Source organism: Meles meles, chromosome 12, assembly GCF_922984935.1.
Source record: "Meles meles chromosome 12, mMelMel3.1 paternal haplotype, whole genome shotgun sequence".
Classification (NCBI taxonomy): domain Eukaryota; kingdom Metazoa; phylum Chordata; class Mammalia; order Carnivora; family Mustelidae; genus Meles; species Meles meles.
Genome location: NC_060077.1, coordinates 79,704,202 through 79,826,097, shown reverse-complemented (window position 1 = coordinate 79,826,097; position 121,896 = coordinate 79,704,202). Strand labels below are relative to the sequence as shown.

At 46.8% G+C, this 121,896-nt stretch overlaps 4 protein-coding genes and 2 long non-coding RNA genes across 9 annotated transcripts; 4 read left to right on the top strand and 2 right to left on the bottom strand.

Moving 5' to 3' along the window:
* The first annotated feature begins 598 nt into the window (after positions 1-598).
* On the top strand, positions 599-5,246 carry LOC123954572. Its single transcript, XR_006821099.1, has 4 exons — positions 599-2,795; positions 2,995-3,953; positions 4,796-4,852; positions 5,069-5,246. It is a non-coding gene; the product is annotated as an uncharacterized LOC123954572 (long non-coding RNA).
* LOC123954571 lies at positions 3,834-45,094 on the bottom strand. Its single transcript, XR_006821098.1, has 5 exons — positions 44,520-45,094; positions 6,712-6,800; positions 4,776-4,873; positions 4,366-4,546; positions 3,834-3,975 (listed from the first exon to the last, which is right to left on the bottom strand). It is a non-coding gene; the product is annotated as an uncharacterized LOC123954571 (long non-coding RNA).
* On the bottom strand, positions 19,920-21,500 carry LOC123954569 (elongation factor 1-alpha 1-like). Its single transcript, XM_046025867.1, has one exon. It carries the CDS (start codon positions 21,423-21,425, stop codon positions 20,001-20,003), a length of 1,425 nt encoding a protein of 474 aa, XP_045881823.1. The 5' UTR covers positions 21,426-21,500; the 3' UTR covers positions 19,920-20,000.
* On the top strand, positions 43,843-69,747 carry LMAN1 (lectin, mannose binding 1). Of its 4 annotated transcripts, none has more exons than XM_046025866.1 (14): positions 43,843-44,133; positions 47,600-47,754; positions 47,862-47,969; positions 48,901-48,962; positions 50,063-50,162; positions 52,322-52,445; positions 54,052-54,110; positions 54,552-54,684; positions 56,317-56,510; positions 56,634-56,704; positions 61,576-61,729; positions 66,042-66,163; positions 66,452-66,514; positions 68,817-69,747. In XM_046025866.1, the coding sequence occupies exons 1-13, from the start codon at positions 43,896-43,898 to the stop codon at positions 66,486-66,488; spliced, it is 1,557 nt and encodes a 518-aa protein (XP_045881822.1). In that variant the 5' UTR covers positions 43,843-43,895; the 3' UTR covers positions 66,489-66,514; positions 68,817-69,747. The 4 variants fall into 4 exon arrangements, with proteins under 4 accessions (XP_045881822.1, XP_045881821.1, XP_045881820.1 ...); XM_046025865.1 differs by having other exon boundaries at positions 68,083-69,747; XM_046025864.1 differs by having other exon boundaries at positions 67,426-69,747.
* A 3,434-nt stretch (positions 69,748-73,181) lies between these two features.
* Positions 73,182-94,661, top strand: CPLX4 (complexin 4). The gene is made up of 3 exons (XM_046025868.1): positions 73,182-73,348; positions 79,807-79,894; positions 94,104-94,661. Exons 1-3 carry the CDS (start codon positions 73,182-73,184, stop codon positions 94,329-94,331), a joined length of 483 nt encoding a protein of 160 aa, XP_045881824.1. The 3' UTR covers positions 94,332-94,661.
* Positions 94,662-109,673: 15,012 nt separating this feature from the next.
* On the top strand, positions 109,674-114,747 carry RAX (retina and anterior neural fold homeobox). Its single transcript, XM_046024182.1, has 3 exons — positions 109,674-109,962; positions 110,272-110,525; positions 114,256-114,747. The coding sequence occupies exons 1-3, from the start codon at positions 109,674-109,676 to the stop codon at positions 114,745-114,747; spliced, it is 1,035 nt and encodes a 344-aa protein (XP_045880138.1).
* Positions 114,748-121,896: the final 7,149 nt, after the last annotated feature.

Here is a 121,896-nt window from a genome sequence, read left to right as displayed (position 1 = left end):
AAGCAGGCTTCACACCCAGTGTGGAACCGGACACAGGGCTCAATCTCACGGCCCTGAGATCATGACCTGGGCTGGAATCAAGAGTCAACCGCTTACCAGCTGAGACACTGAGGTGCCCCTGTTTTCTCTTCTTATAAAGACACTAATTAGATGAGAGCTCATTATCCAACAGCCTCATCTCAAGTATATCTGCAAAGACCCTATTTCCAAGTAAGGTCACATTCTCAGGTTCCAGGTGTATGTGAACTTCAGGGAGTGGAAGGAATACCACTGAACCAAGTGCAAGAAGGGAATGTTCAGCCTAACCCTTGGTTTGTATCACCCTGCTTATTTCCTTCAATAGCATCTTCTCAAATCTGAAATTCTTGCCCCCTTCAATAAAAATTTATTGAGGGGCAAGGGTAGAGTAGTGATAAAGGTTCCTGCTCTCACAGAAGTGACTTTTGTTCCAGGCAGACAAATAGATAATAGGTATTAGTCCAGGTTCTCCAGAGAAACAGAACCAATAGGATGACTATGTCTGTGGAGATAGCTAGGTATTGGGGGAGGTGTGTGTGGGGGGTGTGTGTGTGTGTGAAAGTATAAATGTATATGTATTTACACAGAGTTACTTTAAGAGTCAGCTTATGTGACTGGAGAAGCTGACAAGCCCAAAGTCAGTAGGGTAGGCTGGCAGGCTGGAGACCCCGGGAAGAGTTGGTGTTGCAGTTTGAGTCCAAAGGTAGTCTACTATAAATTCCTTCTTTAGGGTAGGTCAGTTTTTTCCTGTGCATGCCTTCAACTGATTGGATGAGGCCCACCCACATTATGAAGGACAATCTGCTTTGTGCAGTCTACCAATTTACATGTTAATCTCATCTTTAAAAAAAAATTACCTTTGCAGCAACCACCTAGGATAATGTTTGACCAAATATCTGGGTCCTGGGGCCTCGCCAAGTAGACACATAAAATCTTCCATTACAGTTATGTGTCTGTTAGAAAAGGCCATGGGGGAAATAAAGTAGGGTAGAGAAACAGAGAGCGGTAGAGGGGGGAAAATCTATACTTCAGATGTGATCTTCTGGAAAGACCTCACCAACAAAGGAGTTGTGAGCAGAGACCTGAATGGAGAGGTGAGCCACGGGGAGATGTTGCGGGGAAATGACCCACACAGAAATCAGAGTGAAACCCTCAGGCAGACCTCCTTGGTGTGCTCAAAAAGTACCAATGAGCTCATTGTGGCTGGGATAAATACACAAGCCAGGAAGTGGTAGGAAATGCCTTGGAGAGGCAGCCACAGTCCAGGTGGAACCTTCAGGCCCTCCGTTAGGACTCACTATTTCTTTCTGGACCCGTGGATGGTTCTGGAAAAGGCGAGGATGGGAAAAGGGAAACTCACTAGGAGGCTGTAAAGGTAAGTGCCTTGTTTCTTGATCACCTCTGTGAGAACTTGCTGCTCGGCTCTTGTGTGCTCCCTTGAGAGACTGGAAACCCCTGGAGGGCAGCAACAGTCTCTTTCTCTTGGGACTGTATTCCCAGCATCTCCCACCATGGTGGAAGTCCAATCAATATTTTTTATATTGAATTTTATCTTTATAAAACCCTATAGGGTGGATACTTTTATTATCCCTATTGTATGCTTCCATGGCAAGGTCGAATAGCTTGCCCAAGGTCACAGAGCTAAAACGTCCATCACACACACAGGCGTCAGATGAACTGTCATGTTGACTGTGTAGGATACACACAGCTCAGCTGCCCAGCTCCACATTCTCCCCCCATGCTGGAAACACACACGGCTTCACAGAATAGTCCTCTGTAGTACAGAGGGTGGGGGGCTGCGTGTTAGTCTGTACTGGATTGACTCCCTTTCTGACCTTGCCGTATGAGGTGACTGGCAAGTGCACACAGTGAGACTAGAAGATATGGATACATATTCGAGGAAATGATGAAAGGAGAACGAAGTTGCTCTATTTAGTGCTAGATATGGCCCAAAGAAAACAAGGAGTCAAGACTCAAAAATTATATATCATAGATTAAATAATACATTAGTAAAAGGAAACACGCTATCATTCAGGAGGGATTTTTTTTTTTCTGGAAGGAATATATCCAGTGAATGAGTCATCGATCAACACACATAACCATTTCTTACAAAAGTTCATGGTAAAAGGAAACATAAGAAAGCATGTTTCCTTTCAGATGTCTCTGCAGTCGAAGAGCTGCAGATATCTGTCTGGTGTATGAACTTGATGGAAAGGTAAAGCTTAGACGGTGCAGGTAGCCAACAGGACCGTGAGACCAGTGGTTTCCACGTGCTTTTGACGATGACCCACGAGGGATGGGCGGCACCACACATTTCACACAATGGCCCAGTATTTACAATTGAAACAAGTTTCTCGATATTTACCCTTCCTATGTATGATGGACTCTTGTATCTTCTCTTATAAGCTGTCCATTTTTTTTAATCCTGGTCACAATCACCAAGTTGATTCCATGACTTATTACTAGGGCAGCCCATAGTTGGAAACCCACTTGCTTAACCAGTGCTTTTCAAACTTGACTTTGCATAAGAATCGTCTGGGGACTTGATGAAAATGAGGATTTTCATTCAGTACCGGCGGGCAGTACGGAGTCTGAATTTGCGTTCACTCCTGCTGCTCCATGAACTGCACCGTGGCTAGCAAAAACTCTCATTTGTCACGCAGTTAGTATCTGCTCTGGACTTTGGATGGGAGCAGGAGAGAATCAGATTCACTGAGAACTCCAACAGGAACCAGGAATGCAAATATGGCTTTCATAGTTCAATTATTCAATCCTTTGTGCCCGGTAATTTTTTTTTTTAAAGATTTTATTTATTTATTTGACAGAGAGAGATCACAAGTAGGCAGAGAGGCAGGCAGAGAGAGAGAGGGAAGCAGGCTCCCTGCCGAGCAGAGAGCCCGATGCGGGACTCGATCCCAGGACCCTGAGATCATGACCTGAGCTGAAGGCAGTGGCTTAAACCACTGAGCCACCCAGGCGCCCGGTAATTTTTAAATACACATATATGTGGTTTCCCTGGAAACTGACACAGCCCGAGATAGCAACAAGTAAAACTTGGCTCTGCATTACCATTGTATCAGGAATCAAGTCAATGGCCAGGTGAGGAGGAAAGAAAACATCCGGAGGGAGGAAAGGGACGCCCCTGGCAGAGAATATGGGAGGGTAGCAGACAAAAGCTTTGCCCATTTTACTTCCTCCCTCCTTCCATGGGCCCTGGCCTCGGTACAGGTTGCTAATCTTTGGGAAACTGTTTCCCAGGCATGGGAGGGAAATAATGAAGTCAGTTTAGCTGCTCACTCCACTTAGGTGTCATCTGGCTCCTGTTCCCCGTGGAGCGGTCTTCACCAGCATCCCCAGGTAATTTAAGCACTCTGATTCTTGTCCATTTCCATTTTCACTTCTCCAGTCTGTTTTCCTGTGGCTTTATATCAGCATCTGTCTTGAGCATCCCTGCCAGCCGCACTGGGAGTGGGAGCTGGGTGGGGAAATTATTAAACCAGAAGGGAAGTCCTATCTATGGAGTCATACTTGGCTTTATAAATAGTTTTTATGATATAGGAGGACGGGGACTGTTTCCAAAGTCAAGTTTTGTTGTTTGGGTGTTTTGTCTTGTTTTGTCTTGTTTTGTTTTGTTTTTAACTAGAATGCATGGGTGTTCTTGGCTCTCTGCGCTTTGCCTTCTCCCCGACGGTAACACAGCAGTGAGATGGATCTGCCCTGAGTCAGCTCAGAGAAGGCTGTCGACCTTTCCACCCCCAGCGTTCCGGAGATAACGCATGCCATCTTGTGAGGTTGCCGTCCTGCCATGTAACCGAAAGACCATGTAATGTGGAACACGTCTCCGGGGTTCCAGCAAGGTCACTGATTTACAGCTCCGTAAAAGTCTCAGCCAAACCCCGCAGAACATGTACAGGATTTTAGAGAGCCAGATGTGGGTAAATTGCCTGCTGCAAAAATCTGGAAGAGAGAAATGTGCCACAAATTGAATTAGGCTCAGATTATTCAGAAAGGAAATAACAGCTGGAAAACATTTCAAAAAGGGGTCCCTTCAAAACAGCCTTCCTAGACAGCAGCCAAGTACATGTTTTCTTCCAGGGCTGAGTCTATGGCGCAGTCGGCTGCTGAGATCCTGTACCACCTGCCTCATGGGTCCACACTCGATGTATAAATATTCATGCGAGGTGGGATGAAAGCCATTGAATTGACACGATTTGGTTTGGTTGTTCCAAGCAAACAAAAGTAGCCCCGGGGGACTGGCTTTCCGAGCTGCATTCTACCACCAAAGATAAAATCTGGGCGTGGGGTAGGGGAGCATTTTCTCTTAGTGAGTTTTCTTGGGTAACTCACCCACTTGGTGGCACCTGGGTCTTCCTTGGCTCGGTTCCGTGACTATGGGACTTGAAGTTCCATTCAGTGGCTTATCCGTGGCCAGGTGAACCCGGAGGGCAGCACCCAGCTGGCAGAGAGATCCAGAGGCAACTCCCAGGCACCCCTTCTTCAGGCAGTTCAGGCCCTTTTGTGCCTTTTACTTGATTCCCAAAGGCCCCCCATGAGACCAAGGAATCTGGTTACCATTCTCAAGGGAGATTTGCCCCAGGCTCACTCAGGCTAAGGGGTAGTGGGGGCGGGGAGGATCCCGGGTACACGGGAGGGACCTTGGAGGAGTGAAGGGCCCCCTCTGAGAGATACACCACTGACTACCCGAAATACCAAGCCACCCACCCCCCATGGGTCTGCCTCAAGGCTGAAATGCTCACCACTACTTTCCCTTCCTAAGGATTCATCCAGGCTACCATTTTCGGTTGTGAGAGCCAGAGTCTTCACTCACCAGCGGGTACGTGGAGAAATGAGTCACCTGATTCCATGTGAAGACGGAACAGAAAACAATTTGGGGGAATTAGTGAGATATAATGAGGAGGGGGGGTGGGAAACAAGCCTAACCTGAGAGCTAGAGGTAGGCATGATGGGAGATCCCCAGGGAAGGAGGGCAGGTTATGGGAAGGCAAGAAACCCATGAACGTTGTGATTTCAAATACACCATCTCTTCCAGGTCAGTGACTGTCCTCTCCGTCGTGCAGGTGAAGGTTTCTGAGTCACTGCCGTTTCCAGCTAGGTGACACGCATGTTATACTGGGGAGAACACGAAAGACTCAGCTTCACTTGACACAATTTGGGTCGTAGGGCTTATGCCAAGGGGCCTCCCCGCCCCGCCCCCACTCCTTCCTGGCTTCGAAGACAGGGTGGTCACTTTCTCCCTAATAGACTCTGGAGACTTAAAAGGTAGGTAGTTGTGCCACTCTGTCTCCTGCCCTTGGTCAAAAGCTTCTTGAGGACAGGAATTTTAACCGTCTTCATAGCTCCTGGGGAGCCTGGAACAGTGCCGGGGCACCGTTAGAGTTCAGAAAACGTTTGCAGGAAACAGCCAGTCGCTAAGGATACAGCCACTGGGGGTCCCAAGTTATTCTGTTCATTCAATTCTTCAAAAAATATGTATCAGCTGCTCTCTGTGGGACATACACTGGTGAGCACCGCAAATGTAACAGATCTCAAGACAGTCCTGGGCCCCAGCGTCTGGGATTACAGTCTAGTGAATGAAATCCCAAGCCTGTGTCCATACACACCGAAGCCCCAGCCCCTTTTAAATTTTTTTCCTGTACAGAATTCCCCCACGGGGAATTTAACAAAATTTTGAATTTTACAATTCAAACGTGGGTTCATGCCGGGTAACACCGTCCATTTATTTGGACTCTCCTCCCTCTTAAGGAAAAGCAACCACCTCCACACAAACCATGAGAACAAGGCCTCTTAGAAACTTTCTGCTGCCTCTTCTGCACCAAGTATGTATTTACGGGTGGCTTTCGCAAGCTGCAAGGCCTGCCTGGGAAATGGAATTTTCCTATTGAGCCAAAATTGTGTTTTGGCCCAAAGTTGAAGAGAGAATGCATCAGGAACCCCGACATTCTAAAGTGAGCATCTTTTTTTTTTTTTTTTTTAGATTTTATTTATTTATTTTAGAGAGAGGGAGAGGGAGAGCGGGGGAAGGAACAGAGGGAGAGAGACAAGCAAACTCTGTGCTGAGCTTGGAGCCTTACACGGGGCTCCGATCCCATGCCCCTGAGATCATGACCTGAGCCAAAATCAAGCGTCAGACGCTTAACCGCCAAAGCCCCCCAGGCGCCCCCAAAGTGAGCATGTTCAAGTAGCTAAGCAGCAGCCGCCTCTGCACAGGGCCGTGGGAGCAGCTCCTGCTCAGAACGGTGCCGGCCCCGCTGACTTCCACCCACCCCGGGCTGTGGGAGAAGTGGGTGGGGGGAAGGAGGGGCACAGACAGCCTGTAGAGAAGACCGAGTTCTGGAGGTCAGGTGGTCCTCTACATATGGGGGTGAGGAGAGGAGCGGCCCATCCTAAAGCCAGGTGAGAGGGAGCTCCGAAGGGAATAGCTATGGCAGTGTGGGGCGCTCACAGGAAAGAAAGAGGGCAGCTGTTCCCTGGCCAGGTGCGTGCTGAGCGGCGGGACCCCCAGGTGGGCGTGGTTAATCCCCACAATCAAGGCCAAGGACCGGGCATCCTTGGGGGGGGGGGGGTACTCTGAGAGTATAATTTGCTTTCCTTTCCCACCTACGCACCTCAACCCCATGAGGAAGGAGATATGGTGCTTGGCACGCGTGCCCTCAAGAGAGGGGACATACTTACACGTAAAGATGAACACCTGTGATGATGACGTCAGAGAGCCAGTGAGAGTAGCCTCTCCCTCGGAGCCTGAGGAACCATGTTTCTCATCCCTGGGAAGAAGATGGGGATGGACCGTGGAGGTATTTGCAAGGAGGGCTGCCTGCATGTGAAGGGCCACAGGAGGAAGAGGAGTGCGGGGACCCCTCCCCGCTCAGACACGTGGCCGTCACCAAGGCCAGTCCTCACGCCAACCCACCTCAGAAGCTTGAACTGATAGAGGCCGGGGTGGAGGACGCTCAGCTCCAGACCCCAGCTCCTTTCCAACAGCCAGGCCCCAGCCCTGGCCCCCACTGGAACTGGGGTGCAGGGTTGAGCCAAGATTTAAATCAAGTTCAAGGTTAAAGTGGTTTTTGGTTTTTTTTTTTCCAAATCTTTTCCAGTTTTTTTTTTAAGATTTTATTTATTTATTTGACAGGCAGGCAGAGAAGCAGGCAGAGAGAGAGAGAGGAAGCAGACTCCCCTCTGAGCAGAGAGCCTGATGCAGGGCTTGATCCCAGGACCCTGGGATCATGACCTGAGCTGAAGGCAGAGGCTTTAACCCACTGAGCCACCCAGGTGCCCACGTTAAAGTTTTTTAAATGAACAGGACTTGGTCTTAAATCCCAAAGGTGTCTAGAAAGTTCAAATTTGGCCAAAATTTCGTGAAAGGACCCACAACCAAAAAAGGGGGGTAGGGGGGCCAGGCACAGCTCCACAAAAGTTAAAAGACCACTTTCTATCCTCAACCAATTTAGGCTCTTAAATAAGCCAGTTACAGATGAGATGCGGTCTTGACTTAGCACTTTCAATCCACTTTAGAATGACTCCAGGCTTGAATTCATTTACTTTTATTTATGCCCAAAGACGTCTATTCTTTCAATCTTTTAAGCCTGAGCAGGTCCCATCCCAATCCAAAGCAAGTGCCCAAGGCGCTGTGGGTCTGAAAATGTAGGCATGTCCCTTCGTTTTGGGGAGACAGAGCATCCTGCCTCCGCCGGCCCGCAGAACTCTGCACTCTGTTTTCAGAAGAGAGACATCCCCGCTGTAGCCGTCCTGGCATTTCCCAGATCCCGCTGCCTCGGGGAATGCATGTGAGGAAATCCAGGCCCCTGGCAGTGATTTCCTTCAAAAACCCGGGGAGATGAAAAATGAAAGCCGTGCATGGCAAACCAAACATTGAGGTCATTTGGTTTCCAAACGGGAGGGAGAAACGCAAACACGTGCAGATTTGCCTGCAAAGATCCCCAGTTCTTGGACCTGGGGTGCCAAACCGAGATGATGCTATCGGGAGAGGGAAAGTCCAAATAGCTCCGTAACTGGTCTCGACTGCAGTGACTCACTTGCGGAAAGGCAGAAGGATGGGCGGGAAGGATGAAAACAGAATGGGAGGGAGGGGGTTGTTTATCTCATTTTAGTTTTTGAGTTTGTGGAAGTCAGTCCAAGACACCATTAAAACACTTTACATGTGTTTTACGTTTTTTGAAAATCTTGTAAAAAAAGTTTATCCCAAATAAAAAAAATCTAACCTAAAATATTGTGATGTGTTCAATGATAGCTTTAAAAAAATCCCATGGGGGGCGCCTGGGTGGCTCAGTGGGTTAAGCCGCTGCCTTCGACTCAGGTCATGATCTCAGGGTCCTGGGATCGAGTCCCGCATCGGGCTCTCTGCTCAGCGGAGAGCCTGCTTCCCTTCCTCTCTCTCTGCCTGCCTCTCTTGTGATTTCTCTCTGTCAAATAAATAAAATCTTTTAAAAAAAAAATCCCATGGGGTAGCAGAAATGGGTGGGAGTGTAGATAAAACAAGAAGGGGACGCCTGGGTGGCCCAGTTGGTTAAGCATCTGCCTTCGGCTCAGCCCCGGGTCCTAGAGTCGAGGCCCTCGTCAGACTCCTTGCCTAGCAGAGAGCCCGCATCTCCCCCTGCCTGCTGCTCCCCCTGCTTGTGCGCTGCTCGCTTGCTCTCTCTCTCTCTCTCTCTCTGACAAAAGAATAAAATCTTTTTTTAAAATTTGTTTAAAAAGATAAAATAAGACGTTCTTGGGTTGATAACTGAAAGCTGAATGGTGGGTACGTGGATGTTCATTCTAATGTTCCCATGAAAATATCTTTTTAAAGTAGGCCTTGGGATGCCTGGGTGGCTCAGTCCTTAAGCGTCTGCCTTCATCTCAAGTCATGATCCCAGGGTCCTGGGATTGAGCCCCGCATTGGGCTCTCTGCTCAGTGGGAAGCTTTCTTCTTCCTCTCCCACTCTCCCTGTTTGTGTTCCCTCTCTCTGTCTCTCTGTCTCTCTCTCTATCAAATAAATACATAAAATCTTGTTTAAAAGTATTTTTTAAAAAAGACCTTTCAAAATTGTATGAAGAGGGGCACTTGGGTGGCTCAGTGGGTTAAAGCCTCTGCCTTCAGCTCAGGTCATGATCCCAGGGTCCTGGGATCGAGCCCCACATCGGGCTCTCTGCTCAACAGGGAGTCTGCTTCCTCCTCTCTCTCTGCCTGCCTCTCTGCCTACTTGTGATCTCTGTCGGTCAAATAAATAAATAAATAAATCTTTAAAAAATAAATAAAAACTGTTAAAAAATAAAATTATATGAAGATTTAGTAGCTTGGAAAGATAATTGGCTGCTTATTAACTGGAGGCATTACTACCCTAAGGTTGAGAACAAGGTCCTGTACCCACCCGGGCTGCCAGAGTCCATCCCTTGAGGGGAAGCTTGGAGCTTCCCTCTGGAGCAGTCCCCATTGTTTGGAACTGACTCTGGTCTAGAGAAATCATTTCATTTCAGAGGAAATGAAATCCCATCTCTCTGTTTCTCACTCTTCGTGTCCCTTCTTGACAGAGTGGGCCCACAGTCCATGGAGGAAACTCAGTCATATGCCCTCCACAGCCATTTCTGAGCAGGGTTTTCCTCTAAAATGTTGTAGTAGGCTCATTGATTTGGGGATTTGTCACAGGCCTTTCCCCACCATCCCCACGGCCACAGGCAAAAGTACTAGGATTAGGTTTAGTCCCCAGGGAAAAGAGTTCTCCAAGCCCCAACAAGCTAAAATCTTTTTTTTTAATTTGGATTTTTTAATTTATTTATTTGACAGACAGAGATCACAAGTAGGCAGAGAGGCAGGCAGAGAGAGAGGAGGAAGCAGGCTCCCTGCTGAGCAGAAAGCCCGATGCGGGGCTCCATCCCAGGACCCTGGGATCATGACCTGAGCCAAAAGCAGAGGCTTTAACCCACTGAGCCACCCAGGCGCCCCCAAGCTAAAATCTTGACATGGAATTTGTCGTAGGCCTCCTTCCACACCACTAAGCCCCCACAAATTTGTACCAGCTTCTCTCCACTTCCTCTGGCCCTGGACAGATTGGACATGAGTGGAATGGGACTCTGGGTCTCATGGGAAAAGATGCCAAAAAGATTTTCCTTTTTTTTTCCCCCCCTTTCTGTCCCATTGGACAACTCAGCAAGCTCTAATTCTAAATGAATGTGGGGTGCCTGGGTGGCTCAGTCGGTTAAGCATCTGCCTTCAGCTCATGTCACGATCCCAGGGTCCTGGGATCAAATCCCGGGTGGGGCTCCCTGCTCAGCAAGGACCCTGTTCTCTCTCTCTTCAGCGCCTTCCCCTGCTTTGTGCTCTGCCTCACTATCTCTGTCGGGGTTGTCACCTGCCACAGCAGAGCTGAGGCGGTGAACCCTGAGTCCTCTCTGCGCTCTTTGTCACAGGCCCGGTGTTCAGTCACAGTGCATCCGTCCGGCTACGGAAATGCACTGAGGCGGTCTCCAGAGCCCCCGTTGGGAGCTAACGGCCACCAGAAATTTCAGAAGTGTGAGATACAATACTTGTGAGGTATAATGGTCCCAGAAAAAAAAAAAAAAGGCTTTAAGTAGTGGTTCGACTACATCCCAGACGCAAGAACGGTTGATAGGCTTAGGGACAGGGAGGAGGCTAAGCTACCTGCAGGAAAATTCGTGAGGCCTTGGCACTAAGAGTCCAAAAGGAGACTTTGGAGACTTCTGAGGCCACAAGAATCCTTCCGTGATTCTCTGGAAAAGAGCACAGCGTCGTGGTTCTTTCTGTCGGAACATAAAGCAGAACGGTCTCTGCCTCTGGGTCCCAGATGGTGACTCGGGCAGGGGTTCCAGCCGCCGTCCAGGGTGTTCCGTGTGTTCAAGGGAACTGAGGCAGTGCTGCCCAGAAGCTTCCCTCTGTGCGCCTAAAGCCCGCAGATGACTCTTAATGAGGACATGTTTTAGAAGTTAAAGATAACATTTTGCTTGCATTTGTTGACTGGGACCTAGTCAGAGGGCATCTCTAGTTGCAAGGGAGGCTGGGAAATGCAGCCTTTATTTTGGATGGTCACAAGCCAAGCCTGGCTGGGGGCTCAGTCCCAGGACCCTGAAATCATGACCTGAGCCAAAGGCAGACGCTTAACCAAAATGAGCCACTCAGGCGCCCCCGTTTTTCTTATTCCTAATGAGATTCACCAACAGCAAGAAATCATACAGGTCTTTCGGATAAGTGAGGAAATTCCAAATTGCTTATTTATTCCTTACATTATTGAAATAATGTCATGATTTCAGGATGCTGGGGCTGAGCCCCAAGCCAGGCTCCCTGCTCAGCGGGGAGTCTGCTTCTCCCTCTCTCCCTGCCCCTCCCCCTGCTTGTGCTCTCCTCTCCTGTGCTATCTCTCCATCAAATAAATAAAGAAAATCTTTTTTAAAAGACAAAAGAGTAGTGAGAAAAACGGGTTAATCTTCAGCAGAACTGGCCCTAAGAGACTCTGCGGTAGACCCCGGAAGCTAGAAATGATGTGGGTGTGACCCATTGCCCTTAAAATTGGACCTCTGAGGCAGATGGCTAATCAGACTCAACCTTCCCCCTTAGTATTAATAAAACTTCCGGTTTTTCACTGAGCTCGTGACCATCCAAAATAAAGGCTGCATTTCCCAACCCCCCTTGCAACTAGAGATGCCCTCTGACTAGGTACCAGTCAACGAATGCAAGCAAAATGTCATCTTTAATTTCCAAAACATGTCCTCAAAGAAAGGGGACATGCTCTTTTCCTCCTTCCTGTTGGCTGGAATTTAGATGTGATGTTGAGAATGCAAGCAGCCCTCATATACCACGAATTGAACAATTAAGGATGATAAAACAGAAAAAAAAAAAAATGGAGCCAGGGTTGCTGATGATCATGGAGCCATTACATTATCCCTGACTGCTTGTCTCTGGCTCTGTATGTGAGAGAAAAAGGAACTTCTGTCTCTCTCTCTCTCTTTCTCTTTTTTTTTTTTAAACTTTGTCTCTTAATCACTAGAATTACGGGTAGTTTCTAGTTTTCTGTAATGTTCAGCCAAACTTAATCTGATCTGGTAAACAGACAAATTCTTTGAGAGTGAAAATTAGCAAATCCTCAAAGCCAATTAGAAGACCCTCCAAGAGGAGGTGGGTAGGGGGAGGGGGTAATTGGGTGATGGGCATTAAGGAGAGCACATGATGTGATGAGCACTGGGTATTATACGCAACCGATAAATTATTGAACTCTACATCTGAAACTAACAATGTGGTCACTATATGATGACTAATTGGATTTAAAGAAAAAAGAAGACCTTCCCAAACTTGTCTCAGGTCGGGAATGGCACCATGATATAACGTGTTTCAGAGGAAATGAGAGAGTCATTCAGCCCCTCGCCCCAGGGTTCATGACATTAGCTCTGAAAGGATGGGGACTGGCCTACTCTCTCTGACTGGGGCGCTGAGTAGCTTTGAGAGGCTGCCTGCTCTCAGACATCCCAGCCAGACTCTAACCTTGGAAGGGAGGTGGTTAAGTGCTACAGTGTGAGTGTTTGCATGCTTGCTCTTTGGAAATCCGCTTTCCCAGCCCCGGCATTTGTTAGAAGAGACCACGCCTCCAGGGGCATTTGCGGGGGAGTGCACCTGCACAAGCAAGGGAAGGGAACTAGAAAAGAAAGACATTAGCCCTGTGGTTCTCAAGCCTGGGGGTGCCTCCACATCCCTGGAGGGCTTGCGAAAGCAGCTTGCTGCCCCACACCTTCAGAGCTTGCCATTCAGCTGGTCTCGGTCTCGGCAGAACATCTGCATTTCTAACGAGTTCTGTGAACCACACTTTCAGAACCCCCTACGTTAGATTATATATAGAAATATATAGCCTAGCCTTTCAATATCGGTCTTCTCTTTGGCCAAGGGAAGTGTAAGCAGACAAAAATAATTAACAGGTGTCAAGGTCCTCAATGCCAAAGCAGAACTGAAGAAGAGAGGGATGAATGAAAAGAGAAAGACTCCTTCAGAATGCATCTCTTTAGAAGTAAGGGGAGCGGAAGCAAAGGGTCTGTTGGAGGAGGCTCTGCCGAGGCATGGCCCAAGAGACCAGGCAGTCCGGTGGAAGCTGGGCAGCGGGGTTGGAAGGGGAAGGAGGAATTTGGGAACAATGCTAAGGTTTAGTTCTGCTGCTGTGAACAAGTGGGTAGGAAAGAAAGAAATCAGTGTGTGTGTGTGTGTGTGTGTTTAAGAACAGAGTTGTGAAACTATGTTTTAGCAGAAGCAGACAAAAATCCTCCATCATATGAAGCACTTGGGAAATTAAGAGGTACACGGAGACTATAAGCATCGAACGTGCAATTAGCTTTCCCTACGGCTCAGTGTGAGGACCACAGAGCTGTCAGATCAGCCTCCCTTTCCCTCCTCTCCTGAGCACCCCCTCACCCACTCCTGCATTTCCTAGCTCGGCCGCCAGGTGGAGCAGTTGAATCACACAGCGAACCCGGGTCACGCCCCCAGAAGCACCTGCCCCAGGCTGCTTTCATTGGGGAGAAACCTACATTCCTTCTAGAACGTTCTTCAGAGGAGGGCAGCGGTCCTGGCGGGAGGCTTCAACAGCAGTGTCGCTACACGGCCTGAGGTTTCACTTAAACACCCAGCCGAGCTGCCTGGAGCCCTCACCAGCCCCCAGGCGCAAACTCTTGTTTTTCATGCCAAGGGCTGTTAAGCCAGCTGTCTGTTTTTGGCAGGCGTGCCCCCGAGCACTTCGTAAGGGGCCAGCTCCTTATCACATTAATATTCTGTCTGTAAGGAAGACTGTTAATTGCCTGGATTTAAGGAAGTTTTGTTTTGTTTTGTTTTGTTTAATCAAGGAGAATGTGATGGCTCTCCGTTGTTTTGTCTGCTTGGGTGACGGGAAGCTGATGTTCTAGGTTGGATACGAGACTCGAACAGGCCATGCAGCGACGGTGCTCAGAAGTTCATGCTCCATAAACCTCTCCAGCAGCTGACTTTCCAGGATCGGACATCTATCATCAGGTGGCCCTCGCTCCAAGAGGCTAGGTTAGCGCTGGACCAACACAGGGTGGCAGACTGAGTCAGGGCACATGGGTTTCAGCAGCAGAATGCCCAGCCTGTGAACAGTCCCTGCAGTGTGTCAGGGCAGAGCCCACAGCAGTCATCTTCCAGAACACAATTGATTTCTTTTGTGTTGCTGCTCGGCAAAATTGCTAGGGGCGGTAAGTCCAATTTGAGCAGCCCTTTCTGATCCGATCAGACCCAACGCCCTCCCCTTTTACAGCAAATATTGTGCAACTCTAACCTATAGTTTCCTAAAATGAAATACCCAGTTATCTACACAGATACTATGTTCATCATTCGAATGTCCTGACAATATACAAATCAAAGAGAAGGTGTTGTAAGTTAGTATGTATCCCAGCTGCTAGAAGACACGAGGGAGTATCCCGGTGCTTGCACCTGGTCACACATTCACTCAACTATGACAGCCGCAAAGCAGAACGTCGGTGACCATGAGCTGCATTGTATGGGTGAATAACTCTCAGTAAAATTCCAACTAAGTATAATTATAATCTTTCCTTAACTTACATAGAATTATAAAGTTCTAAAAGATAAATTGTGTGTATACGGAAAGCAGAGTGAGGCTGTAGGCTCTTCAGTCATCGTGACTGCAGCAATCCCTCCTGCGCACGCTTACACCGCCATGCACCGCACATCATTTTCTAAGCAACCGCTAGGAGGCAGTATTGTCACTGTTGAGAACTATTGGGTGGCCAACAGGGAATGCCCCCAAAGCAGGCAAGGGCCTTTAGCTGCCTTCCAGTCCTCCTAGAAAGCATCAGGTCCTTACCTAACACCTTTCTCAACTGTAAAATCCAAGATTTGCACACCTGGAACCAGATTTGATTACAAGGTGGAGACCGACGGCAGGTGGCTCTACCCTAGGTTCCTGCAAGACAATGTGACTGCTAGTTCTGACCCCTGATGGAACGACAGTGTGACCCACCACAATCAGCCTGAGAGATGCAGGCGAAAAGGGACACCTGGTTCATTCTCCTGAGCCAGCTTCCACCCCACCCACCTTGCCAGGCTACTGAGGAAAGGCCTGGAAGCTAAGCCCGCCGCAGATCCTCACAGTACAAAGCTGACCCAGCTCTGTACCCGCCTCTGGGATTATCTGGTATTCTAGGGTGTCAAGAAGCTCCTGGTTCAGGCTCTAGTTAATTGAATGTTCTGGTCACTTGATAGCTAATTCACAAGCCTATTTGCTTCGATGCTTGTGAAAATGTTCTAAAACTCATAAATTCACTCTTCACCAAAACAGCAATGGCTTGCCTAGCAGGCAAGATCCCTTCCTCTTTTATCTCTTTTCCAATTTCCCATAATAGAATTATACTATTTCTATATCAATAGAAAGGCACACGAGTCCGGTTTCCTAGCTTAATAAACGTGCGTGCTAGAGGACTAAGCTTTTGTTTGAGATTACTGTATCATTTGGGACCCCCTCCATCCTCTGATGGTGCCCAGGGCAGCATCAAAGACTGTTTTATGTGGATTCAGATCTCAAAAAATCTGAAAACTTAGTTTTTTGTTTCAGTTGTTTTCTATTTTTCTATTACAGTAACTTTTTTTCTGCGCGCTGGATGTAAATGTAATGCGTGCTGTGTCCGCTGGGGGTCTTCAGAGAAGCAGCTGCAGAGGTACTCTGAGGTGCGTGGGTTCTGTTCCAGGAAAGGCCTGTGTGAGAGTGTGGAAGGAGCCAGACCTGGCTAGAAGCTGCCAGGCCACAATGCAAGGCACGCCAAGGGCCTGTTAGGGTACTTGGCACAGGCTGTTCCCTGTGGTTCATCCAACCATGCAGAATTGCCTGCAAACCCTTAACGGCCCCAGCCCCCCCCCCCCCCTGGCCCACCGTGGTCTGGGGAAAGCACTCGCTCACAGCCTCACAGTGTGATGGGAGCCGGCCTTTTGACTCCCTGGGGCTCCAGTTCCTCGCCACTAAATAAAGATCTAATGCCTACTCCCAGGTCTTGTCATGAGGCTCACAGGAGACAGGTCGTAAGAGCTCCCGAGTTACGTGGACACCAGCAATGGAAACGTTCCCTCCTAACTAGCTGCACCCTCCCAGCACTAGGAAGGTCTGCTCTGGAAGAACCGTGGTCATTGTCTTCTTTGAGGACCTCGATTCTCAACACTCACCCCGTAAACACCTCTTTAAAGACATGCACATTATTTCCCACTTGAACATCTGCCAAATCAAATGCCTCTCACAAATCGAAGGCATTTCATACTTGCTGTCAACCAGGTGACAGTCTTCACGTACTTGCGGTCACCCACTGTCTTCCAATCACCCGTCGCTGTGCACACTATCATCCCTCCCACTGAGTTGGGTGCATTTTGGGTACTGCGGTGGCCTTTAAGATGGTTTCAGGAAAACTCCGCTCTGATTCAACATGAAACAAAATGTCATTGTGTTTACCGAGAGGTGCAGAGCTAGAACATCGGGGTGTGAATTTGCTGTAAGTAAAGCAAATGTTCTTCGGTGGAAATAAACAGCAGTTCTATATTTTCTTGCAAATCACCTCCGAAGAGCTAAGAAAAGTAGATACCAACCGAGCAAGTGAGGCTGTGCCGCCCTTTGTTTACTGAGATAAGGATTGCTTACCCCGAAACGCAACAGAAGGCAGAAGAAAGGGCCAAATCCCTCAGAATGGATGAAAGAAATGTCAAAGCCATGAGAGACCAGTGACATCCATTTGTGCGTTGCAAAGGACTATTGTTACGATGGTGTCAGGGTTTAACGGGGTGGGGGGGTTTCTTTCTTAGAGAGACTTCAGCTAATGACGGGTCTTATCGTCTGAGGCGTCTTAGAATTGATAAGGCAGGGCACTCTCCCGTTGTTTCAAAGAAGATGAGGGAAATCGCCATAATGTGAGTCTTGTCTCTATTCTGAAGTTGCCCTAATATCCAGCGATCACGATCACGTGAGAGGCCGAGTGGTAGACCCACAGCCCCAGAAGGAACGGAGGGGCGGGGGAGGGACCTCTGCCTTCCCCGCCGATGGCTCTGCCTTCCATGATTCCTCTTGCTTGCCAGGCCCGCTGCCCTTCCGGCTCTGAGGCACCCTTTCATCCCATAACTCACCCTGCTTTTTTTACTCTCTGCATTGATCGGGCTCTGCTCCTACGATCGTAAAAGTCCTGTTGAGGTACCCGTGCAGCCTACACACCCACACCCATTACTCTCCTTCTCCAGTTCGGACTTGGCCTCTAATCTTAAAGAGTGATCCTGAATTTCACTGACTCACCCACTTCTTTGTCTACGCTCCCAGCAGCCCACGAGACACAGGTGGTGGTCCAGAGGGAGTGAGAATTTCTGAAGGAGAGATCAGTGGGCTCACGCTACCACAACGCCCCAACCCTCCCCATTAGTTGGCCTGCGGGTTCGGGGTTAAGGCAGTTTCATTTAGCATTTAAATAACCATTTGTTATAAGGCCAAAAAAAAAAAAAAAAGTTATCAGAAGTGACCCAGGGTGGCGTGGTCTATTTAAATAAGCATTCTGACTATTAGATAAATGTCGCACAATCCATAAACAAATAAAAATACCAAGAACTATAAGAGAACACTTTATTCTGAGCACAATTTGACATTGCAAGATATTATGGTTCTTTGGGGAAAATATCAATGGTCTTTATCTTACAGGGTTAAAACTCCAGGCTTGGGTGCCTGGGTGGCTCAGGGGGTTAAAGCCTCTGCCTTCGGCTCAGGTCATGATCTCAGGGTCCTGGGATCGAGTCCCGCATCGGGCTCTCTGCTCAGCGGGGAGCCTGCTTCCCCCTCTCTCTCTCTCTCTCTGTCTGCCTCTCTGCTTGTGATCGCTCTCTCTGTCAAATAAATAAATAAAATCTTTTAAAAAAAAAATTCCAGGCTCGGTAAAGAAGCCTGATTCATAGAAGGCTAAGTAGACCGACATTCCTTGTCTGAGTTTGGGAAGACATTTCGGAGAAGTCAGTGTGCCTTTCATTGGCTTCAAGTCTGACATCTGCACTAAATGTCTTCCTCTCTGAAGCCCATTACCATCTTCGGGGGTGCAGGCTGCAGGCAGAGTCTTCAGTTCCAAGGAGTGACCCCCGGATACCTAACGATTACCTACAACCCCCGCCCTACCCCCCAAATTTAGCCAAGCTGCAGTGCTGGGGGACAAGCGGCTGCCGGGTGTTCCTGTTGGCCACCGCAATTCCAAAGACGGGGGAGCAGGCTGCGAACAACCCACTGATAGACCCCAGCTGGGACTGGGACGCTCACTGAGGGGTTCCAAATTGGGGTGAGAGGAGGGATTAGGCTAGCCCCGCAGAGGAGTCTGGTGCTCGCAGGTCGGAGAATGCAAGAGAGCGGAGCATTCCGGTGAAGCCAGAGACTGGGATTTTCTGACTGTTGTAGGAGGAAACGGATGCGGCTGAGTGTGGCCCTGGGACACGTTAATGCCCACATGCAGGGTGGGTGTTTGAGCATCAAACCACCCATAAAGCGAGGCATCATAAATGGACTGTGTCGGCGGCAAACACTGACTTTGAGCCACGGAGGTCTGGATTTGCTGGGCGTCACGGGGGAGTGCACGGTGGGGGGTCGGAGCCAGGAGGTTGCCAGGGACTCCATGCTCCATGCTCCAGAGCGTTCTCAAGTCAATAAAACCTACCCCAGTGTGATCTGGGGGCTAAATAAGACAATGAAAAAAACCCCACAAAGAGACTCCAGCTCGTTCTCTTTTTAAATAAAACTGGGTGAGCAGGGGCAGGAGGATCCTATGGGAAAGTTTCAAGGTACTTTCATAGTAAGTGAAGAATTCCATGTTGGAACCAAGTGGCCCAGTTTGAACATGGCGCTTTCTGAAGCCAGGAGAACAGGCTGCAGGGGCCGGCTCCCCTCACTCCCGAGCTAAGCCACCTACCTACTCGTGGGAGAGACCCATCAGCACTGCGGTCTCCGTGCCCTGGCTCACCCCTTGAGAACCTCCTTTCTTCCCTTTCCTTCTTTTATGTACATTTAGTTCCCACAGGCTCCCTTTATCAATATTTCAATTGGTCGCTGCTGACCTATACTTGAATCCAAATATTTGCCCTATTCAGTGTGAATTGTGCATTCAGCCAAATGCGGGATGACGTGTGCGCTCTTTTGAGCCGACTGAAAGGGCTACTTGACTAGGTGATGCCGATACAGCCTGGTCATTCGTCGTATTTGTTAGAATCGACCAGATGCAACAAGGAAAGAAGGAGAGAGAAGAAGGGGTTTGTGTTCGGTTTTTCCTTCCAGCACAGCCACGGTGAAGAAAATGAAACCGTGTACTTTCCAGGGCGTAATTACAGGCTGTCTCTGTGTTCCTCAGAACGGACTCTTAGTCTAGCATGAATCAAACGAGCCAGCAATCCAAGGGGATGAATATTCCCGAAGGTTCACAGTTTTCTTTACTCATTGGTAAATTACCCCCTGTAAAATGAATACGGTGTTTTTAGTGGGGACTGGCATTTGTTTTTGCCTTGTTTGGATGAGGACACGGAGAGTGAAATAAAGCTTTATGCATCACTTGCCTTCAATTACTACGGTCTCTATACCACCATGCAAGTATGGCATTTTTCTGCATCTACGAGCTGACCTTGTATGAAAATCCGATGTCACAGGACTGCACAGTGTATAACGATAACACACTCAAGCATTATTCTTTTTTTTTTTTTTCTCATTAAACTTTGTTTTAATGGGTCTCAAAATTCTGTGACAGATTTTTGGTCAAGTTGTTTCCATTAAAAAGTACAGATTTTAAAAACTAATAACTTAAAACTGCCACACACACACAAAAAAACAAATGGTCCACAAAACATTCTCCTTTCCTTCTGAAGGTTTTACGATGCGTTGTTATCATTAACCAGTCTTTTACTATTAAGCTTAAATGGCCAATTGACACAAACAGTTCTGAGACCGTTCTTCCACCACTGATTAAGACTGGGGTGACAGGTATTGGGGATAATATTCATTTAGCCTTCTGAGCTTTTTCTGGGCAGACTTGGTGACCTTGCCAGCTCCAGCTGCCTTCTTGTCCACTGCTTTGATGACACCCACAGCAACCGTCTGTCTCATGTCACGAACAGCAAAACGGCCCAGAGGAGGATAGTCAGAGAAGCTCTCAACACACATAGGCTTGCCAGGAACCATATCAACAATGGCAGCATCACCAGATTTCAAGAACTTGGGACCATCTTCCAGCTTTTTTCCAGAACGACGATCTATCTTCTCCTTCAGCTCAGCAAACTTACAAGCAATGTGAGCTGTGTGACAATCCAGCACAGGTGCATATCCAGCACTAATTTGGCCTGGATGGTTGAGAATAATTACCTGAGCTGTGAAGCCAGCTGCTTCCATTGGTGGGTCATTTTTGCTGTCACCAGCCACATTGCCACGACGAACATCTTTGACAGATACGTTCTTGACATTGAAGCCCACATTGTCCCCAGGAAGAGCCTCACTCAAAGCTTCATGGTGCATTTCAACAGACTTGACTTCAGTTGTAACATTGACTGGAGCAAAGGTGACCACCATGCCAGGTTTAAGAACACCAGTCTCCACTCGACCCACAGGAACAGTACCAATACCACCAATTTTGTAGACGTCCTGGAGAGGCAGACGCAAGGGCTTGTCAGTTGGACGAGTTGGTGGCAGAATGCAATCCAGGGCTTCAAGCAGTGTGGTTCCACTGGCATTCCCATCTTTACGGGTGACTTTCCATCCCTTGAACCAAGGCATGTTAGCACTTGGCTCCAGCATGTTGTCACCATTCCAACCAAAAATTGGCACAAATGCTACTGTGTCGGGGTTGTAGCCAATTTTCTTAATGTAGGTGCTGACTTCCTTAACGATTTCCTCGTATCTCTTCTGGCTGTAGGGTGGCTCAGTGGAATCCATTTTGTTAACACCAACAATTAGTTGTTTTACACCCAGTGTGTAAGCCAGAAGGGCATGCTCACGGGTCTGCCCATTCTTGGAAATACCTGCTTCAAATTCACCAACACCAGCAGCAACAATCAGGACAGCACAGTCAGCCTGAGATGTGCCTGTAATCATGTTTTTGATAAAGTCTCTGTGTCCTGGAGCATCAATGATGGTCACATAATACTTGCTGGTCTCGAATTTCCACAGGGAGATATCAATGGTGATACCACGTTCACGTTCAGCTTTCAGTTTATCCAAGACCCAGGCATACTTGAAGGAGCCTTTTCCCATCTCAGCAGCCTCCTTCTCGAATTTTTCGATAGTTCTTTTGTCGATTCCACCACATTTGTAGATCAGATGACCAGTAGTGGTAGACTTGCCCGAATCTACGTGTCCGATGACAACAATGTTGATATGAGTCTTTTCCTTCCCCATTCTGGTTTAGGTTGAGCGGTGGTTTTCACGACACCTGTGTTCTGGCGGCAAACCCGTTGCGAAAAAGACAAGCATTATTCTTAAGGTTAAGTATCAACCTTATGTGCCCCATACTGAGTTATGTCATAGAAACACATTGTGTAGAATAAGATCACAGAGTTAAAATTCTCCGCCCAGACCCAGGAGAGGAAACCAGCTCGGGTCCAAGAGGATTTTGCCAGAAACAAGAGTGGCTTTGAAGCAGACGTGAAACTGGCCGGCACTCTGGAGCAGGAAGTGGGAGTAAGGATGCACCTGTGTGACTGCCCTTTCCCTGGAGGACTTCATAGCTTATGGGAGAAAGCAGACATGTGAACAGTGTAAAGAGATAGGAATGACGATACTTGAGGCAACATACAAAGTGGGGTAATTGTGGGGTGCCTGGGAGGCTCAGTGGGTTAAACCTCTGCCTTCAGCTCAGGTCATGATTCCAGGATCCTGGGATCAAGCCCCGCATTGGGCTCTCTGCTCGACGGGGAGCCTGCTTTCTCCCCCTGTCCCCCTGCCTGCCTCTCTGCCTACTTGTGATCTCTCTCTCTCTCTCTCTGTTAAACAAACAAACAAACAAACAAACAAATAAATAAAAAACAAAGTGGGGTAATTGTGGGCCAAAACAAAATGTTGAATAAAAGGACTCCTTTCCTCCAGGGGTCTGTTAGAGGAGATCATTCACAGACACAAACAAACAGCTTCCAAGGCAGACTGTGTTTAGAAAAACAAGACAACATGGATATTCAGGGCTGGGAGAGGTCACATCCAAGGACACTGGGCATGTCTAACCTATGTTTTTTAAAGCCTTGCTTGAAGCTCATGGCTCTGAGTCCCTGTAAGCTCACACCATGCATATTTTAAAGTTGTCTTAAGAGTTTACAAAATTCTTGGAGTATTTCCCACATAGCTCTTTGATTCGAAGTGGATTTCCTGGAGCACCTGGGTGGCTCAGCCGCTTAAACGTCCCACTCTTGGTTTCGGCTCAGGTTGTGATCTCGTGGGTCATGAGACCAAGCCCCATATCAAGATCCACGCTCAACCCATACTCTGCTTGGGATTCTTGCCCTCTGCCCCTCCCCCACTCAGGAGTGTGCACACACGCGTGCACTCTCTCTAAAATAAATAAAGAAATATTTTTTAAAAACATGGATTTGCTGCCTGACTTCCCTGTTTCTATTACACTAATGCGCTGTTAAATAAAAGAGGAATGGAAGGACAGAAATGGGTAGCTATTAAGTACGTACCGTGTACCAGCCCTTGAACTAGACACTTGCAACTTTGTTTCTCATTTATTTATGGAAAAGATTTTCACTTACTTCATGGTTCTTGAGTCTGTCAATGCGGTAAGTATGTAATTTCTCCTAAAATTTTTGAAATGTGCATATTACCTTCATTTTAACAACGAGAGATGGAAATGACTTCCCTTAATGAGAAAGTCACCTTGACACCTGGTGTTTCTCTATGGTCGAGAACACCACAGAGTAAAAGCAAGACACCAAAGAGGCCTATACATGGGATATTTTATTTGCGGGTGCTGGGGAAAGGGAGAATGTCCTTTTTTTTCTGACAAATATCCAGCAGTGATCAAACTGTTATCGCTCAAAGATCTTTGGAAGAAAAGGATTATATGACGAAAAAATCCACAAATATTGTACTAATAAGAGCATATGAACCTTATTTGTATAATAAATCACTGTTCTAGTCAGAATCATGAAGACAGAAGAGTAAGGCCCATTACTCAGAATGAGGTTAAATAATCATTTCTAAGAACACTTGTACTGCACCTGTGTTCATTTCTTAGGGCTGCCAATACAGAGCACCATAAAATGGGCGGCTTAAAATGCAGAAACTCATTATCTCACAGTCCTGGAGGCTGGAAGTCCACAATCAAGATGTTGGCAGGACCGTACACTCCCTCTGAAGGCTCTGGGGGGAGGATCTGCCCCAGGCTTCTGTCCTGGCTTCAGGTGTGACCAGCAATCTTTGGTGTAGCTATTTTCCAGTGGCCTTTAAGCAATTTGGTAGCTTATGTGGAATGCGTTGCCAATATAACACAATATGTTTCTAATTCTAGAACTAAATCACTTGCTGTAATTATTTACTGATATTAATGATGTGCCCACAGAAAGTCCTAAATGAAGAGGAAATGCACAAAAAGACGCTTTGCAAATCCTTCTCTTTTAGTATAAAACTCCTGAGGTCATGTCTGAAAATTGTACTAATGGGGTACAGGAGAGGGGAGCAGCGGTTCTATACATGCCATTGTGTATAACACTACATTTAACGAGGCCTGTTGTTCACATCACTGTGTCTGACATGTCAGGAAGATAGGAAAGCTCACAATCCAAGCTAGAGGTTTTAATATTTTTCAGTATCTCTCTTTCTCTTTCTCTCTCTCTCTCTCTCTCTCACACACACACACACACAGAGCAACCATAAACAGGGAAGGAACAAGAAGCTGTGACGATTTAAGTAAAACAGCCAACAGGAAGGAAGTTTTCTCCAAGAAGATCTGGCGTTCCCTGCTATTCCAAACCTGAGTGTGCTTCAGGTTTCCAGTGCAAGAAAATAAGGGTCTTGACCCAAAACACCCCACAGCCATTTCAACAATGACCAAGCCCAGTAAACTATGACCAAAGGCCAGAAAAATATTGGTTCTCACATTGGTATGATGGGTTACTGGCTAAAATAACTGATATTACATTAATTAAAGGAGATACTTTATTTTGCTAATGAATTTTTTTTTTAAAAACAAGTGGTATGCTTGACTGTGACAACCAAGAAGAGGTTAAATATTTGTCGATATCTGATGGAGTTACATGAACTTGGTGTAGAACACATTTTCCCCATTGTCAACATTTTCTATATGGGCAGAACAATTTGTATTTGACATTTGTTGCCAAAATATTTTGTAATCTCAAGTGCTCAGAAACATATAAAATATTATAATGGCATGCTTAATGGGGTAGTTTTAAAATAGTTATTACTTAAAATATTATCTTCTAAGCCATAAATATGAATGAATGCAAAAGTATATGAATTAATGCAATATGGGGACTTTTCTAAGATACAGGGCATTTAGCTTGGTTCAATAAATGGTTATTATTAATACCATGTTTTTCTTAGGAAGGGGTTCAGAATAAGCCATGGTGGCATAAAAGATATTTTAAGCTAAAAGCATTTAAGTTCCTGAAACCCCGTATTTGCCTAAAAGCAGGGTCTCCTAAAAGAATTCAGTTGTCATAAATCCTTTCCCCTCAAACAACTCTAATCTCTTCTTGGAGAGGAAGAGTCTCTGCCACACCCAAACATACACTACCACAAAACCATCACATCTGCCGTCTATTCTCCCAAGGGCCCATTTACTGTTCCGAAAAATCATTTGTTTTTCAATGCCCTTTTCTTCTGCTCCCCAACCCTGTTGCTAAGAAGTCACTTGTTCCAGAAGTGCTCCTCTGTTCTTCCCCATTTCCTATTAAAATAGTATGTAAATTCCAGATTCCTCATTAAGTCAATAAAAAAATCTGTCTTTTCTCCTGCTAATCCATTGTTTGTCCGTTTTATTTGCAAGCCTCCAGCATTGAACCTAAGAGGGTAGCTGGAGAGTATTTCCTCCCCAACACTTACTCTCTGAAACTTGCAAGACGCTGTTTACATATTCACTCGTTTCATGTGTTATCTCATCCTCCCAAACTGGTTTTGTGATTGGACAACTCAAACTGAGAAAATAGAAGGCCCCTGTTCATGGTCGAGGTGGGATTTTTAAAGCAGATGTCTCTGATCCCAAGTCCCATACTCTTTCTATTGAGCCTCTATAGTGTTTTGATGGTTATGAGAAGGTTTTAAGAGAAGCTGCTTGATCTTGTTTGGATCTCTCTCTCATTGCTTAGTGACTAAACACCTCTGTGCTTCCAAACGACCCACTCCATCCATTTGTGATTCATGGCCATGTAATAAACCATGTGCTATATGATTATACATATATAAATCTGCATCACCAGGCAATATATTTCAGATAGGCTAGTATTACCTAGTGGTGTAGACCTTTCTTTACAGACAAATTGAGATGGAGCCAACATAAACACACTTGAAACTCTGGATGTTACAAAAAGGCAGCTTTGTCCTCAAAATTGGAGTATTGTGTATTGTGAGCTCCCCAAGCCTGCAGTGTAGTGGCTTCTAGTCCTGCATTTGCCACTAACCGTGATTTTCTTTTTTTTAGTAAATCCCTCAGGTTCCCTGAACATCTGCTTTTTCAGTGGGCACGTCCTATCAAAACCTTTCCTCCTAAGATTGTTGTAGCAACTGTGAAAATGTTGAGGAAAGAGGTGTTTAGAGGTTAAAACCCCACGGTGCTATAACTCTAAAAATCCTTACGAAACGTGTTGTTCGAGCTCACATATCTGGTGCAGCCCCAGTCGGGGTGTTGGGTCAACCACCCCCTGGCTCCGTCCGTGCCCTTAAGGGTTTGTTTTTCCCTAGAAACAGAGGCACGCACGGCGCCCTTCAAGACTCATGCTAGAAAGCACGGATAATAAATTATTAAGAGAACAAAGACTGAGCTCATCGAAAAGCTATTGCTCTGTGGGTAAATACAACCCCACTGTGTATTAAACAAAAATTAAACCCCATTTTCTTTTTTATAGTTAACTTGCCATCAATTCAAATAGAGAGAACAAGGCACTGGACACAGTTAATAGCCCGCAGACCGGCCCGGCCCGGCTTTGAAAGCATTTACGCTTTCCCGAAATGCTGCTTGTGCCCAATTATAACTCACTACTTACCATCTTCATAATTTAAATCTGTCCTCCCCTTGGGGGGGGGAATTTTTTTGCTAATCAAAGCCATGAATGCACCTTTTTCCTTTTGACAGCATTAAATTAAAGCTAAATGGTCGGTTTTGAATGAGTTACTGTGAAGAATAAAGGCATTAATGAGGTAATTTCATTATGGAGACTCACCCAGGCCTATGTGAAAGCGAGGGAAGTAAGTGGAGGGGAAAGCTGCAGAGGAAATTAGGGTTCCTTCCACCCTAATTAATGTTTGGGGGCATTTAGTACAGGCACCAAATTAACTGCTCCAAAGAACTCTCATTGAAAAAAAATACATTGTTGCCCTCCTGTGTAATTAGAAGATACTCCAAGGAGAACCCTCTGTGAGCATAAAGCCCGGCTTTAACTGATTCGGCTGCTCCCAGGGAACTGGCCATTAGAGAGGCTGAAGTTTAGGGAAGCGTTGGGCAGACAATATAAGATTGTTTAGGTCCTCGGCTCCCGGCTCCTGGAGCTGTAAACAGGTAGCCTCTGAGTAAGGAATTATGAGACTCCCGGGAGGCCTGTCTTCCCAGCAAAACAGTCTTAAATGCATCCAAAAGGAAGAAAGAAAGGTGAATAGGCCCAGCGTGGTTAGCAAAGAGAATGTTCAATGCTTGTCTTAAGTGATTACATGAGGTTGCGCTGGCCTCTCTCATTGAGTTATCTTTACACTGCTTTTGTCTCCTCTAATTGGAGCTGATGAGGTGCTAATTGGAGGCCTTTTTTAAAAGCCCACTACTTTAATCATTGAAAATCTGGGGAGACTGAGGGAGTGGAGTTAATGAGACCAAAAAAGAAAAAAAAAAAAAAGAACTATATAGTGTAGTTGGACCACAAAAAAAAATGCTGTCATCTGTGTGTGTCCAGGAGGGGTGAAAGGGAAAGGTTTGGTCGGGGAGGAAGGGGGCTCGATCGATGGATGGAGAGAGTTGAATTTCAGATCTTTCCAGATCATCTTTCCAGGTTAACCGGAACAGGAATCACCAGTGAGTCCGGCTGTGCCCGTCCTTTCATTCCCATATGGGGCTGAGTTCAGGCTAAAACCTTTATGTTCCAACTCCCTGGCTCCCTTTCAGAACCGTGGGGAGAGACTGTACTGAGACAGGCCTGCGTCATCCCGACCTTTGTCCCCCTTCTCAGACGCAGGGGGGTGGGGGGGGAGTTCTCCTCCCGCCAGCTGGGTGTGATTTGCCAATAACTACCCACTGGGTCCCAGGTGCGGGGTGAAACGTGGTCACGAACATTTATTTGCCTTCAAGGAATAAGAATTAGTGAAAAGAAGGTAGCATTGACTTAACCAAGAGTGCCTCTGAGAGTTGAAAATGTTGATTTTTCTTTCTGCTTCTTCTTTATGCTTTTCTATGCTTTCCAAATCTTTAGAATGAACCTGTGTAACTTTCATCATCAGGAAAATGGCATCTTAATATCTTCAGTCAAGGGGACTGTTTACCTTTTTTAAAAAATTATTTTTATTGGGGCGCCTGGGTGGCTCAGTGGGTTAAAGCCTCTGCCTTCGGCTCGGGTCGTGATCCCAGGGTCCTGGGACTGAGCCCCGAGTCGGGCTCTCTGTTCCGCAGGGAGCCTGCTTCCTCCTCTCTCTCTGCCTGCCTCTCTGCCTAGTTGTGATTTCTCTCTGTCAAATAAATAAAATATTAAAAATTTTTTTTATTAACATATAATGTATTATTGGTCCCAGAAGTACAGGTCTGTGAATCATCAGGCTTACACATTTCACAGCACTCACCATAGCACCCTCCCCAATGTCCATAACCCAACCGCCCTATCCCTATCCTCCCCCACCCCCAACTGTTTACCTTTTTAAGTAGCAAAGAAATGAGAGCCAAGTGTGTTGCAGGGAGGAGAGGTGTGCTGTAGAACACTGGGCTTCCAGAATCACCTTCTGGCGGGCAGGGCAGCTGGCTTGTCTTGCTCTGTAACAGGACCCAGCAGAAAGGAAGGCTGCCAGGGGGACTTGGAGATAAGCATCGAGAACATGGGCTACCTGGGGCTGCCTTTTGATGTTCTCTTCCCTGATCTCTCTCGGAGGATTTAGAAAGTATGCTGAGGGATTTAGCGCTTTGTATATTACCTCATTGTTGTCAAACCCTCCTTGCAGGTTAATTTCCTGACACCTCCTTGCAGGTTAATTTCCTGACACACTGAAACTTACTCGAAGGCATAGCCCTGTGGTTTGTCTTCCACTCCCTCTTAAGTATTCAAGTGCTTAAGTTATCTTTCCGTGCCGCCTGAATGTAAAATCCAGCCACGTCGTAGGCATGGGTCAAAGAAATAGGAAGCTGACATGCCACAGGTCAGCCTGTCACTGTGAGCACGTGACATGTGCAAACCCTAGGGTGACCGCAGTTTATCCTTGTTGAAATGAGCTGATACACATCAAGTGCTTGGAACAGAGCCTGGCATGCAGTTACGTGTCAATAACTTAAAGCCAACACAAGGAGACTCAGGAGAGACAGAAGCCCAGGAAGCAGACAGACTCGTAAAAGGCATCAATGATTGTGCAGCATCTGATCTGAAAATTGTGACCCAAAGGAAGAGTTTCGTTTAGGGGACGGTGTTTAGAATGAACATCGTTTCCGTCATTTGTGGCCTGAGCCGGCCAGTACCCTGGTTCTAGCTCAGTGAGACCACACTCCCCACATGGAGAAATTTAGGATTGCCACACTAGAAAGACCCCGACAGGAGCCACTGGTCTGCAGGGGAAGAAGTGAGGAGCTCACAACGACCCAGGTCACCGAGAGGGGCTGAGTCCACACCAGACAAGATCTTCAGCCTACCAAGTCAATGCTTTTTTTCCCCGAATACCATGCAGCCCCACTGGACCAGAAACTGGCCAGTCTCCTCCTCTGAAGTCCCTGAGTACCTTGGATTAGAACAGGAGAGCCATGCTGTCCGTTGAACACACACGCACACGTCTGCATGCATATTTTGACACCGAGACCTGCGATGTCAGCTGGGGGAACATCGTGCTCAAATCTTACATGGGCAGTTTGAAAATCAAGAGGAAGGTCTCTGTGTGTCCCAGTGGATCTCCGTCAGATCGACGCATTCGGTCGCTCACAAAGCCAACAAGTCCTGGGATGCCTGCCAAGGGCCACCTGAGCTGAGTGTGGGGGACACGAAGGCGAGCAGAATCCCACACAACCTGCCCTCACGGAACTTCTTGTCCAGGGCGGGAGGCAGGCGTCTCACAAAGATTTACACAAGAGATGCTCTGATTCCTGACGCTGTCATGAATGCTATGGGGGAAAAGCAGCGTGCGAGGCCAGAGTGCGGGCGTTGGAGGACACGTTCACCAAGGTTTCTGGGTGACACTGAAGCAGTGCTTTGAGCTCCGGCAGCAGACAGCAAAGTCTCCCCTCAGTGCTATTAAAGCAGCTTCTAAGGAGTTAATGAGAAGTCTGAGGATGGGGGGGGCGACTAGGTGGGGGGGCAGAGGGAGTGGGGGAGGGAGAGAGAGGGAGGACACACCATGGTCTTCAGATCCTCAGCAGGTGCTCCAGCAGGAGGCTGGGGAAGCTGTTTGCCAGCTGACGGCAGCTTCTGAAAGAGCAAGCAGCGGGGTCGATCAATGTGGCCTCTATCAGTTCAGTGGTTGTATTTTCTAATATTAAAAAAAAAAAACAAAAAACAGAACGAGTCATCTGACAATGTTTTTGTTTTACAGATTAATTTGATAAAATAATTTGCACAGATAGAAAGTAAACTGAACTAAGTTAGACAACGATTCAATTGACTTCGATGGGAAAATACCTTTATATGAACTGAGACACATGAGAGCCAGAAATTAAGATCTCTGCATTTTTTTAAAGATGTTTTAAAAGATTTTTCTTTTTCTTTTTTTTAATTAGAGAGAGAGAGAGCAGTAGCAGGGGGAGCAGCAGGCAGAGGGAGAGGGGGAAGCAGGCTCCTCACTGAGCAGTGAGTCCGATACAGGGCTCCATTCCAGGCCCCTGGGATCACGGCCTGAGCTGAAGGCAGACTGAGCCACCCAGGAACCCCCAAGATCTCAGCATTTTAGCGTGAGAGGGGAATTTGAAGATCGCAGAGACACGTCTCCCAGTTGGACAAGGAAGAGAGGAAGATCTGGAAAGGTAAGCGACTTCCTCGCAGATCATGCCAATGGTAAGAGTAGAGAATGGGGCTCCTGGATCATAAATGCAATGGATTAAAATGCATCAAATACATCAAAAGCCATGAGTTCAAAATGACACCACCAAACAGTAAAACAATGAAAGCGAGCAACAGAAACAGAGAGGTCACTTCCGGATGATGCCTGGGAGTTAACTCTTTGGTTTGGAACCATTTAACTGTATTGTCCCTGCATTTCCAACCTCTTTGGAGTGTGGGCTGTGCTCTGTGATGTCAGAGGAGGGGAAAGATGTGATCTGACCAGCTCATGTTAAGCAGGTTCTAAAGAGGGCTGGGGGAGTGCACGTTTGAAGGGCAAAGTCTGGCAGGTGGCAGGTGACAGGTCTCGGAGAGGCCATGACAGCCTGGCGGTAACACAGCAGCGGGAATGGAAGGGAGGAAGGAGCTTGAGGCCTCCCATCTGGAATGGCTGGAAGGGCGCTTTCTGCCAAAAGGATTCTAGTGCTCAACGGGAATTTAGCCGAAGGAGGAGGACCTCAGTGCCAAAGGCTCCACAGGGTGGCCTTGGGCAGCAGTAGTAGGGACTAAAGCTGTTCTGGAGAAGAGAAGCTTTAAGGGCAGAGGGCAGAATTCGGGAGTTCAGAAGTTCCCGGTGCACACTGGGAGTGATGGGGACCGCTTCCTGGAGAAGACAGAACTTAACTGAGTTCCAAAGGTTAATCAGTAAGTTCGGATAGACAGAGGGTCCTCCATGACAGGACCCTCTTACCTAGACATGGTTTTGATGTTCTTGGTTTTGGTTTGTCGTATTTTATTTTGCTTCTAGATCACTTTGGTAGCATTTACTTACCATATATTTGGTTTTTTCCTTAGTTTAATTTTGATCCAAATATTTATTAAACATATTTTATATGCCCCCAAAAAGAATGTCATCATCTTATTAAACCCAATGAAATAATGGATGGAGGAAAGAATCATCGGTGGCTGCTCCGAACCAGACATGATGTGTCTCTTCATAGAAGTACACTTTCCTCACTGCCTATGAACTATTCTTGCCAAAAATCCTAACAAGGTTGGTCGTGCTTCTGATGGCTCTGCGTTCTCCAAGATAACCTTTGTCCAGGGCTCAGAGGTGCTCACTCTTTTGCAATAACAATATCCCTAACTGGTCCTCTAGCATCTTGTGGTCCTCCAGATGCCTCATCTCAAAGCCCCAGAACAATCCATGTAAAATATGTATTTATGTGTGTCTCTCCCCTGGTCTAATGGACCAGGCCCTGCCGTGGGTTGAATTATATCTCCCCGCCCCCAACAAAAGATATGGTCTAGCCCTAACCCACAATACCTATGAATGTGACCTCACTTGGAAACAGGGTCTTTTCAGAGGCAATCAAGTTAAAATGAGGTCATCCGGGATTAGGGTGACTTTAATCAATGACTAGTGTCCTCATGAGAAGAATCAAATTAGACACAGAAACACAGAGGGAAGATGATCACGTGAACTCGGAGTCTGCAAATGAAGTGAGGTAGCCACAGTCAAGAAATGCCACAAATCACTGGCAGCCTCCGGAAGCTGGGAGCTCTCCCACACATCAGCAGGGATGACATCCTCATCCCCTCTGACCTCTGTACAAATCGTTCCCTCTGGCTACAGTGATCCCTTTCCTGATCTACTCAGGTGTTCTCCAGTCTTCGAACCCTCACGGTTCCACCCAGGCAGAACTGAAGTCCTTCTGGGACCCCAGAGCACTCTGTGCCCGCCTCTTACTTCGTGTTGGCCAGGCAGCGCTGCTGTGGATTCCCTACTAGATGTGAGCCCCACCGTAGATGGGAGAAGGTCTTACTCACTCCATCATCCCAGCACTCTGCAGAGTAACGGTAATGGCAGCGGATGGGATTGAGTGAATCCGGTTCCAAGCGGTGCTCCAAGTCTTGTCAATGCATTGACTCAGTACATTCGCCCAACGCTAAATCACTGTCCCCATTTTACAGATGGGAAAACAGAGGCACAGAAAATTAAGTGACTTGCCCAGTATCACACACAATAAATGGTGGTAGCATGATTCAAGACCACGCCAGACAGAGCTCTCATGCTTTACTGCCTCTCGGGACATGGAGTAGTAATAGGTGAGCAGGAGATGGGACAAGGACGGGGACAAATAAATGAACAGATTTGCAAAACTTCACTCGATAGGTGTTCATCATCTTCCTTTAAATTTATTTTTTTAAAGATTTTATTTATTTATTTCAGAGAGAAAGTGATAAAAAGAGAAAGAGCATAAGTGGGGGTTAGGGGGAGGAGCAGAGGGAGAGGGAGAAGCAGACTCCCTGCTGAGTGGGGTGCCCAACGTGCGGCTGGGTCCCAGGACTCTGGGATCATGATCTGAGCCGAAGGCAGATGCCCAACTGACTGAGCCACCCAGGTACCCCAGGTGTTCATAATCTTAATCTAACCAAGTCATCCTTCTCCTATGCTTCCCGAGTTACCACCCCAGAGTTGGAAGCACAATTTGAGAATGTGTCTGAATGACGTTGCATATGGCACGGCAAAGGGAACCCGGTGGTTTCTGCGTGATCTGCAGTTCATTCATACGTGAACCCAGTTGTGGAAATTGACTTTCTGTCCACAGAGCTCCCTCTGGCCATGACCTCTAACTCCTTGATTTCTTTTCTCTCTTGTACCTTTTGTCGCTTTCCCACACTCATCAACTCTACCTTCCTTTCCTTGACCTTGCTGAACTGCATTTGACTTGGTTCATATCTCAGTTAGCCAAGCACATTCTCATTTTAGCTTTCAACTCCGAGGTCCCTGAGCTTGTTGCATTTCAAGGTTTTACTATGCGGTTCCTCAATGAAATGCTACAAAATTAAAACACCGCTTAGCAACCACAGGCCGCACCCACAAGTGGCCTAGAAGAAGTACCATCTGATGTGTTTTCCACTCTTGTTCTTTTTTAAAATATTTATTTATTTGAAACAGGCGGGGGAGAGCTAGCACAAGCAAGGGGAGCAGCAGGCAGAGGCATATGCGGGCTCCCTGCTGAGCAAAGAGCCCCATGTGGGGCTCAATCCCAAAACCCCAGGATCACAACCCAAGCCGAAGGCAGTTGCTTAACCCATTGAGCCACGAGGTGCCCCCCACTTTTGTTCTTTACAATCCATTTTAAAAATGACAGTACAATACACATAACATAAAAGTTAACCGTTAGTGACATTTAGTGCACTTACAGTGTCGTCCAGCCATCACCACTGTCTAGCTCCTGAACATTTTCATCACCCTTAGCGGGAATCCTACACTCTGGAAGCAGCCCCTCTCCATCCTCCCTCCCCGCTGCCCCTGGGAACCACCAGTCTGCTTTTTGTCCTCATAGATTGCCTATTTTGAATACTTCTTATAAATGGAACCATGTAGTAAGTGACCTGTCGTGTCTGGCTTCTTTCACTTAGCATACATGTTTTCAAGGGTCATGTGTATTGTAACACACATGCGCTCTGCATGCCTTTTAGGGCTGAATAATACACCATTAGCTGAATACTTCACCATTTGTTTACCTGCAGCTGCTAATGGACCTTTGAGCTGTCTCCAACTTTCAGCTATTGCAAATAGTGCTGTTATGAACATGCACTGACAAGTTTCTCTTTGAACACCTGTTTGCAACTCTTTTGGAGACGTAACCTCGGGAGTGGAATTGCGGGGCCACCTGATAACTTACGTTTGTGTGGTTGAGCAATAGGCAGGCTGGTTCCCAAAACGCCACACTGTTTCACATTCTCATCAGCAATGTATGAGCGTTCCCGCTTCTCCACAACCTTACCTATACCTCCCTTCTTTTCTTTTCTTTTTTTTTTTTAATTGTAGCCATCTTACTAGGTGTGCTTAGAGTCCCTTTAAAGCATGAATATGATGATAGCAGTGGTTCTCCAAGTTTTATGTACATGCGCAGACCTGGTGATCTTGTTACGATACAGATTCTGATTCCCTTGGTCTGGGGTGGGATCTGAGATCTGCATTTCTTTCTTTTTAGAGATTTTATTTATTTATTTTTGCAACTATGCATGTATAAGAGAGGAAGAGAGAAAGAGGAATCAAGCACATGAGTGTTGGGGGGGCCCCGTGCAGAGGGAGAAGCAGATTCCCCGCTGAGCAGGGAGCCCAAAGTGGGACTTGATCCAGGGACCCTGGGATCATTACCTGAGCCAAAGGCAGACATCTAACCAACTGAGCCACTCTGGCGCCCTGAGATCTGCATTTCCTTTTTTTTTTTTTTTTTTTAATATTTTATTTATTTATTTGACAGAGAAAGATCGCAAGTAGGCAGAGAGGCAGGCAGAGCGAGAGGAGGAAGCAGGGTCCCTTCTGAGCAGAGAGGCCTGTGCAGGGCTTGATCCCAGGACCCTGAGATCATGACCTGAGCTGAAGGCAGAGGCTTAACCCACTGAGCCACTCAGGCGCCCTGAGATCTGCATTTCTAACAAACTTCTGGATGATACTGGGACCACTGCTCCATGAGATTCATTTAATGTGGTACAGATCACAGAAGAAGATTGTAATAGTCACTTGCTGAAAACACTCCAGCACTCTTCATCTGTAATTCCAATAAGATTCAAACCCCTCACCATGTTCAGAATGAACCTGCCATCTCCCAGCATTGTCTCTCCGACCCCTTTCTAACTTTGGACCACACCCCAGTCATTCTGGGTTTCTGTTTTGCCACAAGCCACAGCTTTCCAGCCCCAGGGACTTTGCACTTTCTGTCCCTTCTGCCTGGGACACTCTGTCCCCTGATCCTCACTTGGCTGCCTGTATATGCCTCAGTCCTCAGAACAAATGTCTCCCCACTGTGAGGCCTTCCCAGAGCCCTCCAGCTGCCCGCCCAGCCCCACCAGTCTCAATCCCATTTCTGTTGGCTTTTGGTATAGTTGTTGGGTTTTACGGGATTTATCGACACCACAGTTTGAAATTTTCTTTAAAAAAAATCTGTTGATAGTTTTATTGTCTACCTCCTGTTAGGAGTGTGTAACACACCGTGAGAACAAGGTCTCCTCTGTCTGGCTCATGCCTATACCCCTAAGGCTTGGAGCAGCGCTTGACTCATAGAGGAATATAATAAATGGTAATCAGGTGAGTTAATCAGTTGATTGCAGTTTTAGGCCCTGGTTATGGTTTTTAGATGTGGTGACGCATATCTGAAATTTAACCCAGAGAAGGTTATAAATCATGACCATAATTATAGCACAGAGCACCTTCCTGCATACTTCCAGACCATTTGAATAGTCATCAGACAAAAGGCTTCCATTTACTTCTACCTCCCAACTGGCTTGTGTGTTGTATCTGCTCCCAGATCTACTCCCCTCCCCACCCCAGTGCTTTTTGCAGCTGTTTACAAATAGGGAAAGGAAAGTAGGAAGCCCCTTACCTCCACCCCTCCCGTTTCTCTTTACAGTGCACGTGTGTGGGCAGAGTGAGCATCTCACCCAGGTGTCCTCGACCCCTACTAAGAGGCTTCCCCAGCCCCATCTGACACGGCAGGTTTTCCTCACTTGAGTGTCTCCACTACACCACGAAATGTTTTCAGTTTCCCTCGGTTGAGCTGGTATCTCTTTCTTCTCCTTTGCCTTTAGGCTAAAGACTGAATTTCTTTGGCCCTTCCTTGGGGCCCTGCTTCTCACTCAGCAATCTTATCTGGGTCTCAACTCCGCAGAGCCTTGTGAGTTTTGTTGTATCAGGTTTCCTTTTGTCTTTCTGGTTGTTCTCCCCCCCCCCCCCCCCCCCCCCCCGCACTGGGTATTCATTCCTTTATCATGAAAACAGCTTCCTAGAGAAACACACAGTGTTCATAAATCCCATCAGCTTGTATATCTCTGTTTTGTGGAATCATAAGACTTCTTCCCCAAAACTGTGAAATCTGTCCTTTTACAATTTGGTGTCACCTTAAAGTGAATTGTCTCTTTCCAGTTCCTGTCCTCTAAACCTGGTAAGTTTCGGATCATTTTCGGGTCATTTTCATCTCTCACATACTCAAATCTGTCCTGAAATGCTCAAAAATGTGGTAGTCTACCTGGGGGGATGGGGAAAACACAGCATACTAGGCTGATTTTCCTGGGAAGGAGGTTACAGTGAATCTTTGCTAAAATATCTTCCTTGCTCTTTACTCTTTTCTGCCTTAACCCAGAAGATCATCACCCTCTGCTCCTCGTCTATCTCTTCATTTAGTGATTATGAACTGAAATTTGTGATGCCAAGGTTTCCCTGAGTGCTGTGTTTTAGTCTACCATGCCATTGGCCTTCGCGATAAACAATCTTACATGCTACTAGCTCTCTTTCTTATTACTAAATATCCAAGAACGTTCGGCATCCCCCGTAAAAGCAACATCCGGCTGCTTTTCCCTCTCTCGAGGTTTACGGTATATTCCTGCTTGCTCACCGGCCTTCTTCACCAGTCCGGGGACTCCCGCTGTCAGAGACCATATCTCATTTATCTTGCTATCTCCAGCATCCAACACAGTGCATACCTTGCGACTGATTCTTTGTAACTGTTCATAGAATATTGACAAAATATGCATGATCACAAGCAAAGAGTCCCAAAACCAAGGGCAGGCAAGACAGAACAGACAATTGAGTGTGAAATGCGTATCAGTAAGCTTCTGAAGGAGGGAAGTGAACAGGGTTCACGGAGTTGTAGAAAGCTTTGTGAAATGAACACAAGACCCAACCTCAGCCACTGGGGAAAATGAGGCCCCTTAAGGAGTCAGTGAGATGCTGTAGGTCTCCAACCTGTCCCACTTAGGTTTCCTCCTGGGGCTGCCTCTTCGTCCCCACCTTCCCAAAGCACTTCCTCATTAGGTCCTGGGCACCCTTCCCTTCCACCTTTACCGACCTGGTCAGAAATCCTCTTACGGTGCTTATCTGTGCAACCTTATCTTATTTTTTAGTTCAGCGTGAGATTTCAAAGCCTCTGATGCACAATGCTACCTTTGTCTCCTCTTCCAAAGGTCCCTTGGGCCAATCTCCCGGCCTGGTATAGTTACTGAGGCTGCCCCTCTGGAGAAACTAGGCTGTGGGGTAATTAGGTCATAGGAAGCCCTGGACCCAGAGGATTCAGCTGGAGACAAGTCTAAAATTCATAAATAAAGGTTGGCGTAGCCTGGATTCAAGAGAAGCTAATTTTACATCTGTAGACTCGATCTGGCAGAATAGTGACAATTACATCCTTTCTCTAAAGGTTTAGCCTGCTATGGCTTTTGAAGCATTTATTTTCTATCACTGAATCATTCAGTAGCAAATAATTGTTATTTCTATTTCCCGGGCTCTAACGGGTCTGGGAGCCAGTTCCCATTCCCGGTTCATTAACCGACTGGCCTTTGCATTAGCAGCCCCTCCACCGGGGGTTGCCTTGGAGACAAAGCTTCCTGTGGGTAATCCAAGATTATCTAGCTCTTTATCCTGCATGTGACCCTTAATTACTTGCTAAATTAGAACAGTTTTCTGAAAATCACAAGCGGAGGTTAATATGTTCTTCCAGAGCTGGTCGAGCTAAGATGACACTGAATTCACAGGGAATTCAAGTTACGTGATCCCTGAAGGCGTCTCTTTGAGTAAGAAGATGAACTCTCCCCCTGGGAGGCAGCGCCCCCCCATAAAGCCCCTGTCACTCACAGTTCCTCCGCCTGCTTTTCTAGTTGCGGTTTAATCTCCTCGGGACAATTCACTATGTCAATATTGAGCAGACTCATTCTGGTGCAGGATCCTGCCTCCATTTGTCTTTGATAACTAACTGCTTTAAATTTAAGTACGTATTTTTACCATAATTGCAGGGGTTTACTCTCTGCATTTCATCTGTGCAGTCATCAAGCTTCATGTACCAATTTGGGACGAGCAAGGGAACGGGAGAAACTATTTTTAAATGCAGAAGTAAACACTTTGGGGAAAAAAGTTGGGGCACTGGCGTGTCCTCCCTTATATTATGTAAGCCTCAAAGGGAGATTAGTGGAAGGAGGGACCTTCAGAACGCACCTAATAAGATGCCTCTTCAGATGGGTTTTGGAAGTAAAATATGAGTAAATGCAGGTATTGAATGGGAATATCATGACAGCATGCTGTTTAGCTTACTGGTGGTTTATTCTTCTAGACTATTCCGAAACCATCGAGTGTAGTTCTAGAAGTTAAAAAAAGAAACTGTCTTAACATTTAAAATATTATGAGTAGTTCTCAACATAAAAGTAACAAACTAGAAATAGTGGAGACCCTAGAATCTCATAGGCATTCATTCTGGAAGTGTTTAGGAAACAACTGAATTGAATGTGTTAGAAAAAAACACATTAAGAAAGAAAGAAGGAAAGAAAGAAAGAAAGAAAGAAAAGACCATTGGTGATTGGACACCTCATATTATTCATGCAGATTTTGAAGTTGTCAAATTGCTAAAGTCCTATTCAACCAGAATGTTCACTGATGACATATAAGGCTTTGTGTGTTCATGATTACATTCCTCAGTGGTATGACACCTTTAAAAACATTTAAGTATCTGTTATGTATAAGGCATCAGCAGCCCTCATTTTGTCTGTATGTGGTGGTCAAAGGAGGAATTAGCAGCGAAGTCCTATGAAAATCATTTTATTAGATTTGATCATAGCTTAATCACAGCATGGTTGAAATACCCAGAAATTGACGATGGTACATTCAGATTAGGCATCAGTGAATTTGTTTTTAGAGAGAAGTTTGGCAAATCTTGAAGTGGTTCCTAATGGGAAGAGAATTTCTTTGATAAGGTTTTTAAGTAGTTTCATTCACCATTTCCAAAAGCGTGTTCCACAAGACAGGAGTCCTGCCGTATGTGAACAGCCTCATGCAAAAAGGCTCCTGTGACCAAATAGCTTTGGGAAATGTATTAAAACAAAATCATTTGGGCTTCACCACTAGGGAATTTCTATGAGCTTTTAACATTTTAATGTGCATAGGCAAGCTCAAGTCTCCTACACTCATTTGCTTATAAAACTTTTATCCTCATAGCATCTCATAGCATCTCTTGGCACCGGGGAGTTTTAAGCAGCACACTCCGGGAAACACTTATTTGTTTCTCTTACTGTGATTTGACAAATGGGGGCAGATACAAATGATACAAAGATTGACCAATCAATCTTTTTTACACCCTCACCTATAAAAGGTACCCTAGTTAAAAACCATCCTGACAAGGATTTAAGCAAATTGCTTATGGCTCTGCCCTAGCAGTTACACACCAGGCTTGCAGAGACAATAATGACTCCAAAAGTCAGGAGAGGCGATCCAGAGAGGGAACACAGCTGCTCTGTCTAGAGACTCGGTCCAATTCCGTGCTCACCTTCCTTAGAAATTTTACATCTTGCATCCCTGTTGATTAAAAAGATCTGATCGTTTGAACTACGGTGTAATCTTGAACTGAAAATTCTTTGTCCTTATAATCATGTTACCATGTCCTCCTAATTTAGATCAATCTTTGATCTTGCATCCTTAATAACGTATAAAATCTATGACGTTATCATGTTCTTGCTTAAACAAGTGTAGGAGATGCTGTTGGTTGTCTTCTGATCTTCCATTTCCATCCTCTTCTTTCTAAACTGGACCTCAACTTTGGTCAGATACTCACATAGCCCATGTGGCTCAAGGGAGCCAACTCCATCCCCAGTTCCTGAGGTAGATCATGATTTTTCTAAACCAGTGATTCTCAAAGTGTGATCCCCAAATAAGCAGCAGTAGCATCACCGGAACTTGCCAGCAATGCAAATCCATAAGCCCCATCCTTGACCCACTCAATTAGGAATGTTGCAGGTGGAGTTCCACAGGTAATTCTGAATCACACTAAGATTTGAGGACCACCGTTCTTAACCAAGTCTAGTAATCACATACTCTTATTGGTAATTGATTCATTGTGTGGTCTTCCCTTGGCTGCTGTTAATGTTCCAAAGATGGGCATGTAACCTAAGCTGAATAATGAACAGAAGTTTTGGGGCACCTGGATGGCTCAATTGTTTAAGTGCCCGACTCTTGATCTCAGCTCATGTCATGATCTCAGTGTCCTGGGATCAGCCCAGCATCAGGCTCCAGGGTCAGTGCAACATCTGCTTGAGATTCTCTCCCTCTCCCTCCCCCTCTATCCCTTTCCCTGTTGTGCAAGCTCTCTCTCTCTCTCTCTCTTTCTCTCTCTCTCTTGCAAATAAATAAATAAAATCTTTACCCCCCTCAGCCTAAAAAAGAATAGAAGAACAAATTCCAAGGTTGGAAGAGATTTTTTTCTCTCTCCCATGGAATATGAAGAAGGAACTCCCATCTTAGAGGTTGGAGAGAAGACAAAGTGAATACAAGTTAGAGCCAAGGAAATTTCAAAGATGTACAGCAGAGCCTTGTACCCAGTCCTATCTGTAATTTACAATTCTGGGGAAAACTTACAGTTTATGTTATTGTTTCAGACACTTTACATTGAGTTGGTCTTTTTTGTTGTTGTTTGGTTTTGTTTTTGTAGCCCCAAGCATCCCATTTATTAAAGTATGCATACTAGTTTTCTCATTGTTTAAGATTAAATCTGAATTCTCTATACAGGTTGTATTCTTACTGCCTTGCCTCTAGTAATTGGCAAGTGCAGTATTCAATTAAGCTTAATGAGCGATACAAATGGACACATGCATGAATGAATGATCACGTGCTGAAGTACCAAGCAGATAACATCATCATTGTCATTTTCTTATCAAATACGATTGATTTAGAGTCATGAGGAGGTCCCTGAAATAGTTAATCCATTAATGCAAATAATGAACGTTCATGTAGCCTTAGTTTTATTTATTTTTAAAGATTTTGTATATTTATTTGACAGAGAGAGGGAACACAATGAGGGGGAGTGAGAGAGGGAGAAGCAGGCTTCTCCCTGAGCAGGGAGTCCAACCTGGGGCTGGATGCCAGGACCCTGGGATCATGACCCGAGCTGAAGGCACACGCTTAACAACTGAGCCACCCAGGCGCCCCTGTAGCCTTAGTTTTAATGCAATATTGCTGCAACTAAGTGAAATTTTTTCCAGCCAGTTTAAATGAAAATGAGGGTCTATTATAAGGTTATTGAAGTGTCTGATGGACCACAGAGTTTTATCTCTAACTCTAGCCAACAAGAATGAGTACCATTGGTAAGGGTAAGGTAGATGGGCTTTAAAAAAAATTTTTTTTTAATCAATCACCAATTATGGAAAAAAACACATTGATCCACAGAAAAGTTGCCTCCCACTCTGTTCCTGGTCTTTTTACTCATTTAAGAGCAAAGCAACACTTTGCTTTTTTTTTTTTTGCTCTTAAAAGCAAACACTTTTAAGATTTTGCAAATCTTAACAAAATAGATTTGTTAAGTGGGACAGTCCAGTCAGTCTTCTGGCATCTAAGACACTAAAACCAGGAGAGGCACACAATGAGTCACTGCTCTTCCCAGGAAGGAGTTACAGGAATCAGTTACCAAAGTGAGCGATGGTGCTGCTGCTTCATGGCTTTCTCTGTGCTGGGCTCAGTAGGATGGGGAGAGACTTCCATAATTTATATCCCCTTTCTGGCTTAAAAATTGGAGCTTAATTTTTTGGAAAATTGACTCAGGCACTAGAGAGTGGTAGAAAATCCCTTCTTGTTGTATTTTACAAAACTTAGATATTAAAGACAAAAGACAAACAAACAAAAAAATCAACCTTATGGTATTGACCCAAAGGTAAAACATCATCCTGTTGTAAAGAAGCAAACGGAAGCCGTTCATGATTGATTTATAATTGGGAAAAACTTGAAGAAGGGCTTTTAAGATGTTCAGTGTGTTATTTTAGGGAAGATAGACATATAGTTTGAGAAAGAGGACTGTTTCTTATAAATGAAATAGCTAGGGCAAAGCCTTGATGTTAAATGAAAATACTGGGCTAATTTCCTCCTAAATGAGTAAATGTATGTGTATCACCCTGAATGGGGCCTGATACATAGTAGCTCTCAATACATGGGAGCTATGACATTGGTTAGGATTGCAGGTAACAAAACCTGGAAATAATAGCTTCAATGAGTGAGAGTCTTATCTCAGAAAACAGAAGTCTGGAGATAGGCAGACTTGGCTTGCCAGAGAGCTCAAGGGAATTATTAAAGATCGGGGCTCCTCTGGCTTCTTGGGCCATCATTTTTAGCGGTCACAAGATGGCTGCTGCTCTCTAGGCATTGCACACACTTTCAGGCAGGAAGCCCTACAAACAGGGAAAAGGAAAAGTCTTCACCCAGTGAGGTTTCACCTTTTTATTTGGTATCTGACTCTCTCCTCAGGCATTTCTGCCGACCTCTCATTAAATGTCCTGCAGCCTGGAGAAATGAGTATTTCAGCTGTACACCTTGTCACCCTGAACAAAATGGTGTTCTGAACAGAACAAAAGGAGGAACGGATAGTGTGTGGGTGTTTGGTAATATCCGCCGAGGCAATCATTACTTCAACTGAGAGGCAAACCTAAGGAAATACAAGGTGTCTGCTGTGATGAGGTGGGATTAGGAGAGAAATAGGTAAAGCCTTCTGTTTTGAATTTATTCACTGTGGCAAGTTCTCTTGTGTCTTTTGTTTTGATTGCCCTACCCTGGTCTAAGACACTAGTCATCTCTCCTCTAGGGGTTCTCTCTCAACAAGAACCTGCCCCCTTTTTTTTCTTCCTTAAGACCACTACAGATACTTCCCATTTTCAAGGGGAATAGGCAAACTCCCTAGCTTAATATTCATGGCTCTCTGTGTGAAATGCCTGAGCACAGGTTGATGGAGCTTAGTAGGGTGGGACCATCCTATCACCAAACTATGCCTTGTTTCTGGAAAGACTTGTTTCAACAAGAAAACAGCTACTGAACAATCGTTATCACATCAGACTTTCTTCTAACAAATACGGGAATGGTTTATTATAGCCAGACAGGACAGATGTGGTGAGTTGGTCCACAGGTGTTAGGGCTCAGGAATTCCATCTCTCCCCCCTTTTTTTTTTTTTTCATAATTCATAAGCGACAGAGAAAGAGAAGCAGTCACCGCAGGGACCAAGGGAGTCCCATGAGGGACTCCGTGGCAGGACCCTGAACGCAGATGCTTAACCCACTGAGCCACCCCGGCACTCTCCAGAATTCTACCGCTAGGGCCTGTCATGAGGCAGGAAAAAGATTGTAACTTTTTTTTTTTTTTTTTTTAAGGAAAAAGATTCTTGCAGGTAGGAATATGGTCCACTCCTCCAACACTCCCAATCACGTGGGAAGGGAACTTTGCAACGTTGGAGACCCTTTCCCGCCCCAATGAGGACGGGAGGAGCTCGCAGACAGCACCGCCCCCAGGCCCCGCCCCTCCCGTGGGGCTCCGCCCACTGATGCCCGAGTCCGCAGTGGGCTAGCCGAGTCCGGGGGCGGGGCTCACCCTTGCCCTCGGGGTCTCTCGGGCTCCGCCAATCAGCGAGCGCCCTGTTGGCTGTCCGCGGCTCCCGCGCCCCTCCTCCTCCCGCCGGCCTCCGCTTCCTAGAATCCAAGATGGCGGGATCCAGGCAAAGGGGTCCCCAGGCCAGAGTTCGGCCTCTTTTCTGCGCCCTACTGCTGTCGCTTAGTCGCTTCGCCGGGAGCGACGGCATGGGAGGCGACCCTGCGGCTACTGGTGCCGCGGGCACAGCAGCCGCGTTGCCACACCGCCGTTTCGAGTACAAATACAGCTTCAAGGGACCGCATCTGGTGCAGAGCGACGGGACAGTGCCCTTCTGGGCCCACGCGGGGAGTAAGCCGGGAAAGAGGGCGGGGGGCCAGGGTCCCTTCTCCGCCTTGGGTCTCCTCTTCTCTACCCTCTCCCTGCTGCACACCACGGCGCGGTGGACCCTTCTCAGCAGCCCCTCCTGCAGGTCGGCTCTGGTCCGCAGGGCTCTCCGCCTGCGCCCGACTCTTCCCCCCGTTCTGCCCACCGCTCGTCCTCCTGTCCTCCTTTCTTTGATCTCGCCCGTTCTTTCCGTTCAGTCTCGAGGTGTTTTGTTACTTTCCTATACTTCAAGCATTCAAACTGTCCTCTGAGCATCACGTTTCACCCTAAACGCCACGTCTCAACGCGACGGTCCCGCAGCCCCACCCCCGGCCATCCCAACCTGAGACCTGTTCGTGGAGCTTCCCTACCTCCTTTCCCGCTGCTCCTCGGTCCTCCCCTGCTGTCTTGTCTCCGGTGCTAGCAGTGGTTAATGCTCCAGAGTGTACCCCCGATGACTCTAGAGATGGCATAAGTTGGTTTTAAAGTAGTTTTTAAGTCTTATGTCCGAGGACATTGTTACACTACTGGAACTTCTACACCTTGAATTTGCCTCTTTCAGTGACTTGGTGTGGTCTTTGATCTTTTCAGTTGTATTAACACTTACGTAACGAGAGTCGCACTCATCCGTTTATTTAGAAGAAGGGGTATATTTTTTGGTGTTGTTTCTGCACTTAATACATGAAAATAACATTACATATACAGCCTCTTCAGAGTTATAGCTGTTTTTTTGTAATTGAAAGTAATCTGTGCACCTGTTTTATTCCCTTTGTGTGTTTGTCACTGTTAGTAGATAAGAGAGCCTTGCTAGCCATTTACATATGTGAAAGAAAACGTATCTGTACTGATGTGTCACTGCTGACTAAGGAATCAGCCCTCACACTTGGCATGCTGTAAGCTCTGTTCAGTGACCATCAGATGCATCCTTTGAAACAAGTGGCAGATGCCTTTTTATGGGGTGAGAAGTTCTGTCATTTTGAGTTCCATTCATTATGTGTAATTAAACAGTCATTTATAAAAGGTTTGTATACCTCGTTTTAGAATGTCAGGTGCTTGGAACAAAATATTCCATTTCCAGAAAGTAATTACTGAGTAGGAATCACACTCTAAGGAAGGACCGTTTCACTGAAATGAATACATAATTTGAAGGTAAAAATTTCAATGTGACCTAATGACCAAATCATTAAGTATTTGAAGTAGAGTACAATTATTTTGTTTCTCAGCAGGCATTTTCTGTGTGCCTGCTCATCGAGGATATATTGCTGGGCTTTTGTTCTCAAGGTAACATTGTTCCTAATACACACAGATGCTGCAGGTGTACCAAACACAAGTTTTAGGGGTTTTTGGTTTTTGTTTTGGAATGATGCTGAAGTTTTCGATAGTGGTGATGAATTTGCTCACCCTTTTTTTCACTTCTGCATCTCTCCCTTGCCTGCTTTTTCTTCTGTCTTTCACACTTACACCACGTACATCAGCCAATTAATAATGTTAACTACTCAGATTAGCTAACTTGACTTTCTCTACAGAGCCTATACCCACTAAGCTGGTCTGCTGCAAAAATGTCAGGTAGCATCCCTGGGTGAATTAAATTTGTATGACTAGACTGAACTTGAAATAAAGGGATTCGTGTTTTAGTCCTGACTTTTCTGGATACTGACTCTGGGAATCCCTGCTGTGAATACCCCTTGTAGCACTGTAACTTTTACAGTCTCACTGTTTTCTTAAGTCCATTCATCATTTTTTCCCTTCTCATTTTACCCTGAGATCCACTATTTACAGCAGTTTTTTTAAATAGAGAAATTTGAGATTCAGTTTAAACATGGCCCATTACATTCATCCCTAAATGAAGCCCAAATCGATGGTGTTTCTTTTCTTAACTCTAATGGCCTTTTGTACTGTTAGTACACATCCTGGGTTCATAAGGGCACAAAACTGATCACAGCAATTTGTAACCCTTTGGAGCTCTCAGAGCTCTTTCACCTTCATTTTCTGATTTGATCATTTGTAGGCAAGGCAGGTGTTCTCTGTCTTTGAGATGAAAAAACTACTGCTCAGGAAAGTCAGGTTCTTGGAAGGTACATAACTGGTGTCAGTAGACTAGAACCCCTATCCAGGTCTCCTGAGTCTGTGTCTGCTACTCTTCCCACGAGGCTTGCCCCAGTGTTTAAGTGCTTGAAAGTGTCGGTGACGGTGGCTGATCTTAATCAAGTACCTCAGCTTTGTCTTTTGTCAGTTGTTCTAGCTGTAAAGACCTACTACAGTTATTTCCCAGAATGCATGTCAGAACTCGTTAATATAGTAATATAATAATCTGAGCGGATGTGTTAGAATTGTTCATACTTGGGCCTGATAGGTGCTGTAATAGTATCTAGTTCTATAACAGGACTAGCTACCATTTATTGAAATACTCCTGTACATTATATGCCTGTGAGGTTATTAGAGAAATGGAGTAACTTGCCTATAATCAAACAGCTAGTGATGGGAGAGCTGGGATTTGAACCTTGCTTGGAGATGCAAACCGCCATTTGGGGGATCACAGTTCTCTTTGAGAATCTGCTAACACTGAAGAACTGTTTATTGACCTGAAATTCAGTTGACCCTCTCCCTAGAAGAATGCATATATGCACAAAAGTTTGCATATAACTTTTGGGATTTTTATGGAAGTGACTGAGCCCAGCCCCTTCATTTTACAGGTGACCATATGGTGAACCCAAGGCAGTAAGAATTATTTGCTCAAAGTCACACAGCTGAACTGAGACTAGGAATAAGTCTCTTGATTCCTAGTGGTATGTTCTTTTCACACTGTTTGAGCTTTCTGACATTTGTAAACTGCTAAAATAGTTCACAGTTTAAAAAAAAATAATATGCAAGTTTTTGAGATCCTTGAAAAAGAATATAATGGGAATCAAATAGTTGATTTGTTTTTTAAGCCATAATTTCCTTCCTCCTGCCCCTTGAATTTTTAATGTATTGCAGCTGTAATTTTTTCCCCCAGAAGTATTTCACTATTCAAAAGATGGGGGTGGGAAGGCTGTTAGAAAGCTCTAAAATTTTATTTTATTATTTTTTAAATATTTTATTTTTTATTTCTTAAAAATTTTTATTTATTTATCTATTTGAGAGAGAGAGAGAGAGCACAAGCTGGGTAAGGGATAGAGGGGGAAGCAGTCTCTCTGCTAAGGGAGCCGGCCACAGGGCTCTTTCCTAGGACCCTGGGATCATGACCTGAAGCGAAGGCAGACACTTAACCAACTGAGCCATCCAGGTGCCCCAAAAGCTCTAAAGTTTTAAAGTTGAAACTATCAATGTGTAATTTTTTCCTAACAAAATTATTGTACAGGTTACCAAGTTAAAATTAGATCTCTCTAGGCATATGGAACAGTTTGGTGATGGTTCGTTGAGTTTTACCTAATCATAACTTAAAGCTCTTCTTCCCTGATTTTTGTTCCAGATGCTATTCCAAGTTCAGATCAAATTCGAATAGCACCATCTTTAAAAAGCCAAAGAGGATCAGTGTGGACAAAGACGAAAGCAGCCTTTGAGAACTGGGAAGTTGAGGTGACATTTCGAGTGACTGGAAGAGGTCGCATTGGAGCTGATGGCCTGGTATGATCATTTCTTTACCTGTGTATCAGTGCATATATATATCAATTCATGTGTGCATCAGTGCACATACCACTAGCCTCTGAATGTCCCTTGCTATATATTTACAGGCAATTTGGTATACAGAAAATCAAGGCTTGGAGGGTCCTGTGTTTGGATCAGCTGATATGTGGAATGGTGTTGGAATATTTTTTGATTCTTTCGACAATGATGGAAAGGTATATTTGTTGTCAGAACTATTACCTACTTGAATACATCTGCTAACAAAGTTAAGCTGTGAGAAATACAGCTTATTTAACACTTTTGTTTGGTTAGTACTTTGAGAAATCTCCAAACTATTTTAAGTATGATGATTAGTCTGTATATAACCGGGACTTTGGAAATTTTAAAGCTCTTTGTTCCTGATTTGTCATGCACCAACTGGAGGTCGTAATGGAGTTCTAACTCTGAGAACTTTGCAGTGACCTCCCTCCGCAGCACCCTGGATGTGTGTAGTAATTTTGATGCATAAGCCTGGGTCATTTAGAGATAGGCAGTGAAACCAGCAGTGTTTAGGCTTATAGTCTGTTTTCATGAAAATACCCTGTGCATTACTATTACTAGCTCACATATTAATACCTTTTTATATGTTCATCACTCTTTTTGATCCGCCAGTTTCTCTGATGATGTCTTTAGGAGAGTTCAGAACAAAATGTACTTGCGATTTAGTGACATTAACTTGTGCTGTGTTAGCCTTAGGATTGATGATCTTTGTTTCAGCTGGTAGTTTCTCTATTGATTGTCACGGGTTATTATTAGCAATTTAAAAGAGAACTTTAATAACTTCTTAAATGCTGACGCATACTAGTCCTCCTGTTACTAAGCTCCCTTGGGTCTCACACTTGTCCCACATAGTCCTCAAATATGTGTTGTAGTTGATCATTCACACACATACACACGTCTTTATTGAGGTGTTTAGAGACTGTTTTTGAATGATTATAATAGAGTTTATTAAATTTTTTCTAAATAAATAGAATCTTTTCTATTAATTACTTTAAAATTTTGAGTCCTAGAATTTTGAGAAATAAGAGACTTTATAGCACTTCTAGAATGATCTAGAATTCTTTGACCTAAGGACTTTAAAACGAAATACATTCTTTTTATTTTTAGAAAAACAATCCTGCTATAGTAATTATAGGCAACAATGGACAAATCCATTATGACCATCAAAAGTAAGTGTGTGCTTTTTATATTACTTGGTTGCAACAACTTTTTAGAACCCTTATAAAAAGAGATTATTTCAAGTCTGAATAGTTTTCAGATGAAATAAGATTATTCTTTTTCTTGAGATGTCTTTTGTAACTTGGTAAAAAGGTCTTTTTAAAATTTGGTCCTGGATGAAAGTTCATTCTATGGACCACCTCAGATTTCAAACATAAAAAAGACTTGTTTTATTGAAAACTATGTAATATTTTGAAAGACTTATAAAATGTTCCTGGTTCTTGGTGATGCCCTTAGTCATGTTTCTTTCATCTTTCAAAAATAAAGTTGAAACCCTTGACCAAACTAATGGCTGAGCAATTTACACCTCCTCATACATCCTACATGTTGATTTATTTAAAGATTCCCTGTAGGCTACAAAATTTCTAAGTGTTTGGTATATTTATAATGTGTATGAATTAGGTATGTACATTTTTAATTTTTACATGTTTGTTGTGGGAGGAATTACCTTTGAGCCAATCAGGAACTGTTAAGAAAAGTTACTCATCTGCATTTCCATTTACTGTTTCCCCTTGTGGAGCTGTTTAAACCAGAGGTTCCAAGGCCGCCTCCTCCTGAGTCTCCTTCTCTCTCTTTTTTTTTTTTTTTTTAATTTTTTTTTTATTTGTTTATTTACAGCATAACAGTGTTCATTGTTTTGGCATCACACCCAGTGCTCCATGCAGTACGTGCCCCGAGTCTCCTTCTCTTAACTTGGGGTAGAATCTAGGCATATGCATTTTAAAAGCTTCAATGTAAAATAAATAAATAAATAAATAAAACCTCCAGTGTATTTCGACTCTGCCCTGACACAAAGGACAGGTAGTAGAGTAAAACTTCCTTGCTGTCAGCACATTGCCTTCTGATGTTATCCATAGTTCTGACAGGAATCACAGGGAAAAACTTGTGCATTAACTTTGTGTCTTCTGAGTAAGTAACTTCAAATATCCCAAGACTGTCATAACTTAATAATATTCTCTTTCTGGACGCTGATCATTTTAAGTAGTGAATTTTTAAATACTGAGAAGCTTTCTGACGTTTTTTGTTTGTTTTCCCTTTCATCATACTCTAGCGATGGTGCTAGTCAAGCTTTAGCAAGTTGCCAGAGGGACTTTCGTAATAAACCCTATCCGGTCCGGGCAAAGATTACGTATTACCAGAAAACACTGGTGGTAAGTAACGTGCACTTAAGAGATGCTCATATGAACAACATTCTGTCAGGACTTTTCATTCTGAATCTTTGATAAAAATTAAAGGCATGTAAATTTGGGTATCGGTTTATGTACTCAGCATTACTGTGAGAGAACAGAAGTGTCTTCAGAGCTTGGCCTAAGTAGTCATATGGTGTTAAAACTTGCCCATAGGTTTGCATTCAGTCAGTACATGTTTAAGCATCTTACTTGCTAGATGCCACACATTACATACATACCCGAGCCATCCAGTACGGATCTGAGTAAGAGAAAGGTCATTTTCTCCAAAGAGCTTGTAGTCCAGTGGAGGGAAGACACTTGGGTAGCATCACTGTGCTAGATGGGAGGTGTGCCACAGCACACGGACCATTAAGGAATCGAGGGGTTAGCATCTTGTGACTGCAGCTGGGAGCGGAGAAGGTCAGGAACAGTTTCTCAGAGCTGAGCTACACTGGGAACGGGAAGGGGAAATTTCTGAGATGGGGTGCATGTTCCAGGCAGAGAAAACAGGCACAGGGACTGGTGAAAGATTTGGGAAAGGCACGTGATTTGGAATGGCTGGGGATAGAGGAGACTGGGGGGAGTGGGGTTGAAAGGTCCATGGTGGCAAGTCAGGCAGGCCTTGGGTAGTTTATCCTGTAAGGAACTGCTGAAAGTTTTAAGCAGGAAAGTGAAATGATCCAACTTGTGGTTTGGGCAGATGACTTAGGCAGCAGTGTTCTTTAAATCCTATTTGTGAGGAGGCGCTACACTGAGTGGGCCACACCCCGTGCTCTGTCCTTTTAAGTGCAGTGTCTCACTTATTTTTTCCGACATCCCTACGGGGCAGGCATCCCCACAGGGAAATGGGATATGGAACGTTTCAAGTAACTTACTGTTACTTAACATACCATATTGTTAAGTAACATAACCACGTAAGTAACACAACTGTGATTTGAACTGAGTGCCTTCTTCCCTGCGAGACTCCACTTGCTGTCTGAGCCAGGGGAAAGGGAAGAAGAGAGGAGAGGTGATCAGGAGGGAGAGACTGTGCTAGGGGGTGGGAGGGTGTGTGCAGTGGGGGACTCAAACATGGTTCCTGGATTTCTGGCCAGTTGTGCAACTAAGCCAGGAAGCAGCGCATCTGAGTTTGAGTGAGGAGTGGGAAGGCAGGGTTGGTAATGAGTTTAGTTGTAGACAGAATGAATTCAGGGCCATATTTATGTAAAGTGGGTATATCCTGTGGCACCTGGGTGGCTCAGTCAGTAAAGCGTCTGCCTTTATCTCAGGTCCTGATCCCAGGGCCATAGAATCGAGCCCCTCAGTGGGGAGTCTGCCTCCCTTCTGCTTCTCCTTTTGCTGCTTCCCCTGCTTGTGCTCTCACTTTGTCTCAAATAAATAAATAAATAAATAAAATCTTAAAAAAAAAAAAATACAGAAAGTGGGTATATCCAGCTAGCAGTTCTTCTAATATCATGGGAACTTTGCTTGTTAAAGGTACCATTAATGCCATCATACTAATAAATAAAAAACATCTTGTTTAAATTTTTCTTTCTCCTTTCTCAATTCTTTGGAATACTTTATTGGCTCAGTCTTTTTTTTATTTTTTAAGATTTTACTTATTTATTTGACAGAGAGAGACACAGCGAGAGAGGGAACACAAGCAGTCACACCCCCTCCCCAACTGAATGAAGAGAAGCTCACTCCTTGCATGGCAGTCTATTTAATTTAATATAATTATATTTAATTCCCGACTAGCTGTGGTAAAAATTATAATTTCCTCCTATTTGTTTGAGCTCTGACACTGGGGTTTTCGACCAAATCTGGTCCCTCTTCTGTATGAACCATTCAATGGAAGTCATCATGGTTCCCTTAGTCTTCTATTTTAGAAAGATTTTCATGGAACATTATCAAATATTTCTCTTAAGTCTTTGACACATTGTAGGATAAAAACTTCGAAGTGAAATATCTCATATAATGATGCTAAGTAAATGAGGTTATTCATGGACAGGGGATGACCCTTTATAATAGAGAAAACTGATCGCTTTTTGACGGTTGGTTAGTAGACCAAATACAAAGATCAGTTAGTCATAAATTGACTATTTGAAATTCATTTTACAATGCCTGTTGTAAAAGCTATAGCTGTAGTATGTCTTTTTTAGGTAATGATCAATAATGGCTTCACACCAGATAAAAATGACTATGAATTTTGTGCCAGAGCAGACAATCTGGCTCTCCCTTCTCAAGGGCATTTTGGAGTGTCCGCTGCAACTGGAGGTCTTGCAGGTAAATCTTGCCATCTTTTAATGTTACAAGTTTGTGAATTGAGTTTCAGTGGGAGCAGTCTACTGGGAGATTTGTAGACTTGTCTCATTTCAGCCTTTTAAGACGAGCTGTACTGCAGAGCCAATCTTTTGGTGTCTTGAATCTGCTCATTTCTGCTGATATTCTGTAGGTATACAGTTGGCTGGGGCTGCAGACAACTGATGGTTGGTATTTAAAGTCAAGGCTGAAATAGGTTAATTGCCAAGTGGTTTAGGATCCTGAAAGTTGTCGTAGCACATTTAAGTGAAATTTGGTAGCCTGACAAAATATAACTGGGGACTTAAGCTTAAACAAGACATATTTACCATTTTTGCCCCACATTTGGTAATAAATGAACTTCTCACATCAATACCATCTTGTGTTTAGAAAATATATATATATATCATGTTGTGTTTACAGGGTACATGGTATAATTTTTTATTATTTTCAAATATGTAATTGTTCCTTACAACATCACAAGGAGGGAGAGAGCAGATAGATGGTATTTACCCTATTTTTAGTTAAGTTTGCCAAATCTTACATTAAAGTACATTATAAATATGACATAGCTAGTAATGTCCAAACCAAAGCAGGACTTGGTTTGGATTTCTGACTCCTGAGTCCAGTGCTCTAGCACACTGAACATCTTCTCCTGAGGTTAGCTACTTAACACATAGAGTGTTAGAGCTTTCTCTTTCATCTGGTTGCGTATCTCAATCTTCGTAACAGTGGCAGAAAGCATAGAGATTGCTGGTTGGAATTAATTGCGCTTGCTTTGCAGACATGACTCGCCAGGATTGGTATTTTAGGTCAGCATTATGAGGTTTGATCTGCTAAGTGTGTTTCCAGCTTAAGCAGCCTGAAATTAATTTGATTTTTAAAATATGATTTTAGATTAAGTGAACTTGTTAATATCTGCTATGTGAGGGAAACAGAGATGAATGTTGTATAGATAGGGTGATCATGTTATCTAATTGGAACGCTTGGAGAATAAAAGAAGATGCTGTTAGTAATGTCAGGACAGCATGGATAAATCAGGACTGTCCCAGTAAGCCAGGACAAAGCAATGTCAAGTTTATAACAAGAAAGTAAGGCAAGTAGTGGTAAGTACTGTAAAAAAGGTTGAGAGGTCCAGAAATACATGAAGGACAGGATTTTGTATCATTTGGCTGGGACACTGCCTATAAAGGAGATTTGCGGGGAAATATGGGAAGATCTTGGTGTCAGGTTTAGGGGTTTAGGCTTTTTTTTGACTCCTCATTTGTTTGTTTATTCCTTTATCCCTTATTTATTACTAACCTTTATACCCTTGCTTATTAATCATCTGTCATATATTAAACACTTAAATTTCTGGTTTAGGATAAAAGAAAGTGAATTTTAGTTTATTTCTGGTGTAAATCTTTCTGGTGAATTTTCATCTCTAAGCTCACAGAGCTCCGTTGCCTTTACCAGATGAGAGCTGATTTTTGTAATTTTTCACAGATTATTTTTAAAGCACTAGATCTCTCTACAGTAACTTCACAACCGTAAAAATAATCTGTTGTGGAACTTTTTCAGATTTTTTTTTTTTTTTTTTTTTAATTTGTAGATGACCATGATGTCCTTTCTTTTCTGACCTTTCAGTTGACTGAGCCTGGGAAAGAGCTGGTAAGTATACACATTTTTTTTTTTTCCCCAAAAAAGTTTATTTCCAGTTTTAGTGGTATCTCCCTGTAGCTGAAAACTTGGCAGGCCCAACTCAGATTTGGGTCTTATTTCTGCCTGTTATTACTGTTTAATCTTGTAAAAGTGGCTTAACCTCTGTACTGCTCTGTTTCTTCACTGGTAAAACTGAGACATTGGTACTGGCCACCTCATGGTGTCATGAGCATTAAATGAGACGGTGCACTCAGGAAGTGGCAGTGGCTAGTGTTACTGTGTTGTTGTAGTTATTAGTAGCAAGAGTAAAATGGTTAATATTTTTATGTTAACGTTTCAACTAGTGGTTGAGTAGTTAAAATGAAGGAGGAAGAAAAGTATACTGAGGTTTAATATTTTCTTATCTTTTAAATTTTTTTTAAATGATCTATCCCTAAATTCCAAAAAAAGCCTACACCAGATAAAGAAATTTCAGAAAAAGAAAAAGAAAAGTATCAGGAGGAATTCGAGCACTTTCAACAAGAGTTGGATAAAAAAAAGGAGGAATTCCAGAAGGGCCACCCTGACCTTCAGGGGCATCCTGGTGAGTTGGAGGAAGTTGTGCTCTGAGCCATGCGGGGGTCGCGGCACGCACATTCATCCCATCCTTGAGCTCTTGTCTGGCACATCCAGGCAGTTTCCAGAAGCAACCTACGCGCAAATCTGTCATAAGGCTTGGAGGTTGATGTTTCTATCAGTAAGGGTGTGGCGTAGGAAAGCCTGTGGTGGGCGATACTGGGTGAAGTGGTTGAACAGTGATCCCTCCAAGTGCAGGCTCTGTGAGAACAGGGATTCTGTTTTCCTGTTGACTGCCCTGACCCCTCAAACCTAAAAAAAAAAAACCCCAATGTGACCTAGTAGTTGAGACTTTAAATATTTGTGGAATGAAATCATGTAAAGTTTATGTCTTTCCTTTGAGTAGCACACATAGCTTGTTAATACAGAGATAATCCTAGGAAAATAACAAAATCTTGTGAAAGTAGTATGAAATGATATCTAGTTCTCCTCCCCTTACTGCTCAACAGAACTCTGGATTTGAAGATTTTGCAAATTTTAAAATAATTAGTTTAAGGGGCGCCTGGGTGGCTCAGTGGGTTAAGCCGCTGCCTTCGGCTCAGGTCATGATCTCAGGGTCCTGGGATCGAGTCCCACATCGGGCTCTCTGCTTGGCGGCGAGCCTGCTTCCCTCTCTCTCTCTCTCTGCCTGCCTCTCTGTCTATTTGTGATCTCTCTCTGTCAAATAAATAAATAAAATCTTTAAAAAAAAAAAAATAAAATAAAATAAAATAATTAGTTTAAGCCATTGTTGAACTTAAGTGTGCTACGGGTCAAAAATAACACATGAGAGGTCCAAGTAGAGTGGCTTTATATCATCTGCTGAGTTTTATCTGGATTGTTCCCACCAGCATGGATGATCGAAGCTGTGTTTAATAAAGCCATAGCTAGCTTTTGTATTCCTTATAGTATGTGATTCTCTGAATGATCAATAATATAAATCAGACTTAATGAAGATAAAAATGAAAAATGAATTTAATTCTCTTCTTGGATTTGTTTTAAATATCACATACGATTCGTGAGTATATCCTGAAGTTTATTGTAGTAAAGGTTTGAATGAAATAATTTTCAGCACAGTCAGCTTTACAAGGAAAATCAGCTGTTCTCAACTCCATTATTAAATTTATTACCTAAGTGAAAGGCACAGATTTTAAAAGTGTAGTATGATGAATTATGACAGACTTGTATACCCACTTAATTGTCAGTCAGGTCAACACATAGAATAACACCCCAAGGTGTTCACACCTGCGTCTTCCAAGTCAGTCCTCCTCCGCAGAGACAACCACTATTCCTGATTCTAGTAACATAGATTAGTTTTGCCTTTTCATATAAATAGAATCATATAATATATTTGAAAGAAAATTATTTTTAGGTGAAAAACGTTCAGAACTAATTTATAATAGGTGTTGAGCCACCAGACATGGCAAAAAGCATATAGTAATTTTGTCACAATTGAATTGACTATCTGCATGTTTACTATTGGGGAGCTCATACCACTGGAGTAGATCATATTGGTGATGTTCTAATTTTAGTATATATTGATACTTCAGTCACTTACGGTATTGCGAAAACTACACGTGTCGGTGATTTTGATCATTTTAATTTGCAATTTCTATTTCAGCGGATGAAATATTTGAGAGTGTAGGAGACCGCGAGCTGAGACAGGTCTTCGAAGGACAGAATCGTATCCATCTTGAAATCAAACAGCTGAACCGACAGTTAGATATGATTCTTGATGAACAGAGAAGATACGTCTCTTCCTTGACAGAGGAGATTGCTAAAAGAGGAGCAGGAATCCCAGCCCAGCAGGGACAGGTGAGCTTTCCAGACAGGGATGTGTGCCTTAGGTAGCCTCTGATGGAGGAGGCGGCACAGAGGAAGGAAAGGGTACTCTGCCTTGTGCTCCTACAGAACTGGCTTCTTCTGTTTTTCCTCCAGATCACCCAACAAGAGCTGGATACCGTTGTGAATGCTCAGCACGAGATCCTGAGACAAGTAAATGAAATGAAGTAAGTCTGCAGAAGTCATGTCTGAGTGTTAGGTGATACATTTATCCAAAATTCATGACTTCTCTCTCCCTCTGTGCAAGCACATTATTATTGTAAGAATTCCACAAGAGGATAAGAATCACATTCTAGATTCAGTTTATAAATCAGGGAGTGAAAGTACGGGAGCTTTTGATGTTCAGAAACTACCAATAGGCCTAAATGTTTGAGTTGTTCTAAATCAGAAGAGAAAAAATGCTTTAGCATCTTTAAAAAAATACATTTGTCATAGCTACTTCAGACGAGTATTCATACATTTCTAAAACAAAAAGAGTATGTGTAGGGGCGCCTGGGTGGCTCAATGGGTTAAGCCTCTGCCTTCGGCTCGGGTCGTGATCTCGGGGTCCTGGGATTGAGCCCTGCGTCGGGCTCTCTGCTCAGTGGGGATTCTGCTTCCCCGCTCTCTCTGCCCGCCTCTCTGCCTACTTGTGATATCTCTCTATCTCTGTCAAAAGAAAAAAGAAAAAAGAGTATGTGTAGTAGTGTCTGTGAAAAATCCTAGAAGGGTAGGAACTGTGTATACACAGTTGCAGAACTGTGGTACAAGCATGCCTGGTGCGGGAACTTCTCTGTGAGGAACGGAACCATTTTCAAGGAAGCGTGCCATGTGTGACTACCTCTCTTCCATTCCATCTTGTACCCTGAGAGAGAATGGACAGAGTTGGAACAGAGAGGAGTTACTGTGTCCTTGGAACTTTGAATAAGTTGCTAAAAAGTATTCACTTAACACAGATAATTAATCGCTTTCAATGCCTAGAGTAGAGAAACAGCCAAAGTGTTACATTTTATAAGCTCTCTTTTTGGAGCATTGCACCAACCAGTACAACCCTTGACAAACAAGAACGTCAAGGTGAGTTCTTTAGCACTGGAAAATTAAACAGTATTGGGTTAAACAGAAGGTGATAATATCCACATCTAGAGATTAAAGGCAGCCCCACTTGTAACTACAAATTTGGACTTCTTTTCACTTGTACTGTCTGACATTTTATAAAATCTTTAAGTTGTAAACTCATGATTAAAATATTTACGATCCTAAATGAATGAATTCTTTCAGAAATAGGGGCACCTGGGTGGCTCAGTCAGTTAAGGGTCTGCCTTCGGCTCAGGTCATGATCCCAGGGTCCTGGGATCAAGCCCCACGTCGGGCTCTCTGCTGACTGGGGAGTCTGCTTCTCCCTTTCCCTCTACCTGCTGCTCCCCCTGCTTGTGCTGTCTTGCTCTCTCTGTCAAATAAATAAAATCTTTAAAAAATCTTTTTTTCATAAATTTCACAAGTGGATCATTTGACATTATTTTTTGAAATCTTTATTTTGATCTAATTTTAGACTTCAGACATTGCAAAAATAGTACAATTTCCATATATTCCTGATCATCTTCCCCTAATGTTCACAACTTACGTAACCGTAGCACAAGTTGTCAGAGCCAGGAAACGAACAGCGGTACAGTACTATTAACTAAACTAATGATCTTACTCAAATTTCACCCATTTTCCATGCATGCCCTTTTTTCTGTTTCAGGATCATGTCCAGCAACACACATTGCGTCTAGATCTCTTCAGACTTCCGCAGTCTGAAGTAGTTCATCTCCTCCTGTCTTTCATGACTGTGACAGTTTCTGTCAGTTCTTTGGTCCACTGTCTCCTGATTCGGGTCTGGCTGGTGCTGACTCATGATTGGATGGAAGTTCTGTGTTCTTGACAGGAATACAACACTGTGTCATGTTCACGATGTCAGTATGGCTTACTGCTGTTGACAGTGGCTAGGCTCACTTGGTTAATGTGGTTCCTTTCTGCTTTCTGTACTTTAAAGTTACTGTTTTTCCCTTACTGTTTAAATACATTTTGGAAAAGGAACTTTGGGACTATGTAAATAATGTAAACATCCTGTTTCAGTTTAAACTTTTGCTTGCTAATTGTAGCATCCATTGACATTTTGTCTGAAACAAGAACAAGGTATTTCCTAAATGCTGATTGTTTTTTTTTCTATTTTCATCATTCCTTCCCATGCGTTCATTGGAATTCTGTAAGGACTAGGTCACTTCTGCCCCATTTATTTATTTTAATCAATTATTTATGTCGTACGAGCTCATGGATATGTATTCTGTGGGTTGCAATCCCATACTGTCATTATTTACTGTGCAGATGGTTCTGCTGTGGTGATTAAGAACTCCTCCAGGTTGGCTTCTGTGTTTTTCAAAAAGCTCCCATCTTTTTTTTAAGCATTTCTTAACTTTCTGGTGCTACCGGTGTTTCAGGCTCATTTTGTGTTTTCTCTGCCCCAGCTCTAGAATCAACCACTTCTCTGGTGAGCCCTGGTTCCTTTTATTAAAGTATTTAGAAACCCAAGATCTGGACAGTAGGTGTGCTCACTATCCCTGAGGCGCCACTCCTCCTAGGCCTTCTCAGTGGACAGAGCTAGGGAATATGTGAATGTCTACTAACCCACTCAGACACACATATCTTTATTTTTGTACCCATCACTCTTATTTGTATTAAAAAGACTCTGAGATTATCCAGACACTTGGATTCTGGTTGGACTAGACTAGGCTGAACATTGTGGGTTGATTTTCACCTTATTCTTTCCTACTTTGAAAATTCTTTCTCCAGGAGGGAGAAACCTATTTTTTATTCTCTAAAATGTATTTACTTCTTTATTTTCCTTTTTTAAGATTTTATTTATTTATTTGACAGAGCACAAGCAGGGGAAGCAGCAGGCAGAGGCAGAGGGAGAAGCAGGCTCCCCGCTGAGCAGGAAGCCCAATGTGGGACTCAGTCCCAGGTCTCTGCGATCATGACCTGAGCCCAAGGCAGACACTTAACTGACTGAGCCACCCAAGCATCCCCATTTACTTACTTCAGTGTGCACATAACATACCCATAAAGTGGCTCATGGATGGACTTCCGTAAAGGTCCTTTTGCATCTAACCTTACAGTTTGTGACGCAGGCGCTGTTTTCCAGGCAGGTGTGTAGTTCAGTTCTGTCCCCACTCTCTTCAGTACGGTTATGATCTGCATTTATAGTAGAGCTCGGTTCTTTGTTAGCATTTGTGTTCTTCCTACATCCTGGCTGATTTTAATTGTGTATATTTGGGATATATGAAGGTTTTGTGAACGCAGTGGTTCTCAGGAGTTCTGAGTCGAAATGTGTGTGTTCACTAAAGTGTCTGTCACTCCCTCCTCAACACTACCACCCCATTCCCATCTCTCCCCTTTCTAGCCTGTTCCCACTCCACGCCCCACTAACCTGTCCCATTCATTTCGGGTTTGTTCTTCCTGTACTTCGCATAAGTGTATTTCCTTAGATCCCCTTCTTTCTTACATGAATGTTACTATATTCCAGATACTCCTTTGTTCTTTGCTATTTTCACATACCAGTGGTACCAGAACGTCTGAAGAGTCAGTGAGTGGTTAGTAAACCCTAGCCATCTGGCTGTATGATGCGTGAAAGCACTTAGAGTAGTTAGCAGTCCTCGTAAACTCCCACTTGCTAACTGAGAATGAATGTCATGAGCACTGTATGTGAAAGTGAAACTGAGCGCCGATGTCTAAATTTGTGTTCTAGAGCTTTTTTCCTTCTGGATGAGGCTTCAGGAAAAAACCGTAAAGAAAGGAAATCTTTGTCTTTGTGGAGCGGTTGGTTTGTGTCTGTGGATTTTCATATTCTTAGAGAATCGTAGAGTTTTGTTTTTTTTTAAGCGGAAGCATGTAGTATAACCCCCTTCAGTTTACAGAGAGAAAAAAAGGCCCCGACTGGTAAAAGGTCCCAAAATAAAAACAGTCAGAGGTAGTTTCATTATCTCCTCACTTTCAGCTGCAGTTTGTAGCAGACCAGAAAGAACATCTTGCCAGTTTTTATTTTCATTTTAGACATTTTCAAGCATACAAAGAAGTTGAGCACAAAAGCCATCCTCATACCGCACCCCCCAGTTGCAACAGTTATTAACAACTGGATGTCGTCGGCCGGCACTGTTCATGATGAAGTACCCCCCATCAGCCCCTCAAGAATTTCAGTGGCGGTCGTGGTCATCGCCAGAATTCCTCATTTCCAGAGACAGTAAAGGATGGTACTCTCACTCTAAACTTCCGTCTCTGTTTTTGTTTTTGGTTTTTTTTTTTTTTAAGGTTTTATTTATTTATTTGAGAGAGAGAAAGCACGAGCAGGGTAATGGGCAGAGGGAAAAGCAGGCTCCGCACTGAGCAGGGAGACCAATGTGGGGCTCGATCCCAAGACTCTGGGATCATGACCTGAGCTGGAGGCAGATGCTTAACCGACTGAGCCACCCAGGTGCCCCTTAAGTTATAGTTTTATAAATTATTTTCCAGAGGCACCTGGGTGGCTCAGTCAGTTGAGTGTCTGCCTTCAGATCATGTCCTGATCCTGGAGTTGCAGGAATAAGTCCTTTATCTGCTCAGTGGGGGGGTCTGCTTCTACCTCTGCCCCTTGACCCCAACTGGTGCTTACTCGCTGTCTCTCTTTCTTGCTCGCTCTCTCTGACAGAGAGAGATCACAAGTAGGCAGAGTAGCAGGCAGAGAGAGAGGGGCAAGCAGGCTCCCTGCTGAGCAGAGAACCCGATGTGGGGCTCCATCCCAGGACCCTAACATCATGACCTGAGCCAAAGGCAGAGGCTTAACCCACTGAGCCACCCAGGCTCCCCTAAATAAAATCTTTTAAAAAAATTATTTTCCAGTCCTGAATATGATTCAATATTTCTAAATGTTGATTTTTTAAAAATAACCTAACATTGGGCTTTGAAGTGTATCTAACCTTTTGAAAAATGTGACTAAAAAAATCATTTTTCTAGCAACTCCCTTGTCTAAAGGGATTTTCTGTTTCAGGAATTCCATGAGTGAAACCGTCAGACTGGTCAGCGGCATCCAGCATCCCGGATCTGCTGGGGGCGTTTATGAGTCAACCCAGCACTTCAACGACATCAAAGAGCACCTGCACATCGTGAAGCGGGACATAGACAACTTAGTGCAGCGAAACATGGTAAGCTCGTGACCTCTGCGGCTGTCATCATCAGTCTCCCTTAGTTAGAAACGAATGAACACATACTTACTGAAAAATACTTTGTAACTTTTTACTTAATACTAATGTTCATTTTTCATATTCAAGGTAGAATTATTCCATGTGATCCTGACGTCTTTATATTCCATGTTTCCATACCCTATTAAATAGAATTTTTTTAAGGATTTTATTTATTTATTCGAGAGAGTGAGTGAGGGGGGGGGGCAGAGGAAGAGGGAGAAGTTGACTCCCCGCTGAGCAGGGAGCCTGATGTGGGGCTCAATCCCAGGCCTGTAGAATCATGACCTGAGCCGAAGAGGGCAGATGCCTAACCGACTGAGCCACCCGGATGCCCCTCCATACCCTGTTGAATAGAATCTTTAGAAAATACATTATTATTCCTATCATTGGAGCTGGCAGTCCCAGACTTTTTTTTTCTAGGTTCTTTCTGTAAATTTTCTTTTTTTTAAAAATGCCTCTTGTTATCAGTGGTGATGTCTTTAAACAGCTTTAAAAAGGTGAACGTCTCTTGACTCTTCGCTGAGACAGGCGCTGGGTAGCTCCCACTTCTCTGTCTGGGCTGAGGAGGCGCAGGTCTGACACTGGCTGACTGGTCACCTCTTTCTTTCAGCAAGATCCTCCTCTTTCCCTGCAACTCTTCCTCTCTTACTTGGTTCACTTTTTAAAAGCTTTTTTGTTTGGTTTGGGTTTTGGTTTACTTTATCAGGCCTTTTTTTTTTTTTAAAGTAAAAGCCCCGTCTACATTTTTAGAGATTGGCCGTAAATATTAAAGATAGATGACATGTTCTCAAAGTTTAATATGCGTAAGAGACTGACAGTAGACCTTTGGTACATGTAAGTTTTTCAGTTTTAAGTTTTTCCTTAACTTACTTACTGGTTTCCAAAACCCTGACAAAATTCACAAATGCTTGTAGCATTTGCCTCTTCCCCTTCTAGTCCAATCTCCTTGAAATGGCCAACACTAAAAATCTGATGTGGAACAACCTGATCAAAAATGCTAGAGAGGGCGCCTGGGTGGCTCAGTCGTTTAAGCGTCTTCCTTCGGCTCAGGTCCTGATCTCAGGCTCCTGGGACAGAGCCCCACATTAGGTTCCCTGCTCAGCAAGGAGCCTGCTTCTCCCTCTCTCCCTCTGCCTGCACCCCCCCCGCTTGCGCTCTGTCTGTCAAATAAAAATCTTAAGAAAAAAAAAAGTGCTAGAGAAATGAACAGAATGTTCATGAGAAAAGCTTGTACCATATATGAAAAGATGCTGAGCAGCTTAAATAATAAGAGAAATGAAAAATAAAACTCTCCTGTGATACCGCACCTGTTTGACAAAAAGCCAAAGTCTGACAACACACTCCATTGTCAAGGCTTGAGAAGAACTCCGTAAGCACATTGCTAGAGGGAGTACAAGATGGCCTAACCCTTAGGAAGGAGAATTTAATAATGTATAGCAAACATACACATTTGTTTGCCTATTTAACCTAGCATTTTTCTCTGATACACTGGCAAAAAAACCAAAAACAGATACCTACATGCACCTGTGTGGTTCAGTTGGTTAAGCATCCAACTCTTGATTTCGACTCACGTCATGATCTCGGGGTCGTGGGATCGAGCTCCTAATTGGGCTCCGTGCTCAGCGGGGAGTCTGCTTGGGATTCTCTCCCTCTGTTCCTCTCCTGACTCTCAAGTGTGCACTCTCTGTCCCTCTCAAATAAATAGATCTTTAAAAAACAACATACATACTGGTACGCTCAAGGCCGTTCTTGCAAGACTGTGTGGAATAGCTCTAAAAGACTGGGGACAGATTGAGGAAGTGGGAAATAAGTAACAAGATGGTAATTATGAAGCCAGCCGTTTGCATAATTACACTCAATGTAAATTTCCTATAAATTTGTATCTAGATTAAAGCTCAGATGATTCAAAGAAGGCTAACTTTTACAGTTGGGCTTTTTATTTCTATCTTATTATGGAGCAGTTTGGGGGGACTGTAGTTTTTCGGTCCACTGTTTCTTGCTTTTCTTAATATAAGCAGAAACTGGGGCACCTGGGTGGCTCAGTGGGTTAAAGCCTCTTCCTTCGGCTCAGGTCATGATCCCAGGGTCCTGGGATCAAGCCCCGCATCGGGCTCTCTGCTCCACATGGAGCCTGCTTCCTCCTCACTCTCTGCCTGCCTCTCTGTCTAGTTGTGATTTCTCTCTGTCAAATAAATAAAATATTAAAAAAAAAAAAAAGAGGCCGGTTAAAATAGCTACTATTTAAAAAAAAAATATAAGCAGAAACTGTGATGAACTCTTCCCCTTTTTTACAGGTAGTAGCCGACTGTACCTATTTATCTTCTCCCTGCTTTCTTTCACTTACCGGTGTGGTCGTAGTGGGGTACAGATACTCCTTATTCCTCTTACAGCTGCATGAACCCCGTTGTGTGACTGTATCATAGTTTTATTATTTCGCATGAGAAGTCAGTCTTTGTTTCTCTGTACTCTTTTTTTCTCTGCTTTTAAGATTTTCTCTCTGATACTGATTTTAAACAGTTTGATAATTATATGCTTTCCTTTTGTTTTCTTTTTCCTCTGCTTGGGGTTTAATATCTGGGTTCTGTGAGTTTATAGTTGTCATTAAATTTGGGAAATCTTTAGCCAGCCTGAGCACAGCCTTCTGTAGGGCTTGATCCCACAACCCTGGGATCATGACCTGAGCCAAAACCAAGAGTCTCAGGCTCAACTGACTGAACCACTCAGGAGCCCTTTCTAATTTCCATTTCAGTTTCTTCTCTGATCCATGGATTTGAAGTTGTCTTTCTTTGGCCTTCCCCCTGCCCCCCACTGCCCCCAAAAAATGCTGATCCCATCACTTCTTGCCATCTTGTTCATTGCCTTTGCCTTCAGACGCGTGTTGTTTTAGATTGGATTTGTTTCTAGCTCAGCTAGTTGTCTTCTGCTAGGAGGCTGGTCTGTATTACCCAGTGTACCTTCCCGGAAGCCCTAATACCTTATATGTACGTGGAGCTTTTATCTTTAATTAAATTATCTGTTATCCTTTAGGAAAGAAAGTTGATGTGTTGTTAACTAACTTTCCTGAGGTCCTTAACTACTAAGTGGGAAGAACTTAGGTCTTCAACATGTAACCTTGTTTCCTTTATATTTTTGGATACTGCCTTTCTTACCTGTATTTTTATGTATGTCTTGGATAGTCCTATTTTTCAAATAGGAGTTAAGAGTTTTCTTAATGACCATTACCTGTCATCCAGACCATCGTGGTCTGTTCCCTGAGTTCTGTTTGAGGCCCGTTTCCCCCAGCTGTGCCCCGTGGAGGAGGGCGCAGGCTGCTTCTGGACAGACGCACACGCAGTGCGGAGGGCTATCCCGCAGGTGCAGACATGCTGGGAACAACTGACCCGACAAACCGTTTTGTCAGGAGACCGTGATTAAATCTTTGCCCCGGTATTTAATTGCCCCCTTAAAACAGAAAGAATACCCATGGAAATAGGAAAAGAAGATTTTTATTGATTGACAGCGAGCACAAGCAGGGGGAGCAGCAGGCAGAGGGAGAGCGAGAAACAGGCTCCCCACTGAGCAGAGAGCCCAATGCGGGGCTCCATCCCTAGGACCCTGGGATCTTGACCTGAGCGGAAGGCAGATGGTTTTTTTTTTTTTTTTTGGAAGGCAGATGTTTAACTGACTGAGCCATCCAGGCACTCCGAAAGAAACATTTTTCAAGATACTGATTGAATGTTGACTGCTAGGAGGTTGGGGCTAAGAAAAAGCCATTGTATTTGTCAAGCAGTTCCCTGAGAATAAAGGGGATACTATTAATAATAATAATTAATAATCAGTGTAGTACAGCCAGGATAAACTGGGTGTGTCCAGGGAATTTGTGGTCTGTGACCATCAAGAACACAAAAAGTCGTCATCACTGTGCTGCAGATTCGAGCCAGACAGCAGTGTGTTAGTGACGGCCCTGAAGGCGGAAGCCTTGCTGTGTCAGCTACTCTTCCAGAAAGTTCGGTGGTACGGGCGCCTGGCGGGCTCAGTCAGCACAACATGCGGTTCTTGATCTCAGGGTCATGAATTTGAGTCCCATGGTGGACACAGATATTACTAAAAAGGTAAACAAGTAAGCTTTATTTTAAGAAAAAAGTAAAAGGTAAGGGGATGGAAGATATTTATGGGATGAATAAATACAAATCTTGAGTTTATGTAGTTAACCATGCATGTTATGAAGGTTTCACATTTATCTCTTTTTCTAAAATACCAGTTTGACTAATTGTAATAGTTTTTTGCCTTACAGCCATCAAATGAAAGACCAAAATGCCCAGAGCTGCCACCATTTCCATCATGTTTATCTACGATGCACTTCGTTATATTTGTAGTGGTACAAACGGTGTTATTCATTGGTTACATCATGTACAGGTAAGTCTCTGACATTTGACTCAACGTCTTTCTGTGTGTGTTTAATGTTAAACACTTCAAGTAACCTACATGTGTAACAACTTCCACTACTTGTAAAATTCAGTTCAACACAAAGCAAGTACATTTCTGGTCTGTTCCGTCACGGGGGAGTGCACCTGTAGGAAGCGTGCTTATCTTAATGGGACGTGTACTTCAGAAGCCAATGTGTATTTCAATTCTAAGCCATCCTCATTCTTACTGAAGTAAAATGTATAGAACTTTCAAGGTTTTTTTCTTCTTTTTCCTTAGGACTCAGCAAGAAGCAGCTGCCAAAAAATTCTTTTGACCACCTTTTTCATATGTGTACATCATGTATGTATATACAAAATGTCTTTTTGAGGGAATTTAAGTATTTAAATTGCTTCTTAATCTAAATTATTAAATTTTGTATAAAATGACTGTTTAAACATTGATTTGCAGTAAGAATAAACCTTAAAACAAAGACAACCACATGTAAATTTGTGCATAGTACATAAATCTATTTAAATTTCAGTGAATTTCTGGCCAGTAGAATACAGCCACTGAACAGAATATTGATAAATGAGATGGTAAATAATAGAAACTTGGGGCAGCCCCAAGATGTGAAATTGACCCCTAAGTCTCCAGCGTTGGAGGTTTCTTTATTTAACATAAATACACTTGCCTTCCTAACCCCCAAACTGTGTGGTCTAACTTAGAGCTCCCCATCATGTTTGTTTTACCAGAGTCTTTTTTTAGAGGTCAGAGTTTCCTACTCTAAGACCCAATTCAGCAGTCTTTTTGTCTAATACAGTTCCCTTTGAAATCAAAGAATATTGTGTCTGAGAGCTTTAGGATCTAGGTAACAGGCTTCAGAATGTTGAAGTATCTTTCCCTCTGATTATCAATGATACATTTCACTTTTAAAGGAAATTTTGGGGGAAAATTAATAGCTGCTCTTTGCCTGAAAAACCATTTAGGTGCAAATGTTGCTCTGATCATGGTTTTTACGGTTTTGCCTGGTAATGTGCTCAGCTCATGGCCACTCATATTCATGAACGTCTCCATGCCAACGGCATCAGTTCAACAGTATGAAAATCATTTTGGGATTTAAGTTTGTAACTTAAGGAGCGTCTCCCATTGTGTATAGTGTGTAAATGCAGCCCAGGTTGCACGTCCTGGGCAGAGTTTAAGTTCACCAAAAAAAACCCACCATTGAGTTTTGGTTACATCACTTCATATAATCTGGTGTCGTTTAAATCAAGGAGACTGGAGTAGAAGCCGTGTAGACGCTTGAAGACCAAATTTGAAAAACAGAATCAACACTTCCGATTTCTTCTTCTTTTTTAATGCCAGAACTAAGGATATTGTGAAGCACTTGTTAGGAAGCTGAACCTTGAAATGTCAGGCTGCAAGGGGTCGCTGTAGTGTTTGTGCATAGTGGTCCTCGGTGTTAACAGTATCAGTCTGGAAAGGACATTTGAACATGCAGACTTCGTGTTGTTTTCACGGCTGATGTAGACCTGTGTTTTTGCTGACTTCAAAACACTTTTATCTCTTTCAGCTAAGTTGTTATCTTTCATTTGTCATAGAACCCAGAGTAAGAAGTTACACTGTTGTATAAAACAGTACCATTTCATTCTTCTCAACCTTCATAAATTTGTTCTCGAACGTCATTTACAGACGAGGCTAACTGCCTAAACTCTGTACAGAGACTGAGGAACTCTGCATTGTAGCAGTACCTACTTCATACTATGTACTCAGACAGCCCTAGCATTGCTTTTCACGGTAGCGTTGATCCCGGAGTGCTGAGTGAGAATATTCTAGCGACCGCTCGCTCTGCTTCAGTCACTCTGACAGAGAAAACACTTCTCTGGTGCTCTCTCCTTTGTGGTATTCACATTTTGAAATTCATGTTCCAGAGACGCCATCACAGAATTTGCTCTTAATCTGTGGAAAAAAAAAAAATCTTAAGAAGAATATTTAAGCTGTGGGCTGTGAAAGTTGGGAAATCCTCTTGCTAAAAGGCTGCAAAATGTCCAGGGTTCCGAAGTCCATTGTCACGTGTGCCTGAACGGACTAAGGGGACACCAGACACACGAATGCGGTGGACATCGCTCAGGCTCCGGTTGGAGAGGAATTGTGCCGAGCGTTACTAGTGCAAGCGGAGAGAGCTATTATGAAAATGCATGAATCCTTTTCTGTTTCACCTAGTAATTTAATTTACTTGAAGATCACTCATAAAGCAGTTCGCACAGGCTGTTCATCGTATTATTTGAAATTCGGTTCATTTTCCTCAAAATCATTCGCTTTAAGTAGCTCATTTCTGAAGAAAAATGTTTGCTCGGTGGAAAAGTCAATCACTGCCAGGATTCTTTCATTTCTCTACTATTTTGTATAATTAAATTTGTTACCTTCTCTCACACCAGCAAGTTTTTTACAGGTGCCTTGGACTAAAACAAAATTGATTTAAAAATTTTAGTGTTAAGTCATCGTGCCTGCGATGCCACTTTAAAAAAAAAATCCCATGCCATAATGGCTAATACTTTTTTTTTTAATGTACCTGTTTGTGTTCTAATTGTTTGAATGTTTTATTCAGCTTAAAACTTGACTAAGAAGCCACGAACCATCAACAATGTTTTGTTCTGTGTTAAAGGGACATCAGTGTTTCTCAGAGTGTGGTCCGTGGACCGTGTGGGCCGGGCTGTGCTTGTCAAGCATAAGGATTCCAGGCCTCCGTTCTAAAGCACCTGAATCAAAATTCAGAGGCGGGGCTTCAGAATATCACTTTTCAGCAAGCACGTCAGGTGGTTCTGAGCACACTGGTGTCTGAGAACCACTAACATGGGGAACACGGGAAAAAAAGTATTGTGCTCTGTGGGTTTAAAGCTGAGCAGAGAGCATCATGTATCATTTTCACTGTCGGTGACATTAGCACACGTGCACGGATCCTTTTCTTCTTGCAGTGTTCGTCCTCCTGAAATTCTTGGTTTCTTAACAACCACGACTAAACCCAGATCGTTGCCTGTAGCTCTTGGTACTTTGGTTGATGGCTTTTAAACCTTCAGAATCATCAGATCATGACTAAGCCATGAAAACTCCCATCTCAAAGTCTGCCTGCTAAAGCTTTTTGCTTTCTTGATTGCAGTTTCTGTGACATTTTATCTCAGACAATTGTACTTTTTTGATAACTTAGGGAAAACAAATTACTTGAATAAGGGATCGCCTGACCCAGTGAGTTGCAGAGATACAATCTTTGTAAAGAACTTAAATAACAGTTGTGAATATTAAGATGTGATTATCTTTTCCTGTCCATGTGCTTATTGCAGGGAGATAGTTATTAAACAATTATATGGGGGATTTTTTATTTATAAGATCTGATGTGAAACCACCACTTGCAACTTTTTAGATCTGTACGTTGCCTATTTAATATATTTCTTTTAAAGTTTAAAAGGGTTTTCTATCCACTGTTCATTTCAATTGGATAACATTTTGTCAAGTGTTTTTTTTTCTGATTGTTATTTGATGCTAGCTGGAACTCAAGAAATGACATTGACCTTATTCAAATAAAGAAATATTTTAGTAAATTTACTTTTTCCTTCATTGATCTCGGGTAGTAAGTAGTCATTTATTTTCCAAGTAGGCCCAGGTTGTGATCCTTTCGGGTTTGTCATTTGCTACATGCGGTGCCCTGGGTGCCCTCCCACGTGCAGCGGAACACGTGGAAGCAGAAAAAGAGAAGCAGGAATAATAATGGGTACAGCTTACCCTTGCTGGGAATGACAGACACCAACTAATTAAGATGGTTCATTTGATGTTTCCACCTCTGATAAACCAAATACTGGTAAAAGTGTGGTTCAAAAAAAAAAAAAAAGTGTGGTTCAGCTGGAACTCTTCATCATTGCTGATGGCAGTTTTAAAAAGCTCTTTAATCTTCTTGGCAAGCATTATTTATTTAACCAAGTAATTCTAATTTTGAGAGTCCATGCAGTTTTAAAAGGAAAGAAGGGGGCTTTGGTGTCAGACAGAGCTGGGTTTTAATCTCGGATCTGCCACTTGCTAAACGTGATCTTGAGTTTCTTTATAATATTTCTCTCCCAGGCTCTGTAGCATGATCAGAGTCTTTCAAAGTGGTTTCAGAAGATGATAATGGGCTCTCTTCTGCTGTAACACAGAGAACAACCAGATAGAATAAAATAAAAGATTTAAATAAATTAGATGGGTTTGAAAGAAATAAGAGGAAATGCCATAATCCCTGATCAGCTAGTCTGGGGAGAGAACAAGCCACGGTGGAGGCTACATTGTGCATAGATAAACCCTAGACACTGGGCCGAAGTTGTGCAGTTCACTTCGGGCTTTGTGGATACACCTCGCCTGCCTTGCCATAGCAAAAAAGGTCTGGGGACTTTATTCAGGTATGATGAGAAGCCTTTGGAGGGGTTACACCTGCTTGCCCCATGTCACAAGTCGTGGGATATTTATTTTCCTTTTCTGGAGGAATACAAGATTCTACACATAGCAGATAGTTTATTGGATGTCCAAGAGAAAGGCCCTTGTAATAAATTGAGGAATAAAGAGATGTTAAAGACATGATCCCACTTTCAATGGAAATACCTACTGGGGAGACCATGAGAGATTTGGTTTCATGAAACAGCAATACCCAGGGGTATCCAGCTGCCACACCCGCGTCGCCGCCACCTACGATCTCTATAATGCTAGCTTACCCCTCTCCCCCCACATCTGTACCAAAAAGTGTAGGGGTTTCATTTTCTGACCAACACTATGACAGGTCAGATCTTCAGCAGATTGTCTTTTTCTTTGGGAAATAAAAGTGGTTTTTAGGGCGCCTGGGGGGCTCAGTTAAGCATCTGCCTTCTGCTCAGGTCATGATCCCAGGGTTCTGGGATTGAGCCTTACATCGGGCTCTCTGCTCACCAGGGAGTCTGCTTGTCCCTCTGCCTGCTGCTCCCTCTCCCTGTGCTCTGTCTCTCTCTGACAAATAAAATCTTAAAAAAAAAAAAAAAAGTTTTTAATCTCATGAAACAGTGTAGTGTTTTCTAAAGGAGAGTCAGGCTGACCTGAGCAAACAACACGGAATCCCAGGCTGTGGCTTTTGGCCCATCCGCTAAAGGGCTCTGTAATACCCCTCAGTGCGGTGAGAGGAGACACGGTGGGTTAGAAATGGAAGAGTAGCGACAGTGGTCCAGATGGATTGAGTTCCAGGCAGTGCCCCTAAAAGTGAAAGTGAAGCCAGCATGAATGCGCGCTCCGTTGGAGCGCTGGGCTGGGCTCCTATCTCATCCTGAACCTTTGCAGTCTTTCACGGTAAGATGATGTTAGCCACATCCTTAAATAGGTTTAATAAAGGGAACTTTTTTTTTAAGATTTTATTTATTTGGCAGAGCGAGAGAGGGAACACAAGCAGGGAAAGTGGGAGAGGGAGAAGCAGGCTTCCTGCTGAGCAGGGAGCCCAGTGCGGGGCTGGAGCCCAGTGCGGGGCTCGATCCCAGGACCCCAGGATCATGACCTGAGCCCAAGGCAGACACCTAACGACAGCGACCAAGGAGCCCCAATAAAATTAAATAAAATAATAACAAAATAATAAAATATATTTATATTAATATATTAATATTATATGTTTATATATAAATAAAATAATAAATATATTAATATTAATATATTATATATACATATATTTATATATTATTATATACTATATATAATTATAAATATATATTTGTATATAATGTATATTATATATTATATATAATATATAATATATATAATTGCAATATAATTATATATGTATATATTTATAATATTAATATAAAAATAAATAAAATAAAAAATAATAAAATAAATAAAATAAAATTAACCATTACACAGTTATGCGCGATCTGAGGGACCCGTTTCCTGAGAGGGCTCACGCCTACAGCCAAAATAACAGGCGCAGGTTACAAGCGTGCCTCTTTCCCCCCACCACACCCCTCACCCCCTCTCGGAGCGCTTTAATTGGAAAGATACTAACAGATTAAAGTCTTAGCCATACGCAGTTCCTTGCTTGACCTGCAGAAAACCGTGGCCCTTGGAAATGTGCTGCGTGTTAGAAAACATCGTAGGGGCACACCACTGATGGTGAGCAGAGCCTCCAGGAAGTGGACCCATGTAAGGGGGAAAGGGTGACCCCATTCCACGTGGATGATTTAGCTCAGGTCGTGCTTACCTTGTGGGTTCGAGCACTGAAGTGTCTGGTGCTTCATTTCCAAGCAGAGATGTAACATGTCAGTGCGGGAGGGAAGGCCAAGGTGATCTTCCGGATCTAAACGGAGGGACCGCATGGCTGGCGCTTTAGACTTGCCTCAGGTGGGAACTGATGTATGGGCCACGGGAGGCACGTGGCAGAACTCCAGCACACGATAAGGCAAATCCTCGCACGGTACTTAAGGGTCCAATCAGATAAATTGACGCATCAAAGGATTATTTTTGCTTGATGAAGCATTCTGGGTTTTCAGTCTTGCTGGACTCCATCTTTAACGAGATCTTGTCCTCAAGGGGCTGGACTTTGGACATTCCGGCACAGGCATGTGGGCCGTGGGCTCCGGTTAATTGAAACGCAGCTCTTGATGAAGCCCTGCTGCGCTTATAATTTCAAATTTAGAAATGGGTAGAGAGAGGAGTAGATAATGTGAGGGGATTTTTTTTTTTTGCCTCTGAAATTAGCTTAGTGTATTAATTCAGAAAGCAGTCGTTTGCATCTGATTGTATGCCTTAGTAATCACAACCATCTGCCTCCCTATATTAAGGAGTTGGTCTCTTTAATCCAGCTTACAGCCCGCAAACCACTCTTCTCCATCATCCTGCCCTTGAGCAGATGAGGCCGTGCAAAGTCCTTGGCTCTTAAGTGCGTTGCTATCGTTGACAATACTGGGAGATTTTGTCTTTTTTTTTTTTTTTTTTAATTTTCTGTCTGTTCTTCACGTTTCGTCTGAGTTTTGGTTTTATTTTTCTGCGGGCAGAAACCATGGCTTTCTTTATGAAAACTATGATAAGCAACCAGGTCAAGAGCTTCGGATTCGGTAGCGGGTCAGAAGAAAAAAAAGGAGAAGGAGGAACGTCGGATCCTGCGGCAGCCCAAGGGATGACTCGAGAGGAGTACGAGGAGTATCAGAAGCAAATGATCGAGGAGAAGTGAGTACCCACGGCTCCCCTCCCTCTCAAAGCCCAAAGAAACCAATTCTGGCCGTACCCGCTTCCGCTCCCCGACCTCTTTGGCTTTGCTCTCTAGATGTGCCTTCTTGTGTTGTTTGCCTCTGGCCTTAGGAACGAGTGTCCCGCTCCTCGAACCCTCTCCTCGCCGCAGCTGGGACCATGTCCTGCCTGTAGGGACGGCGGCCACACAGAATGCAGAATCTCTCTTTCGTTCTGAAAGCCGCTTAGCACTTTTTCTGGTCGAGGTTCATTTCAGTTAACCCCATTTGGAATGTTCAGATGGACAATGGTGAGCCTATCTCCACGGTCTTCCCCAAACCCACCCTTCTAGCACATCGAACGCTTTCAGATCGAAGAATTCAGATTTTGCACCTGGAAGAGGGCCTCGAAGCACACACTCTTATGTGTGCAAAAACCCTAGAAAGCACAAGAGGATTAGGTCATAAGACTCAGCTTTGCAAAAACTGTGAATAAATTTGTGGGCGGTTTATTGTGGCTATTTTATTATTTTATTTTATTTTATATTTGTTAAATGCCTGGAGAGATAGGCAAGTCACATATTTTTTTAAAGATTTTTATTTATTTATTTGACACAGAGAGAGAGAGAGATCACAAGTAGGCAGAGAGGCAGGCAGAGAGAGAGGGGGAAGCAGGCTCCCTGCTGAGCAAAGAGCCTGATGCGGGGCTCAATCCCAGGACCCTGAGATCATGACCCAAGCGGAAGGCATAGGCTTTACCCCACTGAGTCACCCAGGCGCCCCTATTATGGCCATTTTAAAGGTACAGAAAAGTAAAGTATAATGAACACCCATACAAACCTATGAATAAATTCACAGTTAACATTTGGTTATAACTGCTTATAGATGATTAGTTGGATAGATGATTGGACAGATAGGTAGATAGAAGCTTTTTTTTAAAAAAAAAAGTATTGATTTATTTATTTGACAGGAAGAGAGACAGCGAGAGAAGGAACACAAGCAGGGGGAGTGGGAGAGGGAGAAGCAGGCTTCCTACTGAGCAAGGAGCCTGATGCAGGGCTAGATCCCAGGACCCCGGGATCATGATCTGAGCTGAAGGCAGACACTTACTGAGCCAGCCAGGCACCCTAAATAGAAGGATTTTTAAAGTAAATTGTAAAGTGAAAGTAAAGACCTCATGTTATGTCACCCCGAATACCTCCAAAAAATAAGGACATTCTCCCGACTGTGTAAAATAAAAATAAAACATGGGTAACATTTTCGTCGAGCATTATAGAATGTGAATAGAACCCGTTAGTTTTCACTGCTGCAGACCGATCTTTAAGTACGATCTGTATATAATTTTTTAGACTTTAAGGTAGAATAACTTGAGTCTTTTAATAACAATGAAGAATTGAAGTCTCAATCTTGAGGTTAAATGTTCATCTTTTTTTTTTTTTTTTTTAAGTATTAATTAAAACTGTTTCTCTGGGCACCTGGATGACTCAGTCGGTAGAGTGTGTGACTATTGATCTCAGCGTTTTGAGTTCAAGCCCCACTTTGGGCATGGAGCCGACTTAAAAAAAAAAAAAGTATGTCTCATTTAATAAGAGTTTTTCTTTTCCCGTCATGGCTCTTTTTGCTAATGATCAATTACACTAGAGTGGCCGAAGTCCTATCGCTAAGATGATTATAGGTGAAAGGTTAATGACCTGGAGGAAACCAGGAAAGTACAAAGGCTTACATTTAATGGAAACTTTGTCTATTGTATTTTTTCTGAAAGAAATCATAGCTTATAAACTACCTAGAATGTATTACGCTCGGCTGGGCAGTCAATTAAAGTCAGTTAAAAAAGTAAACGCCAATGCAAACATGATGTCCGTGCTGGAGTAAAGCTCAGGCAAAAGGAACAACACCCCTTGCGTTTGGCTAGTTTCACCAACGGCTTGTAAACAAACAAAAAAAACAAGCATAATGAAGTAACAGAAGCAGAATGATAGCACCCAGTGCTCTCAGCTCAGAGAGAGAAGAAGAAACTGGCCAGAAATTTAGACTCTCCATCTGATTGTGCAAAACATCACGTGAGAGGTCCAGGCAATACATCTGGTCACAGATATGGCATCTGTTTGATTAACTAATGTCCTAGTTTTCCCTAAGTTTGTATCCAGATAGATCAAAGGCCAGAAGGCCCAACAAATGGTGTGGTCAGTCAGTGAATTGGGTTATTTGTCAGCTACTTGGCTGTGTGTGTGTGTGTGTGTGTGTGTGCGTGTGCGTGTGTGTGTGTGTGTGTTACCAATTTATGTAGTCACCCAATTTAAGGAATAGTAACAGGGCCATAGGGCCAGGCTCCTTCCCTCTGGCAAGAGGCATGCCTTCCAGGTTGTTCCTTGGATTTCCAATAGCTTCACCACCCAGAACGCAACATAACAGTCCGTTTAGCCCACCATTTCTCTCAATAATAGTAAAACGTCCCTTTACCTTAGTTATGGTGCGGTAATCGTTAGGGTGCCATTTGTTATTTGAACTTTGATATGCATCAGAGAACTGAACATAAAAGCAAAAATGATAAAGCATTTAGAAGAAAACAGTATCTCTGCAACTTGAAAGTAAGGCAAAGAGTTCTTTTTTTTTTTAGATTTTATTTATTAATCTGACAGATAGAGATCCAAGTAGGCAGAGAGGCAGGCAGAGAGAGAGAGGAGGAAGCAGGCTCCCTGCTGAGCAGAGAGCCCAATGTGGGGCTCGACCCCAGGACCCTGGGATCATGGCCCGAGCCGAAGGCAGAGGCTTTAACCCACTGAGCCACCCAGGCGCCCCAGCGCAAAGAGTTCTTAAACATGACTCTGAGGGGCGCCTGGGTGGCTCAGTGGGTGAAGCCGCTGCCTTCGGCTCGGGTCGTGATCTCAGGGTCCTGGGATCGAGTTCCGCATCGGGTTCTCTGCTCGGCGGGGAGCCTGCTTCCCTCTCTCTCTCTCTCTCTGCCTGCCTCTCTGTCTATTTGTGATCTCTCTCTGTCAAATAAATAAATAAAAAAAAATGACTCTGAAAGCAATAACCATAAATTTTTAAAATAATGTAGACTTTATCAAAGTTGAAAAATTCTTGTGCATCAAAAGACACCATTAAGAGAATGTTTATAAGCAAGTCCCAGACTGAGAGAAAATCTTTGCAAAACATGCCTGACACACAACCGGGATCTAGAATACATAAAGAATTTCTACAACTCAATAATAAAAGCAAAAATAAATAAACAAATGGGCAAAAAGAGTTGAGCAAATACTTCCTAAAGATACACAAATGGCCAAATAGTACATGAAAAGAACACATCCCTTCTCATTAGTCATCATGGAAAGGAAAAGTGAAATCCCACTAAGTTACCACCAAACACTCCAGAATGGCTAAAAATAAAAAGACACTGTACCAAATGTGGGCCAGAATGTGGAACAACATAGAACTTCCATTCCATTTCATGAGACGTGAGATGGTACCCCCACTTGGGCAAAACTCAGGCATTTTCTTACAAAACTAAACTCACTCGACCAAGTTACCCTGTCACTCTGGTGCCATGCCTAGATTATTTACCTCAGAGAAATGAACATGTAGGTCCACAAAAAGACGTGGACAGAAGTGTTCATAGCAACTTCACGGGGAGTGGCCCTGACTGGAAAATAGTCTGAGTCCATTCGCGGAATGGAGTAAGCAAGCATGACTTCTTCACACAGAGCCATGCACTCAGTAGGAAAAAGGAACAAACCATGGACGAGTAACACCACCTGGATAAATCTCAGAGGTTCGTCATGCTGAGTAAAAGAAGTCTTATACAAAAGAATGTATAGTATATGGTTCCATTTATAGAAAGTTCTAGAACAGGCACAACCAATCTATGGTCGATAAAGGACAGTGACTGGGAAACAGGTGTTAACTGGACACGGAAATGAGAGAAATTTCTCAGGTGATGGTAATGTTTTTCATATCTTCAAAGGGGTTTGGGTTATACACAGAAACAGAACCAGTAGGAGAAACAGACTTACACATATATGTATATGTAATATGTGCACGGGAGATTGAGTGTAAGGATTGGCTCACGTGATGATGGAGGCTGAGTAGTCCCGCCGTCTGCTGTCTGCAAGCTGGAGGCCCAGGAAAATATTGCTGGGTTTTTCTCATCTGGAAGGCTGATGGTGTAAGTTCGAGTACAGGACAGGAGAAGACCGAGATCTTGGCTCCAGCCGACGGGCAAAGGCAGAAAGAATTCCCCCTTCCTCTTGGCCTTTTCTTTTCCGTCAAGCCCTCGACGGATTGGGTGCTGCCCACCCACACAGGGAAGGGCAATCTGCTTTGTTCAGTCCTTTGATTCAAGTGCTAATCTCATTTGGAAATACCCTCCCAGACACATCCGGAAATCACGTTTAAATCTGGGCACCCCGCAGCCCAGTCAAGTCACCACGTAAAATTACCCAGCCCAGTACCTGGAAGCTCTGTGCACTGAATTGTACCCAGGATTTTACTTCAAAAGAAAAAAAAAAAACTGCAAACAAGTATGTCACTATAGCAAATGGCATTTGTGTTGAAGTGTTTGGGGGCACGAGGACTGGTGTCTACCACTTTGAAATGCTTCAGAAGATCAGATGGATAAATGAATGCCTAGAGAGAAAGAGAGGTGTGTGATAACACATGGATAATAAGATGCTGATTGTAGAATCTAGATGGTGAGTATGTGGGTTTCACTGTAAATTTCTTCCAACTTTTCTGCACCTTAAGAAATGTTCATAGTAAATTATGGGGAAGGGTAGATCTGCTTCTACCCAAGCCCTAGGTCACTGATGCCTTAGGCAAGTCGCTTATTCTGTTTCTTTCTCCAAAGCCAGAAGACGGACCGGCATCGTCTTGTGCCCGTTCTGGGCCTGACCTTTGGTTGCGGGGGTGGGTGGGGGGCAGTGTGCTCGGGGAGGGCCTGTGCTCAGGGCCCCCCTGGGCAGTAGTTTGATCTGATCTCTTCGGATCAGCCCCTCCTGCAGGCAGCCTTCTGTGTGCTGGGGAAGAGGATTTCAAAACGTGAAGTGAAGAAATAGAAACCAATTAGCCCCCTGAAAATGAAAACGGAATTTATTTTAATGCAAATAATGCTTCATGCAACGATGCTTCACCAAATCCCTCAGCAGAAACCCCACCAGGCCGGACACCTGGGAGTGGCTCAGTCCGTTAAGGGTCTGGCTCTTGATTTCAGTTCAGGTCCTGATCTCAGGGTCGGGAGATGGAGCCCTGTGTCAGACTCTGTGCTCAGCACCGCGCTTGCTTGAGATTCTCCCTCGCTCTCCCTCTGCCCCTCCCCCCCACATTGGCTCTCACTCTCTCTCAATATGTAAATAATAAGTATTAAAAAACAAAAAAAGAAAGCCCACGAGGACTCACAGGGGCCTAAACTAGGAACCAGAATAATGTGGGAAGCCAGCCGTGAGCTCCTTCTTGGCTCTTGCCATCGCTCCTGTCCCCAGGATGGCTGCTTTTTTCCTGCCTGTCAGCCGTCACCTCGCCTCGCCATGCCACCCAGACCCTGTGGCCCAGGGAACATGGCAGCCCACGGCCTCCAAGGCCACCTGTTCCAGCAAATGTCTGTCTTTCTCGGTCCCAGTCCCAACCTCCCAAGAAGAAAGATTTTACTTACCCAGCCGGGGCCGGTCCAATAGAACCAGAGGGCAGGACCCTGTGTATAAATGTAGCCCCTTGTAATGCACCTTGGTGGGCAGCTGGGCGGGGGAGGCAGTCCCTGTGAGCTTCGCAGACATCCCCAGAAATCGTCTGCTCCTGCCTGGGTGGGCGTGGGCAAGGGAGTCAGTTTCAACCCAGACTAATCCTGAGTCCAATTAGATCATCCCCAGCATTATGGGAATCGACCCTACCTTGTTTGGGGATGCCTCCTTCCCAACAGGGAATGGAACACTGTACCAAGTTGGGGCCCAGAGAGGGTGACAATGAAGGGAAACAGCTTTCTCTACATCCCTAAATACCATGAGCCTCTGAAGGACCTCCCAGCCCTGGATGCTGTGACCGCATTTCCACTTGACTACGAATCATTCAGGAAGCTTCTTCAAAACAGAGCTTCCGTTCACGGGCCCCCAGGGGTTCTGATGAGTCAGTCCAAGATCACGAACCCAGGAAGCTGCGTTCTTACCCGGAGCCCCGGTGATTCTGATGTTTGTGGTCCCAAGTTCTATCTAGAGCGACCCTGCGAGGTCAACGAAGTATTAGGAAAAACCACTGTGCCCTCCCCTGGGCTGCATCCTAAGGAGATTCCCAGAACCAACCTCCCTCTTCAAGGGTCTGCCTTGAGTTAACGACCGGAGAATGACAGAAAGAGAGGCAGGTGTTTGGGGACATAGGAAGGTTTATCCCAGCGTCTGGCTTCTCTGCGCAGGGGTGGGACTGTCCTCAGCCTTCTATGTCCTTTGATCCTTTTTTCTATTCTTTTCCTTTTAGGATGGAAAGAGATGCTGCATTTACACAAAAAAAAGCAGAGAGGGCATGCCTCAGAGTTCATCTCAGAGAAAAGTACAGACTCCCGAAGGTGAGATGCTCTTAACACAGTAAATATCCTATTTAATTTCTTAAATAATAGAAAATGGGGAATGTTTGATGATCAGCAAAGGGTCCCACTCATGAATACACGCACACCCATACGCACACACACATACACACATGCACACACATACACACACGTATCTTAATCCTAACTGAGGCTTTTGGTGTAGTGAAAAGGCCCTTGAACTAGTTCATAAAAACTAGATTCCAGTCATTTAACCTCTGTGAACTTCGATGTTCTCTCAACAAAATGGAGCTAATACCTCTACGTGACAGTTTCATGTAAGTTTCTGTCAAGCCGCTAGAACCTCCCTGGGTAACTACACAAGGAGGAAGTCATCAGAGCTGGCCTTTAGTGGCACGTCCCAGGCACTGTTTGGAGGGCTTCGGACATGGCAGTTCACGGAATCCTTCCCGATGGTCCTCTCGCGTATTGTGTTGTGACCCCCGGTTGGTGGTAGAGGAAGCAGAAGAAAGTCAGTCTCTCCTGCCAAAGGCCAGGAAGGGCAGAGCCCAAGGTCTTAACTCCCCCCATACTCTGCCTGTATTTCAAAGAAGCAATCCTCTCCTTCAATGTGGGGACGCTGTTGTGGTGATGGCCATCCCCTGGCGTCATCCATTGGTCCATCTTGGTGCTGGCAGACAGAATGAGCACCTGTGGGCTCTGGCCGGGCAGCTGGTTTACCGATGGGAAGAGGAGGTGTTGACCTGTGACAGCGGGCTCAGAAGCTCTGCTCCTGTGGGTCCCTTGCGGACTTCAGAAGCTACCAGCCCTAAACAAAGGGAGCCAGTCCCACTGTCCCCTGCAAGGTCAATGCTGAAGTCACCGAAGCATTCAAAAGCCACAACTTGTAGGAGAGACTCCTCCCTAAGATGCCCCAGGAAGCGGGTTCTGCTCTCAGAGAGGAGAGGAGAACTCACAGAGAAGGTTAAACATTTTCATTGAGACCCAGGAATTTTGAAAAGAAGGGCTTTGCTTTTTGCCTCCCTTATTCTGGTTTAATGCTTTTTCCCATTGGGCACTTGAGAACATGGTCCCCTCCACTCCCACGGTCTGGTGGATTCCCCGAAGCCCCCTGGGATGGGTCCAGCTGTCTTTAGGAGAACGGGTTTCAATTCCGGGGCTACTTCAGCGGGCTCTTCAATATATCTGAGCCTCAGTTTCCTCATCTGTAAAACGGAGACAGTGACACCTGTGTCACCAAGACACCTGCGTCTTTGTCTGAGGTAACAGAACCTAGTTACCTTTAGCTGATGTGAAAAACCTAGTATGGGGCGCCTGAGTGCCTGAGTTAAAGCCTCTGCTTTTGGCTCAGGTCATGATCCCAGGGTCCTGGGATCGAGCCCCACATCGGGCTCTCTGCTCAGCAGGGAGCCTGCTCCCCATCACCCCCGCCTGCCTCTCTGCCCACTTGTGATCTCTGTCAAATAAATAGATAAAATCTTTAAAAAGAAAAGAAAAGAACCTAGTACAGTGCCTGACCAATGGGAGAAACTCAGTAGATGACCCCTTCTTATTTTTCCCATGGTTCTCTCTGTGCCCAGAAATCTTCTTCCTTCATAATAATAGCCAGAAATCTCGAAGACCTTGGGTAAACACACCGATCTGTGTCAACAAGGCAACAACTCAAGGTCAACAACCTGAACTTTTGATTGTTTTCTCCCTAATGAGGGTCCCGCTGCCTTGCTCCTTTCCAGAGCCTCAGCGGTGAACTCCTCAAAGCTCAGCAACAGGACTTTCATGGTCTTCAGAGAAAAAAGAATCCCCAAATCTTTGAGTCAAGCTGTCCTTTGAGACTAGAGCGTTTCCAACAGAAGCTATAAGAAGAGGAAAGAATTATTGCTAGGAAATGTGCACATTCAGATCCTCCCTGGAGAGGATCAGGCCCAGGGGAGGGGCGGGGACTATGTTGGCACAGGCTCAGGCTCAGGCTCCCTAAAGCCAGCGCGGGGTGGGGTGGGGGGAGTGTGAAAAAGTCATCAGGTTGTTAACAGCGGAGCCCAGTTGTGATGTCCCAGTGCTCATCAGCAGCCTTTCCCCTGTCTAAGGCATGTGAGACCTCACCTGAGTTTTCCTTGGACCCTGAAAAAGAACTTTGAGTTCATCTAAGAACCACTGCCTCTTTTTAGACAGGAGGGCACTGCAGCTGGAAGGGTTGGGGAGCTTTGCAAACACCCACAGGCACTGACTGATAGAACCGGGCTGGGAATGTAAGCTTCCCAACCGTGAAAGCACGTGACTGCCTCACAAAAGGGTTTGAACGCTGCTCCCTCTGGCCCCGAGGTCTTCTGCAATTTCTATTCAGCGTTCAAGGTGTCCCAAAGTCTGAGAGCAGCTTTGAGCTCTTTGCGGCTTCAACCTGCAGGTAGACTTTGGGGACAACCCGCAAAGCCCCAGGCCTAGAAGGGAGCGCCGGGGGACAGGCACATTTCCCAGGCCAAGAACGGCCCCCACTCCTGTCCGGGCTTCTGAGTGCAGTCGCCGCCGGGGCCGGGGAGGAGGGACGGGGCTGTGGGGGGCGGCGGGGCGGGCCGGGGATAGGATCTGCTCCCTCGCGCCCCCTGCTGTCCCTAGACGCAGCGCGCACGGCAGCCGCAGGGGGGTAATGGGGGCGCCGCTGTTCTCAGTTCCGTGGGGACTGCGCGTGGCAGCAGGGACAGTGATGGTGGGAACAGAAATAAATGTCCAGACTTTTTTTTTTTTTTGGAAGTCTATTTTTTGGCTACTAAGGACCAGATTGTGCATTGTATCGGAAAGCAGTTTCCGTGCTGGTGAGCGGGGAAGGGCCTGGTGGGCCCTCCTAGGAGCAGCTGTCGCAGAACAGGAGGTGGCCGCGCCCGAGAGGAGCGAGCCGGGTGGGGACCGGCTGGAAGGGGAGCGTAGAGCAGCAGGACCCTCCCACGCTGTGCCAAGACAGAGAGTTAGAAAACCAACCGGGGTGGGCTGTCTCCCCAACTCGCAGGATGGAGGGGGATTTTTGAACCCCCGTAACTGAGAAGATGAGAGCACTGGAATATTCGGCCGGACCCGAGAGGGGATGACTTTGGGGAAATGGCCACTACGCGGCCAGTCATTCCCTGGGCTTTGAAAGCCATGCTTCCATTCTCCTACGAAGCCAGCTTATCCGGAGGGGCCCAAGCTGCTGGCTACACAGAGGTGTATGGAATTCTTAGGGGTTTCTCTGATGATGCAGAAGGACTCCTCACAGCCAAATCCCTAGAAGGCCTTCTGAAAACCACAATAGGACTTGAACTTGTAGGTCTTCATCTCCTCCATGCTCCCCTCAGGAGCAAGGAGGCCCTGGAAGGTCAGGCCGGGCCTAGAGGCCTCGCTGTGACCAGAAAAGCCTCAAGGCCATGGCCATATGTCCAGAGAACCCGGGAAGGGAACGAGGGGCTTCGGGCCAGTGCTACACCCCTGGAGCGGGGCTGGGTGCGGGGGGGTTGCTGACGGAGGCCCAGGCCAGCCAGGAACTGCAGAGCCAGAGATGTGGCCACAGATCCCCAAATTATGACATATATCCCTCTCGTGGGGCTTGGCGTCTTGATTACTTCACTTATTTGATTACTTATCTGATTACTGCCTTTGAAAATGGCAATCCTGGTGTGTGTGTGTGTGTGTGTGTGTGTGCGTGTGTGTGTTATTCCTTAAATATGTTTATATGCCATAAAACGAGGAAATCTTGCCATTTGCAACAACATAGATAGACCTTGAGGGTATCGTCCTAAGTGAAATAAGTCAGATAGAGAAAGACAATAGCATATGATTTGGCTTGTATGTGGAATCTTAAGAAGTCAGACACGAAGAGCCTGGTGGTTGCCCGAGGTGGGTGGGGCGTGGGCGTGGGGAGGATGAAATGGGTGAAAGGGGTCAAAGGGAGCAGACTTCCAGATATAAGATAAATAAGTCCTTTAAAAAAAAAAGGGGAAAAAAAGGTAACTCCTGGGGATATAAGGTAAGGCATGGCGACTATTAAAAATCGGACAGGACAAACCGTATAGTCATTAACAAGCAGCAAGAACCTGGGGGGCGGGGCCATCTGAGGAGCACACCCACTGCCCCTCCCACTGCCTGTCCAAGCTCTCCTCCTGGGGCAGGTGTGGGTTCCGGGGCTGTCCCGGTACTTTGGATCCCTGGGTCTGAATGGTCTTTCAACTTTTATTAAACTTAATTTTTTTATATGTATATATTTTTAAGATTTTATTTATTTATTTGACAGATAGAGACCACAAGTAGGGAGAGAGGCAGGCAGAGAGAGAGAGAGGAGGAAGCAGGCTCCCTGCCAAGCAGAGAGCCCGATGCGGGGCTCGATCCCAGGACCCTGGGATCATGACCTGAGCGAAAGGCAGAGGCTTTAACCCACTGAGCCACCCAGGCGCCCCACTTAATTTTTTTATATATAAAAAAGTACCTCAATGCATAATCCTAAAACTCACTGAAATCAAGGGACCTGGCCAAGGTCACAAAACTCACTGCAGCCAATGAGGCCTCCAGCCTCCTGACTCTTCACTTAGGACTTTCTGGGTCCCGCTGTCCCTACACCCCCTCTCAACTGTATGTCCATCCAGGATGGTAGACTCGAGAGCAAACACAACTGTCTAACAGGAAAACAGTGCTGGGCAGAAAGCAAAGCCCTTCCTGGGCTCCTCATAACCACCGTTCCCTCCCCTCAAGGTCTGCAGACCGCTAAGCCCTCTGTTGTCTTATCAAGTGCCTATTGGGTAAGCAGCCGTATTAATGGTATTAGCAGTCCACGGGGAGTTGGACACATTCACCGTGTCCTCCCGCTAACGAGGGATGACCCCCCGGGTGCCTCATTCACAATTCCCTGGGGTCACCAGCCAGCAGCCACACAACCAGCAGGAGGCAGTTCTGGGCCCTTCCCCTTACCGAGGCCCAGCGGAGAGCAGACTTGAGGAAAATGTCTTCCCGGGAGCTGTCAGGTCTAATGAGGATAGCTATGTCACATTCTGGAATTAGAACCGCATTTTCTAAAGAAATTATTTGGCTGGTGTCCCCCATGAAAGCGTTTCACTGATTGCTGACCGGGGGAAGGAAATTTGGACTTGGGAAAGGAGCAATTTGGGCCCAGCCCCCTAGGGAACTGTAAAAGCCTCCTCTCCCAGCTCATCCTTCACTGTCAGTGACAACACAATTTATTGTACCCGTGTCTTTGGATGACCCCTTTTAATTGCAGTAATCACATAAGGCATCCACTAAGGGCGGCGATCGAATGCCATCATCCGCAGGATCTAGGAAACTGTGAGCATGTCCACGCAGGGTGGCTTTCCTCCCGCTTTGGGGTCGCAGGTTGTCGATCGACTTCTGGCAGCTGAAGGAATCCTGGAGGCTCACGTTAGGCTGGGGTCTCGCTCCGCTGATCTGCCCCTGTCCTGTGTCTTCCCTGTTCCCTCTCCGCCGTCTCTCCTTTATAAAGGTCAAATCTCTCCCCACGAAAACAAGCAGATCACACTTTGGGAGAAGATGGGCCTTTCCAGGTACCTTCCCGAAGTGACCGGCTCCCCCTGCCCCCCACTGATGCCTTCCTCCTTCGGATGGCGGGCAGTCCTGCTAAACCCCGTGACCGTGCCCGTCACCTCCTCCTGCAGCCCTCTCTCTCTGTGCTCGGTTCCAGGTCTCATTCACCCTGAATGTCTTCTTCATGGCCTACCCTCCCCCTGTGTGCTGCCCCCAGATTTTGGAACATTGCAGGTGTACGCTTTTCCCCACTGAATCTGCACACTCTCCCCCTGGGGGGGGGGACACATGTTGCTGTCGCTCTCAGCTGCCATCCACATGTGGGTGACTCTCGGACCTCCACCCACTGCCCCCCTCTTCTCCCCACAGTTCCTGCTGCGTCGGCCTCCGCTTCGGCACCTCCTAGCTCTTCTCCAGAACAGATTGACTCGTTTTCCCCCAAACCTGCTTCTCCTGTAGGCCCCATTTCCAGGGGTGCCCATCCCCACCCCAACCCCCCCACCCACCCAAGGCCGGTGACCGGAAGTCACCCTTGACTCTCCCCTCCTCCTCCAGCCTCACATCCACTAAATCAGGTGACCCTCTCGTCACCTTCTACATAATTCTCAACTCACCCCGCCCCAACCCCGTGCATCCCCAAGGGCTCCTGAGGTCTGTCTCACCACAGCAGCTCAGCAGCGGCTTCTCCACGGGGAACCTTGCGCCTCTCAAAGTGCAGTGCGAGGTTTCCAAAAGGCAAATCTGACCCTGTCTCTCCCCTGTTTTTTTTTTTTTTTTTTTTTAAAAAAGGCTTATCATAACTTCTGAGAATCAAGTCCCAATCCCTCGGCCTGGAGGCGGTGATGGGGCTCCGATCTTTCCAGTCTCTGCTCTTGCTAACTTCCTGCTTGGACTGAAATGTCCTCCTGCTTTGTCCCCTATACTCTGCTCTCCGAGGCCCTTCTCTTCCCAGAAGACTTCCGGGCCAAGGCCACTTCTTCTTTTTTAAGATTTTATTTATTTATTTGATGGGCAGAGAGGCAGGTAGAGAGGCAGAGAGCCCCAATGCGGGGCTCAATCCCAGGATCCTGAGATCATGACCTGAGCCGAAGGCAGAGGCTTAACCCACTGAGCCACCCAGGCGCCCCCCAGTGCCACTTCTTACAGAACCTTCTGTGACCCTCTTCTCCCCACCGCCACTCATGCTCCCATAATCCCAGGTGCATGTCTCATGTTATCTCACTCACCCCCGTGAATACTCTTGCCTGCTGGACTCAGTGCTCTTTAACAAAGAGGCTGAGTTGTTCATCTTTGTCTTGAATGACTTGCCCAGGGCCCGACATGTAGAAAGTGTGCATGTGTGTGTGTGTGTGTGTGTGTGTGTACACACACACACATGCACACAAGAAATGGTTGCTGAATGTTGGATGTTACTGGGAAAAGGGGAGAAAAAAATACACCCAAAGAGCAAAGTACCAAAAACAACAGAAAGAATTTATCTGCTGTAAGAGTTATATTAAAATAACTTTTCATGAAGAGGAGCAAGTCTGGATTAGACATTATAACTGTGTCAAGTCCAAAGGTGACTTTATATTATAACTAAAATGTCGTATTTCTTCAAATAGAGGAAGTAATATGTTTTAAGTCAAGCCCCAAGGTTCTTTCTAAAAACAAAATGTGCCCTTCTCCCTAGCCAATTCAAAATGTATATGTAAGTCAAGCCAAATTAATAAGAGAAAACAGTTCCACAATGAACCCTAATCCTATTAACGGAATTGTCAATCTAGGTTAGTCATTGAAAAATAATGTTGTGCCCCCTGCCGCGCTATGATTTAGTTACACCTGGTGTTTGTCTGCTGTATTAAGGGCATCGTTCGTGCTGAATCAAGACGAAGGTAGAAGAAAATCTACCAGTGGGGTCGACTTTGAAGGTGTCACATTGAAAACTCCCTTAGAACAGAATTTAAAAGTTGCCTCTTAAAGAAAGATATGACTCTGTGGCCGTTTCTTTGCCTCCTCCTTCAGATTCAGAGCTCTGGGGCTGCCCAGCAGGGTCCCAGACACTGAATCCTCCTGCCCTGGGAACAGCTGTTTCCGATGGCAGAGTTGGAGGCCATCGGGGCCCCGTTGGGGGCCTTCCCTCCCCCCTCTCTTCCCCATCCTGTCCCCGTTCAGTTTGCTACTTCTACTCCCCTGTCCCTGAAAGCGCCATGGACTGAATGTCCTGAGGGGACTTGGGGAAGGGAAGAGAGAGCCCTGGGAACAGGTGCCGTGGTCCTTAGCCACGTGGGCAATCTCACTGAATCCTCTCGACCACCCCGACCACCCCGCTGCCCTGTGAGGTAGGTCGGTATTATTTCCTCTTCCCAGATACGAACACTGGCTGGGAGGGGGCAAGGAAGAGCGGCTTCCCAAGGTCACACTACCTGTAAATGGCAAAGCAGGATGAGACCCCAGGCCGATCTGACCCCACTGGCCATATTTTCCTGCTAGCCCCCGCGGCGGGGCTGGCTGCGCACCCCGAACAAGCTGAGTGATACTTAGCAAGTCTTGGGACCTCGGCTTCCTCCTCTGTAAAAAGAGAGGCTCGGACAGTGACCTCCACGAGCCTCTCGAGCCCCTCTGCAGCGCCTTTGCAAAGGAAAGAAGTGGGAGATGTACCCAACCGGTGTCTAGAGACCCCATTCCTCCCGAGTCCTACACCTGTGCGCGCTCTCAGCGGAAGAAGTCACACCCACACCCTCTGTCCAATAGCTGATGGGGAGGACAGCGTGGTGTAGGGGACAATGCAGCCACCAAGCCCCAGACGAGGGTCCTTGCCCTGCTCGACCCTAGAATCACCTGGAAAACTTTAAAAAAATCGTATTGCCTGGGCCCCTGCCCCAGAGCCTCGCTCCAGCTCTCGCCTGAAGACCCCTTTACCTCCGGCAAAGCAGGCTGCGCTCACTTTGACTTGCCACGGAGGGGGTTGCTGACTGGCTGTGTTCTTTTATCTCTCCCCACCCCCCTTCCACGTCTCCTAGGTTCCTGCAGGACAGGAGCCAGGCGTGGCTGTGACCCTCCCTCGCAGCCAGAGCAGCCCCCCTTGCATTAGCGGTTGTGAAGACCACTGGTCCTCACAGACGCAGAAACAGCTGGTGTTAGATCAGCGCGTCCAGGTCAAAGAAATCCGTCAATCCAGCTGTTCGGTATCTCGCAGACCAACACCAAATAAACAAACCAAAACCCAAATAGGATCTGCCTAGAAGCCGACACGCCAGTATTTGCGACGTGCCCAGTTGGGTTGTCTAGGACCTTAACCAGGGGTGAACACTCAGCTTTTTGACAAAATAGCCGTCTGAGATAGCATTGTTTTTCAGCCTGGCTCAAGGTGGGTACAAGATGAAGGCTGGTTTGTCAAAATCTAGGGCTCAGACCGTGGGAATCCTGGGTCGTGCTTACCCCTCAGTGAAAGGTCAGAAATCAGTCACAGGGAATGACCAGAGCAGGGTGCCGGGCGATTTAAATAATGGGGCATTGAGCGCTGGCAGGAAGATTATAAATCTGGTTAAAAACCAAGAGATTAAAACTGATTCTGGTCAGCCGGCATAAAAATAATTAGCTCTTAACTGCATTAAACAATATCCCAAATGGATAAGATTTCTAGAAACGAGAAGACCTCTGAGACAGGAATAAAGGACAGCTTGTCAGGCCTGTGTGCGGGCTCGCCTCCCTCCCTCCTTATCTTTCACACCTCCCTTCTTTCACTCCCCAACTCAGGGCTACGCCTCCCTGCCTCCCTGGAGCTGTGTCGGGTCCTAACTACACTCGAATCGGGGGGTGTGCGGAGGCATTACTGCCTTCCTTGACGTGTGGACGGTGTCCAGACCTCCCTGGCCTCCCCCGTCTGACTCATCAATGGGCAGCAGAAAGCATGCACGAGACGTTCACTGCGTGGACTGCAGACAAGGTCCTGTGGGCGGGGAGGCTGGGGACGTCAAGGGGATAGGCCGCTTCTATTCTTCACGGTTCCCTCTGCTCTGGATCTTTCTCTCAAGGGGCCAATACGCTTCCGCCCTTTGTGTCCCTATCTGTGCCTTCTCTATTACGGGGATCCTTTCAGCAGGGATGGTGATGGCAAGCTGCCCTTTTTTCTCAAAAATGTGAGTAACCACAGTCCTGCTTGTCCAGGGCTTAGAAGCTTACGAGACCGTCTTACATCCCAGCTCCCTCCATCTGCTTGGGAACCCTCTGAGAAGCCATGGGCATGGGGAGTGTAAGGTGACTTGCCAAAGATCATGCAGAGGGCAAATGACAGAGCCGGGCTGGAACCCGGGTCTTTGGCCCCATGCCACCCCTGCGGGGGAGCGGTCTGAGTCCGCTGCAGGAGGCTGTTAGAAGCCCAGACCCCTTTTTACACACAGGGTCCTCGCCTTTGGCCTGTCCTGGATCTGGAGCCAGCCCACATTAGGCCCCAGTGCTAAGGAGGCTGGGGCCCAGATTTGGTCCCAAAGGGTTTCATTTTGTCCTCTAATTACTCGCTCACTGGCCCTGTCTGGTTGTCCTGCCCTCAGTTGTAAGGAACCCACAGCCCAGAGAAATGGGTCCCAGGGCTATAGGGTCATTGCCGGAAGCAGAGACGCTGCTGATAGAGGTCGGTAGCTTCGTCCTTCTAGAAGGAGGGGGACTGTAGGACTCGGCCCTAACCTATGACGACGCTGAACACTGCTGTTAGACGGGACAGTTGGAGCCACCTGCCTTGGGTCCCATGCTTTAGAGGGCTCCCCACTGTCCCTTGGGCCACGTTCCTTCACGTGGGGGTGCAAAGTCTACATGGCCACAGGGACAGGTCCGCCCAGAGCCCACATCCCTATTTTATTTTTTATTGATTTATTTTTTTAAAGATTTTATTTATTTGACAGAGAGAGATCACAAGTAGGCAGAGAGGCAGGCAGAGGTCGGGTGGGGGGGAGGCAGGCTCCCTGCTGAACAGAGAGCCCGATGCGGGGCTCAATCCCAGGACCCTGAGATCATGACCCGGGATGAAGGCAGAGACTTAACCCACTGACCCACCCACATCCCTATTTTAGACCACACTCCAGCTTCCCAGAGCCCCAAATTCCCTGCCTCAATGTACTTGGCGACTGCTTCAGGCCTCTTCACGGGGCCAGTGCCCCCGAGAGTTCAGTGAGCTGCTGGTCATGTCCTGCTAAGCCTCCAGGGGTGGGCAGGGGCTCTGCATACATAAAGTTCCCAGGGAGGGACAGACCCAGCGGAGGGGAGGAAAGGAGGGCTGGTCGTGAGTCTGGGCCATCCTCTGGGTCCCACAAACATGCGCATGGGATGACAAAGGCTAAGGGAGGCCGGGCAGGTGTCTCCCAGAATTGAGGACCTAGTGCCTAAACGGAATGGGGGGGTGGGGGTGGGGGTGCATTTCTAGGCCAGAGGTGAAGGTACCCAGAGAGCAAGGCCTCTGGTCAGGCTGACCGCCATGTGCAGGAGTCACGGTTCTCTGCCACAAATCCCCAGCCCAGCGCTGAGGGTTATTCTACTCCCGAGCAGCCCCTGGGGGTGACTGCTTCATGCACTCCAAATAATGCAGGTGTCATTTAATTAATCCTCTACAACTCTAAGGCCAGGAGTAGAATCCCAATTTATAGGAAATAAAGCTCAGAGAGGTTGTGTAAGGTGTCCAAGCTCACACAGCATGGAGGCGGTGGCGGTAACTTTTCCGCTCAGGCAATCTGATTCTCAAGCCAACACTGACCTCCCAGGGCACTGGCCCAGCGGCAGTGGCCAGTAAGCCAGTGCCTGCGACATAGAGCTCTTTACAGCAAAGCGGACCTGCCCATTTAAGGATCGTTAAGGCGTTTGCAGTCCCCAAAGACAGGCTCATGGAATCATTCAGTAAACATTTACCGTCTGTGTCTGCATGCCAGGCACTCTGCTGGGTTCGGAACCTTGTAGAGAAGTAAGTTACAGTCCTGTCTTCAAGGTAAAGGGAGCAGGGCCTCTTAAACGCACCAGAGTCACCAGGAGGGTTCGTGAAGTCGGAGATTGCTGGGCCGCCCCTCCAGCTTCTGCATCAGCAGTTCGGGGTGAGGACGTGCCTTTGCCACAAGGTCCCAGCAGCCCATGCTGCTGGCCTGGGAGCCCTACTTTGACACACCGTTTGGTAAAAGTCTCCATCAAGAGCCCCTCAGTGAGTTGTAAGGCAAAATGGAACCCAACGCTCTCCCTTCCCCAGGCAAGCAGAACGAGGAGAAAATAAACCTGAAACTCCTCCCTGAAGGAGGGACCCTTTCCAAAGCTTCCCCAGAGGCAGCAAGCCGCAGGGTCCCGCGGAGGCGAGGCAGGGGAGCACTGTCTTCAGGAGCGGCCCAGCTCTCTGAGCTCCAGCTGGCTGGCCGGCGACCTTCTGGCTGCCTGTCCCTCCAGGCTACTCCTTCCAGTCTGGACTCCGGTGACCCCACAGAAATCTCATTCCCCACCAGAGGGGCAGGGAGGCAGTGCCAGAATTCCCCGGAATGCCTTTTCAGATCATGATTTATTTTACTCTGGGGTGCGCAAGAGAGGGGAGACGTCCTGTATCCACAGGAGCTGAGAACCGCCAGGCTGATGTCCCGCCTTTCCTCCCCTCCCTGCACAATTGCCCAGAGGACGATCAGCAAGAAAGGCAACCTCTAGGCTAGGTAAATAAAAAATAAACAGAAATGGAAGGTTGGCTGGGAGCCCTGAGGATTAACTAACTAATTAATCCCCACAACAGTTTGACGAGGAACTAATTAATCCATTAAGCGCTTTGAGGGGCCAAGGCCTGGCCAAGTGCAGGGAAAGGCTCCTCTCCCCCGGCAGGCTGCGGTGGAGGGTGGCCCTTCCCAGAGGCCTTTGTGGAGGGCGTGTGCGCGGATTGTACCCGCCAAAGGGGTATGTCTCCCCCGCATGGGGATCCTGCCTCCCACACAGGCTTGCTGTCACTCCAGAGAACCAACCGAAAGGAGGAGTTCTGGGGGGAACCACCAGGGCCCTAGGGCTGGAGAAGGCCCCAGAGAGCCACTTTACGATGGAGAATAGAGTGTCCCCCTTACCCTAACTTGCTCTTTGGACCAGAGACAACTGATGTCTGTTTATAGCCATTTTTTTTTCAAGATTTTGTTTATTTATTTGACAGAGAAAGACAGAGAGAGAAAGAGAGAGAGAGCAGGGGGAGTGGGAGAGGGAGAAGCAGGCTCCCCGCTGAGCAGGGAGCCTGATGCGGGACTCAATCCCAGGACCCTGGGATCATGACCTGAGCTGAAGGCAGACACTTAACGACTGAGCTGCCCAGGCGCCCCTGTTTATAGGCTTTTCTACTCAGCACCCGGGCAAGGGGAATTCGTATTTTCCTCTAGATGTTGACTTTAGCACCCAAGGGGCGCTAAGATCTTTCTAAAATCAGATCAATGAGGGTCTGATTAAGACTAAGCGATCGCTTTATCTTGACGCGAGTTTTCACACGCTTTGGCTGCAGCACACTGAGGTGGGTGAACCCCAAAGTCTGCTGAGATCTTCCCGACCCTTTGTTTTCTGACGCTCTGTAATCTTCTGGGCCCCTGGAGCTCTGTGTGCTTCCTGTCACAACCAGACCTCAGAAATTGTCTGATAGGGCCACCTGGGGATATAAACTATCCCTACCTTTCCCAGAGAAACCTTTTCATTCAGAAAAGGAGTGGGGAGGAAGGAACAGAGGGAGAGGGAGGAGAGAGCTTAAGCTGGGTGTGCAGCCCGATGTGGGGCTCGATCTCACAACCCTGAGATCATCGGGTCAGGACCTGAGTCAAAAATTGAGAGTCGGATACTTAACCAGTGAGACGCCCAGGCGCCCCTCCCAGAGAAACTTCTGTAGATTCTCCTCTCTCGTTAAGAAACAAAAGCTTGAAGCCAAAGGGCTAAAGGAATGTCTAAGACCAGGCAGCATGCACTATGAAATTCTGGAGCAGTCACTGGTGGGATCCCAGCATGAACTGTGTGACGGGCAGACTGTGGCGGGAGCAGGTGCGGGGACGGATGCTGGGAACAGCCACGCCCCCGGCGAGTCCCTTAATAAACGAGCGCCCTGTGCCAGACTCGCTTCCAGGTACGGAGCCTGTGGGGTTGAACTGGACCGGATTCTGTGCCCCACAAGGGGCCCCCTGTCTAAACGGAGGGAGGGAAGGGGCAAAGGTCAAGCAGAAGTTGCCCTGGTGACTGAGCAGTGGTCTGGCCTGTGGTCTGGCCTGGCCTCTGTGAGACCAGACCCCACCCTCCAGGGCGGGACCCACCCACGGGAGCCACTGAGTCACAGCCTGGGGCTGATACACTGCAAAGCTTGCAGAGCTGCCCTGCCACGGAGTGTCCAGGGTGGTTCTCAAGCTCTGCTGGCGGGCAGGAGGGGACAGATTATAACCCGTATTGCTGAGCACCGCCCAGGAGTTTCCGATTCCGTTGGTCTTGAGACCCAAGGATCCGTCTTTCTACCATGTTCCGCCCTGTCTAATGCTGCTGGGCCCGGGGGCCCGGGGACCACACTTTGAGAACCACTGTTGTAGAAAGTTCTGATCGGCCCGAGGCGCAGTGGAAGAGGGCATGTGAACCACGACCTGCAGCCCCGCCACCGGCCAGCGAGAGACGCCGTCCCCGTCGTTCAGCCCCCACCGGTGCTCTGGCGGCTGCTCTGACTCTGTGAGTGGCTTGGTTGTGGGACAGTGGCTCATCTCTTCTGTGTTTGTGTTTGGCACAGAGTGAAATGGACGAGAACCAGATCCAGATGGCTGGAGACGACGTGGACCTGCCCGAAGAGCTCCGGAAAATGGTGGATGAAGATCAAATCGAGGAGGAAGACAAGGATTCGATCCTTGGGCATTTACAGAATCTCCAGAACATGGACTTGGACACCATCAAAGAAAAGGCCCAGGCCACCTTCACGGAAATGAAGCAGACGGCAGGGCAGAAGTGTTCTGTGATGTGAGGGGAGGGCACGGGGTCAAGGGCGAGGTGACCGCTCTCCTGAGGAACACTGCCAGCAATGAATACGTAAACACAGCAGACACAGAAAAACCGTGGTTAGAAAGCGCTCCACAAACTGGTAGACAACACCTTGATGATCTAAATGTTCCTGGTAGAGCGCTTAGCCAGCACCTTGCAGTAGGAAACAGACTCTCCTTTTAGTTATAAATGTGGCTCCGGGGGCGCCTGGGTGGCTCAGTGGGTTAAAGCCTCTGCCTTCGGCTCAGGTCATGATCTCAGGGTTCTGGGGTCGAGCCCCACATTGGGCTCTCTGCTCAGCAGGGAGCCTGCTTTCGCCTCTCTCTGCCTGCCTCTCTGCCTACTTGTGATTTCTGTCTGTCAAAAAAATGAATAAAATCTTTAAATAAAAAAAAATGTGGCTCCGTGTGAAATTTCATCTGTGAGTGACGTAGAACACGTATCTGCTTGGAGATCTTCAGGACAGCCTGGAAGAACCGAAAGCAAATGGCATTTCCTCTCTGGCTTCCTTTCTTAGAGGGCAGGGTCTCACCCTCTCCAACTATTAGCATGACTCCAGGTCCCTTGGAGAAAGATGTAGGAGGTTAGGGAGCCCATCGGGAACCCAGGCAGGTTCAATGGCAAGCAAAGATCACTCTGACTGTCTCTCCCAGGCACCTCGACAGGGCTGGTCCTCCCCCATCAAGGGTGGCACTTGGACAGGTTCAAGCCCAAGGGGCGGTGGCGGGGATATGATGAGAAATGAAGGTGAGAAATGAGGGCAGGGAATGGACTTCACCAGCCATTTGCATCATTCTAGAGGCCATGTGAAGAATGGATTGTGTGTGTGTGTGGGGGGGTGACAGGAGAGGCAGGAGCAAGTAGGAAGGCTGTGGCTCTTCCCACGTTCAGCAGCGTCATCACCTGACGTCCGTTGGTGACTGCAAATGACGACAAAGCAGGGGGACAAATAAAGAGCACTGAGAAGCTGAATCAATCTCGCTGCGTGCGTGCGTGTGTGTGTGTCCTCTTTCTCATCTTCTTCTCCCCAGCTTGCCTCCCCTACCTCTCCTTGGTTTTCCTCTCCCATCCCTCCTCATCCCTGGCTGCAGACTAGCTTCCAATAAATCATGCTGTCATTCTGCCCTGATCTTCCGCCGGTACCGCATTTCCTTCTCTCAACACTTGCTCCCGGGGGAATTGCTCCAAAGACTATTTACCTCGGAAACATCTAGAGCTGGTTAACTAAAGCCAAGCTAAACCAAACCAAAACAAAACTCGCCTTTCAATGAATCTGTTCATTGAATAAATAATGCTCAAAGAGAGCTTTAAAAAAAAAATGATTTATTTTTTGGAGAGAGAGGGAGCTCGCCAGAGCAGGAGTGGGAGGGGCAGAGGGAGAAGGAGAGAGAGAATGACAAGCAGATGCTCCGCTGACCGTGCAGCCCACCGCGGGGCTCGACCTCACAACCCTGAGATCATGACCTGAGCTGACCTCGAAGAGTTGGATGCTTCACCAGCTGAGGCAACCAGGCAGTCCCAAAGACAGCTTTTTTTTTTTTTAAGGTTTTATTTCTTTATTTGACAGAGATCACAAGTAGTCAGAGAGGCAGGCAGGGAGAGAGAGGAGGAAGCAGGCTCTCTGCGGAGCAGAGAGCCCGACATGGGGCTCGATCCCAGGACCCCGGGATCATGACCCCAGCCGAAGGCAGAGGCTTTAACCCACTGAGCCACCCAGGCGCCCCCCAAAGACAGCTTTTAACAAGAGGAACTGCTCTATCAGAGGAAAGGAGACCCAAGACCAAAAAGCTAGGGGCTTACCTGCTCTCTAACCAGAGATCCTGAATGTACGCTAGAAGACGAAGCCGCATGCTATGAAAAGACGTAAATGAAACAAATCATCAGCGGTCCAGGACCTACGATCCTCAGAAAAGTTTAACTCCTCTTGGAAGTCCCTGGGAGAATACTGGAGCCATGCTGGCGGCTCATTTAGTCTTGAAGTTCACTGTCATACTCCATCCCGGCTGCTATGATCAGATACAACAGTCTGGGTGACTTACAAACAAAAAATGTTTCTTTCTCATAATTTGGGAGACTGGAAGGCTACAATCAGGGTGCCAGTGTGGCTGGGCGAGGACCCTCTTCTGGGCTGTAGCATTCTCATTTTATCCTCACACCATGGAAGCGGCAAGGGAACTTGGGGGGGTGTCCCTTTAACAGGAGCACTCACCCCATTCACTCTCAGGGCTCCACTCTCATCACCTAATCACCTCCCAAAGACCCCACCTAACAACATCATCTTGAAGGTGAGAATTCAGCATATGAACCTTGAGGGGACACATACTCAGGACACAGCATCCACAGACCCCCAATACCATGGGAATATTTTAAAACCATGCTTGTCTTTTATCAGAACTGGCATGCGAGTGGTGATTGGTTTTATAGCAGAACATGTAAAATAGTCAACATTTTTAAAGCTGTAAAATAAAGGATAAAACTTAACTTCATTCTGTGCCTGCCTCTGCCCCATAATGAATGGGAGGCGTGGGATGGATGAGGGACGCACGTGGGCCCTGGGTTTATATACTTTGTTGTGACATAAAATATTGCGGTTGTCAAGTTCGCCCACAGACGAGCTGCAGAACGGTCCAGAAGACTTGCTTTCTTAGGAGATACCGCCAACATGGATAAGGAAACCATCACACGAGTACTTCATCTTGACAATCAACGTTGCTCCGAGGGCCTTCGGTCCACATCCCAGTGGAGTGGCGTAACTTCTAGAAGACTCTGCCACAGTCGTCAGATTCCTCATATCACAACACATCACACCACGTGCCACCACACAGCCCTGGTTCCTAGTATTCCCAGCAAAGCCCACCGCAGCACCCCAAATAACACCACATCCCATGAATGTGTGGGGTTGGGCCAGAGAGGGCCTGTGTTCAGGCATCCAGAAGGCCTTTTTCCTTCTAGGTAGGTGGGATCTGTACCCTGTGGTGGACACAAAGGGTCTCCTTTCACCACAACAGAGAATCCAACAATTGTAAAGCACAAGGAGGGAACCTGTTCTAAATCCCACAAATAGGGGTGCCTGGGTGGCTCAGTCGGTTAACCATCTGCCTTCGGTTCAGGTCATGATCTCAGGATCCTGGGATCGAGCCCCTGGTTGGACTCTCCATTCAACAGAGAGTCTGCTCCTCCCTCTCCCTCTGTCCCACCAGCCCCCCTTTCATTTGCTCTCGCTCTCTCAAGTAAATAAATGGAATCTTTAAAAAAAAAAAAAAAAAAGGACTTTCCAATTTTGCCTAGAAGTGCTCAGTCCTCAATTAGCTAGGAGCTCCTACAGCAGAAGGAAACAGGAGTTCTTCTTTTGAAAGAATATTGACAGGGCACCTGGGCGGCTCAGTCATTAAGCATCTGCCTTTGGCTCCAGTCATGATTCCAGGGTCCTGGGATGGAGCCCCTCATAGGGCTTCCTGCTTAGCGGGAAGCCTGCTTCTCCCTCTCCCACTCCCTCTGCTTGTGTTCCCTCTCTCGCTGTGTCTCTCTCTGTCAAATAATAAATAAAATCTTAAAAAAGAAAAAAGAATATTGACATAGCAAAGCTCCGTCATTCAGAGGTCAAGTAACCCAGCTCCTGACTTACAGAAGCCCCCCAGTTTCGATCCTGACACTAGAAATCTGGCCAAATCTCCTCCTACCAACAGAACCGCTGAGACAGGGAGAGGAGTGAGATTGTAACTAACCTACTGTGGTTTGCAGCTTCTGATAACGAAGGATTAGCTCCCAAGGGAATCCACCCGCAGATAACAACTTTAAAAGCAACTGTAAACTCTCGACCAAGTACAAAGAAATAATAGCCCAAAGGCACCAGACAGCAGGCAAAGGCAGGTCCACACTGGAGGGGAATTGAATCTACACTTGGGAAAAGGAAAAAGGGCCAGTGAGTTTTCCTTTGTTTACTGGTTTCGAGGGCAGACCCAAGCCAAGTAAGACCGCTATGACTCAGATATGAAACCTGCAGCCCTTTCGGCTCGCTCGAAGAACCAGGGTGACCCCAAGAGCCATCAAATGAAAGAGCAATTTCCAGAAGGGACAGAGCCCTGGGAGAATGGTCTTAATTCTGTGTATAGAGTCTGCTCCAGATACTGGCTAGTCCGTGACCTGTGTGTGCATCAGACAGACACCAAGCCCCCATCCACTCAGAGGAAAGAGTTGGGAGTTTCTATCTAGCCCAGTTTGCAGACTGCTAAACAAACCAACCAAAATACTCTTGGTAAAAACATAACACAGCAAATTAAGGAGAAGGGAGGAAACACTAAATACAGGAGCACCAATCAATGAAAAAGAAAGCAAAGGAATATATTTTAAGAAGCCCGAAAGTTAGTTCTTTAAGAGGAGCCACAAAGTTGATATATGCTTGATCAATCAGTCCAGAAAGAACAGAACAAGAACATGAACTGGCAACATCAAAAACCAAAGCCCGCATTCCCTGCAGATTCTAGAGCCGTTATTAACATCTCAGTAAGGAACATTACAGGGAACTTTATGCCAATGCATCTGACAACTTAGTTGTCTCAATTTGAACTTGACAAATTCTTTGGAAAAAAATAAACCTTACAAGTCCTGATACGAGGATAGAATAACTCCATGTTTATTGCAGAAATAGAATTCTCGAACTCTTATCCCCAAAGAATAAAATATAAATATATACTTATGTATATTCCAAATTCCAATCTTTTGTTAGATATAAATATATCTATAATTTACACGAATACAACCCAATGATAAAAATTTTAAAAAACAAATGCAAAAAGAAAAGGAAAAGTGTGAGCAGACACTTAACAAAGGGAGACGCAGACGCAGCCAAGCATATGAAAATGCGCTCAGTGTGATTGTCAGGGAAAGGAACGTTCAAAAGAATTGCAAAAGTCAGTCAGTCAGAGAACGGCAATTATCATACGATCTTGCTGATATGAGGAATTTGAGAAACAAGACAGCGGATCCTAGGGGAAGGGAGGGAAAAATGAAATAAGAGGAAACCAGAAAGGGAGAGAAACCCTAAGAGACTCTTAATCTCAGGAAACAAACTGAGGGTTGCTGGAGGGGAAGGGGCGTGGGAGGGATGGGATGGACATTGGGGAGGGTATGGGCTATGGTGAGTGCTGTGAATTGTGTAAGACTGATGAATCACAGACCTGTTCCTCTGAAGCAAATAATACATTCTATGCTAATGAAAAAATTATTTAAAAAAAAATCACAAAATGACATCGTAACATGGACCCACTAGAATGTTTAACATTGTAAAAACTGACAATGAGGGTTGGGAAGGGTGTGGAGCAGTGGGACCTCTCCCGTGCTCCTGGAGGGAGCGTGAAATGGTACCACCAGTTTGGGGAAACGTTCTGGCACTTTCATATGCAAGTAATGGACTAAACCACACTAGCCTCTGACCTGGCCACTGCATGCTTAGGATTTGAACGCACATGTCCTCAAAAAGATGAGTCCAAGAATGTTCCCAGCAGCTTTATTCATAAGACCCAGGAAGTGGAAGTAGTCCAGGTGTCCATCAACAGGGAAATGGATAAACAACGATGGATGATTCATTCAATGAAATACTAAACAGTAAAAATAAATGCAGTGCAGAACAACGGGGAGAATCTTGAAAGCATCAAACTGAGTGAATCTTGAAAGCATCAAACTGAGTGAAAGGAGTCTGACACAAAGTAGTCTTATGATTCCACTTATAAGAAATTCTTGAATGAGGGCGGGGGGTGCCTGGGTGGTTCAATTGGTTAAAAGTCTACCTTTGGCTCAGGTCATGATCCTGGGCTGCTGGGATCAAGGGTCCCCCCCTGCTCCCCATCCCCCGCCTCCCCAGGTCTCCCTGCTCGTCGGGGAGTCTGCTTGTCCCTTTCCTTCTGCCTCTTCTCCCCCCGCTTGTGCTCTCTCACTCTCTCTCTCAAATAAATAAATAAAAACCTTAAAAAAAAAAGACATTGTGTATTACTATCATCTCAGAAAATTCATGCATGCCCTTCCTGGCTAGTGCGTCACACCATTCCCCTCAAGCAAATGCAGTTCTGGTACTTTTCACTATAGACTGGTTTACCTGTTCAAGAATTTCTTTGCTTTTTTCTTTTTTTTTAAGATTTTATTTATTTCTTTATTTGAGAGAGAGAGAGAGGGAGAGAGAGCACGAGCCAAGCCGGGGGAGGAGCAGAGAGAGAGGGGATAAGCAGAGTCCCCCACTGAGCACGGAGCCTGACGCAAGGCTCAATCCCAGGACCCTGAGATCATGACCTGAGCTGAAGGCAGTTGCTTTACCGACTGAGCCACCCAGGTACCCCAAGATTTGCTTATTTATTTGAGAGAAAGAAAGCATGGGAGTGGGGGGAGGGGCAGAGGGAGAGGTAGACAATCCTCAAGCAGACTCCCCGCTGAGCACAGAAGCCGATTGAGAACTCCATCCCACAACCCGTGAGATCAGGACCTGAGCCAACACTAACAGCTGGAAGCTCAACTGACTGAGCCACCCAGGTACCCCCAACTGTCACCATTTTTAAGAGTACAGTTCTGTGACATGAAGTCCATTCATGTAGAACGATTACCACCTCCAATCTCCAGAACCTTTCTATCTTCCACAGCTGAAACTCTGGATCCATGAATGAAACAGGACCTTCCCATTCTTTCCTCGCCCCCTACCCTAGCCTGGCAACCACCTTTCTACTTTCAGTCTCTGTGCATTTGACAACCCTAGGGACCTTGTAAGATTGGATCACACAATATGCCTCCTTTCATGACTGGCTTATTTCACTCAGCAGAATGTCCTCAGTTTTCTCCCATGTTGCAACATGTGTCTGAATTTGCTTTCCTTTTTAAAGCAGAATAATATTCCACTGTATTTGTAGACGACATTTTGTTTATCCATTCATCTGTCCATGGACACAGGTTGATTCTACTTTTTTGGCTACCCGATCGCTCCTACATTCCATTTCTTTCAACGAGATTGGATGCAGTTCCACCGGGAAGCAAAATTTCTAGACTGTCCTTAGATTTCTGTCTACATTAGAAATAGCGGTTTGCGGAACTACAAAAATGATGCTTGGAGAATGCAATAAAATTTAGGGTCATACAAATTAAATTCAGATCTAGAAATCTAGGATTTCCTTTTTTTTCCCCCCTTAAAAAAAAAACAAAACCCTTTTGTTATGGAAAAATTTCAAACCTAACCCAAAGTAGCATTGCAAGTGTAGCAAATGTCCTTGTATCCAAGTTCGACTTCCTCACCTTCCTCCAAAGCGCTGCTCTCCTGGGAGGACTATGTGTTGTCGACGCACCCGTATACTAAAGACACCACTCTTAGATGGTGTCTAAGTCCTAGAGCTAGAGAAAAATAGCATAAATGCACAAAGTGATGCTTGCTGGTTTTCTCAAGTCATTTCAGAAAACTCTGAAGATCTCCAAGTTGTATTTCTTTAAAGCTGATTCCTTCTGACTCACAATGCACGCACCCTCCGTGTGAGTGCGGTAAGCTCCTGACATCTGAATGAAGACACTTCTGGGGGAACATCTTGAAAACCCTATTGAAAGCATCTGGTGGTTAAAAGGGGCTAATTAGATTGGCCGAGGGGGGATATATGAGATCAGCATTTTTAGGGCTTAAGGGGTCAAAGGAGAAAGTACAATAAAAATTGACAAACAAATGTCTATGAGATTGCAGTCAGCTGTAAAAGTAAGCTACGGCTTATGGTGCACAGGGGAGTTGCAGGACCCCCTTCGGATAAAGAACGGCATTTCTCAGACGGTGCACCCCACCAAGAGAGGAGCCGGCTGGGGTGGGCTCTGAGTGTGGTGGCTGGAGCATTGCACGAGGCCTGGCTCCTCATTCCATGAACGCTCACATCAAAGACCAGCGAGGAAACCCCAGAGAGCGCTGATGCTAACAAGACTGGAATGGCCTGAACTGACTTTTGAAAGTGATCAAATGGTTTCTGTCGACTGCGTCGGAAGGAAAGCCAAGCAGTTTGACATTTTCCAAACACCTGGGAAATAACTACTATTTAGAAGAACCTCTGATGACTGGTGATAAGGATGTGAAAAAATATGTACTTGTGTTAATGAATAACACCGTGAAATCAGACAAGTTTCTTAACCTGTTTCCTCATCTGTGAAATACAGTTCCTGGCTGTTCTTCATTAAATCAGCCACCACTGTGGATAGCACATGTTCTCGACGCTAGGTATCCAATAGACAAGGTCCCTATTCTCACACAGCTTAGATTCGAAGGTGGGGAGACAGGTAACAAACAATTACACAAACAATAAATAAGGTTGTTTTGGAGAGCGGAAGGCGCTATGAGAAAAATAAAATGACGAGAAGGATTATGTGAATATTTGGAATTGGGGGGTGAGCAGCATTTCAGGCAGTGAGACTGGTCAGTGCAAGTGTCCTGAGGCCGAAAGGGGGTTGGAGGATTTTAACAAGAGAAGAAGACCAGTGTGGCTGTAGCTCTGCGAGTTGGAGCAGATAGGAGGGTGGCCAGGAGTGTTTAATGAGGCCGCGGACGTGGGGAAGAGGTAAGTTTTGACCTCACAGGGTGCTGTGAAAATGAAATGAGAATTGACTCCTTTCAAAAAGAAGAGAGGAGGAGACTGCTGGAGGTGGCCGAGCTCTGAGTGGGGGGAGGGTCAAGGCTGCAGCAGAATGGACATCCTCAGATTTATCTTCTTAGCATTCTAAAGAGGATTGATGGGCTTCAAGTCCATCATCCCCTTGAGATAAATGTCTCTAGTGCTTCCCTTAGACACTCTGAATTCAATTAGTTTAATTAGAAAACAAGTAAAGAGGAATTATCTTAATATAGCTTTGCTCCTAACAATGCCAAAAAAAAAAAAAAAAAGAAAGGCTCATTTCTTTGGCAGAAATCCAAGTTTCCCTCTTTTATTTATATATTCTGAGATAATGATGCAAATGTTCCATTTTATTGGCAAAAGAGGTGGGCATCTCTTCTCCAGTAGATCACATTTTAGCTTTCATAATAGTAATACTTTCTGATTTCTTCACTCTTTTTTTTTAAAGATTTTATTTATTTATTTGACATAGAGAGAGATCACAAGTAGGAGGAGAGGCAGGCAGAGAGAGAGGGAGAAGCAGGCTCCCCGCTGAGCAGAGAGTCTGAGATCATGACCTGAGCCAAAGGCAGAGGTTTAACCCACTGAGCCACCCAGGCGCCCCTGATTTCTTCACTCTTTAATGAAGTAAGAACATTGGTATGCTAGTGAATATTTTTAGACGGCTAAAAATATTGGGGGGTGGGGGAAGAGAAGAGGGAAAATGCTCTGATTTTCGGTATTTGCCAGTATCGGTGACTATGATTTGTTTCAAGTCAGTGATGTGGCATCGGTGAACTCAGAGCTGGGAAGGGATGTTCAACCATCGGCTCTCATAAGCCACTACGAGCTGATTCCAGCTCACTGACTGTTTGCCCAAATGCCCCGCAAATCTATTGCCAAGGGAATTTTTCCTGTTATGTTGAGGCTACTTGGACTGGCATCAGCTGCAAAAGCAAGTTCAGGACCAAGGCCAAGGTAATTGGGTTGGTGAATGATTGGGGAGTAGTACGAAGAGTAACTTCATTGTGTTTGCTCGATAAATGTATTCCTCCATGATTTATGCACACACTCACTCTAACTACAAGCATGGGCCTTCCAAGTGTAGGACCCCCTGAGAGCTCAGCCTGGCAGTGGTAAAGCCACAGTGGCCTGTGGAAGAGTCAGGAAGTCCGGAGACTGGCCCCTGGTCCAAGCCTTGCCACAGCCATTCTGTCTCATCGTTGGGCAAATCACTTCCTCTCTCTGGACCCCGATTTCCCAGATTCCCAGATGGCTGAAGGACAGACGGGGGCGTGGTGGGAGAGCAGACAAGATAATAACCAAGTTTTCCCTTCTAAGTCTTAAACATATGATCCTCTGAAATACCAGAAAACCAAATCAGAGGCTAGTTGTAAGTCCCTAAAAATACTGTAATGGGGAAACAACAAGAATGCCAAAGGAGGACAGACTTCTTGCCAATTAACGGATGATCTGCAGAGAGCTGTGGTCTCTGTTCTTCCACAAAAGGAAGTCTTTCAAGAAGCGTGTTGCCACTGGGGAAACTCAGCAGCTCCCAAAGGCCCTTGGTTTCATTTTAGGATTAGGTAAAATGTCTGTTTCCATCTGAGAGGCTCTCGGTTCAGCCGGAAATGCCTATAGGATGCCCATCTCTTCATTGGTTGGTGTGTTTTAGCCACAATTATGTGATGAGGTGAATAATAATTCACTGCAGTATACTTTTATCAACATTGACTCCAATTTATTCTGAATATACTAGAAAACATTGAGATTGCCATATGGAATGGTAAACTGATGTATAGGAAATGTGTTCAGTACTCATGCCAATTTGATGAAAGTGGTCAACGATATTCATTATTCGTTGTCTCCTTGTAAAAATGGGTGTTCTGGTAAGTATCTCTAAGGACATGTTCCTGGGGCGCCTGGGTGGTTCTGTGGGTTAAGCCTCTGCCTTTGGTTCAGGTCATGATCTCAGGGTCTTGGGATCGAGCCCCGCATCGGGCTCTCTGCTCAGTGGCGAGTCTTCTTCTCCCTCTGCCTCTGTGATCCCTCTCCCTCTGAAATTGCTTTCGCTCTCTCTAAAATAAATAAAATCTTAAAAAAAAAATGTTCCTGACTTCTTTCTGCTGGTAGGGAAGTAGGAAAATACGTCACTGATTTAGGGTGGTAGGGAGAGATGAGCAAGCACTGTGTGTCTTATCTCTGGACTCAGTGTGTCCGAATTAAAGAGAGTTTAGCGATTGTTTTTTTGTTTTGTCATGTGGGAAGGACAATATGGAACAACATTTGGAGCGGGGCGGGGTGGGAGGGAGAGATTTGGAGGAGAAAGAGCGTTGCGTCAGGCCAGCACGAGGAAAATGAATATCGAAATGTAGCTAGCAGTTATGGGCAGCTGTAGTGTAAAGAAGCTCTTTTGTCTTGAGTGGATGTGGGAGGTTCCATTCTGGAAGCATTCTAGGTGGACTGCTTCCCCCAGAGCACTCTTGTGGGAAATGGGCATTTGTAGAGCGAGTTCCCTGTGCACTGCGTGAGCATGGGACATGTTCACGAAGTGAGCTAATGGCGGTTGGCTGTATAGCCTCTGGTAACTTCACCATGAAGCCGTGTTTGAGGTTTTGGCAAAAAATGTTCATTTAAGGGCCTGTATGAGATCACTTCACAAAGTGTTTTGTTTTTTTTTTTAACAATTGTCAGCGGCTTGTATATTGCGCCCACGACGTGACATGTAATGTACAGTATAGTACACAGGTGAATTCATAGCATCAAAGACAGACAAAATAAATGACACAGGGTTGATGCTTAAAAATACACTGGGTGGCTCAGTAAAGCCCCGCCCCACTCCGATTGTCCTTCCATATTGTTCTTCCCACATGACACGGAACCTCCCACTCTGAAGACCGCCCTCCCCAAGCCCCGACCACCCCCCACTCTCCTCACTTCTGGAAATATTTCTCTGAGCCCTGCCAAGTTTAAAGGGGCTTCAGCTGTGCCTAGGTTCAGCCCGCATGTGGGGGCCAGGAGGAGGGATTTTTCTTTGATCCGCCTAATGAATTAATGAATTAAGCAGAGGTGGAGTTCAGAAGGCAGGCTCCTTACCTTTACTGAGGTTGGGCTGATTATGAGCTGGAGTAACTGGTGGAAAAATGCAGCTTCAGGCTAGAATTAGGGACATGGCCGAGTCCATTCATCTTCCCTAATCGAGTTCTTGGGAAATACACATGTAGATTAGCCCCTAACAATGACCCCCGGCTGATTGCTTGGAGTACCCTCCACCGTGCCCACAATGGCACTGACTAGCTCTTTATGTCCCGCACAAAGGAAGACCCAACCTCCCCTTGTCCTGCTTTGCCCTGTTTCCCCGCAAAGTCCCTCACCAGTGGCTGTTGAAGTCTTTTTTGCTTTTCTCTCAAGACTCTCAAATAAACAGTAAATAAAAGCTAACCTCACCTGGACCTATTAGGGAGAGCTGGGCAGTCCCAGAGGGAATTAACTTTGGAAAACAAGGCTCTAAGCCCCTTAGCATGTGGGCAGAGCTTAAGAAAATACTGCCAATCTTTGCTGAGTAGGGATGATAGCGATCAATTTAATATTGGGGAAGTTTACACGAAAAGTGTCCTTGGTCGTAGGGGAAACAGCAAACGCCCGTCAGCCTCTGGCAACCAGAGACATTAGCACCTGAGCCACCAGGGCGACGAAACTGGCATTCGGATGGACATTGTGGGGTTGCCACCAGACCCTTTGCAAGGACAGGGTCTTCCACAGCTAGAAAGCCCGAGGGCCCCAGGGACAGGCTTTGCCTGGACTGTGATGGGAACGTCCCAAGAATCTGTTCAGTGGCCCCAGACATCGGTACCCACAGGCTGCTGTTCCCGGCTCTGACTTCACTTCTGGGGGAAGCTAAGCCGCCATTACCTCAGCCTCTCAGATGTGGCGTCCAGTCTCCGGGAAGGATTAAGGATGGACTGCAGGCTAAGATGTGCCTTTATTCTTTTCAAAAGCATCGCACTCACAACATTTATTACAAACAAGCCATAGGCAGAAGACGCTAGACAAAGAGTCCCGTGGTCTGAGTTCTAGTCCTGACCCCTGAGCTGACGAACTGCCTGAAGGTGAGCCTCAGTGTCCTCTTCTGTAAAATGGGGACAAATGGATTTGTTCTGCTCCCCTTACAGGGTTGTGAGGATCCTCTGAAGGGAAGAGTGTGAAAGGATTCTGAAAGCTGTAAAGTGCATACTGTTTATCATTAACATAGCTTTTTCTTAAAATAAAACTTAACCTCTGGGGTTCCTGGGTGGCTCAGTCAGTTAAGCATCTGACTCTTGATCGTGCCTCAGGTCCCTATCTCATGACCCTCATCAGGGTCATGGGATTCAGCCTCCAACCAGCTCCTCACTCAGCAAGGAGTATGCTTGATTTCCCTCTCTCCTTCTGCCCCTCCTGCACACACTCCCTCACGCAAATAAAAATAAATAAGTCTTTAAAATGAAATATAACTTTTCACTTGAACTGACGGCTCAATTTCTATCTACTGCGGACTCACCTGCTTGCTATTTCAACTTATCTTTTTCTAGGTCGACTAAAAACCAGAGGGATTTGTGTAACGACCATTCCCATATGCCTGCCACAGAGAATTAATCATTCCACGATCCTCAATGTGGCCACATGTCCTTTTGAGTGCCCTTCTAACACCAGTTTAAAGGTGAGGATTGGGGGCTCCTGGCTGGCTCAGTCAGAAGAACACACAGCTCTTAATCTCATGAGGTTGTGAGTTCCAGCCCTGCCTTGGGTATAGAGATTACTTAAATAAATAAACTTTCAAAAATAAAATAAAAGTGAGGGTTGAAAGATACATGTTTTTCTCTTGTTTCTTCCTTTGTCTTGTGTCCCAGGCTGGACGTTAAACTTCTCAAGACCAGCGCCCAGCCTTTCTTTTCTTCTGTGGGGCTGGCATTCCACAGCCCCCCCCCCTTTGTGAGCGTGGGACCTTCAGAAGGGAGGCAGTAAACCCTTGTCTGAATGCAAGGAGAAAGAAACTAATGGGGTTGGGGAGAGACATCCCTGTGTGGACATCAGAGCTCCTACTGCAGAGGACATTTTCAGAATCTGTATTTTGTATCTGGATGAGATCATGAGAGGTGAACTAAACTTACAGTGGGAATCATTTCACGACACAGGTAAGCCAGCTCATTCTACTGTACACCTTGAACTCACCCAGCACTGTATGTCAGTTATATGACAATAACAGTGGGGAAAGGGAAAGGAATCTCTAGGTCCTTGGACCTTTAGGAAAGCATTTGTGTTCACATTTCCTGCTAATAGTTTAGATGAGGGACGGGCGCGGGGGCGGGGGGTGGGGTGGGGGGGGGCTCCGGTCCAGGATCAGACTTGAGAAGTGTTAACCTTCACAGCACAGACCACAACACTGGCGGACTGGGGGAAAAAACACTCGCGAACGGTAACCATCATTCCACCTGGCCTGAGACTCTCATTCTGCCCCAAGGTAGCCTCGCGGGGCTCCCAAAGTGGAAAGACATGCAGGCAGATTACGCCCAGAACACCCCCCCCTCCCCCGAATGAGAGGAATCACCCCAGACGAAGGCCCTTCCCCCTTCTGACTGAGACTGGGACATCTCCTGGGTCTGGAGTGTATTTGGTGGGGAGAGGGGTCCCGCGGAAGTCTACGGGAGTGAGGGGCCCCGGGCAGGTCTGTCTGTCCGCCCCCCCCCTTCCCAGGCCAGAGCCCGGGAGCAGGTCCGTCTCTGAGCCTCCCAGCCTCCTGCTGGGCAGTCGGGCACTCGAGGTCACAGGCCCGCAGGCACAGATGGCCCCACCGCCTCCTGGGGTGAGCCTGCCCGCGCGCGAATCCGAGGGGACAGGAAGGAGCAGTTAAACATACATAGACAAACAAAATAAACGCGAAGTCCGAGGTTTCGGACTACGAAGCCGAAAGAGGAGTGCCCTTGGGGGTACAAAGATGGAGAGAGAAGGGAGATTTTAAGCTGGGAAGAAGCGCGCGTGACCCGACGTCCTACGCAGCAGAGCCTGGCGGCCGTCCGTCCCCCCCTTTCCAAAGGTCGCCCCCGGCGCTCAGCCCTGCGGAGGAAGTGAGCGCGAGGGCAGTGGCGACGCTGGGGCCTGGGGAATGAAGAGGGAGGTAAGCCCAAGAAGGGAGGCAAGCCCCCGGGGTACTGGGGGAAGGTGAGACCAAGGGCGTCGGCCCCATTGAGGCCAGAAGCGGGCCCCGGAGCCGGATCCCCAGGCCCGTCAAACACCCCACCGCCGTTTCCCGCGGGACGTGCTTGGAGTGTTTGGAGTGGATCGAGAGGTGGAAGGTGGAAAGTTCGGAACGCCGGCCCCGCCCGGAGTGGCCGCACAGGGACCCCGAGGGGAAGACCCGCCCCGCTGCCGGGGGAGGGGCGGAGGGAAGAGGCTGGGTCGTGGGCAGGAGGGGAGGAGCCCGGGCGAGCGGGCTCGCAGCCTTTAGCACCCGGAGGCCCAGCGACCCCGAGTCCGAACTTCAGACTCCTGCAGAGACCCAGGCCGCGGCGGGCGGAGCGCTCGCCTACCTCCGGCGTGCGCGGCCCGGACCCGCGTTACCCGCCAAGCTTGACCTTGGGTCGGGACCACGCGGGTGGGTGGGAGGTTAGACCGACTTAGGGTCTCTTCTCTGGGTCTCCAAAGCGGGCGGCGCTGCGAGAGCGCGGGCCGCGCCCTCCCGCTTCCTGGCGCTCCCCATGCACCTGCCGGCCTGCGCCCCCGCCATGGCCGACGGCAGCTTCTCGCTTGCCGGCCACCTGCTCCGCAGCCCGGGAGGAAGCACCTCGCGGCTGCACAGCATCGAGGCTATCCTGGGATTTACCAAGGACGACGCGATCCTCGGTTCCTTCTCTGCGGAGCCGGGCGCCCGGGGCGCGAAGGAGCGGGATAGGAGGCCGGGCGCGCGGGCCGCCTGCCCCAAGGCGCCCGGGGGAAGCGGCGAGCCCTCCCCGCAGCCTGCCCCCGCGCCTGCTCCAGAGTACGAAGGTGAGTGTGCACCCCTGGCTGCTGCAGGGTCCTGAGGGGTGCCCAAACGCAGGAGCTCTGCAAGACGAATAAGCCCCTGCCTTGACTTTTATTAAGGCATCTGGGCGCGGAGTTTGAGTTAGTGTGCAGAGCAGGAGACTCCAATTTGTGTTCAGAGAAACCTTAGGGGCCCCTACGGCCTTACCCCGACCTCCTGGTCCGGCTCCCAGGAGCAGCCCGCGTCCTGCTGCCGGCGCCCAAGGGTAGGCGGAGTGGGCCCAGAGATAACTTCCGGAGTGCCTCTGACCGTCTGGGGCCTCTTCGTCCCAGCCCCTCGACCCTATTGCCCCAAGGAGCCTGGAGAAGCACGGCCGAGCCCGGGGCTGCCGGTCGGTCCCGCCACCGGGGACTCGAAGCCGTCGGAGGAAGAGCCGCCCAAGAAGAAGCACCGGCGGAACCGCACGACCTTCACTACGTATCAGCTGCACGAGCTGGAACGCGCGTTCGAGAAGTCTCACTACCCCGACGTGTACAGCCGCGAGGAGCTAGCCGGCAAGGTCAACCTACCCGAAGTCCGCGTGCAGGTAAAGCGCCCAGATCGGTCCCCGGGAGCGCCCCAGGCCCAGGCTACAGCCAGTGCTCCGCGGATTCCCCGGGGGCGTCCACGCATTTATTGTGACACTCTTCCCATTGGTCTTCCTCGACCGGGCTCGTCCCGAGCCTCAGAGGAGCGTCGCCGATCTTGCGGGTGTCCCACCACCGCCCTTTGGACAGTCTGTTCCAGTTTGTAGTAGGATCTCTCTTTTGGGGGGTCTCCCTCTTCGAATCTAAAGAGAACACTACGCATGGCTGGCGAGAGGAAGGGCGACAGCTCAGTACTCGCCGCTGCCAAGGATTGGGGTGGGAGGCAGTGAGTGGAGAGGGGATGTAGGCGGCCTCCCGGATTGGGACCCCAAATGCCACCCTAGTCACTAACGACACTCACCCTGTCCAGATCTGAAAACCCAGTCTTTTGCAAGGGCTCTGGCGCCTGCAGTTGAAAGTTTTGGTGGATTTGTTTAAGAAACTGACTTTTGCTTCTTTGGTGCACATCCATCCAGACTTCTCACTACTGCAGAAAGGACTTGACTTTTCTTTTCTTTCCTTCTTTCTTTCCTTTCTTCTTTCTTTCTTTCTTTCTTTCTTTTTTTTTTTGTAAAAGGGTTTTCGCTTTAATTAAAGCTGAGTTATCTTTAATCCCTGATCATTAAAATATTTGAAAGCCTTAAATATTTGCTAGTCATCTGTGAAAAATCTGGGAGGATTTCCAAATTAGGAGAGTTTACAGAGGCCTGAAAGGGAGTCATTGGGAACAAACTTCACTGCCTCTGAAAGGCAGTGGAACTAAGGTGGGATTTTTGTGTCTAATGAATTAGACTTCCAGGAAGTGAAGATATTCAGATGTTTGGGGGCGTTTAGCCTTACCGTAAAGCTAAAAAAGGACAAGCTTTTGCCTTTTGTCTCTTCTGCTTATTATATTAGGAGTTTAAAGTAATGAGTGAATGTCATGGTTTAAAAAAAATAATTCCCTAATGTAACTCGGGATTAACTTGCAGTTAAACAGTTCAATTTCTCTTAATTCGGAGCAGTAGAACGGCAATGGTTTCATTGAAGGTGTGGACATTTTAGTACCTGCTTTTTTTCAGGGAGAGCCTGGGGTAGGGGGAAGAAAGGGACAGGAGTGAAGGATGAAGGAAGAGGAGAGACAAAGCCTCCCAGTGCCCTTACAGACCACAGACACAGCCGGCACGAGGCTACCTTCACACTGGATACCACCTCTGTCCTACCTTCCTTCCTCCCTCTTTACTTGTTCACAGATTTTGGCTCCTCCTCTAAGTTGTCAGCTTCTTGAGAACAGTGTCTGTGACTTCTCTGTGACCACGGGGCCAGCACAGTGCCCAGCATATGGCGGGTTCTTAACACATGGCTATGATGTAATCAGACGGAGGGGGCGGTCTACCATGGGCCTCCAGCTGTGCACAGCCCTCTAAGAGCCGACTATCCTAGTGTTCAGCTCTCTGCCTTTGAATACTGAGTGGAAGACTGTGGCCAATATATTTTTTTAAAAGATTATTTATTTATTTATTTGGCAGAGAGAGATCATAAGTAGGCAGAAAGGCAGGCAGAGAGAGTGAGAGGGAAGCAGGCTCCCTGCTGAGAAGAGAGCCCGATGTGGGACTCGATCCCAGGACCCTGAGATCATGACCTGAGCCGAAGGCAGCGGCTTAAACCACTGAGCCACCCAGGCGCCCCTGTGGCCAATATTTTGGGGGCCAGAGTGGGACATGCAGGGAATTGGAGGAAGCCGTGGAATGGGAGCCCTCCCCAAGCTGTTGTTTCTCTTTTCTCTTTTATCACCAAATAACTAATGTTTCTGGAGAAATTAGGGCCTCGGGTATGGAGATGAATCTTTTGTGGGAAGGGGACAAGGGTACTTAACTTTTTTGTCCTTTCTCTTCCCCCTCCCCCCAAATCCTAGCCTTACATATACACTTGCCCTGCCCTGCCCTGCCCAGCCCAGGTGCTGGGTGGCTGTTTTCTCCGTGCTTCTAAGAAGTCCCCTCCCCCACTGACTCAAAACTGCCTTCTCTCTTCTAAGGTCTCAGCCATTCCCCTATTTCCTTCCATTAATATAACATTGAAGCCTCCAGTTTGGCTGAAGTTCTTTCTAGCCCAGTTCTCTCTGTTGTGTTTCCAGGGGTAGTAACTTGGTAGTGAAACCTTAATTACACCTTTTCTTGTGCTTTTAGCAAATAATTAGTAACGGGTGTTTTATCATTAAGAGATCAGACTTTGAGGGGTTCTAAGAGATCAGAACCCCTCGGGGTTCAGAGCCTAGGTGGCTCAGTGGGTTAAGCCTCTGCCTTCGGCTCAGGTCATGATCTCTATGGTCCTGGGATCAAACTCCCGGATTGGGCTCTCTGCTCAGTGGGGAGCCTGCCCCCCCCACCCCGCCAACTTGTGATCTCTGTCAAATAAATAAATTTTAAAAAATCTTTAAAAAAAGAAAGGGACCAGACTTCACTCTTGGTGTAGACTTTCTATATGTAAAGAAAAAAAAGCAAAAAGAAAAATTTAATTCATTGAACTCGTCTTAGAGTAATGTCATAATTGACCCCCAAAAAGTCAACGCAAATATAATAAACTTCAACTATTGTAATCATTGAAAGCCATTTATAAGAAATATCAGAAATACTAAAGGGATAGCAATGAAAGAGAATCAATATCTTATTAAAGCAGCGACTTAAATAAGCTTGGGATAAAATAAACCCACTTTTTTCCTACTGGTTATCATAACCAGTAATTCCTGGAAATAGCTGTATTATAATATCCTGTGTTGCTAGTTAAAGTACTTAGAGTATTTGCTTATACCTATATTTATAACAGAGACAAAATGTGGGTAAAGCACAGGGAGTCCCGAGGCCTGGGTGGCTTAGGGTGGTTAAGCACTCACTGCCTTTGGCTCAGGTCACGATCCCGGTGTCCTTGGATGGAGCCCCTTGTCAGGCTGCCTGCTCAGCAGGGTGTCTGCTTATCCCTCTCCCTCTGCCCACCGCTCTCCCTGCTTGTGCTCTCCATGAAATAATATTTTTATTTTTTAAAGATTATTTATTTATTTGATAGAGCGAGAGCGAACACAAGCAGGGGGAGCAGCAGGGGGAGAAACAGATTCCCCCACGAGCAAGGAACCCGATTCAGGACTAGAATCCAGCGCCCTGGGATCATGACCTGAGCAGAAAGCAGAGGTTTAACCTACTGAGCCACCTAGGCGCCCCATAAAATATTTTTAAACATTTTACAAAGAAAAGCACAAGAGCGTCTGAGCCAAAATCCCAGCCCTGAGAGCAGGGCCATACAGGGAGGAAGAAGCTTCTAAACCGAAGTGCCAGGAGGAGCTGCCAAGCAGCAGGTCCCCGAAATTTGGTGAGATCTGCTTTCCAAAATCCTAGGTCCGATCCCCATTTTTCTGAGCACCCACTCCGTGTCGGGAGTCGGAAACAGCCACAGCCACAGCTAGGGGTGAGGTAACCGGGGACGGGGCGGGACAAGGATGGGACAGAAACTCAAAGGAAACGGGAGGAGGGAGGGGCAACAAGGAGAAGACGGGGTGGAAAAGAAAGGAGAGCGTCGGGGTGCGGAGGTGGGGCGAAGAGTCCAGCCCCAGTTTTCTCTGGGGGTGACAGGTCGTCCCGGCCGGGCTGCCCGGGGGGAGCAGGGCGGGGGCGCGGCCCGAGCCTCCGCCGCCGCCGACGGCCGCTGTGCTGCCCTCCGCAGGTGTGGTTCCAGAACCGACGCGCCAAGTGGCGGCGGCAGGAGAAGCTCGAAGTGTCGTCCATGAAGCTGCAAGACTCGCCCCTCCTCTCCTTCAGCCGCTCCCCGCCGTCGGCGGCTCTGGCGCCCCTCGGGGCGAGCCCGGGCGGGGCCGGCGGGCCGGCGGGGGGCGCCCTGCCACTCGAGTCGTGGCTGGGGTCGCCGCTGCCCGGCGGGGGCGCCACCGCGCTGCAGAGCCTGCCGGGCTTCGGGCCGCCGGCGCAGAGCCTGCCCGCCAGCTACACGCCGCCGCCGCCGCCCTTCCTGAACTCCCCGCCGCTGGGCCCCGGCCTGCAGCCCCTCGGGCCGCCGCCGCCCGCCTACCCGTGCGCGCCCGGCTTCGGGGACAAGTTCCCGCTGGACGAGGCGGACCCGCGCAACAGCAGCATCGCGGCTCTGCGCCTCAAGGCCAAGGAGCACATCCAGGCCATCGGGAAGCCGTGGCAGGCCCTCTAGGGGCACCCGAGACCGGATCGGGCCGGACGACGGTCCCGGGAACAGACCGTCCTGGGAACTGACCCCGGACCGGCAGGCGCGCGCCCTTTCCCGCTGGGTTCCCCCCACACACGGCCCCACTCCCGAGTCGCGTGAAGCTGCGGCCAGGCCTGGGTCTCAGACGCGCGTCTGCTCCTGGCTCGCCGGGGAGGACTGACCTTGCGGCCCGCCGATGCCCTCCGGCCACCATCCCTCCACCCCCACGGACCCCCGGCCCTGCTGCTGGAGGGGGAGAGGCGGCCCGGCCCCTCGGGGTTCAGGGGACCCAACGCGCCTGACCTCGCCGCTCCCGGACGGCGTGGCTACCCCGGAAAACAACTGGGAGGAAGGGGAGGCCGAGGACTATAGTTTGAGGGACTGTTTGTATGCGTAGTTTGAAGTGTTGGGGAGGAGAATTAAAGACTGCCTTGTTTTTGTTTGACTCCGGTGAAGGGCGCCCAGGACTGCGGTGGCGGGAAGGAAGGCGGACGGGGGTACCGAGGGGCTGCGGTGACGGATGGGGTGAGTCAGGGGAAGCAGAGGGCCGCGCAGGACCTGGGGCCTCTTGTGTGTCCTCCTGGGGGGCGCTTTGCTGCTGCGCCCTCCACCCTCCACCCGAGCTGGGGCTCCTCCCCTGGAGCGTGCGGGAGCCGCGAACCTGCCGGGTTCTGGGTGTTTGGAGCCTAAGGCTCAGCTGTCTGAGCGTTCCCAGGCCCTCTACACCCCAATAGCCAAGCTGTGGCTGCTGCTTAGAGGATTGACCCCAACAGAAAACGTCTACACCACCTTCCCCAGGGGGAGAGCTGAAAGTCGGGAACGCCTGGGGGCCCGCCTCCCTGTTTGCTGCCCACCACTGCCCAAGGGCCCTCTCGGATCACTGTCCAGGTCGCGGGCTTGGTGCCAGCCCCTGCTACCAAGGACTGGTGACATTAGTCACCATTAGTCCTCGGGCAGACTTAGACTCGGGCAGAATGACTTTTCCTCTTCTGATTCCCACGCCTCTCTCCCCCTTCCCCAACTCGCTCCTTAACCCCTCAACCCCGCGGTTCTGTTCTATGCCCGTTAGACTAGCTGCCGTGCTCAGGAACAGGGTCCTGGAGCGCTCTGCGTCGCGACATCCAGCGGGCACATCCTTGCAGGCGCGTCGTGGACAATACGGGCTGTTCTTTGGCGCCGGCTCTGGGGTGGGAGGGAATCCAGAGGTCTCCGCGGGTTTCCGAAGCTCCCGCAGCACTCCGGGAGTCAAAAGCAAAGCCCGGAACTCCCAGCCTGAGCAGCCGCGGTGTCCGCAGCGGGTCCTGGAAGCTAGGCAGACCTGGGAATAAGCTGGATTCCCACCGCGCAGGTCCTCTGGCCTCGTTGCTTTGAGCGCGCTGGAAAAGACCCGGCCAGGAGCCTTAGCAGCATTCCCCCCTCCCCCAACTGTTCTGTCGATCTTAGCATGTTAGTCACCCTTTTCCTTGTCTAAATGAACCCCATGTCCCTGGGAGGTGGAAAAGATGCAGTGAGGTCAACTGTAAGGGCTTTGACTGAACCACCAAGGAACCCACGCCGGGCAGTGCATACTGTGATCTCCCCTCTCCAGTCCTGCTCTTGGGTTCCCAAAATCTACCTGGGCAAAGGATGACTGTCCTGAGGCTGGGGGTAGAGGAAGTGTCATCACAGAATTCGGGTCTTGCCATGAGGGTCCTGAGAGGCTATCCTGTAATCAGGGGTGAGTACCCCTAGCCCCTCAACGTGGTGCCCTGCATATAGCAGACTGGTCAGTAAGGATTAATTGGATCTGTTATTACGCTCAAGAGGTAGGAAGTAATACCTGTACTTTACTTCACAAGGATGTTCGCTGGAAATGGATGTATTGGCCAAGTGATCCCAGCGGTTGGCATGGAAAAAAAAATAGATAAACAGGATGAATGTGTAAGTGAATTTCTTTCAGTTTGGACTAACCTCTTTCACCCATCCTTTCATCCTTTAACTAGGAAAGATTTATTCAGTGAACTCCCAAGTTCACTGGTGAGTACTTGCTCTGCCTTCCCTCTCCTTCCGGCAGTCCTGGGCACCTGTGACCTTGCCCATCCCCCCACCAGCATCTTCTTCTCTTCAGTTCCCGTGACTATTCATTTTGCCTCCTTATGCCATTTTTCTTCCTATGATTGGTCGCCTGCAGGTTTCCATCATTTCTTTCTCCTCTTTTACTACTTAGTCTGAGAATGAATATTCTAAACCATCTCTTTAGACACCAACAGAGTGAATCATACCTGGATTTCAGGGACAAATCTTTGGAAAATGGTCAAAATACTAACAACTAATGATCACTGAGAGCTTATTAAGTGCCATCACTCTTCTGAGCAGCTTACGTCTACCGATTCATTTAAGCCTCACAAGGACCATGCCAGGAAGGAAAGATCAGCCTCATCTTATAAATGAGGAAAGTGAGGCACAGGGAAGTTGCCTTAAATAAGCTTTGACCAGAAGCTCTGGTCATTTCACAAGCATAGCGCCGTGTACCAAAAACACTTGCTGAAAAAGTGCTCCTATTCCAACTCCCAGGAACTACTCTTTAGACCACATTGGGAATTGAGATCCTGAGGGGTGGGTGGAAGGGGTCTTTCCTGGGCTCCCATCAGCCGCAGAGCCCGCCTCCCCTCACTCCTAGGGGCTGCCTAAAGAGCAGTTCTGAGAGCCCCAGAAGTTAACTCGGGCTGGAGGTGAGAATGACTTGTGCTGAAGGACCTTAAAGCCCCAGAGGACCCTGAAACACCTGGGGATGCTGCCCAAGCTCACGGCACACATCTTTCAGGGACTCCGGGGGAGTCTCCCCTGTAAGCCTGCATCACTTGAAAAATGGTTCTTGAGTCTTCCCTAATGAGATTGCGGGCTTGGCTCAGGCGACGCTTCCGGCGTCCACTGAAGGGGAACAAGACCCAGCTGGGCGTGGTTCTACAAGTTTCGGGGAAGAAAGACACTGTTGTCCAAGCACAGCTCCGTAGGACTCCAGGCGGTCGCTGATTCAGGTTGACTGGACTCCGTCAGTCTAAGAGGGAGGCCTGGGGAGCCTCCACCCCAGAAGACGACATATGCTCTGACCTGCCACGGGAGGAAAGCAGGTGAGTCTGTAGTCGAATCGCTCCGTTTGGGCTCCCGCGTGCCCAGCTCGGAGCCGCTCAGGGCCTGGGGGGCGGGGCGGGAAAGGACGCCTCGGATTGGGCCACTCCGAGAGAGGGGCGGAGTCGGGCGCGGCCTGGGGACCTCGGGTGCTCGCGGGCAGATGCTCGCTGTCCAGTGCCGGGAGGTGACCAAGGACTAATCCAGGGATCCTGGAGGCGCGGAGCCAGGCCACCCCGGCCACGGTCCCAACGTCGGGGGCGTTTCAGTTTTCGCGTTTTCCCCATTTTGGAAGAGTCTTCTGCCCACGGGAGTGTCGTGATCACACTGCGCGCCACGCTCGGATTTATGGTGGCGGTTTTTCTCTCCCGCAGGGACGCTGGGCACTGAGGGCCCCGCCTCTCCCGGCCACCCGTTGCTAGAGCCACGGTGTCCAAGGCGGCCGCAGCCCCCGAAGGACCCTCCTTGCTCCGTGTCCTGGGGCCCCACGCTGTGGTCCCAGGTCCGTCCAGGCTATTCGTCCGGACTGGGTGTCCAGTTCTTGAAACCAGTTCAGTGTGTCTGAGCTTCCCCCTCTTCCGCCCGGGAGGGTGACCGGGACTGGTGTGGGTGACACAGGGAGGACTGGGAGAGACCCGTTGGGAGGGGCAGGCTTTGATTAGAGGTCAGCAACTGGCCTAGGGTGGCCACTATGTTTTTACTTTTTTAAAACAGAGAGTCCCTGTTTGGGAGATGGGAAATGTCAAACCAGGGGAGACAATCCCTGCCTGTCCCCCATTCCCGTCGTCCGTTAATTCAGAATCCGAAGAGCGGAGACAGGGAATCCTAATTCTCTCCTCTCTCAGCCAAGTCCATTGGTTAATTGAAAATCTTTGCTAGGGGATTCTTGGAGCTGGGGCAGCCCAGGACTCTGCTGCGCGGGAGCCACGTCAGCCCCGCAGGCGGTGTATGGTGGGGACTCGAGGAGCGCGGACTCAGCTGCCCCAGCGACGTTAACATTTGAAGTCGTGCCTCCCCGCTCCTGCCACCTTCCCACCTCCTCCCCAGCCCCAGCCCCCCAGCCCCCCAGCCTCGCCGCGGGCCCTTCTTTGTCTCCATCAAAGCGCTCCTTTTCACCCACAGAACCTTACTACAGGATCAGAACTGAAGCCTCCAGGAGGCTAGCAGGAAAAGATTTCCGGGGAAAATAAAATTAATGAAAAAGTTGGCCCTTCCTCTCGGCACAGCCAGCGCGAGCTCCGCACTGGCCCGCCGGGCACCGCTCGCGTCCTAACTCGCCTGGGAACCGGGCGGCCCTGTGGCTCCCCGCGGGTGCGCTGAACCCGTCAAGAGGCGGACGGTGTGCTTTGTGGCCAGTGTCGTCCGCTTAATTGGGAACTGGCTCTAATAATCGGGCCTCAGCTTGTTAACTGTACAAATAGTGGGGAGAGTTAATGACTCATTAGAGATTAATTCTTTAACTGTGCCTTAGTTGCTCACTGTAAACCCCCTTTCCTAAAACGGGATTAAATCGTCTAGATCCTTGGCCACATCTCTCACAGCCCTGGAAGACGCTTGAGGAATGCCACGTTCCACCCAACTTCCGGCAGGTGGGCTTCTTAAAAGCAGGTGCAGCGGCGCCCCCCAGCCTGGAAGTGGGGAGATCTGTGGGGCAGTTGAGCTAAGACATTGCCTGGTCCTGACCTTCAACAGCCCCACCCGCCCCCCAACACACACAGCAAAGCTGGATCTCCAAGATCTGCCCCCTCCCTCATGGCCCCAGGAAAGACACATGAAAGGCAACACCCCATTTTCCAAGCAGCTTTCCTCTGCTCTGTACTTAATATGGGTGTGTGTTCACAGTAGATTCTGAATGAGTTGTATAGGAGAAGGGTGCCTTCCTGTCAAAAGTCACCTGGGGCGGTTCTTTCCAGGGCTAACTAGCTGAGTTCTATACATACTCTGTCCATTTGTACTTAAAAAAAAAAAAAAAAAAACAGCCCTTTGTATTTTTTTCACCTTCTTAATTTTCCTGCAACCTTTATCTGTTCTGGAAATTTCTAAGGCATTGTGGATATGTGACGATAAACAACAATTTCCACCCTCAAGGCGCATGGCCCAAGTAGAGAAAATGGCCCATTTCTATATATGTTTTCCAATACCTACCGGTTTTCTCCACTTGGTGTTCCACAGGCCACCCAAAATAGATATGCTCAAAACAAAGCTTTACTCATCTTTACTCTGAGGCTTCATATAAACCTCCTTAAAACTCCTCCCTCTTTCTTCATTCAGAGCCACCCAATGGGTAAAAGAATCATTCTTGGAGCCCAGACAAGTTATTTCTCCATTTCCTTTCCGCCACTTACTTCTCTCCGCCATAGAGCTTCGAAATCTTAGCTGCCCAGAGTGAAGACACCTCCCAACCTCCCTTTCAATTAGGTATGATTAAATATCTCCTAATGTCATAGGTGGGCAAGCCCCTCTAGGAAGCTAAGTTCTAACAAGTCCCCAGCTCTCTCTGCTCTTGTCCCTTCCCTGCCACCACTGCCTGCAAGGCGGGGGTGACGTTGGTGGCGGAGCATCCATCTGGGACCGTGTCATGAAGCCATGTGTTGAGAATGTTGAGTAGCAGGATCGAAGGGACCGTGCGTGATAAGTCCCTGACATGGGAGAAACATACTAGCTCCTGATTGCTATCTGGGCTCTGTTTTAAATCTGTGTGTTGTCGCTGTCAGCCAAACCCAGGCCCGATTCAGTCATTCCTTTCAACACCTATATGCAGTTCATCACTTAGCCACATTGCTTTCACTTCAGAACACCTCTCAGTTCACCTGTCCTTGATTTTCTCTGCCAGTTCTCTGGTTCGGGGCTTTATGATCTCTCCCCAGTGCTGCCCGGCTTCCCATGGCATGCGGACATTCTCACATGGTGCTTACCACATATGTTCCTGCCTTATGGTTGTTTCTTCATTGATTCATTTACAACCATGTATTGAGCTCTCTCTCTCTCTTTCTCTCTCTCAAGCTATAAAGATATGGCCTCCATGTGGATCTGCTTGTTACTCAATCCTCAATCTATCCTTCACACTCTGGCGAGAATTAGCTACCTCAAGCAGTTCCTCTGCTTAAAACAATTCTTTGTGGCTCATGGGACCAAAGCCAAGCTCCTGGTGAATATGGCCTCTGAGGCTCTTTTGAACCTGACCCGACCCAGCTTTCCAGACTTGTCTCTGGCATTCTTCCTCTTTCCTTACCTTCCTCTTTCTCTCTTTCTTTCCTCATCTCTGTTCAACGGACACCAGCATACTCTGCAGCTCACTGGTCCGCCATGTGCTTTTTTGCTTGGTGGGTTTGAGCATAAATGTTCCTTCTGCCTAGAAAGACTTCCCACCATCCTGCTCCTGGCAGACTCCTTCAGAACCTGGCCCAGGTGCCACCATCCCTCTGTGCAGCTGGCCAGTATTCCTGTAGCAGTCAGTTCCTTGTCCCCTCCCCCAACACCCCTTCCCGAACCCCCAAGAGCATTTCATTGTTGTCCACTTGAGGGTTACTCCAGTGCGTAAACCACAGGATTGTCTGTGGTCCCCAGTGAAACTGTAGGATCCTTACAGGCAACTGTCTGACCCTTCTAGGCATATTCAGTGTCTGACCTCATGGAAGCATCTAGTAGCTGATGAACAATAACTAACACAAGGGGTATGTGATTCCCGGAGAAAGCACCACATTCTATAACAGCTTATAACAAAGAAACCTGCCTCAGCCTGTGAAGTCACGGAAGCCACCTTGAGGAAGTGACACTCATAATCCATGAAGGGAACATGGGAGAGAACAGAGAGAGTTGAGGGAAAGGAGAGGTCACCACACCTGTAAAGGAAGAGGGAGCAGGGCTTGTCCGAGGCTCCCAGACTCTGCTGGGCTGGCAGGAACCAAAGGACAACTTAAAGAAATAGAGTCTGTGTGTAGCTACAAACAATCAGGAGCTAGGCTCAGCCACCAAGCAAGACGTGTAAGGAGAAGAAGTCTCCAGCCTGGGAAGGGTGTTCTGGTG

Coding starts and splice junctions, on each gene's coding strand:
- CPLX4 (XM_046025868.1), top strand. CDS start 73,182: ATGGCTTTCTTTATGAAAACTATGATAAGCAACCAGGTCAAGAGCTTC. Junction 73,349..79,806: donor AAGCAAATGATCGAGGAGAA/GTGAGTACCCAC, acceptor TTTTCCTTTTAG/GATGGAAAGAGATGCTGCAT. Junction 79,895..94,103: donor AAAAGTACAGACTCCCGAAG/GTGAGATGCTCT, acceptor TGTTTGGCACAG/AGTGAAATGGACGAGAACCA.
- RAX (XM_046024182.1), top strand. CDS start 109,674: ATGCACCTGCCGGCCTGCGCCCCCGCCATGGCCGACGGCAGCTTCTCG. Junction 109,963..110,271: donor GCCTGCTCCAGAGTACGAAG/GTGAGTGTGCAC, acceptor TCTTCGTCCCAG/CCCCTCGACCCTATTGCCCC. Junction 110,526..114,255: donor TACCCGAAGTCCGCGTGCAG/GTAAAGCGCCCA, acceptor TGCCCTCCGCAG/GTGTGGTTCCAGAACCGACG.
- LMAN1 (XM_046025866.1), top strand. CDS start 43,896: ATGGCGGGATCCAGGCAAAGGGGTCCCCAGGCCAGAGTTCGGCCTCTT. Junction 47,755..47,861: donor GCATTGGAGCTGATGGCCTG/GTATGATCATTT, acceptor ATATATTTACAG/GCAATTTGGTATACAGAAAA. Junction 48,963..50,062: donor ATCCATTATGACCATCAAAA/GTAAGTGTGTGC, acceptor ATCATACTCTAG/CGATGGTGCTAGTCAAGCTT.
- LOC123954569 (XM_046025867.1), bottom strand. CDS start 21,425: ATGGGGAAGGAAAAGACTCATATCAACATTGTTGTCATCGGACACGTA.